The sequence below is a fragment of the Phyllobates terribilis genome, unplaced genomic scaffold (genome assembly GCF_046119375.1).
Source record: "Phyllobates terribilis strain yellow unplaced genomic scaffold, ASM4611937v1 Scaffold_157__1_contigs__length_4398786, whole genome shotgun sequence".
NCBI lineage: Eukaryota > Metazoa > Chordata > Amphibia > Anura > Dendrobatidae > Phyllobates > Phyllobates terribilis.
This window is the reverse complement of record NW_027362917.1, coordinates 2773534-2917712: the sequence shown is the minus strand read 5'-3', so window position 1 is coordinate 2917712 and position 144179 is coordinate 2773534.

Here is a 144179-nt window from a genome sequence, read left to right as displayed (position 1 = left end):
GCTATGTATCTAATCCTGTCCTGTGTGATACTGTCTGCTGAGCTGTATCTCTAATCCTACCCTGTGTGATACCGTCTGCTGAGCTGTGTATCTAATCCTCTCCTGTGTGATACTGTCTGCTGAGCTGTGTATCTAATCCTGTCCTGTGTGATACAGTCTGCTGAGCTGTGTATCTAATCCTCTCCTGTGTGATACCGTCTGCTGAGCTGTGTATTTAATCCTATCCTGTGTGATACTGTATGCTGAGCTGTGTATCTAATCCTATCCTGTGTGATACTGTCTGCTGAGCTATGTATCTAATCCTCTCCTGTTTGATACTGTCTTCTGAGCTGTGTATCTAAACCTATCCTGTGTGATACTGTCTGCTGAGCTGTGTATCTAATCCTGTCCTGTGTGATACTGTCTTCTGAGCTGTATCTCTAATCCTACCCTGTGTGATACTGTCTGCTGAGCTGTGTATCTAATCCACTCCTGTGTGATACTGTCAGCTGAGCTGTGTATCTAATCCTTTCCTGTGTGATACCATCTGCTGAGCTATGTATCTAATCCTGTCCTGTGTGATACTGTCTGCTGAGCTGTATCTCTAATCCTACCCTGTGTGATACCGTCTGCTGAGCTGTGTATCTAATCCTCTCCTGTGTGATACTGTCTGCTGAGCTGTGTATCTAATCCTCTCCTGTGTGATACTGTCTGCTGAGCTGTGTATCTAATCCTCTCCTGTGTGATACTGTCCGATGAGCTGTGTATCTAATCCTCTCCTGTGTGATACTGTCTGATGAGCTGTGTATCTAATCCTCTCGTGTGATACTGTCTGATGAACTGTGTATCTAATTTTATCCTGTGTGATACTGTCTTCTGAGCTGTGTATCTAATCCTATGCTGTGTGATACTGTCTGCTGAGCTGTGTATCTAATCCTATGCTGTGTGATACTGTCTGCTGAGCTGTGTATCTAATCCTTTCCTGTGTGATACTGTGTGCTGAGCTGTGTATCTAATTCTCTCCTGTGTGTTGCTGTCTGCTGAGCCGTGTATCTAATCCACTCCTGTGTGATACTGTCTGCTGAGCTGTGTATCTAATCCTATGCTGTGTGATACTGTCTGCTGAGCTGTGTATCTAATCCTTTCCTGTGTGATACTGTGTGCTGAGCTGTGTATCTAATTCTCTCCTGTGTGTTGCTGTCTGCTGAGCCGTGTATCTAATCCACTCCTGTGTGATACTGTCTGCTGAGCTGTGTATCTAATCCTACCCTGTGTGATACTGTCTGCTAAGCCGTGTATCTAATCCTTTCCTGTGTGATACTGTGTGCTGAGCTGTGTATCTAATTCTCTCCTGTGTGTTGCTGTCTGCTGAGCCGTGTATCTAATCCACTCCTGTGTGATACTGTCTGCTGAGCTGTGTATCTAATCCTATGCTGTGTGATACTGTCTGCTGAGCTGTGTATCTAATCCTCTCCTGTGTGATACTGTCTGATGAACTGTGTATCTAATCCTCTCCTGTGTGATACTGTCTGCTGAGCTGTGTATCTAATCCTCCCCTGTGTGATACTGTCTGCTGAGCTGTGTATCTAATCCTCTCCTGTGTGATACTGTCTGCTGAGCAGTGCATCTAATCCTATCCTGTGTGATACTGTCTGCTGAGCTGTGTATCTAATCCTCTCCTGTGTGATACTGTCTGCTGAGCCGTGTATCTAATCCACTCCTGTGTGATACTGTCTGCTGAGCCGTGTATCTAATCCAATGCTGTGTGATACTGTCTGCTGAGCTGTGTATCTAATCCTCTCCTGTGTGATACTGTCTGATGAACTGTGTATCTAATCCTCTCATGTGTGATACTGTCAGCTGAGCTGTGTATCTAATCTTCTCCTGTGTGATACTGTGTGATGAACTGTGTATCTAATCCTGTCCTGTGTGATACCGTCTGCTGAGCTACATATCTAATCCTGTCCTGTGTGATACTGTCTGCTGAGCTGTGCATCTAATCTTATCCTGTGTGATACTATCTGCAGAGCAGTGTATCTAATCCTCTCCTGTGTGATACTGTCTGCTGAGCTGTGTATCTAATCCTCTCCTGTGTGATACTGTCTGCTGAGCTGTGCATCTAATCCTATCCTATGTGATACTGTCTGTTGAGCTGTGTATCTAATCCTCTCCTGTGTGATACTGTCTGCTGAGCTGTGTTTCTAATCCCCTCCTGTGTGATACTGTCTGCTGAGCCGTGTATCTAATCCTATGCTGTGTGATACTGTCTGCTGAGCCATGTATCTAATCCTATCCTGTGTGATACTGTATGCTGAGCTGTGTATCTAATCCTATCCTGTGTGATACTGTCTGCTGAGCTATGTATCTAATCCTCTCCTGTTTGATACTGTCTTCTGAGCCGTGTATCTAAACCTATCCTGTGTGATACTGTCTGCTGAGCCGTGTATCTAATCCACTCCTATGTGATACTGTCAGCTGAGCTGTGTATCTAATCCTTTCCTGTGTGATACCGTCTGCTGAGCTATGTATCTAATCCTGTCCTGTGTGATACTGTCTGCTGAGCTGTATCTCTAATCCTACCCTGTGTGATACCGTCTGCTGAGCTGTGTATCTAATCCTCTCCTGTGTGATACTGTCTGCTGAGCTGTGTATCTAATCCTCTCCTGTGTGATACTGTCTGCTGAGCTGTGTATCTAATCCTCTCCTGTGTGATACTGTCCGATGAGCTGTGTATCTAATCCTCTCCTGTGTGATACTGTCTGATGAGCTGTGTATCTAATCCTCTCGTGTGATACTGTCTGATGAACTGTGTATCTAATTCTATCCTGTGTGATACTGTTTTCTGAGCTGTGTATCTAATCCTATGCTGTGTGATACTGTCTGCTGAGCTGTGTATCTAATCCTATGCTGTGTGATACTGTCTGCTGAGCTGTATCTCTAATCCTACCCTGTGTGATACTGTCTGCTAAGCCGTGTATCTAATCCTTTCCTGTGTGATACTGTGTGCTGAGCTGTGTATCTAATTCTCTCCTGTGTGTTGCTGTCTGCTGAGCCGTGTATCTAATCCACTCCTGTGTGATACTGTCTGCTGAGCTGTGTATCTAATCCTATGCTGTGTGATACTGTCTGCTGAGCTGTGTATCTAATCCTCCCCTGTGTGATACTGTCTGCTGAGCTGTGTATCTAATCCTCTCCTGTGTGATACTGTCTGCTGAGCAGTGCATCTAATCCTATCCTGTGTGATACTGTCTGCTGAGCTGTGTATCTAATCCTCTCCTGTGTGATACTGTCTGCTGAGCCGTGTATCTAATCCACTCCTGTGTGATACTGTCTGCTGAGCCGTGTATCTAATCCAATGCTGTGTGATACTGTCTGCTGAGCTGTGTATCTAATCCTCTCCTGTGTGATACTGTCTGATGAACTGTGTATCTAATCCTCTCATGTGTGATACTGTCAGCTGAGCTGTGTATCTAATCTTCTCCTGTGTGATACTGTGTGATGAACTGTGTATCTAATCCTGTCCTGTGTGATACCGTCTGCTGAGCTACATATCTAATCCTGTCCTGTGTGATACTGTCTGCTGAGCTGTGCATCTAATCTTATCCTGTGTGATACTATCTGCTGAGCAGTGTATCTAATCCTCTCCTGTGTGATACTGTCTGCTGAGCTGTGTATCTAATCCTCTCCTGTGTGATACTGTCTGCTGAGCTGTGCATCTAATCCTATCCTATGTGATACTGTCTGTTGAGCTGTGTATCTAATCCTCTCCTGTGTGATACTGTCTGCTGAGCTGTGTTTCTAATCCCCTCCTGTGTGATACTGTCTGCTGAGCTGTGCATCTAATCCTATCCTATGTGATACTGTCTGTTGAGCTGTGTATCTAATCCTCTCCTGTGTGATACTGTCTGCTGAGCTGTGTTTCTAATCCTCTCCTGTGTGATACTGTCTGCTGAGCTGTGTATCTACTCCTATGCTGTGTGATACTGTCTGCTGAGCCATGTATCTAATCCTATCCTGTGTGATACTGTCTGCTGGGCTGTGTATCTTATCCTATGCTGTGTGATACTGTCTGCTGAACCATGTATCTAATCCTCTCCTGTGTGATACTGTCTGCTGAGCCGTGTATCTAATCCTATCCTGTGTGATACTGTCTGCTGAGCTGTGTATCTAATCCTATCCTGTGTGATACCATCTGCTGAGCAGTGTATCTAATCCTATCCTGTGTGATACTGTCTGCTGAGCCGTGTATCTAATCCTCTCCTGTGTGATACTGTCTGCTGAGCCGTGTATCTAATCCTCTCCTGTGTGATACTGTCTGCTGAGCTGTGTATCTAATCCTATCCTGTGTGATACCATCTGCTGAGCCGTGTATCTAATCCTATGCTGTGTGATACTGTCTGCTGAGCTGTGTATTTAATCCTATGCTGTGTATCTAATCCTCTCCTGTGTGATAATGTCTGCTGAGCCATGTATCTAATCCTCTCCTGTGTGATACTGTCTGCTGAGCTGTGTATCTAATCCTCTCCTGTGTGATACTGTCTGCTGAGCCGTGTATCTAATCCTATCCTGTGTGATACTGTCTGCTGAGCCGTGTATCTAATTATATCCTGTGTGATACTGTCTGCTGAGCTGTATATCTAATCCACTCCTGTGTGATACTGTCAGCTGAGCTGTGTATCTAATCCTCTCCTGTGTGATACCGTCTGCTGAGCTATGTATCTAATCCTGTCCTGTGTGATACTGTCTGCTGAGCTGTATCTCTAATTCTACCCTGTGTGATACCGTCTGCTGAGCTGTGTATCTAATCCTCTCCTGTGTGATAATGTCTGCTGAGCTATGTATCTAATCCTACCTTGTGTGATACGGTCTGCTGAGCTGTGTATCTAATCCTCTCCTGTGTGATACTGTCTGCTGAGTCATGTATCTAATCCTATCCTGTGTGATACTGTCTGCTGAGCCGTGAATCTAATCCTATCCTGTGTGATACTGTCTGATGAGCCGTGTATCTAATCCTATCCTGTGTGATACTGTCTGCTGAGCTGTGTATCTATTCCACTCCTGTGTGATACTGTCTGCTGAGCTGTGTATCTAATCCTATGCTGTGTGATACTGTCTGCTGAGCTGCGTATCTAATCCTATGCTGTGTGATACTGTCTGCTGAGCTGTGTTTCTAATCCCCTCCTGTGTGATACTGTCTGCTGAGCTGTGTATCTAATCCTATGCTGTGTGATACTGTCTGCTGAGCTGCGTATCTAATCCTATGCTGTGTGATACTGTCTGCTGAGCTGTGTTTCTAATCCCCTCCTGTGTGATACTGTCTGCTGAGCTGTGTATCTAATCCTATGCTGTGTGATACTGTCTGCTGAGCTGTGTATCTAATCCTCTCCTGTGTGATACTGTCTGCTAAGCCGTGTATCTAATCCTTTCCTGTGTGATACTGTGTGCTGAGCTGTGTATCTAATCCTCTCCTGTGTGTTGCTGTCTGCTGAGCTGTGTATCTAATCCTCTCCTGTGTGATACTGTCTGCTGAGCTGTGTATCTAATCTTCTCCTGTGTGATACTGTCTGATGAGCTGTGTATCTATTCCTCTCCTGTGTAATACCGGCTGCTGAGCTGTGTATCTAATCCTATCCTGTGTGATACGGTCTGCTGAGCTGTGTATCTAATAATCTCCTGTGTGATACTGTCTGATGAACTGTGTATCTAATCCTATCCTGTGTGATACGGTCTGCTGAGCTGTGTATCTAATCCTGTCCTGTGTGATACTGTCTGCTGAGCTGTGTATCTAATCCTATGCTGTGTGATACTGTCTGCTGAGCTGTGTATCTACTCCTATGCTGTGTGATACTGTATGCTGAGCTGTGTATCAAATCGTATCCTGTGTGATACTCTCTGCTGAGCCGTGTATCTAATCCTCTCCTGTGTGATACTGTCAGCTGAGCTGTGTATCTAATCCTCTCCTGTGCATTCTTTCTGCTGAGCCGTGTATCTAATCCTCTCCTGTGTGATACTGTCTGCTGAGCCGTGTATTTAATCCTCTCCTGTGTGATACTGTCTGCTGAGCTGTGTATCTAATCCTATCCTGTGATATTGTCTGCTGAGCTGTGTATCTAATCCTGTCCTGTGTGATACTGTCTGCTGAGCTGTGTATCTAATCCTATCCTGTGATATTGTCTGCTGAGCTGTGTATCTAATCCTGTCCTGTGTGATACAGTCTGCTGAGCTGTGTATCTAATGCTGTCCTGTGTGATACTGTCTGCTGAGCTGTGTATCTAATCCTATCCTGTGTGATACTGTCTGCTGAGCTGTGTATCTAATCCTGTCCTGTGTGATACTGTCTGCTGAGCCGTGTATTTAATCCTATCCTGTGTGATACTGTCTGCTGAGCTGTGTATCTAATCCTATCCTGTGTGATACTGTCTGCTGAGCTGTGTATCTAATCCTATCCTGTGATATTGTCTGCTGAGCTGTGTATCTAATCCTGTCCTGTGTGATACTGTCTGCTGAGCTGTGCATCTTATCCTATCCTGTGTGATACTGTCTGCTGAGCTGTGTATCTAATCCTATCCTGTGATATTGTCTGCTGAGCTGTGTATCTAATCCTGTCCTGTGTGATACAGTCTGCTGAGCTGTGTATCTAATCCTATCCTGTGTGATACTGTCTGCTGAGCTGTGTATCTAATCCTGTCCTATGTGACACTGTCTGCTGAGCCGTGTATTTAATCCTATCCTGTGTGATACTGTCTGCTGAGCTGTGTATCTAATCCTATCCTGTGTGATACTGTCTGCTGAGCTGTGTATCTAATCCTATCCTGTGTGATACTGTCTGCTGAGCTGTGTATCTAATCCTATCCTGTGTGATATTGTCTGCTGAGCTGTGTATCTAATCCTGTCCTGTGTGATACAGTCTGCTGAGCTGTGTATCTAATGCTGTCCTGTGTGATACTGTCTGCTGAGCTGTGTATCTAATCCTCTCCTGTGTGATACTGTCTGCTGAGCTGTGTATCTAATCCTATCCTGTGTGATACTGTCCGCTTAGCTATGTATCTAATCCTCTCCTGTGTGATACTGTCTGCTGAGCCGTGTATTTAATCCTATCCTGTGTGATACTGTCTGCTGAGCTGTGTATCTAATCCTATCCTGTGTGATACTGTCTGCTGAGCTGTGTATTTAATCCTGTCCTGTGTGATACTGTCTGCTGAGCTGTGTATCTAATCCTATCCTGTGTGATACTGTCCGCTGAGCTATGTATCTAATCCTCTCCTGTGTGATACTGTCTGCTGAGCTGTGTATCTAATCCTATCCTGTGTGATACTGTCCGCTGAGCTATGTATCTAATCCTCTCCTGTGTGATACCGTCTGCTGAGCTGTGTATTTAATCCTACCCTGTGTGATACTGTCTGCTGAGCTGTATATCTAATCCACTCCTGTGTGATACTGTCAGCTGAGCTGTGTATCTAATCCTTTCCTGTGTGATACTGTCCGCTGAGCTATGTATCTAATCCTCTCCTGTGTGATACCATCTGCTGAGCTGTGTATTTAATCCTACCCTGTGTGATACTGTCTGCTGAGCTGTGTATCTAATCCTCTCCTGTGTGATACTGTCTGCTGATCTGTGCATCTAATCCTTTCCTGTGTGATACCGTCTGCTGAGCTATGTATCTAATCCTGTCCTGTGTGATACTGTCTGCTGAGCTGTATCTCTAATCCTACCCTGTGTGATACCGTCTGCTGAGCTGTGTATCTAATCCTCTCCTGTGTGATACCGTCTGCTGAGCTGTGTATCTAATCCTCTCGTGTGATACTGTCTGCTGAGCTGTGCATCTAATCCTATCCTGTGTGATACTGTCTGCTGAGCTGTGTATCTAATGCTCTCCTGTGTGATACTGTCTGATGAGCTGTGTATCTAATCCTCTCCTGTGTGATACTGTCTGCTGAGCTGTGTATCTAATCCCGCCCTGTGCGATACTGTCTGCTGAGCTGTGTATCTATTCCACTCCTGTGTGATGCTGTCTGCTGAGCCATGTATCTAATCCAATGCTGTGTGATACTGTCTGCTGAGCTGTGTATCTAATCCTCTCCTGTGTGATACTGTCTGCTGAGCTGTGTATCTAATCCTCTCCTGTATGATACTGTCTGATGAACTGTGTATCTAATCCTCTCCTGTGTGATACTGTCAGCTGAGCTGTGTATCTAATCCTCTCATGTGTGATATGTCTGCTGAGCTGTGTATCTAATCCTCTCCTGTGTGATACTGTCTGCTGAGCTGTGTATCTAATCCTCTCCTGTGTGATACTGTCTGCTGAGCTGTGCATCTAATCCTCTCCTGTGTGATACTGTCTGCTGAGCTGTGTATCTAATCCTCTCCTGTGTGATACTGTCTGAAGAGCTGTGTATCTAATCCTCTCCTGTGTGATACTGTCTGCTGAGCCGTGTATCTAATTCTTTCCAGTGTGATACTGTGTGCTGAGCTGTGGATCTAATCCTCTCCTGTGTGATACTGTCTGCTGTGCTGTGTATCTAATCTTCTTCTGTGTGATACTGTCTGATGAACTGTGTATCTAATCCTATCCTGTGCGATACTGTCTGCTGAGCCGTGTATCTAATCCACTCCTGTGTGATACTGTCTGCTGAGCTGTGTATCTAATCCTATGCTGTGTGATACTGTCTGATGAACTGTGTATCTAATCCTCTCATGTGTGATACTGTCAGCTGAGCTGTGTATCTAATCTTCTCCTGGCTGCTACTGTCTGCTGAGCTGTGTATCTAATCCTCTCCTGTGTGATACTGTCAGCTGAGCTGTGTATCTAATCCTCTCCTGTGTGATACCGTCTGCTGAGCTATGTATCTAATCCTGTCCTGTGTGATACTGTCTGCTGAGCTGTATCTCTAATCCTATGCTGTGTGATACTGTCTGCTGAGCTATGTATCTAATCCTCTCCTGTGTGATACTGTCTGCTGAGCCGTGTATCTAATCCTATCCTGTGTGATACTGTCTGCTGAGCTGTGTATCTAATCCTATCCTGTGTGATACCATCTGCTGAGCCGTGTATCTAATCCTCACCTGTGTGATCCTGTCTGCTGAGCCGTGTGTCTAATCCTATCATGTGTGATACCATCTGCTGAGCCATGTATCTAATCCTATGCTGTGTGATACTGTCTGCTGGGCTGTGTATTTAATCCTATGCTGTGTGATACTCTCTGCTGAGCTATGTATCTAATCCTCTCCTGTGTGATCCTGTCTGCTGAGCCGTGTGTCTAATCCTATCATGTGTGATACCATCTGCTGAGCCATGTATCTAATCCTATGCTGTGTGATACTGTCTGCTGGGCTGTGTATCTAATCCTATCCTGTGTGATACTCTCTGCTGAGCTATGTATCTAATCCTCTCCTGTGTGATAATGTCTGCTGAGCAATGTATCTAATCCTCTCCTGTGTGATACTGTCTGCTGAGCTGTGTATCTAATCCTATCCTGTGTGATACTGTCTGCTGAGCTGTGTATCTAATCATATCCTGTGTGATACTGTCTGCTGAGCTGTATATCTAATCCACTCCTGTGTGATACTGTCAGCTGAGCTGTGTATCTAATCCTCTCCTGTGTGATACTGTCAGCTGAGCTGTGTATCTAATCCTCTCCTGTGTGATACTGTCAGCTGAGCTGTGTATCTAATCCTCTCCTGTGTGATACTGTCTGCTGAGCTGTGTATCTAATCCTCTCCTGTGTGATACTGTCTGCTGAGCTGTGTATCTAATCCTCTCCTGTGTGATACTGTCTGCTGAGCTGTGTATCTAATCCTATCCTGTGTGATACTGTCTGCTGAGCTGTATCTCTAATCCTACCCTGTGTGATACTGGCTGCGGAGCCGTGTATCTAATCCTCTCCTGTGTGATAATGTATGCTGAGCTGTGTATCTAATCCTCTCCTGTGTGATACTGTCTGCTGATCTGTGCATCTAATCCTTTCCTGTGTGATACCGTCTGCTGAGCTATGTATCTAATCCTGTCCTGTGTGATACTGTCTGCTGAGCTGTATCTCTAATCCTACCCTGTGTGATACCGTCTGCTGAGCTGTGTATCTAATCCTCTCCTGTGTGATACCGTCTGCTGAGCTGTGTATCTAATCCTCTCGTGTGATACTGTCTGCTGAGCTGTGCATCTAATCCTATCCTGTGTGATACTGTCTGCTGAGCTGTGTATCTAATGCTCTCCTGTGTGATACTGTCTGATGAGCTGTGTATCTAATCCTCTCCTGTGTGATACTGTCTGCTGAGCTGTGTATCTAATCCCGCCCTGTGCGATACTGTCTGCTGAGCTGTGTATCTATTCCACTCCTGTGTGATGCTGTCTGCTGAGCCATGTATCTAATCCAATGCTGTGTGATACTGTCTGCTGAGCTGTGTATCTAATCCTCTCCTGTGTGATACTGTCTGCTGAGCTGTGTATCTAATCCTCTCCTGTATGATACTGTCTGATGAACTGTGTATCTAATCCTCTCCTGTGTGATACTGTCAGCTGAGCTGTGTATCTAATCCTCTCATGTGTGATATGTCTGCTGAGCTGTGTATCTAATCCTCTCCTGTGTGATACTGTCTGCTGAGCTGTGTATCTAATCCTCTCCTGTGTGATACTGTCTGCTGAGCTGTGCATCTAATCCTCTCCTGTGTGATACTGTCTGCTGAGCTGTGTATCTAATCCTCTCCTGTGTGATACTGTCTGAAGAGCTGTGTATCTAATCCTCTCCTGTGTGATACTGTCTGCTGAGCCGTGTATCTAATTCTTTCCAGTGTGATACTGTGTGCTGAGCTGTGGATCTAATCCTCTCCTGTGTGATACTGTCTGCTGTGCTGTGTATCTAATCTTCTTCTGTGTGATACTGTCTGATGAACTGTGTATCTAATCCTATCCTGTGCGATACTGTCTGCTGAGCCGTGTATCTAATCCACTCCTGTGTGATACTGTCTGCTGAGCTGTGTATCTAATCCTATGCTGTGTGATACTGTCTGATGAACTGTGTATCTAATCCTCTCATGTGTGATACTGTCAGCTGAGCTGTGTATCTAATCTTCTCCTGGCTGCTACTGTCTGCTGAGCTGTGTATCTAATCCTCTCCTGTGTGATACTGTCTGCTGAGCTATGTATCTAATCCTGTCCTGTGTGATACTGTCTGCTGAGCTGTATCTCTAATCCTATGCTGTGTGATACTGTCTGCTGAGCTATGTATCTAATCCTCTCCTGTGTGATACTGTCTGCTGAGCCGTGTATCTAATCCTATCCTGTGTGATACTGTCTGCTGAGCTGTGTATCTAATCCTATCCTGTGTGATACCATCTGCTGAGCCGTGTATCTAATCCTATCCTGTGTGATACTGTCTGCTGAGCCGTGTGTCTAATCCTATCATGTGTGATACCATCTGCTGAGCCATGTATCTAATCCTATGCTGTGTGATACTGTCTGCTGGGCTGTGTATCTAATCCTATCCTGTGTGATACTCTCTGCTGAGCTATGTATCTAATCCTCTCCTGTGTGATAATGTCTGCTGAGCAATGTATCTAATCCTCTCCTGTGTGATACTGTCTGCTGAGCTGTGTATCTAATCCTATCTTGTGTGATACTGTCTGCTGAGCTGTGTATCTAATCATATCCTGTGTGATACTGTCTGCTGAGCTGTATATCTAATCCACTCCTGTGTGATACTGTCAGCTGAGCTGTGTATCTAATCCTCTCCTGTGTGATACTGTCAGCTGAGCTGTGTATCTAATCCTCTCCTGTGTGATACTGTCAGCTGAGCTGTGTATCTAATCCTCTCCTGTGTGATACTGTCTGCTGAGCTGTGTATCTAATCCTCTCCTGTGTGATACTGTCTGCTGAGCTGTGTATCTAATCCTCTCCTGTGTGATACTGTCTGCTGAGCTGTGTATCTAATCCTATCCTGTGTGATACTGTCTGCTGAGCTGTATCTCTAATCCTACCCTGTGTGATACTGGCTGCGGAGCCGTGTATCTAATCCTCTCCTGTGTGATAATGTATGCTGAGCTATGTATCTAATCCTCACCTGTGTGATACTGTATGCTGAGCCATGTATCTAATCCTATCCTGTGTGACACTGTCTGCTGAGCTGTGTATCTAATCCTCTCCTGTGTGATAATGTCTGCTGAGCCGTGTATCTAATCCTCTGCTGTGTGATAATGTCTGCTGAGCCGTGTATCTAATCCTCTCCTGTGTGATAATGTCTGCTGAGCCGTGTATCTAATCCTATCCTGTGTGATACTGTCTGCTGGGCTGTGTATCTTATCCTCTCCTGTGCGATACTGTCTGCTGAACCATGTATCTAATCCTCTCCTGTGTGATACTGTCTGCTGAGCCGTGTATCTAATCCTCTCCTGTGTGATACTGTCTGCTGAGCTGTGTATCTAATCCTATCCTGTGTGATACTGTCTGCTGAGCTGTGTATCTAATCCTGTCCTGTGTGATACCATCTGCTGAGCAGTGTATCTAATCCTATCCTGTGTGATACTGTCTGCTGAGCTGTGTATCTAATCCTCTCCTGTGTGATACTGTCTGATGAACTGTGTATCTAATCCTATCCTGTGTGATACGGTCTGCTGAGCTGTGTATCTAATCCTCTCCTGTGTGATACTGTCTGATGAACTGTGTATCTAATCCTATCCTGTGTGATACGGTCTGCTGAGCTGTGTATCTAATCCTCTCCTGTGTGATACTGTCTGATGAGCTGTGTATCTAATCCTCTCCTGTGTGATACTGTCTGATGAGCTGTGTATCTAATCCTTTCCTGTGTGATAGTGTGCTGAGCTGTGTATCTAATCCTCTCCTGTGTCATACTGTCTGATGAACTGTGTATCTAATCCTATCCTGTGTGATACGGTCTGCTGAGCTGTGTATCTAATCCTGTCCTGTGTGACACTGTCTGCTGAGCTGTGTATCTAATCCTCTCCTGTGTGATACTGTCTGCTGAGCTGTGTATCTAATCCTCTCCTGTGTGATACTGTCTGATGAACTGTGTATCTAATCCTATCCTGTGTGATACGGTCTGCTGAGCTGTGTATCTAATCCTCTCCTGTGTGATACTGTCTGATGAACTGTGTATCTAATCCTATCCTGTGTGATACGGTCTGCTGAGCTGTGTATCTAATCCTGTCCTGTGTGATACTGTCTGCTGAGCTGTGTATCTAATCCTATGCTGTGTGATACTGTCTGCTGAGCTGTGTATCTACTCCTATGCTGTGTGATACTGTCTGCTGAGCTGTGTATCTAATCGTATCCTGTGTGATACTCTCTGCTGAGCCGTGTATCTAATCCTCTCCTGTGTGATACCGTGTGCTGAGCAGTGTATCTAATCCTCTCCTGTGTGATACTGTCAGCTGAGCTGTGTATCTAATCCTCTCCTGTGCGTTCTTTCTGCTGAGCTGTGTATCTAATCCTCTCCTGTGTGATACTGTCTACTGAGCTGTGTATCTAATCCTATGCTGTGTGATACTGTCTGCTGAGCTGTGTATCTAATCCTATCCTGTGTGATACTGTCTGCTGAGCTATGTATCTAATCCTATCCTGTGTGATATTGTCTGCTGAGCTGTGTATCTAATCCTGTCCTGTGTGATACAGTCTGCTGAGCTGTGTATCTAATGCTGTCCTGTGTGATACTGTCTGCTGAGCTGTGTATCTAATCCTATGCTGTGTGACACTGTGTGCTGAGCTGTGTATCTAATCCTCTCCTGTGTGATAATGTCTGCTGAGCCGTGTATCTAATCCTCTGCTGTGTGATACTGTCTGCTGAGCCATGTATCTAATCCTATCCTGTGTGATACTGTCTGCTGGGCTGTGTATCTTATCCTCTCCTGTGCGATACTGTCTGCTGAACCATGTATCTAATCCTCTCCTGTGTGATACTGTCTGCTGAGCCGTGTATCTAATCCTATCCTGTGTGATACTGTCTGCTGAGCTGTGTATCTAATCCTATCCTGTGTGATACCATCTGCTGAGCAGTGTATCTAATCCTATCCTGTGTGATACTGTCTGCTGAGCTGTGTATCTAATCCTCTCCTGTGTGATACTGTCTGATGAACTGTGTATCTAATCCTATCCTGTGTGATACGGTCTGCTGAGCTGTGTATCTAATCCTCTCCTGTGTGATACTGTCTGATGAGCTGTGTATCTAATCCTCTCCTGTGTGATACTGTCTGATGAGCTGTGTATCTAATCCTTTCCTGTGTGATAGTGTGCTGAGCTGTGTATCTAATCCTCTCCTGTGTGATACTGTCTGATGAACTGTGTATCTAATCCTATCCTGTGTGATACGGTCTGCTGAGCTGTGTATCTAATCCTGTCCTGTGTGACACTGTCTGCTGAGCTGTGTATCTAATCCTCTCCTGTGTGATACTGTCTGCTGAGCTGTGTATCTAATCCTCTCCTGTGTGATACTGTCTGATGAACTGTGTATCTAATCCTATCCTGTGTGATACGGTCTGCTGAGCTGTGTATCTAATCCTCTCCTGTGTGATACTGTCTGATGAACTGTGTATCTAATCCTATCCTGTGTGATACGGTCTGCTGAGCTGTGTACCTAATCCTGTCCTGTGTGATACTGTCTGCTGAGCTGTGTATCTAATCCTATGCTGTGTGATACTGTCTGCTGAGCTGTGTATCTACTCCTATGCTGTGTGATACTGTCTGCTGAGCTGTGTATCTAATCGTATCCTGTGTGATACTCTCTGCTGAGCCGTGTATCTAATCCTCTCCTGTGTGATACCGTGTGCTGAGCAGTGTATCTAATCCTCTCCTGTGTGATACTGTCTGCTGAGCTGTGTATCTAATCCTCTCCTGTGCGTTCTTTCTGCTGAGCTGTGTATCTAATCCTCTCCTGTGTGATACTGTCTGCTGAGCTGTGTATCTAATCCTATCCTGTGTGATATTGTCTGCTGAGCTGTGTATCTAATCCTGTCCTGTGTGATACAGTCTGCTGAGCTGTGTATCTATTCCACTCCTGTGTGATACTGTCTGCTGAGCTGTGTATCTAATCCTATGCTGTGTGATACTGTCTGCTGAGCTGTGTATCTAATCCTCTCCTGTGTGATACTGTCTGCTAAGCCGTGTATCTAATCCTTTCCTGTGTGATACTGTCTGCTGAGCTGTGTATCTAATCCTATGCTGTGTGATACTGTCTGCTGAGCTGTGTATCTAATCCTCTCCTGTGTGATAATGTCTGCTGAGCCGTGTATCTAATCCTCTGCTGTGTGATACTGTCTGCTGAGCCATGTATCTAATCCTATCCTGTGTGATACTGTCTGCTGGGCTGTGTATCTTATCCTCTCCTGTGCGATACTGTCTGCTGAACCATGTATCTAATCCTCTCCTGTGTGATACTGTCTGCTGAGCCGTGTATCTAATCCTATCCTGTGTGATACTGTCTGCTGAGCTGTGTATCTAATCCTATCCTGTGTGATACCATCTGCTGAGCAGTGTATCTAATCCTATCCTGTGTGATACTGTCTGCTGAGCTGTGTATCTAATCCTCTCCTGTGTGATACTGTCTGATGAACTGTGTATCTAATCCTATCCTGTGTGATACGGTCTGCTGAGCTGTGTATCTAATCCTCTCCTGTGTGATACTGTCTGATGAACTGTGTATCTAATCCTATCCTGTGTGATACGGTCTGCTGAGCTGTGTATCTAATCCTCTCCTGTGTGATACTGTCTGATGAGCTGTGTATCTAATCCTCTCCTGTGTGATACTGTCTGATGAGCTGTGTATCTAATCCTTTCCTGTGTGATAGTGTGCTGAGCTGTGTATCTAATCCTCTCCTGTGTGATACTGTCTGATGAACTGTGTATCTAATCCTATCCTGTGTGATACGGTCTGCTGAGCTGTGTATCTAATCCTGTCCTGTGTGACACTGTCTGCTGAGCTGTGTATCTAATCCTCTCCTGTGTGATACTGTCTGCTGAGCTGTGTATCTAATCCTCTCCTGTGTGATACTGTCTGATGAACTGTGTATCTAATCCTATCCTGTGTGATACGGTCTGCTGAGCTGTGTATCTAATCCTGTCCTGTGTGATACTGTCTGCTGAGCTGTGTATCTAATCCTATGCTGTGTGATACTGTCTGCTGAGCTGTGTATCTACTCCTATGCTGTGTGATACTGTCTGCTGAGCTGTGTATCTAATCGTATCCTGTGTGATACTCTCTGCTGAGCCGTGTATCTAATCCTCTCCTGTGTGATACTGTCAGCTGAGCTGTGTATCTAATCCTCTCCTGTGCGTTCTTTCTGCTGAGCTGTGAATCTAATCCTCTCCTGTGTGATACCGTCTGCTGAGCCGTGTATTTAATGCTATCCTGTGTGATACTGTCTGCTGAGCTGTGTATCTAATCCTATCCTGTGTGATACTGTCTGCTGAGCTGTGTATCTAATCCTATCCTGTGTGATATTGTCTGCTGAGCTGTGTATCTAATCCTGTCCTGTGTGATACACTCTGCTGAGCTGTGTATCTATTCCACTCCTGTGTGATACTGTCTGCTGAGCTGTGTATCTAATCCTATGCTGTGTGATACTGTCTGCTGAGCTGTGTATCTAATCCTCTCCTGTGTGATACTGTCTGCTAAGCCGTGTATCTAATCCTTTCCTGTGTGATACTGTGTGCTGAGCTGTGTATCTAATCCTCTCCTGTGTGTTGCTGTCTGCTGAGCTGTGTATCTAATCCTTTCCTGTGTGATACTGTCTGCTGAGCTGTGTATCTAATCTTCTCCTGTGTGATACTGTCTGCTGAGCTGTGTATCTAATCCTATCCTGTGTGATACGGTCTGCTGAGCTGTGTATCTAATCCTCTCCTGTGTGATACTGTCTGATGAACTGTGTATCTAATCCTATCCTGTGTGATACGGTCTGCTGAGCTGTGTATCTAATCCTGTCCTGTGTGATACTGTCTGCTGAGCTGTGTATCTAATCCTATGCTGTGTGATACTGTCTGCTGAGCTGTGTATCTACTCCTATGCTGTGTGATACTGTCTGCTGAGCTGTGTATCTAATCGTATCCTGTGTGATACTCTCTGCCGAGCCGTGTATCTAATCCTATCCTGTGTGATACTGTCAGCTGAGCTGTGTATCTAATCCTTTCCTGTGCGTTCTTTCTGCTGAGCCGTGTATCTAATCCCCTCCTGTGTGATACTGTCTGATGAGCTGTGTATCTAATCCTCTCCTGTGTGATACTGTCTTCTGAGCTGTGTATCTTATCCTATCCTGTGTGATACTGTCTGCTGAGCTGTGTATCTAATTCTCTCCTGTGTGATACTGTCTGCTGAGCTGTGTATCTAATCCTCTCCTGTGTGATACTGTCTGCTGAGCTGTGTATCTTATCCTATCCTGTGTGATACTGTCTGCTGAGCTGTGTATCTAATCCTCTCCTGTGTGATACTGACTGCTGAGCTGTGTATCTTATCCTATCCTGTGTGATACTGTCTGCTGAGCTGTGTATCTAATCCTATCCTGTGTGATACTGTCTGCTGAGCTGTGTATCTAATCCTCTCCTGTGTGATAATGTCAGCTGAGCTGTGTATCTTATCCTATCCTGTGTGATACTGTCTGCTGAGCTGTGTATCTAATCCTGTCCTGTGTGATACTGTCTGCTGAGCTGTGTATCTAATCCTATCCTGTGATATTGTCTGCTGAGCTGTGTATCTAATCCTGTCCTGTGTGATACAGTCTGCTGAGCTGTGTATCTAATCCTGTCCTGTGTGATACTGTCTGCTGAGCTGTGTATCTTATCCTATCCTGTGTGATACTGTCTGCTGAGCTGTGTATCTAATCCTATCCTGTGATATTGTCTGCTGAGCTGTGTATCTAATCCTGTCCTGTGTGATACAGTCTGCTGAGCTGTGTATCTAATCCTATCCTGTGTGATACGGTCTGCTGAGCTGTGTATCTAATGCTGTCCTGTGTGATACTGTCTGCTGAGCTGTGTATCTAATCCGATCCTGTGTGATACTGTCTGCTGAGCCGTGTATTTAATCCTATCCTGTGTGATACTGTCTGCTGAGCTGTGTATCTAATCCTATCCTGTGTGATACTGTCTGCTGAGCTGTGTATCTAATCCTATGCTGTGTGATACTGTCTGCTGAGCTGTGTATCTAATCCTGTCCTGTGTGATACAGTCTGCTGAGCTGTGTATCTAATGCTGTCCTGTGTGATACTGTCTGCTGAGCTGTGTATCTAATCCTCTCCTGTGTGATACTGTCTGCTGAGCTGTGTATCTAATCCTATCCTGTGTGATACTGTCCGCTGAGCTATGTATCTAATCCTCTCCTGTGTGATACTGTCTGCTGAGCCGTGTATCTAATCCTCTCCTGTGTGATACTGTCTGCTGAGCCGTGTATTTAATCCTATCCTGTGTGATACTGTCTGCTGAGCTGTGTATCTAATCCTATCCTGTGTGATATTGTCTGCTGAGCTGTGTATCTAATCCTATCCTGTGTGATATTGTCTGCTGAGCTGTGTATCTAATCCTGTCCTGTGTGATACAGTCTGCTGAGCTGTGTATCTAATGCTGTCCTGTGATACTGTCTGCTGAGCTGTGTATCTAATCCTATCCTGTGTGATACTGTCTGCTGAGCTGTGTATCTAATCCTGTCCTGTGTGATACCGTCTGCTGAGCTGTGTATTTAATCCTATCCTGTGTGATACTGTCTGCTGAGCTGTGTATCTAATCCTATCTTGTGTGATACTGTCCGCTGAGCTATGTATCTAATCCTCTCCTGTGTGATACTGTCTTCTGAGCTGTGTATCTAAACCTATCCTGTGTGATACTGTCTGCTGAGCTGTATATCTAATCCACTCCTGTGTGATACTGTCAGCTAAGCTGTGTATCTAATCCTCTCCTGTGTGATACTGTCTGCTGAGCTGTGCATCTAATCCTTTCCTGTGTGATACCGTCTGCTGAGCTATGTATCTAATCCTGTCCTGTGTGATACTGTCTGCTGAGCTGTATCTCTAATCCTACCCTGTGTGATACCGTCTGCTGAGCTGTGTATCTAATCCTCTCCTGTGTGATACCGTCTGCTGAGCTGTGTATCTAATCCTCTCGTGTGATACTGTCTGCTGAGCTGTGCATCTAATCCTATCCTGTGTGATACTGTCTGCTGAGCTGTGTATCTAATCCTCTCCTGTGTGATACTGTCTGATGAGCTGTGTATCTAATCCTCTCCTGTGTGATACTGTCTGAAGAGCTGTGTATCTAATTCTCTCGTGTGATACTGTCTGATGAACTGTGTATCTAATTCTATCCTGTGTGATACTGTCTGCTGAGCTGTGTATCTAATCCCGCCCTGTGCGATACTGTCTGCTGAGCTGTGTATCTAATCCACTCCTGTGTGATGCTGTCTGCTGAGCCATGTATCTAATCCAATGCTGTGTGATACTGTCTGCTGAGCTGTGTATCTAATCCTCTCCTGTGTGATACTGTCTGCTGAGCTGTGTATCTAATCCTCTCCTGTATGATACTGTCTGATGAACTGTGTATCTAATCCTCTCCTGTGTGATACTGTCAGCTGAGCTGTGTATCTAATCCTCTCATGTGTGATATGTCTGCTGAGCTGTGTATCTAATCCTCTCATGTGTGATATGTCTGCTGAGCTGTGTATCTAATCCTCTCCTGTGTGATACTGTCTGCTGAGCTGTGTATCTAATCCTCTCCTGTGTGATACTGTCTGCTGAGCTGTGCATCTAATCCTCTCCTGTGTGATACTGTCTGCTGAGCCGTGTATCTAATCCTCTCCTGTGTGATACTGTCTGATGAGCTGTGTATCTAATCCTCTCCTGTGTGATACTGTCTGAAGAGCTGTGTATCTAATCCTCTCCTGTGTGATACTGTCTGCTGAGCCGTGTATCTAATCCTATCCTGTGTGATACTGTCTGATGAACTGTGTATCTAATCCTATCCTGTGCGATACTGTCTGCTGAGCCGTGTATCTAATCCTATGCTGTGTATATAATCCTCTGTGTGATACTGACTGCTGAGCCATGTATCTAATCCTCTCCTGTGTGATACTGTCAGCTGAGCTGTGTATCTAATCCTCTCCTGTGTGATACCGTCTGCTGAGCTATGTATCTAATCCTGTCCTGTGTGATACTGTCTGCTGAGCTGTATCTCTAATCCTACCCTGTGTGATACGGTCTGCTGAGCTATGTATCTAATCCTCTCCTGTGTGATACTGTCTGCTGAGCCGTGTATCTATTCCTATGCTGTGTGATACTGTCTGCTGAGCTGTGTATCTAATCCTATTCTGTGTGATACCATCTGCTGAGCAGTGTATCTAATCCTATCCTGTGTGATACTGTCTGCTGAGCTGTGTATCTAATCCTATCCTGTGTGATACCATCTGCTGAGCCGTGTATCTAATCCTATGCTGTGTATATAATCCTCTGTGTGATACTGACTGCTGAGCCATGTATCTAATCCTCTCCTGTGTGATACTGTCTGCTGAGCCGTGTGTCTAATCCTATCATGTGTGATACCATCTGCTGAGCCATGTATCTAATCCTATGCTGTGTGATACTGTCTGCTGAGCTGTGTATTTAATCCTATGCTGTGTATCTAATCCTCTCCTGTGTGATAATGTCTGCTGAGCCATGTATCTAATCCTCTCCTGTGTGATACTGTCTGCTGAGCTGTGTATCTAATCCTATCCTGTGTGATACTGTCTGCTGAGCTGTATATCTAATCCACTCCTGTGTGATACTGTCAGCTGAGCTGTGTATCTAATCCTCTCCTGTGTGATACTGTCAGCTGAGCTGTGTATCTAATCCTCTCCTGTGTGATACTGTCAGCTGAGCTGTGTATCTAATCCTCTCCTGTGTGATACTGTCTGCTGAGCTGTGTATCTAATCCTCTCCTGTGTGATACTGTCTGCTGAGCTGTGTATCTAATCCTCTCCTGTGTGATACTGTCTGCTGAGCTGTATCTCTAATCCTACCCTGTGTGATACTGGCTGCGGAGAAGTGTATCTAATCCTCTCCTGTGTGATAATGTCTGCTGAGCTATGTATCTAATCCTCTCCTGTGTGATACTGTATGCTGAGCCATGTATCTAATCCTATCCTGTGTGACACTGTCTGCTGAGCTGTGTATCTAATCCTCCCCTGTGTGATAATGTCTGCTGAGCTATGTATCTAATCCTCTCCTGTGTGATACTGTATGCTGAGCCATGTATCTAATCCTATCCTGTGTGATACTGTCTGCTGAGCCGTGTATCTCTTCCACTCCTGTGTGATACTGTCTGCTGAGCTGTGTATCTAATCCTATGCTGTGTGATGCTGTCTGCTGAGCTGTGTATCTAATCCTATGCTGTGTGATACTGTCTGCTGAGCTGTATCTCTAATCCTACCCTGTGTGATACTGTCTGCTAAGCAGTGTATCTAATCCTTTCCTGTGTGATACTGTGTGCTGAGCTGTGTATCTAATTCTCTCCTGTGTGTTGCTGTCTGCTGAGCCGTGTATCTAATCCTTTCCTGTGTGATAGTGTGCTGAGCTGTGTATCTAATCCTCTCCTGTGTGATACTGTGTGCTGAGCTGTGTATCTAATCCTTTCCTTTGTGATAGTGTGCTGAGCTGTGTATCTAATCCTCTCCTGTGTGATACGGTCTGCTGTGCTGTGTATCTAATCCTCTCTTGTGTGATACTGTCTGATGAACTGTGTATCTAATCCTATCCTGTGCGATACTGTCTGCTGAGCCGTGTATCTAATCCACTCCTGTGTGATACTGTCTGCTGAGCTGTGTATCTAATCCTCTCCTGTGTGATACTGTCTGATGAACTGTGTATCTAATCCTCTCCTGTGTGATACTGTCAGCTGAGCCATGTATCTAATCCTCTCCTGTGTGATACTGTCTGCTGAGCTGTGTATCTAATCCTCTCCTGTGTGATACTGTCTGCTGAGCTGTGTATCTAATCCTCTCCTGTGTGATACTGTCTGATGAGCTGTGTATCTAATCCTCTCCTGTGTGATACTGTCTGATGAGCTGTGTATCTAATCCTCTCCTGTGTGATACTGTCTGATGAGCTGTGTATCTAATCCTCTCCTGTGTGATACTGTCTGATGAGCTGTGTATCTAATCCTCTCCTGTGTGATACCGTCTGCTGAGCTATGTATCTAATCCTGTCCTGTGTGATACTGTCTGCTGAGCTGTATCTCTAATCCTACCCTGTGTGATACCGTCTGCTGAGCTGTGTATCTAATCCTCTCCTGTGTGATAATGTCTGCTGAGCTATGTTTCTAATCCTACCCTGTGTGATACGGTCTGCTGAGCTGTGTATCTAATCCTCTCCTGTGTGATACTGTCTGCTGAGTCATGTATCTAATCCTATCCTGTGTGATACTGTCTGCTGAGCCGTGTATCTATTCCTATGCTGTGTGATACTGTCTGCTGAGCTATGTATCTAATCCTGTCCTGTGTGATAATGTCTGCTGAGCTGTGTATCTAATCTTATACTGAGTGATACTGTCTGCTGAGCCGTGTATCTATTCCACTCCTGTGTGATACTGTCTGCTGAGCTGTGTATCTAATCCTATGCTGTGTGATACTGTCTGCTGAGCAGTGTATCTAATCCTCTCCTGTGTGATACTGTCTGCTGAGCCGTGTATCTAATCCTATCCTGTGTGATACTGTCTGCTGAGCTGTGTATCTATTCCACTCCTGTGTGATACTGTCTGCTGAGCTGTGTATCTAATCCTATGCTGTGTGATACTGTCTGCTGAGCCGTGTATCTAATCCTATGCTGTGTGATACTGTCTGCTGAGCCATGTATCTAATCCTATCCTGTGTGATACCGTCTGCTGAGCTGTGTATCTTATCCTGTCCTGTGTGATACCATCTGCTGAGCAGTGTATCTAATCCTCTCCTGTGTGATACTGTCTGCTGAGCCATGTATCTAATCCTCTCCTGTGTGACACTGTCTGCTGACCTGTGTATCTAATCCTCTCCTGTGTGATACTGTCTGCTGAGCTGTGTATCTAATCCTCTCCTGTGTGATACTGTCTGATGAACTGTGTATCTAATCCACTCCTGTGTGATACTGTCTGCTGAGCTGTGTATCTAATCCTATCCTGTGTGATACCATCTGCTGAGCAGTGTATCTAATCCTCTCCTGTGTGATACTGTCTGCTGAGCCGTGTATCTAATCCTCTCCTGTGTGATACTGTCTGCTGAGCCGTGTATCTAATCCTCTCCTGTGTGATACTGTCTGATGAACTGTGTATCTAATCCTATCCTGTGTGATACGGTCTGCTGAGCTGTGTATCTAATCCTCTCCTGTGTGATACTGTCTGATGAACTGTGTATCTAATCCTATCCTGTGTGATACTGTCTGCTGAGCTGTGTATCTAATCCTGTCCTGTGTGATACTGTCTGCTGAGCTGTGTATCTAATCCTATGCTGTGTGATACTGTCTGCTGAGCTGTGTATCTACTCCTATGCTGTGTGATACTGTCTGCTGAGCTGTGTATCTAATCGTATCCTGTGTGATACTCTCTGCTGAGCCGTGTATCTAATCCTCTCCTGTGTGATACCGTGTGCTGAGCAGTGTATCTAATCCTATGCTGTGTGATACTGTCAGCTGTGCTGTGTATCTAATCCTCTCCTGTGTGATACTGTCAGCTGTGCTGTGTATCTAATACTCTCCTGTGCGTTCTTTCTGCTGAGCTGTGTATCTAATCCTCTCCTGTGTGATACCGTCTGCTGAGCAGTGTATTTAATCCTATCCTGTGTGATACTGTCTGCTGAGCTGTGTATCTAATCCTATCCTGTGTGATACTGTCTGCTGAGCTGTGTATCTAATCCTATCCTGTGTGATATTGTCTGCTGAGCTGTGTATCTAATCCTGTCCTGTGTGATACAGTCTGCTGAGCTGTGTATCTAATGCTGTCCTGTGTGATACTGTCTGCTGAGCTGTGTATCTAATCCTGTCCTGTGTGATACTGTCTGCTGAGCTGTGTATTTAATCCTCTCCTGTGCGATACTGTCTGCTGAGCTGTGTATCTAATCCTCTCCTGTGTGATACTGTCTGCTGAGCCGTGTATCTAATTCTTTCCTATGTGATACTGTGTGCTGAGCTGCGTATCTAATCCTCTCCTGTGTGATACTGTCTGATGAGCTGTGTATCTAATCCTCTCCTGTGTGTTACTGTCTGCTGAGCTGTGTATCTAATCCTATCCTGTGTGATACTGTCTGCCGAGCTGTATATCTAATCCACTCCTGTGTGATACTGTCAGCTGAGCTGTGTATCTAATCCTCTCCTGTGTGATACTGTCTGCTGAGCTGTGTATCTAATCCTCTCCTTTGTGATACTGTCTGCTGAGCTGTGTATCTAATCCTCTCCTGTGTGATACTGTCAGCTGAGCTGTGTATCTAATCCTCTCCTTTGTGATACTGTCTGCTGAGCTGTGTATCTAATCCTATCCTGTGTGATACTGTCTGCTGAGCTGTATCTCTAATCCTACCCTGTGTGATACTGGCTGCGGAGCCGTGTATCTAATCCTCTCCTGTGTGATAATGTCTGCTGAGCTATGTATCTAATCCTCTCCTGTGTGATACTGTATGCTGAGCCATGTATCTAATCCTATCCTGTGTGACACTGTCTGCTGAGCTGTGTATCTAATCCTATGCTGTGTGATACTGTCTGCTGAGCCGTGTATCTAATCCTATCCTGTGTGATACTGTCTGCTGAGCAGTGTATCTAATCCTATGCTGTGTGATGCTGTCTGCTGAGCTGTGTATCTAATCCTATGCTGTGTGATACTGTCTGCTAAGCCGTGTATCTAATCCTTTCCTGTGTGATACTGTCTGCTGAGCTGTGTATCTAATCCTTTCCTGTGTGATAGTGTCTGATGAGCCGTGTATCTAATCCTTTCCTGTGTGATAGTGTCTGATGAGCTGTGTATCTAATCCTTTCCTGTGTGATACTGTGTGCTGAGCTGTGTATCTAATCCTCTCCTGTGTGATACTGTCTAATGAGCTGTGTATCTAATCCTTTCCTGTGTGATAGTGTCTGATGAGCTGTGTATCTAATCCTTTCCTGTGTGATAGTGTCTGATGAGCTGTGTATCTAATCCTTTCCTGTGTGATACTGTGTGCTGAGCTGTGTATCTAATCCTCTCCTGTGTGATACTGTCTAATGAGCTGTGTATCTAAACCTTTCCTGTGTGATACTGTGTGCTGAGCTGTGTATCTAATCCTCTCCTGTGTGATACTGTCTCCTGAGCCGTGTATCTAATCCTTTCCTGTGTGATAGTGTGCTGAGCTGTGTATCTAATCCTCTCCTGTGTGATACGGTCTGCTGTGCTGTGTATCTAATCCTCTCTTGTGTGATACTGTCTGATGAACTGTGTATCTAATCCTATCCTGTGCGATACTGTCTGCTGAGCCGTGTATCTAATCCACTCCTGTGTGATACTGTCTGCTGAGCTGTGTATCTAATCCTCTCCTGTGTGATACTGTCTGATGAACTGTGTATCTAATCCTCTCCTGTGTGATACTGTCAGCTGAGCCGTGTATCTAATCCTCTCCTGTGTGATACTGTCTGCTGAGCTGTATATCTAATCCTCTCCTGTGTGATACCGTCTGCTGAGCTGTGTATCTAAAACTCTCCTGTGTGATACTGTCTGCTGAGCTGTGTATCTAATCCTCTCCTGTGTGATACTGTCTGATGAGCTGTGTATCTAATCCTCTCCTGTGTGATACTGTCTGATGAGCTGTGTATCTAATCCTCTCCTGTGTGATACTGTCTGATGAACTGTGTATCTAATTCTATCCTGTGTGATACTGTCTGCTGAGCTGTGTATCTAATCCCGCCCTGTGCGATACTGTCTGCTGAGCTGTGTATCTAATCCACTCCTGTGTGATACTGTCTGCTGAGCCGTGTATCTAATCCAATGTTGTGTGATACTGTCTGCTGAGCTGTGTATCTAATCCTCTCCTGTGTGATACTGTCTGATGAACTGTGTATCTAATCCTTTCATGTGTAATGCTGTCAGCTGAGCTGTGTATCTAATCTTCTCCTGTGTGATACTGTCTGATGAACTGTGCATCTAATCATGTCCTGTGTGATACTATCTGCTGAGCTGTGTATCTAATCTTATACTGTGTGATACTGTCTGCTGAGCCGTGTATCTATTCCACTCCTGTGTGATACTGTCTGCTGAGCTGTGTATCTAATCCTATGCTGTGTGATACTGTCTGCTGAGCAGTGTATCTAATCCTATGCTGTGTGAAACTGTCTGCTGAGCTGTATCTCTAATCCTACCCTGTGATACTGTCTGCTGAGCAGTGTATCTAAGCCTCTCCTGTGTGATACCGGCTGCTGAGCTGTGTATCTAATCCTCTCCTGTGCGATACTGTCTGCTGAGCTGTGTATCTAATCCTCTCCTGTGTGATACTGTCTGCTGAGCAGTGTATCTAATTCTTTCCTGTGTGATACTGTCTGCTGAGCTGTGTATCTAATCCTCTCCTGTGTGATACTGTCTGCTGAGCCGTGTATCTAATCCACTCCTGTGTGATACTGTCTGATGAACTGTGTATCTAATCCTCTCCTGTGTGATACTGTCTGCTGAGCCGTGTATCTAATCCACTCCTGTGTGATACTGTCTGATGAACTGTGTATCTAATCCTATCCTGTGCGATACTGTCTGCTGAGCCGTGTATCTAATCATTTCCTGTGTGATACTGTCTGCTGAGCTGTGTATCTAATCCTATGCTGTGTGATACTGTCTGATGAACTGTGTATCTAATCCTCTCAAGTGTGATACTGTCAGCTGAGCTGTGTATCTAATCTTCTCCTGTGTGATACTGTCAGCTGAGCTGTGTATCTAATCCTCTCCTGTGTGATACCGTCTGCTGAGCTATGTATCTAATCCTGTCCTGTGTGATACTGTCTGCTGAGCTGTATCTCTAAACCTACCCTGTGTGATACGGTCTGCGGAGCTATGTATCTAATCCTCTCCTGTGTGATACTGTCTGCTGAGCCGTGTATCTGTTCCTATGCTGTGTGATACTGTCTGCTGAGCAGTGTATCTAATCCTATGCTGTGTGATACTGTCTGCTGAGCTGTGTATCTAATCCTCTCCTGTGTGATACTGTCTGCTGAGCCGTGTATCTATTCCACTCCTGTGTGATACTGTCTGCTGAGCTGTGTATCTAATCCTATGCTGTGTGATAATATCTGCTGAGCCATGTATCTAATCCTATGCTGTGTGATACTGTCTGCTGAGCTGTGTATTTAATCCTATCCTGTATGATACCATCTGCTGAGCCATGTATCTAATCCTATGCTGTGTATATAATCCTCTGTGTGATACTGTCTGCTGAGCTGTGTATCTAATCCTCTCCTGTGTGATAATATCTGCTGAGCCATGTATCTAATCCTATGCTGTGTGATACTGTCTGCTGAGCTGTGTATTTAATCCTATGCTGTGTATCTAATCCTCTCCTGTGTGATAATGTTTGCTGAGCCATGTATCTAATCCTCTCCTGTGTGATACTGTCTGCTGAGCTGTGTATCTAATCCTATCCTGTGTGATACTGTCTGCTGAGCTGTATATCTAATCCACTCCTGTGTGATACTGTCAGCTGAGCTGTGTATCTAATCCTCTCCTGTGTGATACTGTCTGCTGAGCTGTATATCTAATCCACTCCTGTGTGATACTGTCAGCTGAGCTGTGTATCTAACCCTCTCCTGTGTGATACTGTCAGCTGAGCTGTGTATCTAATCCTCTCCTGTGTGATACTGTCAGCTGAGCTGTGTATCTAATCCTCTCCTGTGTGATACTGTCTGCTGAGCTGTGTATCTAATCCTATCCTGTGTGATACTGTCTGCTGAGCTGTATCTCTAATCCTACCCTGTGTGATACTGTCTGCTGAGCCGTGTATCTAATCCTATCCTGTGTGACACTGTCTGCTGAGCTGTGTATCTAATCCTATGCTGTGTGGTACTGTCTGCTGAGCCGTGTATCTATTCCACTCCTGTGTGATACTGTCTGCTGAGCCGTGTATCTAATCCTATGCTGTGTGATACTGTCTGCTGAGCTGTGTATCTAATCCTATGCTGTGTGATACTGTCTGCTGAGCCATGTATCTAATCCTCTCCTGTGTGATACTGTCTGCTAAGCCGTGTATCTAATCCTTTCCAGTGTGATACTGTCAGCTGAGCTGTGTATCTAATCCTCTCCTGTGTGATACTGTCTGCTGAGCTATGTATCTAATCCTCTCCTTTGTGATACTGTCTGCTGAGCTGTGTATCTAATCCTCTCCTGTGTGATACTGTCAGCTGAGCTGTGTATCTAATCCTCTCCTTTGTGATACTGTCTGCTGAGCTGTGTATCTAATCCTATCCTGTGTGATACTGTCTGCTGAGCTGTATCTCTAATCCTACCCTGTGTGATACTGTCTGCTAAGCCGTGTATCTAATCCTTTCCTGTGTGATACTGTGTGCTGAGCTGTGTATCTAATTCTCTCCTGTGTGTTGCTGTCTGCTGAGCCGTGTATCTAATCCTTTCCTGTGTGATAGTGTGCTGAGCTGTGTATCTAATCCTCTCCTGTGTGATACTGTCTGAGCTGTGTATCTAATCCTTTCCTGTGTGATACTGTGTGCTGAGCTGTGTATCTAATCCTCTCCTGTGTGATACTGTCTGCTGAGCCGTGTATCTAATCCTTTCCTGTGTGATAGTGTGCTGAGCTGTGTATCTAATCCTCTCCTGTGTGATACGGTCTGCTGTGCTGTGTATCTAATCCTCTCTTGTGTGATACTGTCTGCTGAGCTGTGTATCTAATCCTCTCCTGTGTGATACTGTCTGATGAACTGTGTATCTAATCCTATCCTGTGCGATACTGTCTGCTGAGCCGTGTATCTAATCCACTTCTGTGTGATACTGTCTGCTGAGCTGTGTATCTAATCCTCTCCTGTGTGATACTGTCTGCTGAGCTGTGTATCTAATCCTCTCCTGTGTGATACTGTCTGATGAACTGTGTATCTAATCCTATCCTGTGCGATACTGTCTGCTGAGCCGTGTATCTAATCCACTCCTGTGTGATACTGTCTGCTGAGCTGTGTATCTAATCCTCTCCTGTGTGATACTGTCTGATGAACTGTGTATCTAATCCTCTCCTGTGTGATTCTGTCAGCTGAGCCGTGTATCTAATCCTCTCCTGTGTGATACTGTCTGCTGAGCTGCGTATCTAATCCTCTCCTGTGTGATACTGTGTGCTGAGCTGTGTATCTAATCCACTCCTGTGATACTGTGTGCTGAGCTGTGTATCTAATCCTCTCCTGTGTGATACTGTCTGCTGAGCTGTGTATCTAATCCTCTCCTGTGTGATACTGTCTGATGAACTGTGTATCTAATCCTATCCTGTGCGATACTGTCTGCTGAGCCGTGTATCTAATCCACTCCTGTGTGATACTGTCTGCTGAGCTGTGTATCTAATCCTCTCCTGTGTGATACTGTCTGATGAACTGTGTATCTAATCCTCTCCTGTGTGATACTGTCAGCTGAGCCGTGTATCTAATCCTCTCCTGTGTGATACTGTCTGCTGAGCTGTGTATCTAACCCTCTCCTGTGTGATACTGTCTGCTGAGCTGTGTATCTAATCCTCTCCTGTGTGATACTGTCTGATGAGCTGTGTATCTAATCCTCTCCTGTGTGATACTGTCTGATGAGCTGTGTATCTAATCCTCTCCTGTGTGATACTGTCTGATGAACTGTGTATCTAATTCTATCCTGTGTGATACTGTCTGCTGAGCTGTGTATCTAATCCCGCCCTGTGAGATACTGTCTGCTGAGCCGTGTATCTAATCCACTCGTGTGTGATACTGTCTGCTGAGCCGTGTATCTAATCCAATGCTGTGTGATACTGTCTGCTGAGCTGTGTATCTAATCCTCTCCTGTGTGATACTGTCTGATGAACTGTGTATCTAATCCTCTCATGTGTGATACTGTCAGCTGAGCTGTGTATCTAATCTTCTCCTGTGTGATACTGTCTGATGAACTGTGTATCTAATCCTCTCCTGTGTGATACTGTCTGCTGAGCTGTGTATCTAATCCTCTCCTGTGTGATACTGTCTGATGAACTGTGTATCTAATCCTCTCCTGTGTGATACTGTCTGCTGAGCCGTGTATCTATTCCACTCCTGTGTGATACTGTCTGCTGAGCTGTGTATCTATTCCACTCCTGTGTGATACTGTCTGCTGAGCTGTGTATCTAATCCTATGCTGTGTGATACTGTCTGCTGAGCAGTGTATCTAATCCTCTCCTGTGTGATACTGTCTGCTGAGCCGTGTATCTAATCCACTCCTGTGTGATACTGTCTGCTGAGCTGTGTATCTAATCCTATGCTGTGTGATACTGTCTGCTGAGCTGCGTATCTAATCCTATGCTGTGTGATACTGTCTGCTGAGCTGTGTTTCTAATCCCCTCCTGTGTGATACTGTCTGCTGAGCTGTGTATCTAATCCTATGCTGTGTGATACTGTCTGCTGAGCTGTGTATCTATTCCTCTCCTGTGTGATACTGTCTGCTAAGCCGTGTATCTAATCCTTTCCTGTGTGATACTGTGTGCTGAGCTGTGTATCTAATCCTCTCCTGTGTGTTGCTGTCTGCTGAGCTGTGTATCTAATCCCCTCCTGTGTGATACTGTCTGCTGAGCTATGTATCTAATCCTATCCTGTGTGATACTGTCTGCGGAGCCGTGTATCTAATCCTGTCCTGTGTGATACTGTCTGCTGAGCTGTATCTCTAATCCTACCCTGTGTGATACCGTCTGCTGAGCTGTGTATCTAATCCTCTCCTGTGTGATACTGTCTGCTGAGCTGTGTATCTAATCCTCTCCTGTGTGATACTGTCCGATGAGCTGTGTATCTAATCCTCTCCTGTGTGATACTGTCTGATGAGCTGTGTATCTAATTCTATCCTGTGTGATACTGTCTTCTGAGCTGTGTATCTAATCCTATGCTGTGTGATACTGTCTGCTGAGCTGTGTATCTAATCCTATGCTGTGTGATACTGTCTGCTGAGCTGTATCTCTAATCCTACCCTGTGTGATACTGTCTGCTAAACCGTGTATCTAATCCTTTCCTGTGTGATACAGTCTTCTGAGCTATGTATCTAATCCTGTCCTGTGTGATACTGTCTGCTGAGCTGTATCTCTAATCCTACCCTGTGTGATACCGTCTGCTGAGCTGTGTATCTAATCCTCTCCTGTGTGATACTGTCTGCTGAGCTGTGTATCTAATCCTCTCCTGTGTGATACTGTTTGCTGAGCTGTGTATCTAATCCTATCCTGTGTGATACTGTCCGATGAGCTGTGTATCTAATCCTCTCCTGTGTGATACTGTCTGATGAGCTGTGTATCTAATTCTATCCTGTGTGATACTGTCTTCTGAGCTGTGTATCTAATCCTATGCTGTGTGATACTGTCCGATGAGCTGTGTATCTAATCCTCTCCTGTGTGATACTGTCCGATGAGCTGTGTATCTAATCCTCTCCTGTGTGATACTGTCTGATGAGCTGTGTATCTAATTCTATCCTGTGTGATACTGTCTTCTGAGCTGTGTATCTAATCCTATGCTGTGTGATACTGTCTGCTGAGCTGTGTATCTAATCCTATGCTGTGTGATACTGTCTGCTGAGCTGTATCTCTAATCCTACCCTGTGTGATACTGTCTGCTAAGCCGTGTATCTAATCCTTTCCTGTGTGATACTGTGTGCTGAGCTGTGTATCTAATTCTCTCCTGTGTGTTGCTGTCTGCTGAGCCGTGTATCTAATCCACTCCTGTGTGATACTGTCTGCTGAGCTGTGTATCTAATCCTATGCTGTGTGATACTGTCTGATGAACTGTGTATCTAATCCACTCCTGTGTGATACTGTCTGCTCAGCTGTGTATCTAATCCTATGCTGTGTGATACCGTCTGTTGAGCTGTGTATCTAATCCTCTCCTGTGTGATACTGTCTGATGAACTGTGTATCTAATCCTCTCCTGTGTGATACTGTCTGCTGAGCTGTGTATCTAATCCTCCCCTGTGTGATACTGTCTGCTGAGCTGTGTATCTAATCCTCTCCTGTGTGATACTGTTTGCTGAGCTGTGTATCTAATCCTCTCCTGTGTGATACTGTCAGCTGAGCTGTGTATCTAATCCTCTCCTGTGTGATACTGTCTGCTGAGCCGTGTATCTAATCCACTCCTGTGTGATACTGTCTGCTGAGCCGTGTATCTAATCCAATGCTGTGTGATACTGTCTGCTGAGCTGTGTATCTAATCCTCACCTGTGTGATACTGTCTGATGAACTGTGTATCTAATCCTCTCATGTGTGATACTGTCAGCTGAGCTGTGTATCTAATCTTCTCCTGTGTGATACTGTGTGATGAACTGTGTATCTAATCCTGTCCTGTGTGATACCGTCTGCTGAGCTACATATCTAATCCTCTCCTGTGTGATACTGTCTGCTGAGCTGTGTTTCTAGTCCCCTCCTGTGTGATACTGTCTGCTGAGCCGTGTATCTAATCCTCTCCTGTGTGATACTGTCTGCTGAGCCATGTATCTAATCCTATCCTGTGTGATACTGTCTGCTGGGCTGTGTATCTTATCCTCTCCTGTGTGATGCTGTCTGCTGAACCATGTATCTAATCCTCTCCTGTGTGATACTGTCTGCTGAGCCGTGTATCTAATCCTATCCTGTGTGATACTGTCTGCTGAGCTGTGTATCTAATCCTATCCTGTGTGATACCATCTGCTGAGCCGTGTATCTAATCCTCTCCTGTGTGATACTGTCTGCTGAGCCGTGTATCTAATCCTCTCCTGTGTGATACTGTCTGCTGAGCTGTGTATCTAATCCTATCCTGTGTGATACCATCTGCTGAGCCGTGTATCTAATCCTATGCTGTGTGATACTGTCTGCTGAGCTGTGTATTTAATCCTATGCTGTGTATCTAATCCTCTCCTGTGTGATAATGTCTGCTGAGCCATGTATCTAATCCTCTCCTGTGTGATACTGTCTGCTGAGCTGTGTATCTAATCCTCTCCTGTGTGATACTGTCTTCTGAGCCGTGTATCTAATCCTATCCTGTGTGATACTGTCTGCTGAGCAGTGTATCTAATCCTCTCCTGTGTGATACTGTCTGCTGAGCCGTGTATCTAATCCTATCCTGTGTGATACTGTCTGCTGAGCCGTGTATCTAATCCTATCCTGTGTGATACTGTCTGCTGAGCTGTGTATCTATTCCACTCCTGTGTGATACTGTCTGCTGAGCTGTGTATCTAATCCTATGCTGTGTGATACTGTCTGCTGAGCTGCGTATCTAATCCTATGCTGTGTGATACTGTCTGCTGAGCTGTGTTTCTAATCCCCTCCTGTGTGATACTGTCTGCTGAGCTGTGTATCTAATCCTCTCCTGTGTGATACTGTCTGCTAAGCCGTGTATCTAATCCTTTCCTGTGTGATACTGTGTGCTGAGTTGTGTATCTAATCCTCTCCTGTGTGTTGCTGTCTGCTGAGCTGTGTATCTAATCCTCTCCTGTGTGATACTGTCTGCTGAGCTGTGTATCTAATCCTCTCCTGTGTGATACTGTCTGATGAGCTGTGTATCTATTCCTCTCCTGTGTAATACCGGCTGCTGAGCTGTGTATCTAATCCTATCCTGTGTGATACGGTCTGCTGAGCTGTGTATCTAATCCTGTCCTGTGTGATACCGTCTGCTGAGCTGTGTATCTAATCCTATACTGTGTGATACCATCTGCTGAGCAGTGTATCTAATCCTATCCTGTGTGATACTGTCTGCTGAGCTGTGTATCTAATCCTCTCCTGTGTGATACTGTCTGATGAACTGTGTATCTAATCCTCTCCTGTGTGATACTGTCTGCTGAGCCGTGTATCTAATCCTCTCCTGTGTGATACTGTCTGATGAACTGTGTATCTAATCCTATCCTGTGTGATACGGTCTGCTGAGCTTTGTATCTAATCCTGTCCTGTGTGATACTGTCTGCTGAGCTGTGTATCTAATCCTATGCTGTGTGATACTGTCTGCTGAGCTGTGTATCTACTCCTATGCTGTGTGATACTGTCTGCTGAGCTGTGTATCTAATCGTATCCTGTGTGATACTCTCTGCTGAGCCGTGTATCTAATCCTCTCCTGTGTGATACCGTGTGCTGAGCAGTGTATCTAATCCTCTCCTGTGTGATACTGTCTGCTGAGCCGTGTATCTAATCCTCTCCTGTGTGATACCGTCTGCTGAGCCGTGTATTTAATCCTATCCTGTGTGATACTGTCTGCTGAGCTGTGTATCTAATCCTATCCTGTGTGATACTGTCTGCTGAGCTGTGTATCTAATCCTGTCCTGTGTGATACTGTCTGCTGAGCTGTGTATCTAATCCTATCTTGTGTGATATTGTCTGCTGAGCTGTGTATCTAATCCTGTCCTGTGTGATACAGTCTGCTGAGCTGTGTATCTAATCCTATCCGGTGTGATACTGTCAGCTGAGCTGTGTATCTAATCCTATCCTGTGTGATACTGTCTGCTGAGCTGTGTATTTAATCCTATCCTGTGTGATACTGTCTGCTGAGCTGTGTATCTAATCCTCTCCTGTTTGATACTGTCTTCTGAGCTGTGTATCTAAACCTATCCTGTGTGATACTGTCTGCTGAGCTATGTATCTAATCCTCTCCTGTTTGATACTGTCTTCTGAGCTGTGTATCTAAGCCTCTCCTGTGTGATACTGTCTGCTGAGCTATGTATCTAATCCTCTCCTGTTTGATACTGTCTTCTGAGCTGTGTATCTAAACCTATCCTGTGTGATACTGTCTGCTGAGCTGTGTATCTAATCCTGTTCTGTGTGATACTGTCTTCTGAGCTGTATCTCTAATCCTCTCCTGTGTGATACTGTCAGCTGAGCTGTGTATATAATCCATTCCTGTGTGATACCGTCTGCTGAGCTATGTATCTAATCCTGTCCTGTGTGATACTATCTGCTGAGCTGTATCTCTAATCCTACCCTGTGTGATACCGTCTGCTTAGCTGTGTATCTAATCCTCTCCTGTGTGATACTGTCTGCTGAGCTGTGTATCTAATCCTCTCCTGTGTGATACTGTCTGCTGAGCTGTGTATCTAATCCTCTCCTGTGTGATACTGTCCGATGAGCTGTGTATCTAATCCTCTCCTGTGTGATACTGTCTTCTGAGCTGTGTATCTAATCCTATGCTGTGTGATACTGTCTGCTGAGCTGTGTATCTAATCCTATGCTGTGTGATACTGTCTGCTGAGCTGTGTATCTAATCCTACCCTGTGTGATACTGTCTGCTAAGCCGTGTATCTAATACTTTCCTGTGCGATACTGTCTGCTGAGCTGTAGATCTAATCCACTCCTGTGTGATACTGTCAGCTGAGCTGTGTATATAATCCATTCCTGTGTGATACCGTCTGCTGAGCTATGTATCTTATCCTGTCCTGTGTGATACTGTCTGCTGAGCTGTATCTCTAATCCTACCCTGTGTGATACCGTCTGCTTAGCTGTGTATCTAATCCTCTCCTGTGTGATACTGTCTGCTGAGCTGTGTATCTAATCCTCTCCTGTGTGATACTGTCTGCTGAGCTGTGTATCTAATCCTCTCCTGTGTGATACTGTCCGATGAGCTGTGTATCTAATCCTCTCCTGTGTGATACTGTCTTCTGAGCTGTGTATCTAATCCTATGCTGTGTGATACTGTCTGCTGAGCTGTGTATCTAATCCTATGCTGTGTGATACTGTCTGCTGAGCTGTATCTCTAATCCTACCCTGTGTGATACTGTCTGCTAAGCCGTGTATCTAATACTTTCCTGTGTGATACTGTGTGCTGAGCTGTGTATCTAATTCTCTCCTGTGTGTTGCTGTCTGCTGAGCCGTGTATCTAATCCACTCCTGTGTGATACTGTCTGCTGAGCTGTGTATCTAATCCTATGCTGTGTGATACTGTCTGCTGAGCTGTGTATCTAATCCTCTCCTGTGTGATACTGTCTGATGAACTGTGTATCTAATCCTCTCCTGTGTGATACTGTCTGCTGAGCTGTGTATCTAATCCTCCCCTGTGTGATACTGTCTGCTGAGCTGTGTATCTAATCCTCTCCTGTGTGATACTGTCTGCTGAGCAGTGCATCTAATCCTATCCTGTGTGATACTGTCTGCTGAGCTGTGTTTCTAATCCTCTCCTGTGTGATACTGTCAGCTGAGCTGTGTATCTAATCCTCTCCTGCGAGATACTGTCTGCTGAGCCGTGTATCTAATCCACTCCTGTGTGATACTGTCTGCTGAGCCATGTATCTAATCCAATGCTGTGTGATACTGTCTGCTGAGCTGTGTATCTAATCCTCTCCTGTGTGATACTGTCTGATGAACTGTGTATCTAATCCTCTCATGTGTGATACTGTCAGCTGAGCTGTGTATCTAATCTTCTCCTGTGTGATACTGTGTGATGAACTGTGTATCTAATCCTGTCCTGTGTGATACCGTCTGCTGAGCTACATATCTAATCCTGTCCTGTGTGATACTGTCTGCTGAGCTGTGCATCTAATCTTATCCTGTGTGATACTGTCTGCTGAGCTGTGTATCTAATCCTCTCCTGTGTGATACTGTCTGCTGAGCTGTGTATCTAATCCTCTCCTGTGTGATACTGTCTGCTGAGCTGTGCATCTAATCCTATCCTATGTGATACTGTCTGTTGAAGTGTGTATATAATCCTCTCCTGTGTGATACTGTCTGCTGAGCCATGTATCTAATCCTATCCTGTGTGATACTGTCTGCTGGGCTGTGTATCTTATCCTCTCCTGTGTGATACTGTCTGCTGAACCATGTATCTAATCCCCTCCTGTGTGATACTGTCTGCTGAGCCGTGTATCTAATCCTATCCTGTGTGATACTGTCTGCTGAGCTGTGTATCTAATCCTATCCTGTGTGATACCATCTGCTGAGCAGTGTATCTAATCCTATCCTGTGTGATACTGTCTGCTGAGCCGTGTATCTAATCCTCTCCTGTGTGATACTGTCTGCTGAGCCGTGTATCTAATCCTCTCCTGTGTGATACTGTCTGCTGAGCTGTGTATCTAATCCTATCCTGTGTGATACCATCTGCTGAGCCGTGTATCTAATCCTATGCTGTGATATACTGTCTGCTGAGCTGTGTATTTAATCCTATGCTGTGTATCTAATCCTCTCCTGTGTGATAATGTCTGCTGAGCCATGTATCTAATCCTCTCCTGTGTGATTCTGTCTGCTGAGCTGTGTATCTAATCCTCTCCTGTGTGATACTGTCTGCTGAGCCGTGTATCTAATCCTATCCTGTGTGATACTGTCTGCTGAGCCGTGTATCTAATCCTATCCTGTGTGATACTGTCTGCTGAGCCGTGTATCTAATCCACTCCTGTGTGATACTGTCAGCTGAGCTGTGTATCTAATCCTCTCCTGTGTGATACCGTCTGCTGAGCTATGTATCTAATCCTCTCCTGTGTGATAATGTCTGCTGAGCTATGTATCTAATCCTACCCTGTGTGATTCGGTCTGCTGAGCTGTGTATCTAATCCTCTCCTGTGTGATACTGTCTGCTGAGTCATGTATCTAATCCTATCCTGTGTGATACTGTCTGCTGAGCCGTGTATCTATTCCTATGCTGTGTGATACTGTCTGCTGAGCCGTGTATCTAATCTTATACTGTGTGATACTGTCTGCTGAGCCGTGTATCTATTCCACTCCTGTGTGATACTGTCTGCTGAGCTGTGTATCTAATCCTATGCTGTGTGATACTGTCTGCTGAGCAGTGTATATAATCCTCTCCTGTGTGATACTGTCTGCTGAGCCGTGTATCTAATCCTCTCCTGTGTGATACTGTCTGCTGAGCTGTGTATCTAATCCTCTCCTGTGTGATACTGTCTGCTGAGCTGTGTATCTAATCCTATGCTGTGTGATACTGTCTGCTGACTGCGTATCTAATCCTATGCTGTGTGATACTGTCTGCTGAGCTGCGTATCTAATCCTATGCTGTGTGATACTGTCTGCTGAGCTGTGTTTCTAATCCCCTCCTGTTTGATACTGTCTGCTGAGCTGTGTATCTAATCCTATGCTGTGTGATACTGTCTGCTGAGCTGTGTATCTAATCCTCTCCTGTGTGATACTGTCTGCTAAGCCGTGTATCTAATCCATTCCTGTGTGATACTGTGTGCTGAGCTGTATATCTAATCCTCTCCTGTGTGTTGCTGTCTGCTGAGCTGTGTATCTAATCCTTTCCTGTGTGATACTGTCTGCTGAGCTGTGTATCTAATCTTCTCCTGTGTGATACTGTCTGATGAGCTGTGTATCTAATCCTCTCCTGTGTGTTGCTGTCTGCTGAGCTGTGTATCTAATCCTCTCCTGTGTGATACTGTCTGCTGAGCTGTGTATCTAATCTTCTCCTGTGTGATACTGTCTGATGAGCCGTGTATCTATTCCTCTCCTGTGTAATACCGGCTTCTGAGCTGTGTATCTAATCCTATCCTGTGTGATACGGTCTGCTGAGCTATGTATCTAATCCTCTCCTGTGTGATACTGTCTGATGAACTGTGCATCTAATCCTATCCTGTGTGATACGGTCTGCTGAGCTGTGTATCTAATCCTGTCCTGTGTGATACTGTCTGCTGAGCTGTGTATCTAATCCTATGCTGTGTGATACTGTCTGCTGAGCTGTGTATCTACTCCTATGCTGTGTGATACTGTCTGCTGAGCTGTGTATCTAATCGTATCCTGTGTGATACTCTCTGCTGAGCTGTGTATCTAATCCTCTCCTGTGCGTTCTTTCTGCTGAGCCGTGTATCTAATCCTCTCCTGTGTGATACTGTCTGCTGAGCCGTGTATTTAATCCTATCCTGTGTGATACTGTCTGCTGAGCTGTGTATCTAATCCTATGCTGTGTGATACTGTCTGCTGAGCTGTGTATCTAATCCTCTCCTGTGTGATACTGTCTGCTGAGCTGTGTATCTAATCCACTCCTGTGCGATACTGTCTGCTGAGCTGTGTATCTAATCCTATCCTGTGATATTGTCTGCTGAGCTGTGTATCTAATCCTGTCCTGTGTGATACAGTCTGCTGAGCTGTGTATCTAATCCTGTCCTGTGTGATACAGTCCGCTGAGCTGTGTATCTAATCCTATCCTGTGATATTGTCTGCTGAGCTGTGTATCTAATCCTGTCCTGTGTGATACAGTCTGCTGAGCTGTGTATCTAATCCTATCCTGTGTGATACTGTCTGCTGAGCTGTGTATCTAATCCTATCCTGTGTGATATTGTCTGCTGAGCTGTGTATCTAATCCTGTCCTGTGTGATACAGTCTGCTGAGCTGTGTATCTAATGCTGTCCTGTGTGATACTGTCTGCTGAGCTGTGTATCTAATCCTCTCCTGTGTGATACTGTCTGCTGAGCTGTGTATCTAATCCTATCCTGTGTGATACTGTCCGCTGAGCTATGTATCTAATCCTCTCCTGTGTGATACTGTCTGCTGAGCTGTGTATCTAATCCTCTCCTGTGTGATACTGTCTGCTGAGCTGTGTATCTAATCCTCCCCTGTGTGATACTGTCTGCTGAGTTGTGTATCTAATCCTCTCCTGTGTGATACTGTCTGCTGAGCAGTGCATCTAATCCTATCCTGTGTGATACTGTCTGCTGAGCTGTGTATCTAATCCTCTCCTGTGTGATACTGTCAGCTGAGCTGTGTATCTAATCCTCTCCTGTGAGATACTGTCTGCTGAGCCGTGTATCTAATCCACTCCTGTGTGATACTGTCTGCTGAGCCGTGTATCTAATCCAATGCTGTGTGATACTGTCTGCTGAGCTGTGTATCTAATCCTCTCTTGTGTGATACTGTCTGATTAACTGTGTATCTAATCCTCTCATGTGTGATACTGTCAGCTGAGCTGTGTATCTAATCTTCTCCTGTGTGATACTGTGTGATGAACTGTGTATCTAATCCTGTCCTGTGTGATACCGTCTGCTGAGCTACATATCTAATCCTCTCCTGTGTGATACCGTCTGCTGAGCTACATATCTAATCCTCTCCTGTGTGATACTGTCTGCTGAGCTGTGCATCTAATCTTATCCTGTGTGATACTATCTGCTGAGCAGTGTATCTAATCCTCTCCTGTGTGATACTGTCTGCTGAGCTGTGTATCTAATCCTCTCCTGTGTGATACTGTCTGCTGAGCTGTGCATCTAATCCTATCCTATGTGATACTGTCTGTTTAGCTGTGTATCTAATCCTCTCCTGTGTGATACTGTCTGCTGAGCTGTGTTTCTAATCCCCTCCTGTGTGATACTGTCTGCTGAGCCGTGTATCTAATCCTATGCTGTGTGATACTGTCTGCTGAGCCATGTATCTAATCCTATCCTGTGTGATACTGTCTGCTGGGCTGTGTATCTTATCCTCTCCTGTGTGATACTGTCTGCTGAACCATGTATCTAATCCTCTCCTGTGTGATACTGTCTGCTGAGCCGTGTATCTAATCCTATCCTGTGTGATACTGTCTGCTGAGCCGTGTATCTAATCCTCTCCTGTGTGATACTGTCTGCTGAGCCGTGTATCTAATCCTCTCCTGTGTGATACTGTCTGCTGAGCTGTGTATCTAATCCTATCCTGTGTGATACCATCTGCTGAGCCGTGTATCTAATCCTATGCTGTGTGATACTGTCTGCTGAGCTGTGTATTTAATCCTGTCCTGTGTGATACTGTCTGCTGAGCCATGTATCTAATCCTCTCCTGTGTGATACTGTCTGCTGAGCTGTGTATCTAATCCTCTACTGTGTGATACTGTCTGCTGAGCCGTGTATCTAATCCTATCCTGTGTGATACTTTCTGCTGAGCCGTGTATCTAATCCTATCCTGTGTGATACTGTCTGCTGAGCTGTGTATCTAATCCTCTCCTGTGTGATACCATCTGCTGAGCTATGTATCTAATCCTCTCCTGTGTGATAATGTCTGCTGAGCTATGTATCTAATCCTACCCTGTGTGATACGGTCTGCTGAGCTGTGTATCTAATCCTATCCTGTGTGATACTGTCTGCTGAGCCGTGTATCTATTCCTATGCTGTGTGATACTGTCTGCTGAGCCGTGTATCTAATCTTATACTGTGTGATACTGTCTGCTGAGCCGTGTATCTATTCCACTCCTGTGTGATACTGTCTGCTGAGCTGTGTATCTAATCCTATGCTGTGTGATACTGTCAGCTGAGCTGTGTATCTAATCCTCTCCTGTGTGATACCATCTGCTGAGCTATGTATCTAATCCTCTCCTGTGTGATAATGTCTGCTGAGCTATGTATCTAATCCTACCCTGTGTGATACGGTCTGCTGAGCTGTGTATCTAATCCTATCCTGTGTGATACTGTCTGCTGAGCCGTGTATCTAATCCTCTCCTGTGTGATACTGTCTGCTGAGCTGTGTATCTAATCCTATGCTGTGTGATACTGTCTGCTGAGCAGTGTATCTAATCTTATACTGTGTGATACTGTCTGCTGAGCCGTGTATCTATTCCACTCCTGTGTGATACTGTCTGCTGAGCTGTGTATCTAATCCTATGCTGTGTGATACTGTCTGCTGACTGCGTATCTAATCCTATGCTGTGTGATACTGTCTGCTGAGCTGTGTATCTAATCCTCTCCTGTGTGATACTGTCTGCTAAGCCGTGTATCTAATCCTTTCCTGTGTGATACTGTGTGCTGAGCTGTGTATCTAATCCTCTCCTGTGTGTTGCTGTCTGCTGAGCTGTGTATCTAATCCTCTCCTGTGTGATACTGTCTGCTGAGCTGTGTATCTAATCTTCTCCTGTGTGATACTGTCTGATGAGCTGTGTATCTATTCCTTTCCTGTGTGATACTGTGTGCTGAGCTGTGTATCTAATCCTCTCCTGTGTGTTGCTGTCTGCTGAGCTGTGTATCTAATCCTCTCCTGTGTGATACTGTCTGCTGAGCTGTGTATCTAATCTTCTCCTGTGTGATACTGTCTGATGAGCCGTGTATCTATTCCTCTCCTGTGTAATACCGGCTTCTGAGCTGTGTATCTAATCCTATCCTGTGTGATACGGTCTGCTGAGCCGTGTATCTAATCCTATCCTGTGTGATACGGTCTGCTGAGCTGTGTATCTAATCCTCTCCTGTGTGATACTCTCTGATGAACTGTGTATCTAATCCTATCCTGTGTGATACGGTCTGCTGAGCTGTGTATCTAATCCTGTCCTGTGTGATACTGTCTGCTGAGCTGTGTATCTAATCCTATGCTGTGTGATACTGTCTGCTGAGCTGTGTATCTACTCCTATGCTGTGTGATACTGTCTGCTGAGCTGTGTATCTAATGCTGTCCTGTGTGATACTGTCAGCTGAGCTGTGTATCTAATCCTCTCCTGTGCGTTCTTTCTGCTGAGCCGTGTATCTAATCCTCTCCTGTGTGATACTGTCTGCTGAGCTGTGTATTTAATCCTATCCTGTGTGATACTGTCTGCTGAGCTGTGTATCTTATCCTATCCTGTGTGATACTGTCTGCTGAGCCGTGTATCTAATCCACTCCTGTGCGATACTGTCTGCTGAGCTGTGTATCTAATCCTATCCTGTGATATTGTCTGCTGAGCTGTGTATCTAATCCTGTCCTGTGTGATACAGTCTGCTCAGCTGTGTATCTAATCCTGTCCTGTGTGATACAGTCTGCTGAGCTGTGTATCTTATCCTATCCTGTGATATTGTCTGCTGAGCTGTGTATCTAATCCTGTCCTGTGTGATACAGTCTGCTGGGCTGTGTATCTAATGCTGTCCTGTGTGATACTGTCTGCTGAGCTGTGTATCTAATCCTATCCTGTGTGATACTGTCTGCTGAGCTGTGTATCTAATCCTCTCCTGTGTGATACTGTCTGCTGAGCTGTGTATCTAATCCTATCCTGTGTGATACTGTCCGCTGAGCTATGTATCTAATCCTCTCCTGTGTGATACTGTCTGCTGAGCCGTGTATCTAATCCTCTCCTGTGTGATACTGTCTGCTGAGCCGTGTATTTAATCCTATCCTGTGTGATACTGTCTGCTGAGCTGTGTATCTAATCCTGTCCTGTGTGATACTGTCTGCTGAGCTGTGTATCTAATCCTCTCCTGTGTGATACTGTCTGCTGAGCTGTGCATCTAATCCTCTCCTGTGTGATACTGTCTGCTGAGCTGTGTATCTAATCCTCTCCTGTGTGATACTGTCTGATGAGCTGTGTATCTAATCCTCTCCTGTGTGATACTGTCTGAAGAGCTGTGTATCTAATCCTCTCCTGTGTGATACTGTCTGCTGAGCCGTGTATCTAATTCTTTCCAGTGTGATACTGTCTGCTGTGCTGTGTATCTAATCCTCTTCTGTGTGATACTGTCTGATGAACTGTGTATCTAATCCTATCCTGTGCGATACTGTCTGCTGAGCCGTGTATCTAATCCTCTCATGTGTGATACTGTCAGCTGAGCTGTGTATCTAATCTTCTCCTGGCTGCTACTGTCTGCTGAGCTGTGTATCTATTCCTCTCCTGTGTGATACTGTCAGCTGAGCTGTGTATCTAATCCTCTCCTGTGTGATACCGTCTGCTGAGCTATGTATCTAATCCTGTCCTGTGTGATACTGTCTGCTGAGCTGTATCTCTAATCCTCTCCTGTGTGATACTGTCTGCTGAGCCGTGTATCTATTCCTATGCTGTGTGATACTGTCTGCTGAGCTGTGTATCTATTCTTATGCTGTGTGATACTGTCTGCTGAGCTATGTATCTAATCCTCTCCTGTGTGATACTGTCTGCTGAGCCGTGTATCTATTCCTATGCTGTGTGATACTGTCTGCTGAGCCGTGTATCTATTCCTATGCTGTGTGATACTGTCTGCTGAGCTGTGTATCTATTCCTATGCTGTGTGATACTGTCTGCTGAGCTATGTATCTAATCCTATCCTGTGTGATACCATCTGCTGAGCAGTGTATCTAATCCTATCCTGTGTGATACTGTCTGCTGAGCTGTGTATCTAATCCTATCCTGTGTGATACCATCTGCTGAGCCGTGTATCTAATCCTATGCTGTGTATATAATCCTCTGTGTGATACTGTCTGCTGAGCCATGTATCTAATCCTCTCCTGTGTGATACTGTCTGCTGAGCTGTGTATCTAATCCTCTCCTGTGTGATACTGTCTGCTGAGCTGTATATCTAATCCACTCCTGTGTGATACTGTCAGCTGAGCTGTGTATCTAATCCTCTCCTGTGTGATACTGTCAGCTGAGCTGTGTATCTAATCCTCTCCTGTGTGATACTGTCAGCTGAGCTGTGTATCTAATCCTCTCCTGTGTGATACTGTCTGCTGAGCTGTGTATCTAATCCTCTCCTGTGTGATACTGTCTGATGAGCTGTGTATCTAATCCTCTCCTGTGTGATACCGTCTGCTGAGCTATGTATCTAATCCTGTCCTGTGTGATACTGTCTGCTGAGCTGTATCTCTAATCCTACCCTGTGTGATACTGGCTGCGGAGCCGTGTATCTAATCCCCTCCTGTGTGATACTGTATGCTGAGCCATGTATCTAATCCTATCCTGTGTGACACTGTCTGCTGAGCTGTGTATCTAATCCTCTCCTGTGTGATACTGTCTGCTGAGCTGTGTATCTAATCCTCTCCTGTGTGATACTGTCTGCTGAGCTGTGTATCTAATCCTCTCCTGTGTGATACTGTCTGCTAAGCAGTGTATCTAATCCTTTCCTGTGTGATACTGTGTGCTGAGCTGTGTATCTAATTCTCTCCTGTGTTTTGCTGTCTGCTGAGCCGTGTATCTAATCCTTTCCTGTGTGATAGTGTGCTGAGCTGTGTATCTAATCCTCTCCTGTGTGATACTGTCTGCTGAGACGTATATCTAATCCTTTCCTGTGTGATAGTGTGCTGAGCTGTGTATCTAATCCTCTCCTGTGTGATACTGTGTGCTGAGCTGTGTATCTAATCCTCTCCTGTGTGATACTGTCTGCTGAGCCGTGTATCTAATCCTTTCCTGTGTGATAGTGTGCTGAGCTGTGTATCTAATCCTCTCCTGTGTGATACTGTCTGCTGAGCCGTGTATATAATCCTCTCCTGTGTGATACGGTCTGCTGTGCTGTGTATCTAATCCTCTCTTGTGTGATACTGTCTGATGAACTGTGTATCTAATCCTATCCTGTGCGATACTGTCTGCTGAGCCGTGTATCTAATCCACTCCTGTGTGATACTGTCTGCTGAGCTGTGTATCTAATCCTCTCCTGTGTGATACTGTCTGATGAACTGTGTATATAATCCTCTCCTGTGTGATACTGTCAGCTGAGCCATGTATCTAATCCTCTCCTGTGTGATACTGTCTGCTGAGCTGTGTATCTAATCCTCTCCTGTGTGATACTGTCTGCTGAGCTGTGTATCTAATCCTCTCCTGTGTGATACTGTCTGATGAGCTGTGTATCTAATCCTCTCCTGTGTGATACTGTCTGATGAGCTGTGTATCTAATCCTCTCCTGTGTGATACTGTCTGATGAGCTGTGTATCTAATCCTCTCCTGTGTGATACCGTCTGCTGAGCTATGTATCTAATCCTGTCCTGTGTGATACTGTCTGCTGAGCTGTATCTCTAATCCTACCCTGTGTGATACCGTCTGCTGAGCTGTGTATCTAATCCTCTCGTGTGTGATACTGTCTGCTGAGCCGTGTATCTAATCCTATCCTGTGTGATACTGTCTGCTGAGTCATGTATCTAATCCTATCCTGTGTGATACTGTCTGCTGAGCCGTGTATCTATTCCTATGCTGTGTGATACTGTCTGCTGAGCAGTGTATCTAATCTTATACTGAGTGATACTGTCTGCTGAGCCGTGTATCTAATCTTATACTGAGTGATACTGTCTGCTGAGCCGTGTATCTATTCCACTCCTGTGTGATACTGTCTGCTGAGCTGTGTATCTAATCCTATGCTGTGTGATACTGTCTGCTGAGCAGTGTATCTAATCCTCTCCTGTGTGATACTGTAAGCTGAGCCATGTATCTAATCCTCTCCTGTGTGATACTGTCTGCTGAGTCATGTATCTAATCCTATCCTGTGTGATACTGTCTGCTGAGCCGTGTATCTAATCCTATCCTGTGTGATACTGTCTGCTGAGCTGTGTATCTATTCCACTCCTGTGTGATACTGTCTGCTGAGCTGTGTATCTAATCCCCTCCTGTGTGATACTGTCTGCTGAGCTGTGTATCTAATCCTATGCTGTGTGATACTGTCTGCTGAGCTGTGTATCTAATCCTCTCCTGTGTGATACTGTCTGATGAGCTGTGTATCTAATCCTCTCCTGTGTGATACCGTCTGCTGAGCTGTGTATCTAATCCTATCCTGTGTGATACGGTCTGCTGAGCTGTGTATCTAATCCTCTCCTGTGTGATACTGTCTGATGAACTGTGTATCTAATCCTATCCTGTGTGATACGGTCTGCTGAGCTGTGTATCTAATCCTCTCCTGTGTGATACTGTCTGATGAACTGTGTATCTAATCCTATCCTGTGTGATACGGTCTGCTGAGCTGTGTATCTAATCCTGTCCTGTGTGATACTGTCTGCTGAGCTGTGTATCTAATCATATGCTGTGTGATACTGTCTGCTGAGCTGTGTATCTAATCGTATCCTGTGTGATACTCTCTGATGAGCCGTGTATCTAATCCTCTCCTGTGTGATACTGTCAGCTGAGCTGTGTATCTAATCCTCTCCTGTGCGTTCTTTCTGCTGAGCCGTGTATCTAATCCTCTCCTGTGTGATACTGTCTGCTGAGCAGTGTATCTAATCCTCTCCTGTGTGATACTGTCTGCTGAGCTGTGTATTTAATCCTATCCTGTGTGATACTGTCTGCTGAGCTGTGTATCTAATCCTATCCTGTGTGATACTGTCTGCTGAGCTGTGTATCTAATCCTATCCTGTGTGATATTGTCTGCTGAGCTGTGTATCTAATCCTGTCCTGTGTGATACAGTCTGCTGAGCTGTGTATCTAATGCTGTCTTGTGTGATACTGTCTGCTGAGCTGTGTATCTAATCCTATCCTGTGTGATACTGTCTGCTGAGCTGTGTATCTAATCCTGTCCTGTGTGATACTGTCTGCTGAGCCGTGTATTTAATCCTATCCTGTGTGATACTGTCTGCTGAGCTGTGTATCTAATCCTATCCTGTGTGATACTGTCTGCTGAGCTGTGTATCTAATCCTATCCTGTGTGATACTGTCTGCTGAGCTGTGTATCTAATCCTATCCTGTGTGATATTGTCTGCTGAGCCGTGTATCTAATCCTGTCCTGTGTGATACTGTCTGCTGAGCTGTGTATCTAATCCTCTCCTGTGTGATACTGTCTGCTGAGCTGTGTATCTAATCCTATCCTGTGTGATACTGTCCGCTGAGCTATGTATCTAATCCTCTCCTGTGTGATACTGTCTGCTGAGCCGTGTATCTAATCCTCTCCTGTGTGATACTGTCTGCTGAGCTGTGTATCTAATCCTATCCTGTGTGATACTGTCTGCTGAGCTGTGTATCTAATCCTATCCTGTGTGATATTGTCTGCTGAGCTGTGTATCTAATCCTGTCCTGTGTGATATTGTCAGCTGAGCTGTGTATCTAATCCTATCCTGTGTGATATTGTCTGCTGAGCTGTGTATCTAATCCTGTCCTGTGTGATATTGTCTGCTGAGCTGTGTATCTAATCTTCTCCTGTGATACTGTCTGCTGAGCTGTGTATCTAATCCTATCCTGTGTGATACTGTCTGCTGAGCTGTGTATCTAATCCTGTCCTGTGTGATACCGTCTGCTGAGCTGTGTATTTAATCCTATCCTGTGTGATACTGTCTGCTGAGCTGTGTATCTAATCCTATCCTGTGTGATACCGTCTGCTGAGCTATGTATCTAATCCTGTCCTGTGTGATACTGTCTGCTGAGCTGTATCTCTAATCCTACCCTGTGTGATACTGGCTGCGGAGCCGAGTATCTAATCCTCTCCTGTGTGATACTGTATGCTGAGCCATGTATCTAATCCTATCCTGTGTGACACTGTCTGCTGAGCTGTGTATCTAATCCTCTCCTGTGTGATAATGTCTGCTGAGCTATGTATCTAATCCTCTCCTGTGTGATACTGTATGCTGAGCCATGTATCTAATCCTATCCTGTGTGATACTGTCTGCTGAGCCGTGTATCTATTCCACTCCTGTGTGATACTGTCTGCTGAGCTGTGTATCTAATCCTATGCTGTGTGATGCTGTCTGCTGAGCTGTGTATCTAATCCTATGCTGTGTGATACTGTCTGCTGAGCTGTATCTCTAATCCTACCCTGTGTGATACTGTCTGCTAAGCAGTGTATCTAATCCTTTCCTGTGTGATACTGTGTGCTGAGCTGTGTATCTAATTCTCTCCTGTGTTTTGCTGTCTGCTGAGCCGTGTATCTAATCCTTTCCTGTGTGATAGTGTGCTGAGCTGTGTATCTAATCCTCTCCTGTGCGATACTGTCTGCTGAGGCGTGTATCTAATCCTTTCCTGTGTGATAGTGTGCTGAGCTGTGTATCTAATCCTCTCCTGTGTGATACTGTCTGCTGAGCCGTGTATCTAATCCTTTCCTGTGTGATAGTGTGCTGAGCTGTGTATCTAATCCTCTCCTGTGTGATACGGTCTGCTGAGCCGTGTATCTAATCCTATCCTGTGCGATACTGTCTGCTGAGCCGTGTATCTAATCCACTCCTGTGTGATACTGTCTGCTGAGCTGTGTATCTAATCCTCTCCTGTGTGATACTGTCTGCTGAGCTGTGTATCTAATCCTATCCTGTGCGATACTGTCTGCTGAGCCGTGTATCTAATCCACTCCTGTGTGATACTGTCTGCTGAGCTGTGTATCTAATCCTCTCTTGTGTGATACTGTCTGATGAACTGTGTATCTAATCCTATCCTGTGCGATACTGTCTGCTGAGCCGTGTATCTAATCCACTCCTGTGTGATACTGTCTGCTGAGCTGTGTATCTAATTCTCTCCTGTGTTTTGCTGTCTGCTGAGCCGTGTATCTAATCCTTTCCTGTGTGATAGTGTGCTGAGCTGTGTATCTAATCCTCTCCTGTGCGATACTGTCTGCTGAGCCGTGTATCTAATCCTTTCCTGTGTGATAGTGTGCTGAGCTGTGTATCTAATCCTCTCCTGTGTGATACTGTCTGCTGAGCCGTGTATCTAATCCTTTCCTGTGTGATAGTGTGCTGAGCTGTGTATCTAATCCTCTCCTGTGTGATACGGTCTGCTGTGCTGTGTATCTAATCCTCTCTTGTGTGATACTGTCTGATGAACTGTGTATCTAATCCTATCCTGTGCGATACTGTCTGCTGAGCCGTGTATCTAATCCACTCCTGTGTGATACTGTCTGCTGAGCTGTGTATCTAATCCTCTCCTGTGTGATACTGTCTGATGAACTGTGTATCTAATCCTCTCCTGTGTGATACTGTCAGCTGAGCCATGTATCTAATCCTCTCCTGTGTGATACTGTCTGCTGAGCTGTGTATCTAATCCTCTCCTGTGTGATACTGTCTGCTGAGCTGTGTATCTAATCCTCTCCTGTGTGATACTGTCTGATGAGCTGTGTATCTAATCCTCTCCTGTGTGATACTGTCTGATGAGCTGTGTATCTAATCCTCTCCTGTGTGATACTGTCTGATGAGCTGTGTATCTAATCCTCTCCTGTGTGATACCGTCTGCTGAGCTATGTATCTAATCCTGTCCTGTGTGATACTGTCTGCTGAGCCATGTATCTAATCCTACCCTGTGTGATACTGTCTGCTGAGCTGTATCTCTAATCCTACCCTGTGTGATACCGTCTGCTGAGCTGTGTATCTAATCCTCTCCTGTGTGATAATGTCTGCTGAGCTATGTATCTAATCCTACCCTGTGTGATACGGTCTGCTGAGCTGTGTATCTAATCCTCTCCTGTGCGATACTGTCTGATGAGCTGTGTATCTAATCCTCTCCTGTGTGATACTGTCTGATGAGCTGTGTATCTAATCCTCTCCTGTGTGATACTGTCTGCTGAGCTGTGTATCTAATCCTCTCCTGTGTGATACTGTCTGATGAGCTGTGTATCTAATCCTCTCCTGTGTGATACTGTCTGATGAGCTGTGTATCTAATCCTCTCCTGTGTGATACTGTCTGCTGAGCTGTGTATCTAATCCTCTCCTGTGCGATACTGTCTGCTGAGCCGTGTATCTAATCCTCTCCTGTGTGATACTGTCTGCTGAGCTGTGTATCTAATCCTCTCCTGTGCGATACTGTCTGCTGAGCTGTGTATCTAATCCTCTCCTGTGTGATACTGTCTGCTGAGCCGTGTATCTAATTCTTTCCTGTGTGATACTGTGTGCTGAGCTGTGTATCTAATCCTCTCCTGTGTGATACTGTCTGATGAGCTGTGTATCTAATCCTCTCCTGTGTGATACTGTCTGCTGAGCCGTGTATCTAATCCACTCCTGTGTGATACTGTCTGATGAACTGTGTATTTAATCCTATCCTGTGCGATACTGTCTGCTGAGCCGTGTATCTAATCCTATCCTGTGTGATACTGTCTGCTGAGCTGTGTATCTAATCCACTCCTGTGTGATACTGTCTGCTGTGCTGTGTATCTAATCCTATGCTGTGTGATACTGTCTGATGAACTGTGTATCTAATCCTCTCATGTGTGATACTGTCAGCTGAGCTGTGTATCTAATCTTCTCCTGGCTGATACTGTCAGCTGAGCTGTGTATCTAATCCTCTCCTGTGTGATACCATCTGCTGAGCTATGTATCTAATCCTGTCCTGTGTGATACTGTCAGCTGAGCTGTATCTCTAATCCTACCCTGTGTGATACGGTCTGCAGAGCCGTGTATCTATTCCTATGCTGTGTGATACTGTCAGCTGAGCTGTGTATCTAATCCTCTCCTGTGTGATACTGTCTGCTGAGCAGTGTATCTATTCCACTCCTGTGTGATACTGTCTGCTGAGCTGTGTATCTAATCCTATCCTGTGTGATACCATCTGCTGAGCAGTGTATCTAATCCTATCCTGTGTGATACTGTCTGCTGAGCTGTGTATCTAATCCTATCCTGTGTGATACCATCTGCTGAGCCGTGTATCTAATCCTATGCTGTGTATATAATCCTCTGTGTGATACTGTCTGCTCAGCCATGTATCTAATCCTATGCTGTGTGATACTGTCTGCTGAGCTGTGTATTTAATCCTATGCTGTGTATCTAATCCTCTCCTGTGTGATAATGTCTGCTGAGCCATGTATGTAATCCTCTCCTGTGTGATACTGTCTGCTGAGCTGTGTATCTAATCCTATCCTGTGTGATACTGTCTGCTGAGCTGTGTATCTAATCCTATCCTGTGTGATACTGTCTGCTGAGCTGTGTATCTAATCCTCTCCTGTGTGATACTGTCAGCTGAGCTGTGTATCTAATCCTCTCCTGTGTGATACTGTCTGCTGAGCTGTGTATCTAATCCTATCCTGTGTGATACTGTCTGCTGAGCTGTATATCTAATCCACTCCTGTGTGATACTGTCAGCTGAGCTGTGTATCTAATCCTCTCCTGTGTGATACTGTCAGCTGAGCTGTGTATCTAATCCTCTCCTGTGTGATACTGTCTGCTGAGCTGTGTATCTAATCATATCCTGTGTGATACTGTCAGCTGAGCTGTGTATCTAATCCTCTCCTGTGTGATACTGTCTGCGGAGCCGTGTATCTAATCCTCTCCTGTGTGATAATGTCTGCTGAGCTGTGTATCTAATCCTCTCCTGTGTGATACTGTATGCTGAGCCATGTATCTAATCCTATCCTGTGTGACACTGTCTGATGAACTGTGTATCTAATCCTCTCATGTGTGATACTGTCAGCTGAGCTGTGTATCTAATCCTCTCCTGTGTGATACTGTCTGATGAGCTGTGTATCTAATCCTATGCTGTGTGATACTGTCTGCTGAGCTGTGTATCTAATCCTATCCTGTGTGATATTGTCTGCTGAGCTGTGTATCTAATCCTGTCCTGTGTGATACAGTCTGCTGAGCTGTGTATCTAATGCTGTCCTGTGATACTGTCTGCTGAGCTGTGTATCTAATCCTATCCTGTGTGATACTGTCTGCTGAGCTGTGTATCTAATCCTATCCTGTGTGATACTGTCCGCTGAGCTATGTATCTAATCCTCTCCTGTGTGATACTGTCTTCTGAGCTGTGTATCTAAACCTATCCTGTGTGATACTGTCTGCTGAGCTGTGTATCTAATCCTACCGTGTGTGATACTGTCTGCTGAGCTGTGTATCTAATCCACTCCTGTGTGATACTGTCAGCTGAGCTGTGTATCTAATCCTCTCCTGTGTGATACTGTCTGCTGAGCTGTGCATCTAATCCTTTCCTGTGTGATACCGTCTGCTGAGCTATGTATCTAATCCTGTCCTGTGTGATACTGTCTGATGAGCTGTATCTCTAATCCTACCCTGTGTGATACCGTCTGCTGAGCTGTGTATCTAATCCTCTCCTGTGTGATACTGTCTGCTGAGCTGTGTATCTAATCCTCTCCTGTGTGATACTGTCTGCTGAGCTGTGTATCTAATCCTCTCCTGTGTGATACTGTCTGCTGAGCTGTGCATCTAATCCTATCCTGTGTGATACTGTCTGCTGAGCTGTGTATCTAATCCTCTCCTGTGTGATACTGTCTGATGAGCTGTGTATCTAATCCTCTCCTGTGTGATACTGTCTGATGAGCTGTGTATCTAATCCTCTCGTGTGATACTGTCTGATGAACTGTGTATCTAATTCTATCCTGTGTGATACTGTCTGCTGAGCCGTGTATCTAATCCCGCCCTGTGCGATACTGTCTGCTGAGCTGTGTATCTAATCCACTCCTGTGTGATGCTGTCTGCTGAGCCGTGTATCTAATCCAATGCTGTGTGATACTGTCTGCTGAGCTGTGTATCTAATCCTCTCCTGTGTGATACTGTCTGCTGAGCTGTGTATCTAATCCTCTCCTGTGTGATACTGTCTGCTGAGCTGTGTATCTAATCCTCTCCTGTGTGATACTGTCAGCTGAGCTGTGTATCTAATCCTCTCATGTGTGATACTGTCTGCTGAGCTGTGTATCTAATCCTCTCCTGTGTGATACTGTCTGCTGAGCTGTGTATCTAATCCTCTCCTGTGTGATACTGTCTGCTGAGCTGTGCATCTAATCCTATCCTGTGTGATACTGTCTGCTGAGCTGTGTATCTAATCCTCTCCTGTGTGATACTGTCTGATGAGCTGTGTATCTAATCCTCTCCTGTGTGATACTGTCTGAAGAGCTGTGTATCTAATCCTCTCCTGTGTGATACTGTCTGCTGAGCCGTGTATCTAATTCTTTCCAGTGTGATACTGTCTGCTGAGCTGTGTATCTAATCCTGTCCTGTGTGATACTGTGTGCTGAGCTGTGTATCTAATCCTCTCCTGTGTGATACTGTCTGCTGTGCTGTGTATCTAATCCTCTTCTGTGTGATACTGTCTAATGGACTGTGTATCTAATCCTATCCTGTGCGATACTGTCTGCTGAGCCGTGTATCTAATCCTATCCTGTGTGATACTGTCTGCTGAGCTGTGTATCTAATACACTCCTGTGTGATACTGTCTGCTGAGCTGTGTATCTAATCCTCTCCTGTGTGATACTGTCTGCTGAGCTGTGTATCTAATCCTGTCCTGTGTGATACTGTCTGCTGAGCTGTGCATCTAATCCTATCCTGTGTGATACTGTCTGCTGAGCTGTGTATCTAATCCTCTCCTGTGTGATACTGTCTGATGAGCTGTGTATCTAATCCTCTCATGTGTGATACTGTCTGATGAACTGTGTATCTAATCCTATCCTGTGTGATACTGTCTGCTGAGCTGTGTATCTAATCCCGCCCTGTGCGAAACTGTCTGCTGAGCCGTGTATCTAATCCACTCCTGTGTGATACTGTCAGCTGAGCTGTGTATCTAATCCTCTCCTGTGTGATACTGTCTGCTGAGCAGTGTATCTAATCCTATGCTGTGTGATACTGTCTGCTGAGCTGTGTAAGATTAGATACACTGCTCAGCAGACAGTATCACACAGCATAGGATTAGATACACGGCTCAGCCGACAGTATCACACAGGAGAGGATTAGATACACAGCTCAGCAGACAGTATCACACAGGTGGGGATTAGATACACAGCTCAGGAGACAGTATCACACAGGAGAGGATTAGATACACAGCTCAGCAGACAGTATCACACAGGATAGGATTAGATGCACAGCTCAGCAGACAGTATCACACAGGAGAGGATTAGATACACAGCTCAGCAGACAGTATTACACAGGAGTGGATTAGATACACAGCTCAGCAGACAGTATCACACAGGAGTGGATTAGATACACGGCGCAGCAGACAGTATCGCACAGGATAGGATTAGATACACAGTTCATCAGACAGTATCACACAGAAGAGGATTAGATACACAGCACAGCAGACAGTATCACACAGGAGAGGATTAGATACACCTCAGCACACAGTATCACACAGCATAGGATAAGATACACGGCTCAGCAGACAGTATCACACAGGAGAGGATTAGATACAGAGCTCAGCAGACAGTATCGCACAGGAGAGGATTAGATACACAGCTCAGCAGCCGGTATCACACAGGAGAGGCTTAGATACACTGCTCAGCAGACGGTATCACACAGGAGAGGCTTAGATACACTGCTCAGCAGACAGTATCAAAGGGTAGGATTAGAGATACAGCTCAGCAGACAGTATCACACAGGAGAGGATTAGATACACAGCTCAGCACACAGTATCACACAGGAGTGGATTAGATACACAGTTCATCAGACAGTATCACACAGGAGAGGATTAAATACACAGCTAAGCAGACATTATCACACAGGAGGGGATTAGATACACAGCTCAGCAGACAGTATCACACAGCATAGGATTAGATACACAGCTCAGCAGACAGTATCACACAGCATAGGATTAGATACACAGCTCAGCAGACAGTATCACACGGGATAGGATTAGATACACAGCTCAGCTGACAGTATCACACGGGATAGGATTAGATACACAGCTCAGCTGACAGTATCACACAGGATGGGATTAGATACACGGCTCAGCAGACAGTACCACACAGGAGAGGATTAGATACACAGCTCAGCAGACAGTATCACACAGGAGGGGATTAGATACACAGCTCAGCAGACAGTATCACACAGTATATCTAATCCCCTCCTGTGTGGTACTGTCTGCTGAGCCGTGTATCTAATCCTGTGCTGTGTGGTACTGTCTGCTGAGCCGTGTATCTACTCCTATGCTGTGTGATACTGTCTGCTGAGCTGTGTATCTACTCCTATGCTGTGTGATACTGTCTGCTGAGCTGTGTATCTACTCCTATGCTGTGTGATACTGTCTGCTGAGCTGTGTATCTAATCCTATGCTGTGTGATACTGTCTGCTGAGCTGTATCTCTAATCCTACCCTGTGATACTGTCTGCTGAGCAGTGTATCTAAGCCTCTCCTGTGTGATACCGTCTGCTGAGCAGTGTATCTAAGCCTCTCCTGTGTGATACCGGCTGCTGAGCCGTGTATCTAATCCTCTCCTGTGCGATACTGTCTGCTGAGCTGTGTATCTAATCCTCTCCTGTGCGATACTGTCTGCTGAGCTGTGCATCTACTCCTATGCTGTGTGATACTGTCTGCTGAGCTGTGTATCTAATCCTATGCTGTGTGATACTGTCTGCTGAGCTGTATCTCTAATCCTACCCTGTGATACTGTCTGCTGAGCAGTGTATCTAAGCCTCTCCTGTGTGATACCGTCTGCTGAGCAGTGTATCTAAGCCTCTCCTGTGTGATACCGGCTGCTGAGCCGTGTATCTAATCCTCTCCTGTGTGATACTGTCTGCTGAGCTGTGTATCTAATCCTCTCCTGTGTGATACTGTCTGCTGAGCTGTGTATCTAATCCTCTCCTGTGCGATACTGTCTGCTGAGCCGTGTATCTAATCCTCTCCTGTGTGATACTGTCTGCTGAGCTGTGTATCTAATCCTCTCCTGTGCGATACTGTCTGCTGAGCTGTGTATCTAATCCTCTCCTGTGTGATACTGTCTGCTGAGCCGTGTATCTAATTCTTTCCTGTGTGATACTGTGTGCTGAGCTGTGTATCTAATCCTCTCCTGTGTGATACTGTCTGATGAGCTGTGTATCTAATCCTCTCCTGTGTGATACTGTCTGCTGAGCCGTGTATCTAATCCACTCCTGTGTGATACTGTCTGATGAACTGTGTATTTAATCCTATCCTGTGCGATACTGTCTGCTGAGCCGTGTATCTAATCCTATCCTGTGTGATACTGTCTGCTGAGCTGTGTATCTAATCCACTCCTGTGTGATACTGTCTGCTGTGCTGTGTATCTAATCCTATGCTGTGTGATACTGTCTGATGAACTGTGTATCTAATCCTCTCATGTGTGATACTGTCAGCTGAGCTGTGTATCTAATCTTCTCCTGGCTGATACTGTCAGCTGAGCTGTGTATCTAATCCTCTCCTGTGTGATACCATCTGCTGAGCTATGTATCTAATCCTGTCCTGTGTGATACTGTCAGCTGAGCTGTATCTCTAATCCTACCCTGTGTGATACGGTCTGCAGAGCCGTGTATCTATTCCTATGCTGTGTGATACTGTCAGCTGAGCTGTGTATCTAATCTTCTCCTGGCTGATACTGTCAGCTGAGCTGTGTATCTAATCCTCTCCTGTGTGATACCATCTGCTGAGCTATGTATCTAATCCTGTCCTGTGTGATACTGTCAGCTGAGCTGTATCTCTAATCCTACCCTGTGTGATACGGTCTGCAGAGCCGTGTATCTATTCCTATGCTGTGTGATACTGTCAGCTGAGCTGTGTATCTAATCCTCTCCTGTGTGATACTGTCTGCTGAGCAGTGTATCTATTCCACTCCTGTGTGATACTGTCTGCTGAGCTGTGTATCTAATCCTATCCTGTGTGATACCATCTGCTGAGCAGTGTATCTAATCCTATCCTGTGTGATACTGTCTGCTGAGCCGTGTATCTAATCCTCTCCTGTGTGATAATGTCTGCTGAGCTGTGTATCTAATCCTCTCCTGTGTGATACTGTATGCTGAGCCATGTATCTAATCCTATCCTGTGTGACACTGTCTGATGAACTGTGTATCTAATCCTCTCATGTGTGATACTGTCAGCTGAGCTGTGTATCTAATCCACTCCTGTGTGATACTGTCTGCTGAGCTGTATATCTAATCCACTCCTGTGTGATACTGTCAGCTGAGCTGTGTATCTGATCCTCTCCTGTGTGATACTGTCAGCTGAGCTGTGTATCTAATCCTCTCCTGTGTGATACTGTCTGCTGAGCTGTGTATCTAATCATATCCTGTGTGATACTGTCAGCTGAGCTGTGTATCTAATCCTCTCCTGTGTGATACTGTCTGCGGAGCCGTGTATCTAATCCTCTCCTGTGTGATAATGTCTGCTGAGCTGTGTATCTAATCCTCTCCTGTGTGATACTGTATGCTGAGCCATGTATCTAATCCTATCCTGTGTGACACTGTCTGATGAACTGTGTATCTAATCCTCTCATGTGTGATACTGTCAGCTGAGCTGTGTATCTAATCCTCTCCTGTGTGATACTGTCTGATGAGCTGTGTATCTAATCCTATGCTGTGTGATTCTGTCTGCTGAGCTGTGTATCTAATACTATGCTGTGTGATACTGTCTGCTGAGCTGTATCTCTAATCCTACCCTGTGTGATACTGTCTGATGAGCTGTGTATCTAATCCTTTCCTGTGTGATACTGTGTGCTGAGCTGTGTATCTAATTCTCTCCTGTGTGTTGCTGTCTGCTCAGCCGTGTATCCAATCCTTTCCTGTGTGATAGTGTGCTGAGCTGTGTATCTAATCCTCTCCTGTGTGATACTGTCTGATGAGCTGTGTATCTAATCCTTTCCTGTGTGATACTGTGTGCTGAGCTGTGTATCTAATCCTCTCCTGTGTGATACTGTCTGCTGAGCCGTGTATCTAATCCTTTCCTGTGTGATACGGTCTGCTGTGCTGTGTATCTAATCCTCTCTTGTGTGATACTGTCTGATGAACTGTGTATCTAATCCTATCTTGTTTGATACTGTCTGCTGAGCCGTGTATCTAATCCACTCCTGTGTGATACTGTCTGCTGAGCTGTGTATCTAATCCTCTCCTGTGTGATACTGTCTGATGAACTGTGTATCTAATCCTCTCCTGTGTGATACTGTCAGCTGAGCCGTGTATCTAATCCTCTCCTGTGTGATACTGTCAGCTGAGCCGTGTATCTAATCCTCTCCTGTGTGATACTGTCTGCTGAGCTGTGTATCTAATCCTCTCCTGTGTGATACTGTCTGCTGAGCTGTGTATCTAATCCTCTCCTGTGTGATACTGTCTGATGAGCTGTGTATCTAATCCTCTCCTGTGTGATACTGTCTGATGAGCTGTGTATCTAATCCTCTCCTGTGTGATACTGTCTGATGAGCTGTGTATCTAATCCTCTCCTGTGTGATACTGTCTGATGAACTGTGTATCTAATTCTATCCTGTGTGATACTGTCTGCTGAGCCGTGTATCTAATCCAATGCTGTGTGATACTGTCTGCTGAGCTGTGTATCTAATCCAATGCTGTGTGATACTGTCTGCTGAGCTGTGTATCTAATCCTCTCCTGTGTGATACTGTCTGATGAACTGTGTATCTAATCCTCTCATGTGTGATACTGTCAGCTGAGCTGTGTATCTAATCTTCTCCTGTGTGATACTTTCTGATGAACTGTGTATCTAATCCTCTCATGTGTGATACTGTCAGCTGAGCTGTGTATCTAATCCTCTCCTGTGTGATACTGTCTGCTGAGCTGTCTATCTAATCCTCTCCTGTGTGATACTGTCTGATGAGCTGTGTATCTAATCCTCTCCTGTGTGATACTGTCTGATGAGCTGTGTATCTAATCCTATCCTGTGTGATACTGTCTGCTGAGCTGTGTACCTAATCCTGTCCTGTGTGATACAGTCTGCTGAGCTGTGTATCTAATGCTGTCCTGTGTGATACTGTCTGCTGAGCCGTGTATCTAATCCTCTCCTGTGTGATACTGTCTGCTGAGCCGTGTATTTAATCCTCTCCTGGTGTGATACGGTCTGCTGAGCTGTGTATCTAATCCTATCCTGTGTGATACTGTCCGCTGAGCTATGTATCTAATCCTCTCCTGTGTGATACTGTCTGCTGAGCCGTGTATCTAATCCTCTCCTGTGTGATACTGTCTGCTGAGCCGTGTATTTAATCCTATCCTGTGTGATACAGTCTGCTGATCTGTGTATCTAATCCTATCCTGTGTGATACTGTCTGCTGAGCTGTGTATCTAATCCTATCCTGTGTGATATTGTCTGCTGAGCTGTGTATCTAATCCTGTCCTGTGTGATACAGTCTGCTGAGCTGTGTATCTAATGCTGTCCTGTGTGATAATGTCTGCTGAGCCGTGTATCTAATCCTATCCTGTGTGATACTGTCTGCTGAGCTGTGTATCTAATCCTATCCTGTGTGATACTGTCCGCTGAGCTATGTATCTAATCCTCTCCTGTGTGATACTGTCTGCTGAGCCGTGTATCTAATCCTCTCCTGTGTGATACTGTCTGCTGAGCCGTGTATTTAATCCTATCCTGTGTGATACAGTCTGCTGAGCTGTGTATCTAATCCTATCCTGTGTGATACTGTCTGCTGAGCTGTGTATCTAATCCTATCCTGTGTGATATTGTCTGCTGAGCTGTGTATCTAATCCTTTCCTGTGTGATACAGTCTGCTGAGCTGTGTATCTAATGCTGTCCTGTGATACTGTCTGCTGAGCTGTGTATCTAATCATATCCTGTGTGATACTGTCTGCTGAGCTGTGTATCTAATCCTGTCCTGTGTGATACCGTCTGCTGAGCTGTGTATCTAATCCTATCCTGTGTGATACTGTCCGCTGAGCTATGTATCTAATCCTCTCCTGTGTGATACTGTCTTCTGAGCTGTGTATCTAAACCTATCCTGTGTGATACTGTCTGCTGAGCTGTGTATTTAATCCTATCCTGTGTGATACTGTCTGCTGAGCTGTGTATCTAATCCTATCCTGTGTGATACTGTCTGCTGAGCTGTGTATCTAATCCTCTCCTGTGTGATACTGTCTTCTGAGCTGTGTATCTAAACCTATCCTGTGTGATACTGTCTGCTGAGCTGTGTATTTAATCCTATCCTGTGTGATACTGTCTGCTGAGCTGTGTATCTAATCCTATCCTGTGTGATACTGTCCGCTGAGCTATGTATCTAATCCTCTCCTGTGTGATACTGTCTTCTGAGCTGTGTATCTAAACCTATCCTGTGTGATACTGTCTGCTGAGCTGTGTATCTAATCCTACCCTGTGTGATACTGTCTGCTGAGCTGTATATCTAATCCACTCCTGTGTGATACTGTCAGCTGAGCTGTGTATCTAATCCTCTCCTGTGTGATACTGTCTGCTGAGCTGTGTATCTAATCCTCTCCTGTGTGATACCGTCTGCTGAGCTATGTATCTAATCCTGTCCTGTGTGATACTGTCTGCTGAGCTGTATCTCTAATCCTACCCTGTGTGATACTGTCTGCTGAGCTGTGTATCTAATCCTATCCTGTGTGATACTGTCTGCTGAGCTGTGTATCTAATCCTCTCCTGTGTGATACTGTCTGCTGAGCTGTGTATCTAATCCTCTCCTGTGTTATACTGTCTGCTGAGCTGTGCATCTAATCCTATCCTGTGTGATACTGTCTGCTGAGCTGTGTATCTAATCCTCTCCTGTGTGATACTGTCTGATGAGCTGTGTATCTAATCCTCTCCTGTGTGATACTGTCTGATGAGCTGTGTATCTAATCCTCTCGTGTGATACTGTCTGATGAACTGTGTATCCAATTCTATCCTGTGTGATACTGTCTGCTGAGCCATGTATCTAATCCCGCCCTGTGCGATACTGTCTGCTGAGCTGTGTATCTAATCCAATGCTGTGTGATACTGTCTGCTGAGCTGTGTATCTAATCCTCTCCTGTGTGATACTGTCTGCTGAGCTGTGTATCTAATCCTCTCCTGTGTGATACTGTCTGATGAACTGTGTATCTAATCCTCTCCTGTGTGATACTGTCAGCTGAGCTGTGTATCTAATCCTCTCATGTGTGATACTGTCTGCTGAGCTGTGTATCTAATCCTCTCCTGTGTGATACTGTCTGCTGAGCTGTGCATCTACTCCTCTCCTGTGTGATACTGTCTGCTGAGCTGTGTATCTAATCCTCTCCTGTGTGATACTGTCTGCTGAGCTGTGCATCTACTCCTCTCCTGTGTGATACGGTCTGCTGAGCTGTGTATCTAATCCTCTCCTGTGTGATACTGTCTGCTGAGCTGTGCATCTACTCCTCTCCTGTGTGATACTGTCTGCTGAGCTGTGCATCTAATCCTATCCTGTGTGATACTGTCTGCTGAGCTGTGCATCTACTCCTCTCCTGTGTGATACGGTCTGCTGAGCTGTGTATCTAATCCTCTCCTGTGTGATACTGTCTGCTGAGCTGTGTATCTAATCCTCTCCTGTGTGATACTGTCTGATGAGCTGTGTATCTAATCCTATCCTGTGTGATACTGTCTGCTGAGCTGTGTATCTAATCCTCTCCTGTGTGATACTGTCTGATGAGCTGTGTATCTAATCCTATCCTGTGTGATACTGTCTGCTGAGCTGTGTATCTAATCCTCTCCTGTGTGATACTGTCTGATGAGCTGTGTATCTAATCCTATCCTGTGTGATACTGTCTGCTGAGCCGTGTATCTATTCCACTCCTGTGTGATACTGTCTGCTGAGCTGTGTATCTAATCCTATGCTGTGTGATGCTGTCTGCTGAGCTGTGTATCTAATCCTATGCTGTGTGATACTGTCTGCTGAGCTGTATCTCTAATCCTACCCTGTGTGATACTGTCTGCTAAGCAGTGTATCTAATCCTTTCCTGTGTGATACTGTGTGCTGAGCTGTGTATCTAATTCTCTCCTGTGTTTTGCTGTCTGCTGAGCCGTGTATCTAATCCTTTCCTGTGTGATAGTGTGCTGAGCTGTGTATCTAATCCTCTCCTGTGCGATACTGTCTGCTGAGCCGTGTATCTAATCCTTTCCTGTGTGATACTGTCTGCTGAGCTGTGTATCTAATCCTCTCCTGTGTGATACTGTCTGCTGAGCCGTGTATCTAATCCTTTCCTGTGTGATAGTGTGCTGAGCTGTGTATCTAATCCTCTCCTGTGTGATACGGTCTGCTGTGCTGTGTATCTAATCCTCTCTTGTGTGATACTGTCTGATGAACTGTGTATCTAATCCTATCCTGTGCGATACTGTCTGCTGAGCCGTGTATCTAATCCACTCCTGTGTGATACTGTCTGCTGAGCTGTGTATCTAATCCTCTCCTGTGTGATACTGTCTGATGAACTGTGTATCTAATCCTCTCCTGTGTGATACTGTCAGCTGAGCCATGTATCTAATCCTCTCCTGTGTGATACTGTCTGCTGAGCCATGTATCTAATCCTCTCCTGTGTGATACTGTCTGCTGAGCTGTGTATCTAATGCTGTCCTGTGTGATACTGTCTGCTGAGCTGTGTATCTAATCCTCTCCTGTGTGATACTGTCTGATGAGCTGTGTATCTAATCCTCTCCTGTGTGATACTGTCTGATGAGCTGTGTATCTAATCCTCTCCTGTGTGATACTGTCTGATGAGCTGTGTATCTAATCCTCTCCTGTGTGATACCGTCTGCTGAGCTATGTATCTAATCCTGTCCTGTGTGATACTGTCTGCTGAGCCATGTATCTAATCCTACCCTGTGTGATACTGTCTGCTGAGCTGTGTATCTAATCCTATGTTGTGTGATACTGTCTGCTGAGCTGTGTATCTAATCCTCTCCTGTGTGATAATATCTGCTGAGCCGTGTATCTAATCCTATCCTGTGTGATACTGTCTGCTGAGTCATGTATCTAATCCTATCCTGTGTGATACTGTCTGCTGAGCCGTGTATCTAATCTTATACTGAGTGATACTGTCTGCTGAGCCGTGTATCTATTCCACTCCTGTGTGATACTGTCTGCTGAGCTGTGTATCTAATCCTCTCCTGTGTGATAATATCTGCTGAGCTGTGTATCTAATCCTATCCTGTGTGATACTGTCTGCTGAGCTGTGTATTTAATCCTATGCTGTGTGATACTGTCTGCTGAGCAGTGTATCTAATCCTCTCCTGTGTGATACTGTCAGCTGAGCTGTGTATCTAATCCTCTCCTGTGTGATACTGTCTGCTGAGTCATGTATCTAATCCTATCCTGTGTGATACTGTCTGCTGAGCCGTGTATCTAATCCTATGCTGTGTGATACTGTCTGCTGAGCTGTGTATCTAATCCTCTCCTGTGTGATACTGTCTGCTGAGCTGTGTGTCTAATCCTATCCTGTGTGATACTGTCTGCTGAGCTGTGTATCTAATCCTATGCTGTGTGATACTGTCTGCTGAGCTGTGTATCTAATCCTCTCCTGTGTGATACTGTCTGCTAAGCCGTGTATCTAATCCTTTCCTGTGTGATACTGTGTGCTGAGCTGTGTATCTAATCCTCTCCTGTGTGTTGCTGTCTGCTGAGCTGTGTATCTAATCCTATCCTGTGTGATACTGTCTGCTGAGCTGTGTATCTAATCCTATCCTGTGTGATACTGTCTGCTGAGCTGTGTATCTAATCCTCTCCTGTGTGATACTGTCTGCTGAGCTGTGTATCTAATCCTCTCCTGTGTGATACTGTCTGATGAGCTGTGTATCTAATCCTCTGTGTGATACCGTCTGCTGAGCTGTGTATCTAATCCTATCCTGTGTGATACGGTCTGCTGAGCTGTGTATCTAATCCTCTCCTGTGTGATACTGTCTGATGAACTGTGTATCTAATCCTATCCTGTGTGATACGGTCTGCTGAGCTGTGTATCTAATCCTGTCCTGTGTGATACTGTCTGCTGAGCTGTGTATCTAATCCTATGCTGTGTGATACTGTCTGCTAAGCCGTGTATCTAATCCTTTCCTGTGTGATACTGTGTGCTGAGCTGTGTATCTAATCCTCTCCTGTGTGTTGCTGTCTGCTGAGCTGTGTATCTAATCCTATCCTGTGTGATACTGTCTGCTGAGCTGTGTATCTAATCCTATCCTGTGTGATACTGTCTGCTGAGCTGTGTATCTAATCCTCTCCTGTGTGATACTGTCTGATGAGCTGTGTATCTAATCCTCTCCTGTGTGATACTGTCTGATGAGCTGTGTATCTAATCCTCTCCTGTGTGATACTGTCTGATGAGCTGTGTATCTAATCCTCTCCTGTGTGATACCGTCTGCTGAGCTATGTATCTAATCCTGTCCTGTGTGATACTGTCTGCTGAGCCATGTATCTAATCCTACCCTGTGTGATACTGTCTGCTGAGCTGTGTATCTAATCCTATGTTGTGTGATACTGTCTGCTGAGCTGTGTATCTAATCCTCTCCTGTGTGATAATGTCTGCTGAGCCGTGTATCTAATCCTATCCTGTGTGATACTGTCTGCTGAGTCATGTATCTAATCCTATCCTGTGTGATACTGTCTGCTGAGCCGTGTATCTAATCTTATACTGAGTGATACTGTCTGCTGAGCCGTGTATCTATTCCACTCCTGTGTGATACTGTCTGCTGAGCTGTGTATTTAATCCTATGCTGTGTGATACTGTCTGCTGAGCAGTGTATCTAATCCTCTCCTGTGTGATACTGTCAGCTGAGCTGTGTATCTAATCCTCTCCTGTGTGATACTGTCTGCTGAGTCATGTATCTAATCCTATCCTGTGTGATACTGTCTGCTGAGCCGTGTATCTAATCCTATGCTGTGTGATACTGTCTGCTGAGCTGTGTATCTAATCCTCTCCTGTGTGATACTGTCTGCTGAGCTGTGTGTCTAATCCTATCCTGTGTGATACTGTCTGCTGAGCTGTGTATCTAATCCTATGCTGTGTGATACTGTCTGCTGAGCTGTGTATCTAATCCTCTCCTGTGTGATACTGTCTGCTAAGCCGTGTATCTAATCCTTTCCTGTGTGATACTGTGTGCTGAGCTGTGTATCTAATCCTCTCCTGTGTGTTGCTGTCTGCTGAGCTGTGTATCTAATCCTATCCTGTGTGATACTGTCTGCTGAGCTGTGTATCTAATCCTCTCCTGTGTGATACTGTCTGCTGAGCTGTGTATCTAATCCTCTCCTGTGTGATACTGTCTGCTGAGCTGTGTATCTAATCCTATCCTGTGTGATACGGTCTGCTGAGCTGTGTATCTAATCCTCTCCTGTGTGATACTGTCTGATGAACTGTGTATCTAATCCTATCCTGTGTGATACGGTCTGCTGAGCTGTGTATCTAATCCTGTCCTGTGTGATACTGTCTGCTGAGCTGTGTATCTAATCATATGCTGTGTGATACTGTCTGCTAAGCCGTGTATCTAATCCTTTCCTGTGTGATACTGTGTGCTGAGCTGTGTATCTAATCCTCTCCTGTGTGTTGCTGTCTGCTGAGCTGTGTATCTAATCCTATCCTGTGTGATACTGTCTGCTGAGCTGTGTATCTAATCCTATCCTGTGTGATACTCTCTGCTGAGCTGTGTATCTAATCCTCTCCTGTGTGATACTGTCTGCTGAGCTGTGTATCTAATCCTATCCTGTGTGATACGGTCTGCTGAGCTGTGTATCTAATCCTCTCCTGTGTGATACTGTCTGATGAACTGTGTATCTAATCCTATCCTGTGTGATACGGTCTGCTGAGCTGTGTATCTAATCCTGTCCTGTGTGATACTGTCTGCTGAGCTGTGTATCTAATCCTATGCTGTGTGATACTGTCTGCTGAGCTGTGTATCTACTCCTATGCTGTGTGATACTGTCTGCTGAGCTGTGTATCTAATCGTATCCTGTGTGATACTCTCTGCTGAGCCGTGTATCTAATCCTCTCCTGTGTGATACTGTCAGCTGAGCTGTGTATCTAATCCTCTCCTGTGCGTTCTTTCTGCTGAGCCGTGTATCTAATCCTCTCCTGTGTGATACTGTCTGCTGAGCAGTGTATCTAATCCTCTCCTGTGTGATACTGTCTGCTGAGCTGTGTATCTAATCCTATCCTGTGTGATGCTGTCTGCTGAGCTGTGTATCTAATCCTATCCTGTGTGATATTGTCTGCTGAGCTGTGTATCTAATCCTGTCCTGTGTGATACAGTCTGCTGAGCTGTGTATCTAATGCTGTCCTGTGTGATACTGTCTGCTGAGCTGTGTATCTAATCCTCTCCTGTGTGATACTGTCTGCTGAGCTGTGTATCTAATCCTATCCTGTGTGATACTGTCCGCTGAGCTATGTATCTAATCCTCTCCTGTGTGATACTGTCTGCTGAGCCGTGTATCTAATCCTCTCCTGTGTGATACTGTCTGCTGAGCTGTGCATCTAATCCTCTCCTGTGTGATACTGTCTGCTGACCTGTGTATCTAATCCTCTCCTGTGTGATACTGTCTGCTGAGCCGTGTATTTAATCCTATCCTGTGTGATACTGTCTGCTGAGCTGTGTATCTAATCCTATCCTGTGTGATACTGTCTGCTGAGCTGTGTATCTAATCCTATCCTGTGTGATATTGTCTGCTGAGCTGTGTATCTAATCCTGTCCTGTGTGATACAGTCTGCTGAGCTGTGTATCTAATGCTGTCCTGTGATACTGTCTGCTGAGCTGTGTATCTAATCCTATCCTGTGTGATACTGTCTGCTGAGCTGTGTATCTAATCCTTTCCTGTGTGATACCGTCTGCTGAGCTGTGTATTTAATCCTATCCTGTGTGATACTGTCTGCTGAGCTGTGTATCTAATCCTATCCTGTGTGATACTGTCCGCTGAGCTATGTATCTAATCCTCTCCTGTGTGATACTGTCTTCTGAGCTGTGTATCTAAACCTATCCTGTGTGATACTGTCTGCTGAGCTGTGTATCTAATCCTACCCTGTGTGATACTGTCTGCTGAGCTGTATATCTAATCCACTCCTGTGTGATACTGTCAGCTGAGCTGTGTATCTAATCCTCTCCTGTGTGATACTGTCTGCTGAGCTGTGCATCTAATCCTTTCCTGTGTGATACCGTCTGCTGAGCTATGTATCTAATCCTGTCCTGTGTGATACTGTCTGATGAGCTGTATCTCTAATCCTACCCTGTGTGATACCGTCTGCTGAGCTGTGTATCTAATCCTCTCCTGTGTGATACTGTCTGCTGAGCTGTGTATCTAATCCTCTCCTGTGTGATACTGTCTGCTGAGCTGTGCATCTAATCCTATCCTGTGTGATACTGTCTGATGAGCTGTGTATCTAATCCTCTCCTGTGTGATACTGTCTGATGAGCTGTGTATCTAATCCTCTCCTGTGTGATACTGTCTGATGAGCTGTGTATCTAATCCTCTCGTGTGATACTGTCTGATGAACTGTGTATCTAATTCTATCCTGTGTGATACTGTCTGCTGAGCCGTGTATCTAATCCCGCCCTGTGCGATACTGTCTGCTGAGCTGTGTATCTAATCCACTCCTGTGTGATGCTGTCTGCTGAGCCGTGTATCTAATCCAATGCTGTGTGATACTGTCTGCTGAGCTGTGTATCTAATCCTCTCCTGTGTGATACTGTCTGCTGAGCTGTGTATCTAATCCTCTCCTGTGTGATACTGTCTGCTGAGCTGTGTATCTAATCCTCTCCTGTGTGATACTGTCAGCTGAGCTGTGTATCTAATCCTCTCATGTGTGATACTGTCTGCTGAGCTGTGTATCTAATCCTCTCCTGTGTGATACTGTCTGCTGAGCTGTGTATCTAATCCTCTCCTGTGTGATACTGTCTGCTGAGCTGTGCATCTAATCCTATCCTGTGTGATACTGTCTGCTGAGCTGTGTATCTAATCCTCTCCTGTGTGATACTGTCTGATGAGCTGTGTATCTAATCCTCTCCTGTGTGATACTGTCTGAAGAGCTCTGTATCTAATCCTCTCCTGTGTGATACTGTCTGCTGAGCCGTGTATCTAATTCTTTCCAGTGTGATACTGTCTGCTGAGCTGTGTATCTAATCCTGTCCTGTGTGATACTGTGTGCTGAGCTGTGTATCTAATCCTCTCCTGTGTGATACTGTCTGCTGTGCTGTGTATCTAATCCTCTTCTGTGTGATACTGTCTGATGGACTGTGTATCTAATCCTATCCTGTGCGATACTGTCTGCTGAGCCGTGTATCTAATCCTATCCTGTGTGATACTGTCTGCTGAGCTGTGTATCTAATACACTCCTGTGTGATACTGTCTGCTGAGCTGTGTATCTAATCCTCTCCTGTGTGATACTGTCTGCTGAGCTGTGTATCTAATCCTGTCCTGTGTGATACTGTCTGCTGAGCTGTGCATCTAATCCTATCCTGTGTGATACTGTCTGCTGAGCTGTGTATCTAATCCTCTCCTGTGTGATACTGTCTGATGAGCTGTGTATCTAATCCTCTCATGTGTGATACTGTCTGATGAACTGTGTATCTAATCCTATCCTGTGTGATACTGTCTGCTGAGCTGTGTATCTAATCCCGCCCTGTGCGAAACTGTCTGCTGAGCCGTGTATCTAATCCACTCCTGTGTGATACTGTCAGCTGAGCTGTGTATCTAATCCTCTCCTGTGTGATACTGTCTGCTGAGCAGTGTATCTAATCCTATGCTGTGTGATACTGTCTGCTGAGCTGTGTAAGATTAGATACACTGCTCAGCAGACAGTATCACACAGCATAGGATTAGATACACGGCTCAGCCGACAGTATCACACAGGACAGGATTAGATACACAGCTCAGCAGACAGTATCACACAGGATAGGATTAGATACACAGCTCAGCAGACTATCACACAGGACAGCATTAGATACACAGCTCAGCAGACTGTATCACACAGGACAGGATTAGATACACAGCTCAGCAGACAATATCACACAGGATAGGATTAGATACACAGCTCAGCAGACAGTATCACACAGGATAGGATTAGATACACAGCTCAGCAGACAGTATCACACAGGATAGGATTAAATACACAGCTCAGCAGACAGTATCACACAGGAGAGGATTAGATACACTGCTCAGCAGACAGTATCACACAGGAGAGGATTAGATACACGGCTCAGCAGAAAGAACGCACAGGAGAGGATTAGATACACAGCTCAGCTGACAGTATCACACAGGAGAGGATTAGATACACGGCTCAGCAGAGAGTATCACACAGGATACGATTAGATACACAGCTCAGCAGACAGTATCACACAGCATAGGAGTAGATACACAGCTCAGCAGACAGTATCACACAGCATAGGATTAGATACACAGCTCAGCAGACAGTATCACACAGGACAGGATTAGATACACAGCTCAGCAGACCGTATCACACAGGATAGGATTAGATACACAGTTCATCAGACAGTATCACACAGGAGAGGATTAGATACACAGCTCAGCAGACCGTATCACACAGGATAGGATTAGATACACAGCTCAGCAGACAGTATCACACAGGAGAGGATTAGATACACAGCTCAGCAGACAGTATCACACAGGAGAGGATTAGATACACAGCTCAGCAGACAGTATCACACAGGATAGGATTAGATACACAGCTCAGCAGACAGTATCACACAGGATAGGATTAGATACACAGCTCAGCAGACAGCAACACACAGGAGAGGATTAGATACACAGCTCAGCACACAGTATCACACAGGAAAGGATTAGATACACGGCTTAGCAGACAGTATCACACAGGAGAGGATTAGATACACAGCTCAGCAGACAGTATCACACAGCATAGGATTAGATACACGGCTCAGCAGACAGTATCACACAGGATAGGATTAGATACATGACTCAGCAGACAGTATCACACAGGAGAGGATTAGATACACAGCTCAGCTGACAGTATCACACAGGAGAGGATTAGATACACTGCTCAGCAGACAGTATCACACAGCATAGGATTAGATACACAGCTCAGCAGACAGTATCACACAGGAGTGGAATAGATACACGGCTCAGCAGACAGTATCACTCAGTATAAGATTAGATACACGGCTCAGCAGACAGTATCACACAGGATAGGATTAGATACATGACTCAGCAGACAGTATCACACAGGATAGGATTAGATACACGGCTCAGCAGACAGTATCACACAGGAGAGGATTAGATACACAGCTCAGCAGACCGTATCACACAGGGTAGGATTAGATACATAGCTCAGCAGACATTATCACACAGGAGAGGATTAGATACACAGCTCAGCAGACAGTATCACACAGGGTAGGATTAGATACATGGCTCAGCAGACAGTATCACACAGGACAGGATTAGATACATAGCTCAGCAGACGGTATCACACAGGAGAGGATTAGATACACAGCTCATCAGACAGTATCACACAGGAGAGGATTAGATACACAGCTCATCAGACAGTATCACACAGGAGAGGATTAGATACACAGCTCATCAGACAGTATCACACAGGAGAGGATTAGATACACAGCTCAGCAGACAGTATCACACAGGAGAGGATTAGATACACAGCTCAGCAGACAGTATCACACAGGAGAGGATTAGATACATGGCTCAGCTGACAGTATCACACAGGAGAGGATTAGATACACAGTTCATCAGACAGTATCACACAGGAGAGGATTAGATACACAGCTCAGCAGACAGTATCACACAGGAGTGGATTAGATACACGGCTCAGCAGACAGTATCGCACAGGATAGGATTAGATACACAGTTCATCAGACAGTATCACACAAGAGAGGATTAGATACACAGCACAGCAGACCGTATCACACAGGAGAGGATTAGATACACAGCTCAGCACACTATCACACAGGAAAGGATTAGATACACGGCTCAGCAGACAGTATCACACAGGAGAGGATTAGATACACAGCTCAGCACACAGTATCACACAGGAGAGGATTAGATACACAGCTCAGCACACTATCACACAGGAAAGGATTAGATACACGGCTCAGCAGACAGTATCGCACAGGAGAGGATTAGATACACAGCTCAGCACACTGTGTATCTAATCCCGCCCTGTGCGAAACTGTCTGCTGAGCCGTGTATCTAATCCACTCCTGTGTGATACTGTCAGCTGAGCTGTGTATCTAATCCTCTCCTGTGTGATACTGTCTGCTGAGCAGTGTATCTAATCCTATGCTGTGTGATACTGTCTGCTGAGCTGTGTAAGATTAGATACACTGCTCAGCAGACAGTATCACACAGCATAGGATTAGATACACGGCTCAGCCGACAGTATCACACAGGAGAGGATTAGATACACAGCTCAGCAGACAGTATCACACAGGTGGGGATTAGATACACAGCTCAGGAGACAGTATCACACAGGAGAGGATTAGATACACAGCTCAGCAGACAGTATCACACAGGATAGGATTAGATGCACAGCTCAGCAGACAGTATCACACAGGAGAGGATTAGATACACAGCTCAGCAGACAGTATTACACAGGAGTGGATTAGATACACAGCTCAGCAGACAGTATCACACAGGAGTGGTTTAGATACACGGCTCAGCAGACAGTATCGCACAGGATAGGATTAGATACACAGTTCATCAGACAGTATCACACAGAAGAGGATTAGATACACAGCACAGCAGACAGTATCACACAGGAGAGGATTAGATACACCTCAGCACACAGTATCACACAGGAGAGGATTAGATACACAGCTCAGCAGACAGTATCGCACAGGAGAGGATTAGATACACAGCTCAGCAGCCGGTATCACACAGGAGAGGCTTAGATACACTGCTCAGCAGACGGTATCACACAGGAGAGGCTTAGATACACTGCTCAGCAGACAGTATCAAAGGGTAGGATTAGAGATACAGCTCAGCAGACAGTATCACACAGGAGAGGATTAGATACACAGCTCAGCACACAGTATCACACAGGAGTGGATTAGATACACAGTTCATCAGACAGTATCACACAGGAGAGGATTAAATACACAGCTAAGCAGACATTATCACACAGGAGGGGATTAGATACACAGCTCAGCAGACAGTATCACACAGCATAGGATTAGATACACAGCTCAGCAGACAGTATCACACAGCATAGGATTAGATACACAGCTCAGCAGACAGTATCACACGGGATAGGATTAGATACACAGCTCAGCTGACAGTATCACACGGGATAGGATTAGATACACAGCTCAGCTGACAGTATCACACAGGATGGGATTAGATACACGGCTCAGCAGACAGTACCACACAGGAGAGGATTAGATACACAGCTCAGCAGACAGTATCACACAGGAGGGGATTAGATACACAGCTCAGCAGACAGTATCACACAGTATATCTAATCCCCTCCTGTGTGGTACTGTCTGCTGAGCCGTGTATCTAATCCTATGCTGTGTGGTACTGTCTGCTGAGCCGTGTATCTACTCCTATGCTGTGTGATACTGTCTGCTGAGCTGTGTATCTACTCCTATGCTGTGTGATACTGTCTGCTGAGCTGTGTATCTAATCCTATCCTGTGTGATACTGTCTGCTGAGCAGTGTATCTAAGCCTCTCCTGTGTGATACCGTCTGCTGAGCAGTGTATCTAAGCCTCTCCTGTGTGATAACGGCTGCTGAGCCGTGTATCTAATCCTCTCCTGTGCGATACTGTCTGCTGAGCTGTGTATCTAATCCTCTCCTGTGCGATACTGTCTGCTGAGCTGTGTATCTACTCCTATGCTGTGTGATACTGTCTGCTGAGCTGTGTATCTAATCCTATGCTGTGTGATACTGTCTGCTGAGCTGTATCTCTAATCCTACCCTGTGATACTGTCTGCTGAGCAGTGTATCTAAGCCTCTCCTGTGTGATACCGTCTGCTGAGCAGTGTATCTAAGCCTCTCCTGTGTGATACCGGCTGCTGATCCGTGTATCTAATCCTCTCCTGTGCGATACTGTCTGCTGAGCCGTGTATCTAATCCTCTCCTGTGTGATACTGTCTGCTGAGCTGTGTATCTAATCCTCTCCTGTGCGATACTGTCTGCTGAGCTGTGTATCTAATCCTCTCCTGTGTGATACTGTCTGCTGAGCTGTGTATCTAATCCTCTCCTGTGTGATACTGTCTGCTGAGCCGTGTATCTAATTCTTTCCTGTGTGATACTGTGTGCTGAGCTGTGTATCTAATCCTCTCCTGTGTGATACTGTCTGATGAGCTGTGTATCTAATCCTCTCCTGTGTGATACTGTCTGCTGAGCCGTGTATCTAATCCACTCCTGTGTGATACTGTCTGATGAACTGTGTATTTAATCCTATCCTGTGCGATACTGTCTGCTGAGCCGTGTATCTAATCCTATCCTGTGTGATACTGTCTGCTGAGCTGTGTATCTAATCCACTCCTGTGTGATACTGTCTGCTGTGCTGTGTATCTAATCCTATGATGTGTGATACTGTCTGATGAACTGTGTATCTAATCCTCTCATGTGTGATACTGTCAGCTGAGCTGTGTATCTAATCTTCTCCTGGCTGATACTGTCAGCTGAGCTGTGTATCTAATCCTCTCCTGTGTGATACCATCTGCTGAGCTATGTATCTAATCCTGTCCTGTGTGATACTGTCAGCTGAGCTGTATCTCTAGTCCTACCCTGTGTGATACGGTCTGCAGAGCCGTGTATCTATTCCTATGCTGTGTGATACTGTCTGCTGAGCTATGTATCTAATCCTCTCCTGTGTGATACTGTCTGCTGAGCCGTGTATCTATTCCTATGCTGTGTGATACTGTCTGCTGAGCAGTGTATCTAATCTTATACTGTGTGATACTGTCTGCTGAGCCATGTATCTAATCCTCTCCTGTGTGATACCATCTGCTCAGCCATGTATCTAATCCTATGCTGTGTGATACTGTCTGCTGAGCTGTGTATTTAATCCTCTCCTGTGTGATAATGTCTGCTGAGCCATGTATGTAATCCTCTCCTGTGTGATACTGTCTGCTGAGCCGTGTATCTAATCCTCTCCTGTGTGATAATGTCTGCTGAGCCATGTATGTAATCCTCTCCTGTGTGATACTGTCTGCTGAGCTGTGTATCTAATCCTATCCTGTGTGATACTGTCTGCTGAGCTGTGTATCTAATCCTATCCTGTGTGATACTGTCTGCTGAGCTGTGTATCTAATCCTCTCCTGTGTGATACTGTCTGCTGAGCTGTATATCTAATCCACTCCTGTGTGATACTGTCAGCTGAGCTGTGTATCTAATCCTCTCCTGTGTGATACTGTCAGCTGAGCTGTGTATCTAATCCTCTCCTGTGTGATACTGTCTGCTGAGCTGTGTATCTAATCATATCCTGTGTGATACTGTCAGCTGAGCTGTGTATCTAATCCTCTCCTGTGTGATACTGTCTGCCGAGCCGTGTATCTAATCCTCTCCTGTGTGATACTGTCAGCTGAGCCGTGTATCTAATCCTCTCCTGTGTGATACTGTCAGCTGAGCCGTGTATCTAATCCTATGCTGTGTGATACTGTCTGCTGAGCCGTGTATCTATTCCACTCCTGTGTGATACTGTCTGCTGAGCTGTGTATCTAATCCTATGCTGTGTGATGCTGTCTGCTGAGCTGTATCTCTAATCCTACCCTGTGTGATACTGTCTGATGAGCTGTGTATCTAATCCTTTCCTGTGTGATACTGTGTGCTGAGCTGTGTATCTAATTCTCTCCTGTGTGTTGCTGTCTGCTGAGCTGTGTATCTAATACTATGCTGTGTGATACTGTCTGCTGAGCTGTATCTCTAATCCTACCCTGTGTGATACTGTCTGATGAGCTGTGTATCTAATCCTTTCCTGTGTGATACTGTGTGCTGAGCTGTGTATCTAATTCTCTCCTGTGTGTTGCTGTCTGCTGAGCCGTGTATCCAATCCTTTCCTGTGTGATACTGTCTGCTGAGCTGTGTATCTAATCCTCTCCTGTGTGATACTGTCTGATGAGCTGTGTATCTAATCCTCTCCTGTGTGATACGGTCTGCTGTGCTGTGTATCTAATCCTCTCTTGTGTGATACTGTCTGCTGAACTGTGTATCTAATCCTCTCATGTGTGATACTGTCTGCTGAACTGTGTATCTAATCCTATCTTGTTTGATACTGTCTGCTGAGCCGTGTATCTAATCCACTCCTGTGTGATACTGTCTGCTGAGCTGTGTATCTAATCCTATCTTGTTTGATACTGTCTGCTGAGCCGTGTATCTAATCCACTCCTGTGTGATACTGTCTGCTGAGCTGTGTATCTAATCCTCTCCTGTGTGATACTGTCTGATGAACTGTGTATCTAATCCTCTCCTGTGTGATACTGTCAGCTGAGCCGTGTATCTAATCCTCTCCTGTGTGATACTGTCAGCTGAGCCGTGTATCTAATCCTCTCCTGTGTGATACTGTCTGCTGAGCTGTGTATCTAATCCTCTCCTGTGTGATACTGTCTGCTGAGCTGTGTATCTAATCCTCTCCTGTGTGATACTGTCTGATGAGCTGTGTATCTAATCCTCTCCTGTGTGATACTGTCTGATGAGCTGTGTATCTAATCCTCTCCTGTGTGATACTGTCTGATGAGCTGTGTATCTAATCCTCTCCTGTGTGATACTGTCTGATGAACTGTGTATCTAATCCTCTCCTGTGTGATACTGTCTGATGAACTGTGTATCTAATTCTATCCTGTGTGATACTGTCTGCTGAGCTGTGTATCTAATCCCGCCCTGCGCGATACTGTCTGCTGAGCTGTGTATCTAATCCTATGCTGTGTGATACTGTCTGCTGAGCTGTGTATCTAATCCTCTCCTGTGTGATACTGTCTGCTAAGCCGTGTATCTAATCCTTTCCTGTGTGATACTGTGTGCTGAGCTGTGTATCTAATCCTCTCCTGTGTGTTGCTGTCTGCTGAGCTGTGTATCTAATCCTATCCTGTGTGATACTGTCTGCTGAGCTGTGTATCTAATCCTATCCTGTGTGATACTGTCTGCTGAGCTGTGTATCTAATCCTCTCCTGTGTGATACTGTCTGCTGAGCTGTGTATCTAATCCTCTCCTGTGTGATACTGTCTGATGAGCTGTGTATCTAATCCTCTGTGTGATACCGTCTGCTGAGCTGTGTATCTAATCCTATCCTGTGTGATACGGTCTGCTGAGCTGTGTATCTAATCCTCTCCTGTGTGATACTGTCTGATGAACTGTGTATCTAATCCTATCCTGTGTGATACGGTCTGCTGAGCTGTGTATCTAATCCTGTCCTGTGTGATACTGTCTGCTGAGCTGTGTATCTAATCCTATGCTGTGTGATACTGTCTGCTAAGCCGTGTATCTAATCCTTTCCTGTGTGATACTGTGTGCTGAGCTGTGTATCTAATCCTCTCCTGTGTGTTGCTGTCTGCTGAGCTGTGTATCTAATCCTATCCTGTGTGATACTGTCTGCTGAGCTGTGTATCTAATCCTATCCTGTGTGATACTGTCTGCTGAGCTGTGTATCTAATCCTCTCCTGTGTGATACTGTCTGATGAGCTGTGTATCTAATCCTCTCCTGTGTGATACTGTCTGATGAGCTGTGTATCTAATCCTCTCCTGTGTGATACTGTCTGATGAGCTGTGTATCTAATCCTCTCCTGTGTGATACCGTCTGCTGAGCTATGTATCTAATCCTGTCCTGTGTGATACTGTCTGCTGAGCCATGTATCTAATCCTACCCTGTGTGATACTGTCTGCTGAGCTGTGTATCTAATCCTATGTTGTGTGATACTGTCTGCTGAGCTGTGTATCTAATCCTCTCCTGTGTGATAATGTCTGCTGAGCCGTGTATCTAATCCTATCCTGTGTGATACTGTCTGCTGAGTCATGTATCTAATCCTATCCTGTGTGATACTGTCTGCTGAGCTGTGTATTTAATCCTATGCTGTGTGATACTGTCTGCTGAGCAGTGTATCTAATCCTCTCCTGTGTGATACTGTCAGCTGAGCTGTGTATCTAATTCTCTCCTGTGTGATACTGTCTGCTGAGTCATGTATCTAATCCTATCCTGTGTGATACTGTCTGCTGAGCCGTGTATCTAATCCTATGCTGTGTGATACTGTCTGCTGAGCTGTGTATCTAATCCTCTCCTGTGTGATACTGTCTGCTGAGCTGTGTGTCTAATCCTATCCTGTGTGATACTGTCTGCTGAGCTGTGTATCTAATCCTATGCTGTGTGATACTGTCTGCTGAGCTGTGTATCTAATCCTCTCCTGTGTGATACTGTCTGCTAAGCCGTGTATCTAATCCTTTCCTGTGTGATACTGTGTGCTGAGCTGTGTATCTAATCCTCTCCTGTGTGTTGCTGTCTGCTGAGCTGTGTATCTAATCCTATCCTGTGTGATACTGTCTGCTGAGCTGTGTATCTAATCCTATCCTGTGTGATACTGTCTGCTGAGCTGTGTATCTAATCCTCTCCTGTGTGATACTGTCTGCTGAGCTGTGTATCTAATCCTCTCCTGTGTGATACTGTCTGCTGAGCTGTGTATCTAATCCTATCCTGTGTGATACGGTCTGCTGAGCTGTGTATCTAATCCTCTCCTGTGTGATACTGTCTGATGAACTGTGTATCTAATCCTATCCTGTGTGATACGGTCTGCTGAGCTGTGTATCTAATCCTGTCCTGTGTGATACTGTCTGCTGAGCTGTGTATCTAATCCTATGCTGTGTGATACTGTCTGCTAAGCCGTGTATCTAATCCTTTCCTGTGTGATACTGTGTGCTGAGCTGTGTATCTAATCCTCTCCTGTGTGTTGCTGTCTGCTGAGCTGTGTATCTAATCCTATCCTGTGTGATACTGTCTGCTGAGCTGTGTATCTAATCCTATCCTGTGTGATACTCTCTGCTGAGCTGTGTATCTAATCCTATCCTGTGTGATACTGTCTGATGAGCTGTGTATCTAATCCTCTCCTGTGTGATACTGTCTGATGAGCTGTGTATCTAATCCTCTCCTGTGTGATACTGTCTGATGAGCTGTGTATCTAATCCTCTCGTGTGATACTGTCTGATGAACTGTGTATCTAATTCTATCCTGTGTGATACTGTCTGCTGAGCCGTGTATCTAATCCCGCCCTGTGCGATACTGTCTGCTGAGCTGTGTATCTAATCCACTCCTGTGTGATGCTGTCTGCTGAGCCGTGTATCTAATCCAATGCTGTGTGATACTGTCTGCTGAGCTGTGTATCTAATCCTCTCCTGTGTGATACTGTCTGCTGAGCTGTGTATCTAATCCTCTCCTGTGTGATACTGTCTGCTGAGCTGTGTATCTAATCCTCTCCTGTGTGATACTGTCAGCTGAGCTGTGTATCTAATCCTCTCATGTGTGATACTGTCTGCTGAGCTGTGTATCTAATCCTCTCCTGTGTGATACTGTCTGCTGAGCTGTGTATCTAATCCTCTCCTGTGTGATACTGTCTGCTGAGCTGTGCATCTAATCCTATCCTGTGTGATACTGTCTGCTGAGCTGTGTATCTAATCCTCTCCTGTGTGATACTGTCTGATGAGCTGTGTATCTAATCCTCTCCTGTGTGATACTGTCTGAAGAGCTCTGTATCTAATCCTCTCCTGTGTGATACTGTCTGCTGAGCCGTGTATCTAATTCTTTCCAGTGTGATACTGTCTGCTGAGCTGTGTATCTAATCCTGTCCTGTGTGATACTGTGTGCTGAGCTGTGTATCTAATCCTCTCCTGTGTGATACTGTCTGCTGTGCTGTGTATCTAATCCTCTTCTGTGTGATACTGTCTGATGGACTGTGTATCTAATCCTATCCTGTGCGATACTGTCTGCTGAGCCGTGTATCTAATCCTATCCTGTGTGATACTGTCTGCTGAGCTGTGTATCTAATACACTCCTGTGTGATACTGTCTGCTGAGCTGTGTATCTAATCCTCTCCTGTGTGATACTGTCTGCTGAGCTGTGTATCTAATCCTGTCCTGTGTGATACTGTCTGCTGAGCTGTGCATCTAATCCTATCCTGTGTGATACTGTCTGCTGAGCTGTGTATCTAATCCTCTCCTGTGTGATACTGTCTGATGAGCTGTGTATCTAATCCTCTCATGTGTGATACTGTCTGATGAACTGTGTATCTAATCCTATCCTGTGTGATACTGTCTGCTGAGCTGTGTATCTAATCCCGCCCTGTGCGAAACTGTCTGCTGAGCCGTGTATCTAATCCACTCCTGTGTGATACTGTCAGCTGAGCTGTGTATCTAATCCTCTCCTGTGTGATACTGTCTGCTGAGCAGTGTATCTAATCCTATGCTGTGTGATACTGTCTGCTGAGCTGTGTAAGATTAGATACACTGCTCAGCAGACAGTATCACACAGCATAGGATTAGATACACGGCTCAGCCGACAGTATCACACAGGACAGGATTAGATACACAGCTCAGCAGACAGTATCACACAGGATAGGATTAGATACACAGCTCAGCAGACTATCACACAGGACAGCATTAGATACACAGCTCAGCAGACTGTATCACACAGGACAGGATTAGATACACAGCTCAGCAGACAATATCACACAGGATAGGATTAGATACACAGCTCAGCAGACAGTATCACACAGGATAGGATTAGATACACAGCTCAGCAGACAGTATCACACAGGATAGGATTAAATACACAGCTCAGCAGACAGTATCACACAGGAGAGGATTAGATACACTGCTCAGCAGACAGTATCACACAGGAGAGGATTAGATACACGGCTCAGCAGAAAGAACGCACAGGAGAGGATTAGATACACAGCTCAGCTGACAGTATCACACAGGAGAGGATTAGATACACGGCTCAGCAGAGAGTATCACACAGGATACGATTAGATACACAGCTCAGCAGACAGTATCACACAGCATAGGAGTAGATACACAGCTCAGCAGACAGTATCACACAGCATAGGATTAGATACACAGCTCAGCAGACAGTATCACACAGGACAGGATTAGATACACAGCTCAGCAGACCGTATCACACAGGATAGGATTAGATAAACAGTTCATCAGACAGTATCACACAGGAGAGGATTAGATACACAGCTCAGCAGACCGTATCACACAGGATAGGATTAGATACACAGCTCAGCAGACAGTATCACACAGGAGAGGATTAGATACACAGCTCAGCAGACAGTATCACACAGGAGAGGATTAGATACACAGCTCAGCAGACAGTATCACACAGGATAGGATTAGATACACAGCTCAGCAGACAGTATCACACAGGATAGGATTAGATACACAGCTCAGCAGACAGCAACACACAGGAGAGGATTAGATACACAGCTCAGCACACAGTATCACACAGGAAAGGATTAGATACACGGCTTAGCAGACAGTATCACACAGGAGAGGATTAGATACACAGCTCAGCAGACAGTATCACACAGCATAGGATTAGATACACAGCTCAGCAGACAGTATCACACAGGATAGGATTAGACACACAGCTCAGCAGACAGTATCACACAGGAGAGGATTAGATACACAGCTCAGCAGACTATCACACAGCATAGGATTAGATACACGGCTCAGCAGACAGTATCACACAGGATAGGATTAGATACATGACTCAGCAGACAGTATCACACAGGAGAGGATTAGATACACAGCTCAGCTGACAGTATCACACAGGAGAGGATTAGATACACTGCTCAGCAGACAGTATCACACAGCATAGGATTAGATACACAGCTCAGCAGACAGTATCACACAGGAGTGGAATAGATACACGGCTCAGCAGACAGTATCACACAGCATAGGATTAGATACACAGCTCAGCAGACAGTATCACACAGGAGAGGATTCGATACACAGCTCAGCAGACGCTATCACACAGGGTAGGATTAGAGATACAGCTCAGCAGACAGTATCACACAGGGTAGGATTAGATACATGGCTCAGCAGACAGTATCACACAGGACAGGATTAGATACATAGCTCAGCAGACGGTATCACACAGGAGAGGATTAGATACACAGCTCATCAGACAGTATCACACAGGAGAGGATTAGATACACAGCTCATCAGACAGTATCACACAGGAGAGGATTAGATACACAGCTCATCAGACAGTATCACACAGGAGAGGATTAGATACACAGCTCAGCAGACAGTATCACACAGGAGAGGATTAGATACACAGCTCAGCAGACAGTATCACACAGGAGAGGATTAGATACATGGCTCAGCTGACAGTATCACACAGGAGAGGATTAGATACACAGTTCATCAGACAGTATCACACAGGAGAGGATTAGATACACAGCTCAGCAGACAGTATCACACAGGAGTGGATTAGATACACGGCTCAGCAGACAGTATCGCACAGGATAGGATTAGATACACTGTTCATCAGACAGTATCACACAAGAGAGGATTAGATACACAGCACAGCAGACCGTATCACACAGGAGAGGATTAGATACACAGCTCAGCACACTATCACACAGGAAAGGATTAGATACACGGCTCAGCAGACAGTATCACACAGGAGAGGATTAGATACACAGCTCAGCACACAGTATCACACAGGAGAGGATTAGATACACAGCTCAGCACACTATCACACAGGAAAGGATTAGATACACGGCTCAGCAGACAGTATCGCACAGGAGAGGATTAGATACACAGCTCAGCACACTGTGTATCTAATCCCGCCCTGTGCGAAACTGTCTGCTGAGCCGTGTATCTAATCCACTCCTGTGTGATACTGTCAGCTGAGCTGTGTATCTAATCCTCTCCTGTGTGATACTGTCTGCTGAGCAGTGTATCTAATCCTATGCTGTGTGATACTGTCTGCTGAGCTGTGTAAGATTAGATACACTGCTCAGCAGACAGTATCACACAGCATAGGATTAGATACACGGCTCAGCCGACAGTATCACACAGGAGAGGATTAGATACACAGCTCAGCAGACAGTATCACACAGGTGGGGATTAGATACACAGCTCAGGAGACAGTATCACACAGGAGAGGATTAGATACACAGCTCAGCAGACAGTATCACACAGGATAGGATTAGATGCACAGCTCAGCAGACAGTATCACACAGGAGAGGATTAGATACACAGCTCAGCAGACAGTATTACACAGGAGTGGATTAGATACACAGCTCAGCAGACAGTATCACACAGGAGTGGTTTAGATACACGGCTCAGCAGACAGTATCGCACAGGATAGGATTAGATACACAGTTCATCAGACAGTATCACACAGAAGAGGATTAGATACACAGCTCAGCAGACAGTATCGCACAGGAGAGGATTAGATACACAGCTCAGCAGCCGGTATCACACAGGAGAGGCTTAGATACACTGCTCAGCAGACGGTATCACACAGGAGAGGCTTAGATACACTGCTCAGCAGACAGTATCAAAGGGTAGGATTAGAGATACAGCTCAGCAGACAGTATCACACAGGAGAGGATTAGATACACAGCTCAGCACACAGTATCACACAGGAGTGGATTAGATACACAGTTCATCAGACAGTATCACACAGGAGAGGATTAAATACACAGCTAAGCAGACATTATCACACAGGAGGGGATTAGATACACAGCTCAGCAGACAGTATCACACAGCATAGGATTAGATACACAGCTCAGCAGACAGTATCACACAGCATAGGATTAGATACACAGCTCAGCAGACAGTATCACACGGGATAGGATTAGATACACAGCTCAGCTGACAGTATCACACGGGATAGGATTAGATACACAGCTCAGCTGACAGTATCACACAGGATGGGATTAGATACACGGCTCAGCAGACAGTACCACACAGGAGAGGATTAGATACACAGCTCAGCAGACAGTATCACACAGGAGGGGATTAGATACACAGCTCAGCAGACAGTATCACACAGTATATCTAATCCCCTCCTGTGTGGTACTGTCTGCTGAGCCGTGTATCTAATCCTATGCTGTGTGGTACTGTCTGCTGAGCCGTGTATCTACTCCTATGCTGTGTGATACTGTCTGCTGAGCTGTGTATCTACTCCTATGCTGTGTGATACTGTCTGCTGAGCTGTGTATCTAATCCTATCCTGTGTGATACTGTCTGCTGAGCAGTGTATCTAAGCCTCTCCTGTGTGATACCATCTGCTGAGCAGTGTATCTAAGCCTCTCCTGTGTGATAACGGCTGCTGAGCCGTGTATCTAATCCTCTCCTGTGCGATGCTGTCTGCTGAGCTGTGTATCTAATCCTCTCCTGTGCGATACTGTCTGCTGAGCTGTGTATCTACTCCTATGCTGTGTGATACTGTCTGCTGAGCTGTGTATCTAATCCTATGCTGTGTGATACTGTCTGCTGAGCTGTATCTCTAATCCTACCCTGTGATACTGTCTGCTGAGCAGTGTATCTAAGCCTCTCCTGTGTGATACCGTCTGCTGAGCAGTGTATCTAAGCCTCTCCTGTGTGATACCGGCTGCTGATCCGTGTATCTAATCCTCTCCTGTGCGATACTGTCTGCTGAGCCGTGTATCTAATCCTCTCCTGTGTGATACTGTCTGCTGAGCTGTGTATCTAATCCTCTCCTGTGCGATACTGTCTGCTGAGCTGTGTATCTAATCCTCTCCTGTGTGATACTGTCTGCTGAGCCGTGTATCTAATTCTTTCCTGTGTGATACTGTGTGCTGAGCTGTGTATCTAATCCTCTCCTGTGTGATACTGTCTGATGAGCTGTGTATCTAATCCTCTCCTGTGTGATACTGTCTGCTGAGCCGTGTATCTAATCCACTCCTGTGTGATACTGTCTGATGAACTGTGTATTTAATCCTATCCTGTGCGATACTGTCTGCTGAGCCGTGTATCTAATCCTATCCTGTGTGATACTGTCTGCTGAGCTGTGTATCTAATCCACTCCTGTGTGATACTGTCTGCTGTGCTGTGTATCTAATCCTATGATGTGTGATACTGTCTGATGAACTGTGTATCTAATCCTCTCATGTGTGATACTGTCAGCTGAGCTGTGTATCTAATCTTCTCCTGGCTGATACTGTCAGCTGAGCTGTGTATCTAATCCTCTCCTGTGTGATACCATCTGCTGAGCTATGTATCTAATCCTGTCCTGTGTGATACGGTCTGCAGAGCCGTGTATCTATTCCTATGCTGTGTGATACTGTCTGCTGAGCTATGTATCTAATCCTCTCCTGTGTGATACTGTCTGCTGAGCCGTGTATCTATTCCTATGCTGTGTGATACTGTCTGCTGAGCAGTGTATCTAATCTTATACTGTGTGATACTGTCTGCTGAGCCATGTATCTAATCCTCTCCTGTGTGATACCATCTGCTCAGCCATGTATCTAATCCTATGCTGTGTGATACTGTCTGCTGAGCTGTGTATTTAATCCTATGCTGTGTATCTAATCCTCTCCTGTGTGATAATGTCTGCTGAGCCATGTATGTAATCCTCTCCTGTGTGATACTGTCTGCTGAGCTGTGTATCTAATCCTATCCTGTGTGATACTGTCTGCTGAGCTGTGTATCTAATCCTATCCTGTGTGATACTGTCTGCTGAGCTGTGTATCTAATCCTCTCCTGTGTGATACTGTCTGCTGAGCTGTATATCTAATCCACTCCTGTGTGATACTGTCAGCTGAGCTGTGTATCTAATCCTCTCCTGTGTGATACTGTCAGCTGAGCTGTGTATCTAATCCTCTCCTGTGTGATACTGTCTGCTGAGCTGTGTATCTAATCATATCCTGTGTGATACTGTCAGCTGAGCTGTGTATCTAATCCTCTCCTGTGTGATACTGTCTGCCGAGCCGTGTATCTAATCCTCTCCTGTGTGATACTGTCAGCTGAGCCGTGTATCTAATCCTCTCCTGTGTGATACTGTCAGCTGAGCCGTGTATCTAATCCTATGCTGTGTGATACTGTCTGCTGAGCCGTGTATCTATTCCACTCCTGTGTGATACTGTCTGCTGAGCTGTGTATCTAATCCTATGCTGTGTGATGCTGTCTGCTGAGCTGTGTATCTAATACTATGCTGTGTGATACTGTCTGCTGAGCTGTATCTCTAATCCTACCCTGTGTGATACTGTCTGATGAGCTGTGTATCTAATCCTTTCCTGTGTGATACTGTGTGCTGAGCTGTGTATCTAATTCTCTCCTGTGTGTTGCTGTCTGCTGAGCCGTGTATCCAATCCTTTCCTGTGTGATAGTGTGCTGAGCTGTGTATCTAATCCTCTCCTGTGTGATACTGTCTGATGAGCTGTGTATCTAATCCTCTCCTGTGTGATACGGTCTGCTGTGCTGTGTATCTAATCCTCTCTTGTGTGATACTGTCTGCTGAACTGTGTATCTAATCCTCTCATGTGTGATACTGTCTGCTGAACTGTGTATCTAATCCTATCTTGTTTGATACTGTCTGCTGAGCCGTGTATCTAATCCACTCCTGTGTGATACTGTCTGCTGAGCTGTGTATCTAATCCTATCTTGTTTGATACTGTCTGCTGAGCCGTGTATCTAATCCACTCCTGTGTGATACTGTCTGCTGAGCTGTGTATCTAATCCTCTCCTGTGTGATACTGTCTGATGAACTGTGTATCTAATCCTCTCCTGTGTGATACTGTCAGCTGAGCCGTGTATCTAATCCTCTCCTGTGTGATACTGTCAGCTGAGCCGTGTATCTAATCCTCTCCTGTGTGATACTGTCTGCTGAGCCGTGTATCTAATCCAATGCTGTGTGATACTGTCTGCTGAGCTGTGTATCTAATCCTCTCCTGTGTGATACTGTCTGATGAACTGTGTATCTAATCCTCTCATGTGTGATACTGTCAGCTGAGCTGTGTATCTAATCTTCTCCTGTGTGATACTTTCTGATGAACTGTATATCTAATCCTCTCATGTGTGATACTGTCAGCTGAGCTGTGTATCTAATCCTCTCCTGTGTGATACTGTCTGATGAGCTGTGTATCTAATCCTCTCCTGTGTGATACTGTCTGATGAGCTGTGTATCTAATCCTATCCTGTGTGATACTGTCTGCTGAGCTGTGTATCTAATCCTGTCCTGTGTGATACAGTCTGCTGAGCTGTGTATCTAATGCTGTCCTGTGTGATACTGTCTGCTGAGCCGTGTATTTAATCCTCTCCTGTGTGATACGGTCTGCTGAGCTGTGTATCTAATCCTATCCTGTGTGATACAGTCTGCTGATCTGTGTATCTAATCCTCTCCTGTGTGATACTGTCCGCTGAGCTATGTATCTAATCCTCTCCTGTGTGATACTGTCTGATGAGCTGTGTATCTAATCCTCTCCTGTGTGATACTGTCTGATGAGCTGTGTATCTAATCCTATCCTGTGTGATACTGTCTGCTGAGCTGTGTATCTAATCCTGTCCTGTGTGATACAGTCTGCTGAGCTGTGTATCTAATGCTGTCCTGTGTGATACTGTCTGCTGAGCCGTGTATTTAATCCTCTCCTGTGTGATACGGTCTGCTGAGCTGTGTATCTAATCCTATCCTGTGTGATACAGTCTGCTGATCTGTGTATCTAATCCTCTCCTGTGTGATACTGTCCGCTGAGCTATGTATCTAATCCCCTCCTGTGTGATACGGTCTGATGAGCTATGTATCTAATCCTCTCCTGTGTGATACGGTCTGCTGAGCTGTGTATCTAATCCTCTCCTGTGTGATACTGTCCGCTGAGCTATGTATCTAATCCTCTCCTGTGTGATACTGTCTGCTGAGCCGTGTATCTAATCCTCTCCTGTGTGATACTGTCTGCTGAGCCGTGTATTTAATCCTATCCTGTGTGATACAGTCTGCTGAGCTGTGTATCTAATCCTATCCTGTGTGATACTGTCTGCTGAGCTGTGTATCTAATCCTATCCTGTGTGATATTGTCTGCTGAGCTGTGTATCTAATCCTGTCCTGTGTGATACAGTCTGCTGAGCTGTGCATCTAATCCTATCCTGTGTGATACTGTCTGCTGAGCTGTGTATCTAATCCTATCCTGTGTGATACTGTCCGCTGAGCTATGTATCTAATCCTCTCCTGTGTGATACTGTCTGCTGAGCCGTGTATCTAATCCTCTCCTGTGTGATACTGTCTGCTGAGCCGTGTATTTAATCCTCTCCTGTGTGATACGGTCTGCTGAGCTGTGTATCTAATCCTATCCTGTGTGATACTGTCCGCTGAGCTATGTATCTAATCCTCTCCTGTGTGATACTGTCTGCTGAGCCGTGTATCTAATCCTCTCCTGTGTGATACTGTCTGCTGAGCCGTGTATTTAATCCTATCCTGTGTGATACAGTCTGCTGAGCTGTGTATCTAATCCTATCCTGTGTGATACTGTCTGCTGAGCTGTGTATCTAATCCTGTCCTGTGTGATACAGTCTGCTGAGCTGTGTATCTAATCCTATCCTGTGTGATACTGTCTGCTGAGCTGTGTATCTAATCCTGTCCTGTGTGATACCGTCTGCTGAGCTGTGTATTTAATCCTATCCTGTGTGATACTGTCTGCTGAGCTGTGTATCTAATCCTATCCTGTGTGATACTGTCTGCTGAGCTGTGTATCTAATCCTATCCTGTGTGATACTGTCCGCTGAGCTATGTATCTAATCCTCTCCTGTGTGATACTGTCTTCTGAGCTGTGTATCTAAACCTATCCTGTGTGATACTGTCTGCTGAGCTGTGTATCTAATCCTACCCTGTGTGATACTGTCTGCTGAGCTGTATATCTAATCCACTCCTGTGTGATACTGTCAGCTGAGCTGTGTATCTAATCCTCTCCTGTGTGATACTGTCTGCTGAGCTGTGTATCTAATCCTCTCCTGTGTGATACCGTCTGCTGAGCTATGTATCTAATCCTGTCCTGTGTGATACTGTCTGCTGAGCTGTATCTCTAATCCTACCCTGTGTGATACCGTCTGCTGAGCTGTGTATCTAATCCTAACCTGTGTGATACTGTCTGCTGAGCTGTGTATCTAATCCTCTCCTGTGTGATACTGTCTGCTGAGCTGTGTATCTAATCCTCTCCTGTGTTATACTGTCTGCTGAGCTGTGCATCTAATCCTATCCTGTGTGATACTGTCTGCTGAGCTGTGTATCTAATCCTCTCCTGTGTGATACTGTCTGATGAGCTGTGTATCTAATCCTCTCCTGTGTGATACTGTCTGATGAGCTGTGTATCTAATCCTCTCGTGTGATACTGTCTGATGAACTGTGTATCCAATTCTATCCTGTGTGATACTGTCTGCTGAGCCATGTATCTAATCCCGCCCTGTGCGATACTGTCTGCTGAGCTGTGTATCTAATCCAATGCTGTGTGATACTGTCTGCTGAGCTGTGTATCTAATCCTCTCCTGTGTGATACTGTCTGCTGAGCTGTGTATCTAATCCTCTCCTGTGTGATACTGTCTGATGAACTGTGTATCTAATCCTCTCCTGTGTGATACTGTCAGCTGAGCTGTGTATCTAATCCTCTCATGTGTGATACTGTCTGCTGAGCTGTGTATCTAATCCTCTCCTGTGTGATACTGTCTGCTGAGCTGTGCATCTACTCCTCTCCTGTGTGATACTGTCTGCTGAGCTGTGTATCTAATCCTCTCCTGTGTGATACTGTCTGCTGAGCTGTGCATCTACTCCTCTCCTGTGTGATACGGTCTGCTGAGCTGTGTATCTAATCCTCTCCTGTGTGATACTGTCTGCTGAGCTGTGCATCTACTCCTCTCCTGTGTGATACTGTCTGCTGAGCTGTGTATCTAATCCTCTCCTGTGTGATACTGTCTGCTGAGCTGTGCATCTACTCCTCTCCTGTGTGATACGGTCTGCTGAGCTGTGTATCTAATCCTCTCCTGTGTGATACTGTCTGCTGAGCTGTGTATCTAATCCTCTCCTGTGTGATACGGTCTGCTGAGCTGTGTATCTAATCCTATCCTGTGTGATACTGTCTGCTGAGCTGTGTATCTAATCCTCTCCTGTGTGATACTGTCTGATGAGCTGTGTATCTAATCCTCTCCTGTGTGATACTGTCTGAAGAGCTGTGTATCTAATCCTCTCCTGTGTGATACTGTCTGCTGAGCCGTGTATCTAATTCTTTCCAGTGTGATACTGTGTGCTGAGCTGTGTATCTAATCCTCTCCTGAGTGATACTGTCTACTGTGCTGTGTATCTAATCCTCTTCTGTGTGATACTGTCTGATGGACTGTGTATCTAATCCTATCCTGTGCGATACTGTCTGCTGAGCCGTGTATCTAATCCACTCCTGTGTGATACTGTCTGCTGAGCTGTGTATCTAATACACTCCTGTGTGATACCGGCTGCTGAGCCGTGTATCTAATCCTCTCCTGTGCGATACTGTCTGCTGAGCCGTGTATCTAATCCTCTCCTGTGTGATACTGTCTGCTGAGCTGTATATCTAATCCTCTCCTGTGCGATACTGTCTGCTGAGCTGTGTATCTAATCCTCTCCTGTGTGATACTGTCTGCTGAGCCGTGTATCTAATTCTTTCCTGTGTGATACTGTGTGCTGAGCTGTGTATCTAATCCTCTCCTGTGTGATACTGTCTGATGAGCTGTGTATCTAATCCTCTCCTGTGTGATACTGTCTGCTGAGCCGTGTATCTAATCCACTCCTGTGTGATACTGTCTGATGAACTGTGTATTTAATCCTATCCTGTGCGATACTGTCTGCTGAGCCGTGTATCTAATCCACTCCTGTGTGATACTGTCTGCTGTGCTGTGTATCTAATCCTCTCATGTGTGATACTGTCAGCTGAGCTGTGTATCTAATCTTCTCCTGGCTGATACTGTCAGCTGAGCTGTGTATCTAATCCTCTCCTGTGTGATACCATCTGCTGAGCTATGTATCTAATCCTGTCCTGTGTGATACTGTCAGCTGAGCTGTATCTCTAGTCCTACCCTGTGTGATACGGTCTGCAGAGCCGTGTATCTATTCCTATGCTGTGTGATACTGTCTGCTGAGCTATGTATCTAATCCTCTCCTGTGTGATACTCTCTGCTGAGCCGTGTATCTATTCCTATGCTGTGTGATACTGTCTGCTAAGCAGTGTATCTAATCTTATACTGTGTGATACTGTCTGCTGAGCCGTGTATCTATTCCACTCCTGTGTGATACTGTCTGCTGAGCTGTGTATCTAATCCTATCCTGTGTGATACCATCTGCTGAGCAGTGTATCTAATCCTATCCTGTGTGATACTGTCTGCTGAGCTGTGTATCTAATCCTATCCTGTGTGATACCATCTGCTGAGCCGTGTATCTAATCCTATGCTGTGTATATAATCCTCTGTGTGATACTGTCTGCTCAGCCATGTATCTAATCCTATGCTGTGTGATACTGTCTGATGAACTGTGTATCTAATCCTATCTTGTTTGATACTGTCTGCTGAGCCGTGTATCTAATCCACTCCTGTGTGATACTGTCTGCTGAGCTGTGTATCTAATCCTCTCCTGTGTGATACTGTCTGATGAACTGTGTATCTAATCCTCTCCTGTGTGATACTGTCAGCTGAGCCGTGTATCTAATCCTCTCCTGTGTGATACTGTCAGCTGAGCCGTGTATCTAATCCTCTCCTGTGTGATACTGTCTGCTGAGCTGTGTATCTAATCCTCTCCTGTGTGATACTGTCTGCTGAGCTGTGTATCTAATCCTCTCCTGTGTGATACTGTCTGATGAGCTGTGTATCTAATCCTTTCCTGTGTGATACTGTCTGATGAACTGTGTATCTAATTCTATCCTGTGTGATACTGTCTGCTGAGCTGTGTATCTAATCCCGCCCTGCGCGATACTGTCTGCTGAGCCGTGTATCTAATCCACTCCTGTGTGATACTGTCTGCTGAGCCGTGTATCTAATCCAATGCTGTGTGATACTGTCTGCTGAGCTGTGTATCTAATCCTCTCCTGTGTGATACTGTCTGATGAACTGTGTATCTAATCCTCTCATGTGTGATACTGTCAGCTGAGCTGTGTATCTAATCTTCTCCTGTGTGATACTTTCTGATGAACTGTGTATCTAATCCTCTCATGTGTGATACTGTCAGCTGAGCTGTGTATCTAATCCTCTCCTGTGTGATACTGTCTGCTGAGCTGTCTATCTAATCCTTTCCTGTGTGATACTGTCTGATGAGCTGTGTATCTAATCCTCTCCTGTGTGATACTGTCTGATGAGCTGTGTATCTAATCCTATCCTGTGTGATACTGTCTGCTGAGCTGTGTATCTAATCCTGTCCTGTGTGATACAGTCTGCTGAGCTGTGTATCTAATGCTGTCCTGTGTGATACTGTCTGCTGAGCCGTGTATCTAATCCTCTCCTGTGTGATACTGTCTGCTGAGCCGTGTATTTAATCCTCTCCTGTGTGATACGGTCTGCTGAGCTGTGTATCTAATCCTATCCTGTGTGATACTGTCCGCTGAGCTATGTATCTAATCCTCTCCTGTGTGATACTGTCTGCTGAGCCGTGTATCTAATCCTCTCCTGTGTGATACTGTCTGCTGAGCCGTGTATCTAATCCTCTCCTGTGTGATACTGTCTGCTGAGCTGTGTATCTAATCCTATCCTGTGTGATATTGTCTGCTGAGCTGTGTATCTAATCCTGTCCTGTGTGATACAGTCTGCTGAGCTGTGTATCTAATCCTGTCCTGTGTGATACTGTCTGCTGAGCTGTGTATCTAATCCTCTCCTGTGTGATACTGTCTGCTGAGCTGTGTATCTAATCCTATCCTGTGTGATACTGTCTGCTGAGCTATGTATCTAATCCTGTCCTGTGTGATACAGTCTGCTGAGCTGTGTATCTAATGCTGTCCTGTGATACTGTCTGCTGAGCTGTGTATCTAATCCTATCCTGTGTGATATTGTCTGCTGAGCTGTGTATCTAATCCTGTCCTGTGTGATACAGTCTGCTGAGCTGTGTATCTAATGCTGTCCTGTGTGATACTGTCTGCTGAGCTGTGTATCTAATCCTATCCTGTGTGATACTGTCCGCTGAGCTATGTATCTAATCCTCTCCTGTGTGATACTGTCTGCTGAGCCGTGTATCTAATCCTCTCCTGTGTGATACTGTCTGCTGAGCCGTGTATTTAATCCTCTCCTGTGTGATACGGTCTGCTGAGCTGTGTATCTAATCCTATCCTGTGTGATATTGTCCGCTGAGCTATGTATCTAATCCTATCCTGTGTGATACTGTCTGCTGAGCTGTGTATCTAATCCCCTCCTGTGTGATATTGTCTGCTGAGCAGTGTATCTAATCCTGTCCTGTGTGATACAGTCTGCTGATCTGTGTATCTAATGCTGTCCTGTGATACTGTCTGCTGAGCTGTGTATCTAATCCTATCCTGTGTGATACTGTCTGCTGAGCTGTGTATCTAATCCTCTCCTGTGTGATATTGTCTGCTGAGCAGTGTATCTAATCCTGTCCTGTGTGATACAGTCTGCTGAGCTGTGTATCTAATGCTGTCCTGTGATACTGTCTGCTGAGCTGTGTATCTAATCCTATCCTGTGTGATACTGTCTGCTGAGCTGTGTATCTAATCCTGTCCTGTGTGATACCGTCTGCTGAGCTGTGTATTTAATCCTATCCTGTGTGATACTGTCTGCTGAGCTGTGTATCTAATCCTATCCTGTGTGATACTGTCCGCTGAGCTATGTATCTAATCCTCTCCTGTGTGATACTGTCTTCTGAGCTGTGTATCTAAACCTATCCTGTGTGATACTGTCTGCTGAGCTGTGTATCTAATCCTACCCTGTGTGATACTGTCTGCTGAGCTGTATATCTAATCCACTCCTGTGTGATACTGTCAGCTGAGCTGTGTATCTAATCCTCTCCTGTGTGATACTGTCTGCTGAGCTGTGTATCTAATCCTCTCCTGTGTGATACCGTCTGCTGAGCTATGTATCTAATCCTGTCCTGTGTGATACTGTCTGCTGAGCTGTATCTCTAATCCTACCCTGTGTGATACCGTCTGCTGAGCTGTGTATCTAATCCTATCCTGTGTGATACTGTCTGCTGAGCTGTGTATCTAATCCTCTCCTGTGTGATACTGTCTGCTGAGCTGTGTATCTAATCCTCTCCTGTGTTATACTGTCTGCTGAGCTGTGCATCTAATCCTATCCTGTGTGATACTGTCTGCTGAGCTGTGTATCTAATCCTCTCCTGTGTGATACTGTCTGATGAGCTGTGTATCTAATCCTCTCCTGTGTGATACTGTCTGATGAGCTGTGTATCTAATCCTCTCGTGTGATACTGTCTGATGAACTGTGTATCCAATTCTATCCTGTGTGATACTGTCTGCTGAGCCATGTATCTAATCCCGCCCTGTGCGATACTGTCTGCTGAGCTGTGTATCTAATCCAATGCTGTGTGATACTGTCTGCTGAGCTGTGTATCTAATCCTCTCCTGTGTGATACTGTCTGCTGAGCTGTGTATCTAATCCTCTCCTGTGTGATACTGTCTGATGAACTGTGTATCTAATCCTCTTCTGTGTGATACTGTCAGCTGAGCTGTGTATCTAATCCTCTCATGTGTGATACTGTCTGCTGAGCTGTGTATCTAATCCTCTCCTGTGTGATACTGTCTGCTGAGCTGTGCATCTACTCCTCTCCTGTGTGATACTGTCTGCTGAGCTGTGTATCTAATCCTCTCCTGTGTGATACTGTCTGATGAGCTGTGTATCTAATCCTCTCCTGTGTGATACTGTCTGAAGAGCTGTGTATCTAATCCTCTCCTGTGTGATACTGTCTGCTGAGCCGTGTATCTAATTCTTTCCAGTGTGATACTGTCTACTGTGCTGTGTATCTAATCCTCTTCTGTGTGACACTGTCTGCTGAGCTGTGTATCTAATCCTATCCTGTGCGATACTGTCTGCTGAGCCGTGTATCTAATCCACTCCTGTGTGATACTGTCTGCTGAGCTGTGTATCTAATACACTCCTGTGTGATACTGTCTGCTGAGCTGTGTATCTAATCCTCTCCTGTGTGATACTGTCTGATGAACTGTGTATCTAATCCTCTCCTGTGTGATACTGTTTGATGAACTGTGTATCTAATCCTCTCCTGTGTGATACTGTCTGCTGAACTGTGTATCTAATCCTCTCCTGTGTGATACTGTCTGCTGAGCTGTGTATCTAATCCTCTCCTGTGTGATACTGTCTGCTGAGCTGTGTATCTAATCCTCTCCTGTGTTATACTGTCTGCTGAGCTGTGTATCTAAACCTCTCCTGTTTGATACTGTCTGATGAGCTGTGTATCTAATCCTCTCATGTGTGATACTGTCTGATGAACTGTTTATCTAATCCTATCCTGTGTGGTACTGTCTGCTGAGCTGTGTATCTAATCCCGCCCTGTGCGAAACTGTCTGCTGAGCCGTGTATCTAAGCCACTCCTGTGTGATACTGTCTGCTGAGCAGTGTATCTAATCCTATGCTGTGTGATACTGTCTGCTGAGCTGTGTAAGATTAGATACACCGCTCAGCACACAGTATCACACAGCATAGGATTAGATACACGGCTCAGCAGACAGTATCACACAGGAAAGGATTAGATACACAACTCAGCAGACAGTATCACACAGGTGGGGATTAGATACACAGTTCATCAGACAGTATCACAGGAGAGGATTAGATACACAGTTCATCAGACAGTATCACACAGGAGAGGATTAGATACACAGCGCAGCAGACAGTATCACACAGGATAGGATTAGATACACGGCTCAGCAGACAGTATCACGCAGGAGAGGATTAGATACACAGTTCATCAGACAGTATCACAGGAGAGGATTAGATACACAGTTCATCAGACAGTATCACACAGGAGAGGATTAGATACACAGCGCAGCAGACAGTATCACACAGAAGAGGATTAGATACACAGCGCAGCAGACAGTATCACACAGAAGAGGATTAGATACACAGCACAGCAGACAGTATCACACAGGAGAGGATTAGATACACAGCTCAGCACACAGTATCACACAGCATAGGATAAGATACACGGCTCAGCAGACAGTATCACACGGGAGAGGATTAGATACACAGCTCAGCAGACAGTATCGCACAGGAGAGGATTAGATACACAGCTCAGCAGCCGGTATCACACAGGAGAGGCTTAGATACACTGCTCAGCAGACGGTATCACACAGGAGAGGATTAGATACACAGCTCAGCACACAGTATCACACAGGAGTGGATTAGATACACAGTTCATCAGACAGTATCACACAGCATAGGATTAGATACACAGTTCATCAGACAGTATCACACAGCATAGGATTAGATACACGGCTCAGCAGACATTATCACACAGGAGGGGATTAGATACACAGCTCAGCAGACAGTATCACACAGCATAGGATTAGATACACAGCTCAGCAGACAGTATCACACAGCATAGGATTAGATACACCGCTCAGAAGACAGTATCACACGGGATAGGATTAGATACACAGCTCAGCTGACAGTATCACACGGGATAGGATTAGATACACAGCTCAGCTGACAGTATCACACAGGATGGGATTAGATACACGGCTCAGCAGACAGTACCACACAGGAGAGGATTAGATACACAGCTCAGCAGACAATATCACACAGGAGAGGATTAGATACACGGCTCAGCAGACAGTATCACACAGGAGAGGATTAGATACACAGCTCAGCAGACAATATCACACGGGATAGGATTAGATACACAGCTCAGCTGACAGTATCACACGGGATGGGATTAGATACACGGCTCAGCAGACAGTACCACACAGGAGAGGATTAGATACACAGCTCAGCAGACAATATCACACAGGAGGGGAGTAGATACACAGCTCAGCAGCCGGTATCACACAGGAGAGGCTTAGATACACTGCTCAGCAGACGGTATCACACAGGAGAGGCTTAGATACACTGCTCAGCAGACAGTATCAAAGGGTAGGATTAGAGATACAGCTCAGCAGACAGTATCACACAGGAGAGGATTAGATACACAGCTCAGCACACAGTATCACACAGGAGTGGATTAGATACACAGTTCATCAGACAGTATCACACAGCATAGGATTAGATACACAGTTCATCAGACAGTATCACACAGCATACGATTAGATACACGGCTCAGCAGACATTATCACACAGGAGGGGATTAGATACACAGCTCAGCAGACAGTATCACACAGCATAGGATTAGATACACAGCTCAGCAGACAGTATCACACAGCATAGGATTAGATACACCGCTCAGAAGACAGTATCACACGGGATAGGATTAGATACACAGCTCAGCTGACAGTATCACACGGGATAGGATTAGATACACAGCTCAGCTGACAGTATCACACAGGATGGGATTAGATACACGGCTCAGCAGACAGTACCACACAGGAGAGGATTAGATACACAGCTCAGCAGACAATATCACACAGGAGAGGATTAGATACACGGCTCAGCAGACAGTATCACACAGGAGAGGATTAGATACACAGCTCAGCAGACAATATCACACGGGATAGGATTAGATACACAGCTCAGCTGACAGTACCACACAGGAGAGGATTAGATACACAGCTCAGCAGACAATATCACACAGGAGGGGAGTAGATACACAGCTCAGCAGACAGTATCACACAGTATATCTAATCCCCTCCTGTGTGGTACTGTCTGCTGAGCCGTGTATCTAATCCTATGCTGTGTGGTACTGTCTGCTGAGCCGTGTATCTACTCCTATGCTGTGTGATACTGTCTGCTGAGCTGTGTATCTACTCCTATGCTGTGTGATACTGTCTGCTGAGCTGTGTATCTAATCCTATGCTGTGATACTGTCTGCTGAGCTGTGTATCTAATCCTATGCTGTGTGATACTGTTTGCTGAGCTGTATCTCTAATCCTACCCTGTGATACTGTCTGCTGAGCAGTGTATCTAAGCCTCTCCTGTGTGATACCGTCTGCTGAGCAGTGTATCTAAGCCTCTCCTGTGTGATACCGACTGCTGAGCTGTGTATCTAATCCTCTCCTGTGCGATACTGTCTGCTGAGCTGTGTATCTAATCCTCTCCTGTGTGATACTGTCTGCTGAGCCGTGTATCTAATTCTTTCCTGTGTGATACTGTCTGCTGAGCTGTGTATCTAATCCTCTCCTGTGTGATACTGTCTGCTGAGCTGTGTATCTAATCCTCTCCTGTGTGATACTGTCTGATGAGCTGTGTATCTAATCCTCTCCTGTGTGATACTGTCTGCTGAGCCGTGTATCTAATCCACTCCTGTGTGATACTGTTTGATGAACTGTGTATTTAATCCTATCCTGTGCGATACTGTCTGCTGAGCCATGTATCTAATCCACTCCTGTGTGATACTGTCTGCTGAGCTGTGTATCTAATCCTATGCTGTGTGATACTGTCTGATGAACTGTGTATCTAATCCTCTCCTGTGTGATACTGTCTGCTGAGCTGTGTATCTAATCCACTCCTGTGTGATAGTGTCTGCTGAGCTGTGTATCTAATCCTCTCCTGTGTGATACTGTCAGCTGAGCTGTGTATCTAATCCTCTCCTGTGTGATACCGTCTGCTGAGCTGTGTATCTAATCCACTCCTGTGTGATACTGTCTGCTGAGCTGTGTATCTATTCCTATGCTGTGTTATACTGTCTGCTGAGCTATGTATCTAATCCTCTCCTGTGTGATACTGTCTGCTGAGCCGTGTATCTATTCCTATGCTGTGTGATACTGTCTGCTGAACAGTGTATCTAATCTTATACTGTGTGATACTGTCTGCTGAGCTGTGTATCTATTCCACTCCTGTGTGATACTGTCTGCTGAGCTGTGTATCTAATCCTATGCTGTGTGATACTGTCTGCTGAGCTGTGTATCTAATCCTATCCTGTGTGATACCATCTGCCGAGCAGTGTATCTAATCCTATCCTGTGTGATACTGTCTGCTGAGCTGTGTATCTAATCCTAACCTGTGTGATACCATCTGCTGAGCCGTGTATCTAATCCTATGCTGTGTATATAATCCTCTGTGTGATACTGTCTGCTGAGCCATGTATCTAATCCTCTCCTGTGTGATACCATCTGCTGAGCCATGTATCTAATCCTATGCTGTGTGATACTGTCTGCTGAGCTGTGTATTTAATCCTATGCTGTGTATCTAATCCTCTCCTGTGTGATAATGTCTGCTGAGCCATGTATCTAATCCTCTCCTGTGTGATACTGTCTGCTGAGCTGTGTATCTAATCCTATCCTGTGTGATACTGTCTGCTGAGCTGTGTATCTAATCCTATCCTGTGTGATACTGTCTGCTGAGCTGTGTATCTAATCCTCTCCTGTGTGATACTGTGTGCTAAGCTGTGTATCTAATCCTCTCCTGTGTGATACTGTCTGATGAGCTGTGTATCTAATCCTCTCCTGTGTGATACTGTCTGATGAGCTGTGTATCTAATCCTCTCCTGTGTGATACTGTGTGCTAAGCTGTGTATCTAATCCTCTCCTGTGTGATACTGTCTGATGAGCTGTGTATCTAATCCTCTCCTGTGTGATACTGTCTGATGAGCTGTGTATGTAATCCTTTCCTGTGTGATACTGTCTGATGAACTGTGTATCTAATCCTATCCTGTGCGATACTGTCTGCTGAGCCGTGTATCTAATCCACTCCTGTGTGATACTGTCTGCTGAGCTGTGTATCTAATCCTCTCCGGTGTGATACTGTCTGATGAACTGTGTATCTAATCCTCTCCTGTGTGATACTGTCAGCTGAGCCGTGTATCTAATCCTCTCCTGTGTGATACTGTCTGTTGAGCTGTGTATCTAATCCTCTCCTGTGTGATACTGTCTGCTGAGCTGTGTATCTAATCCTCTCCTGTGTGATACTGTCTGCTGAGCTGTGTATCTAATCCTCTCCTGTGTGATACTGTCTGATGAGCTGTGTATCTAATCCTCTCCTGTGTGATACTGTCTGCTGAGCTGTGTATCTAATCCTCTCCTGTGTGATACTGTCTGCTGAGCCATGTATCTAATCCTCTCCTGTGTGATACCATCTGCTGAGCCATGTATCTAATCCTCTCCTGTGTGATACTGTCTGCTGAGCTGTGTATCTAATCCTATCCTGTGTGATACTGTCAGCTGAGCTGTGTATCTAATCCTCTCCTGTGTGATACTGTCTGCTGAGCTGTATATCTAATCCACTCCTGTGTGATACTGTCAGCTGAGCTGTGTATCTAATCCTCTCCTGTGTGATACTGTCAGCTGAGCTGTGTATCTAATCCTCTCCTGTGTGATACTGTCTGCTGAGCTGTGTATCTAATCATATCATGTGTGATACTGTCAGCTGAGCTGTGTATCTAATCCTCTCCTGTGTGATACTGTCTGCTGAGCTGTGTATCTAATCCTATCCTGTGTGATACTGTCTGCTGAGCTGTATCTCTAATCCTACCCTGTGTGATACTGGCTGCGGAGCCGTGTATCTAATCCTCTCCTGTGTGATACTGTATGCTGAGCCATGTATCTAATCCTATCCTGTGTGACACTGTCTGCTGAGCTGTGTATCTAATCCACTCCTGTGTGATACTGTCTGCTGAGCTGTGTATCTAATCCTATGCTGTGTGATGCTGTCTGCTGAGCTGTGTATCTAATCCTATGCTGTGTGATACTGTCTGCTGAGCTGTATCTCTAATCCTCTCCTGTGTGATACTGTCTGCTAAGCCGTGTATCTAATCCTTTCCTGTGTGATACTGTGTGCTGAGCTGTGTATCTAATCCTCTCCTGTGTGATACTGTCTGATGAGCTGTGTATCTAATCCTCTCCTGTGTGATACTGTGTGCTGAGCTGTGTATCTAATCCTCTCCTGTGTGATACTGTCTGATGAGCTGTGTATGTAATCCTTTCCTGTGTGATACTGTGTGCTGAGCTGTGTATCTAATCCTCTCCTGTGTGATACTGTCTGCTGAGCCGTGTATCTAATCCTTTCCTGTGTGATAGTGTGCTGAGCTGTGTATCTAATCCTCTCCTGTGTGATACGGTCTGCTGTGCTGTGTATCTAATCCTCTCTTGTGTGATACTGTCTGATGAACTGTGTATCTAATCCTATCCTGTGCGATACTGTCTGCTGAGCCGTGTATCTAATCCACTCCTGTGTGATACTGTCTGCTGAGCTGTGTATCTAATCCTCTCCTGTGTGATACTGTCTGATGAACTGTGTATCTAATCCTCTCCTGTGTGATACTGTCAGCTGAGCCGTGTATCTAATCCTCTCCTGTGTGATACTGTCTGCTGAGCTGTGTATCTAATCCTCTCCTGTGTGATACTGTCTGCTGAGCTGTGTATCTAATCCTCTCCTGTGTGATACTGTCTGATGAGCTGTGTATCTAATCCTCTCCTGTGTGATACTGTCTGCTGAGCTGTGTATCTACTCCTCTCCTGTGTGATACTGTCTGCTGAGCCATGTATCTAATCCTCTCCTGTGTGATACTGTCTGCTGAGCTGTGTATCTAATCCCGCCCTGTGCGATACTGTCTGCTGAGCCGTGTATCTAATCCACTCCTGTGTGATACTGTCTGCTGAGCCGTGTATCTAATCCAATGCTGTGTGATACTGTCTGCTGAGCTGTGTATCTAATCCTCTCCTGTGTGATACTGTCTGATGAACTGTGTATCTAATCCTGTCCTGTGTGATACTATCTGCTGAGCTGTGTATCTAATCCTCTCCTGTGTGATACGGTCAGCTGAGCTGTGTATCTAATCTTCTCCCGTGTGATACTGTCTGATGAACTGTGTATCTAATCCTCTCATGTGTGATACTGTCAGCTGAGCTGTGTATCTAATCCTCTCCTGTGTGATACTGTCTGCTAAGCCGTGTATCTAATCCTTTCCTGTGTGATACTGTGTGCTGAGCGGTGTATCTAATTCTCTCCTGTGTGTTGCTGTCTGCTGAGCCGTGTATCTAATCCTATGCTGTGTGATACTGTCTGCTGAGCTGTGTATCTAATCCTCTCCTGTGTGATACTGTCTGATGAGCTGTGTATCTAATCCTTTCCTGTGTGATACTGTGTGCTGAGCTGTGTATCTAATCCTCTCCTGTGTGATAGTGTGCTGAGCTGTGTATCTAATCCTCTCCTGTGTGATAGTGTGCTGAGCTGTGTATCTAATCCTCTCCTGTGTGATACGGTCTGCTGTGCTGTGTATCTAATCCTCTCTTGTGTGATACTGTCTGATGAACTGTGTATCTAATCCTATCCTGTGCGATACTGTCTGCTGAGCCGTGTATCTAATCCACTCCTGTGTGATACTGTCTGCTGAGCTGTGTATCTAATCCTCTCCTGTGTGATACTGTCTGATGAACTGTGTATCTAATCCTCTCCTGTGTGATACTGTCAGCTGAGCCGTGTATCTAATCCTCTCCTGTGTGATACTGTCTGCTGAGCTGTGTATCTAATCCTCTCCTGTGTGATACTGTCTGCTGAGCTGTGTATCTAATCCTCTCCTGTGTGATACTGTCTGCTGAGCTGTGTATCTAATACTCTCCTGTGTGATACGGTCTGCTGAGCCATGTATCTAATCCTCTCCTGTGTGATACTGTCAGCTGAGCTGTGTATCTAATCCCGCCCTGTGCGATACTGTCTGCTGAGCCGTGTATCTAATCCTCTCCTGTGTGATACTGTCTGCTGAGCTGTGTATCTAATCCTCTCCTGTGTGATACTGTCTGCTGAGCTGTGTATCTAATACTCTCCTGTGTGATACGGTCTGCTGAGCCATGTATCTAATCCTCTCCTGTGTGATACTGTCAGCTGAGCTGTGTATCTAATCCCGCCCTGTGCGATACTGTCTGCTGAGCCGTGTATCTAATCCAATGCTGTGTGATACTGTCTGCTGAGCTGTGTATCGAATCCACTCCTGTGTGATACTGTCTGCTGAGCCGTGTATCTAATCCAATGCTGTGTGATACTGTCTGCTGAGCTGTGTATCTAATCCTCTCCTGTGTGATACTGTCTGATGAACTGTGTATCTAATCCTGTCCTGTGTGATACTGTCTGCTGAGCCGTGTATCTAATCTTCTCCCGTGTGATACTGTCTGATGAACTGTGTATCTAATCCTCTCATGTGTGATACTGTCAGCAGAGCTGTGTATCTAATCCTCTCCTGTGTGACACTGTCTGCTGAGCTGTGTATCTAATCCTATCCTGTGTGATACTGTCTGCTGAGCTGTGTATCTAATCCTATCCTGTGTGATACTGTCTGATGAGCTGTGTATCTAACCCTCTCCTGTGTGATACTGTCTGATGAACTGTGTATCTAATTCTATCCTGTGTGATACTGTCTGTTGAGCTGTGTATCTAATCCCGCCCTGTGCGATACTGTCTGCTGAGCCGTGTATCTAATCCACTCCTGTGTGATGCTGTCTGCTGAGCCGTGTATCTAATCCAATGCTGTGTGATACTGTCTGCTGAGCTGTGTATCTAATCCTCTCCTGTGTGATACTGTCTGATGAACTGTGTATCTAATCCTCTCCTGTGTGATACTGTCTGCTGAGCTGTGTATCTAATCCTCTCGTGTGATACTGTCTGCTGAGCTGTGTATCTAATCCTCTCCTGTGTGATACTGTCTGCTGAGCTGTGTATCTAATCCACTCCTGTGTGATACTGTCTGCTGAGCTGTGCATCTAATCCTATCCTGTGTGATGCTGTCTGCTGAGCTGTGTATCTAATCCTCTCCTGTGTGATACTGTCTGCTGAGCTGTGTATCTAATCCTCTCCTGTGTGATACTGTCTGATGAGCTGTGTATCTAATCCTCTCCTGTGTGATACTGTCTGATGAACTGTGTATCTAATTCTATCCTGTGTGATACTGTCTGCTGAGCTGTGTATCTAATCCCGCCCTGTGCGATACTGTCTGCTGAGCCGTGTATCTAATCCACTCCTGTGTGATACTGTCTGCTGAGCCGTGTATCTAATCCAATGCTGTGTGATACTGTCTGCTGAGCTGTGTATCTAATCCTCTCCTGTGTGATACTGTCTGATGAACTGTGTATCTAATCCTCTCATGTGTGATATTGTTAGCTGAGCTGTGTATCTAATCCTCTCCTGTGTGATACCATCTGCTGAGCCATGTATCTAATCCTTTCCTGTGTGATACGGTCTGCTGAGCCGTGTATCTAACCCTATCCTGTGTGATACCATCTGCTGAGCTGTGTATCTAATCCTCTCCTGTGTGATACTGTCTGCTGAGCCGTGTATCTAATCCTATGCTGTGTGATACTGTCTGCTGAGCTGTGTATTTAATCCTATGCTGTGTATCTAATCCTCTCCTGTGTGATAATGTCTGCTGAGCCATGTATCTAATCATCTCCTGTGTGATAGTGTCTGCTAAGCTGTGTATCTAATCCTATCCTGTGTGATACTGTCTGCTGAGCTGTATATCTAATCCTATGCTGTGTGATACTGTCTGCTGAGCTGTGTATCTAATCCTCTCCTGTGTGATACTGTCAGCTGAGCTGTGTATCTAATCCTATCCTGTGTGATACTGTCAGCTGAGCTGTGTATCTAATCCTCTCCTGTGTGATACTGTCTGCTGAGCTGTGTATCTAATCCTCTCATGTGTGATAATGTCTGCTGAGCTATGTATCTAATCCTCTCATGTGTGATACTGTCTGCTGAGCTGTGTATCTAATCCTATCCTGTGTGATACTGTCTCCTGAGCCGTGTATCTATTCCTATGCTGTGTGATACTGTCTGCTGAGCTGTGTATCTAATATTATACTGTGTGATACTGTCTGCTGAGCCGTGTATCTAATCCTATGCTGTGTGATACTGTCTGCTGAGCTGTGTATCTAATCCTATGCTGTGTGATACTGTCTGCTGAGCTGTGTATCTAATCCTATGCTGTGTGATACTGTCTGCTGAGCTGTATCTCTAATCCTACCCTGTGTGATACTGTCTGCTAAGCCGTGTATCTAATACTTTCGTGTGTGATACTGTGTGCTGAGCTGTGTATCTAATCCTCTCCTGTGTGATACTGTCTGCTGTGCTGTGTATCTAATCCTCTCCTGTGTGATACTGTCTGATGAACTGTGTATCTAATCCTATCCTGTGCGATACTGTCTGCTGAGCCGTGTATCTAATCCAATCCTGTGCGATACTGTCTGCTGAGCTGTGTATCTAATCCTATGCTGTGTGATACTGTCTGCTGAGCTGTGTATCTAATCCTCTCCTGTGTGATACTGTCTGATGAACTGTGTATCTAATCCTCTCCTGTGTGATACTGTCTGCTGAGCTGTGCATCTAATCCTCTCCTGTGTGATACTGTCTGCTGAGCTGTGTATCTAATCCTCTCCTCTGTGATACTGTCTGATGAACTGTGTATCTAATCCTCTCCTGTGTGATACTGTCTGCTGAGCTGTGCATCTAATCCTCTCCTGTGTGATACTGTCTGATGAGCTGTGTAGCTGTGTATCTAATCCTCTCCTGTGTGATACTGTCTGATGAACTGTGTATCTAATTCTATCCTGTGTGATACTGTCTGCTGAGCTGTGTATCTAATCCCGCCCTGTGCGATACTGTCTGCTGAGCCGTGTATCTAATCCACTCCTGTGTGATACTGTCTGCTGAGCCGTGTATCTAATCCTCTCCTGTGTGATACTGTCTGATGAGCTGTGTATCTAATCCTCTCCTCTGTGATACTGTCTGCTGAGCTGTGTATCTAATCCTCTCCTGTGTGATACTGTCTGCTGAGCCGTGTATCTAATCCTCTCCTGTGTGATACTGTCTGATGAGCTGTGTATCTAATCCTCTACTCTGTGATACTGTCTGCTGAGCTGTGCATCTAATCCTCTCCTGTGTGATACTGTCTGATGAGCTGTGTATCTAATCCTCTCCTGTGTGATACTGTCTGATGAACTGTGTATCTAATTCTATCCTGTGTGATACTGTCTGCTGAGCTGTGTATCTAATCCCGCCCTGTGCGATACTGTCTGCTGAGCCGTGTATCTAATCCACTCCTGTGTGATACTGTCTGCTGAGCCGTGTATCTAATCCAATGCTGTGTGATACTGTCTGCTGAGCTGTGTATCTAATCATGTCCTGTGTGATACTGTCTGCTGAGCTGTGTATCTAATCCTGCCCTGTGTGATACCGTCTGCTGAGCTACATATCTAATCCTGTCCTGTGTGATACTGTCTGCTGAGCAGTGTATCTAATCCTATGCTGTGTGATACTGTCTGCTGAACCATGTATCTAATCCTATCCTGTGTGATACTGTCTGCTGGGCTGTGTATCTAATCCTCTCCTGTGTGATACTGTCTGCTGAACCATGTATCTAATCCTCTCCTGTGTGATACTGTCTGCTGAGCCGTGTATCTAATCCTATCCTGTGTGATACTGTCTGCTGAGCTGTGTATCTAATCCTATCCTGTGTGATACCATCTGCTGAGCAGTGTATCTAATCCTCTCCTGTGTGATACTGTCTGATGAACTGTGTATCTAATCCTATCCTGTGTGATACGGTCTGCTGAGCTGTGTATCTAATCCTGTCCTGTGTGATACTGTCTGCTGAGCTGTGTATCTAATCCTCTCCTGTGTGATACTGTCTGCTGAGCTGTGTATCTAATCCTATCCTGTGTGATACTGTCTGCTGAGCTGTGTATCTAATCATATCCTGTGTGATATTGTCTGCTGAGCTGTGTATCTAATCCTGTCCTGTGTGATACAGTCTGCTGAGCCGTGTATCTAATCCTCTCCTGTGTGATACTGTCTGCTGAGCTGTGTATCTAATCCTGTCCTGTGTGATACAGTCTGCTGAGCCGTGTATCTAATCCTCTCCTGTGTGATACTGTCTGCTGAGCCGTGTATCTAATCCTCTCCTGTGTGATACTGTCTGCTGAGCTGTGTATCTAATCCTCTCCTGTGTGATAGTGTCTGCTGAGCTGTGTATCTAATCCTCTCTTGTGTGATACTGTCTGATGAACTGTGTATCTAATCCTATCCTGTGCGATACTGTCTGCTGAGCCGTGTATCTAATCCACTCCTGTGTGATACTGTCTGCTGAGCTGTGTATCTAATCCTCTCTTGTGTGATACTGTCTGATGAACTGTGTATCTAATCCTATCCTGTGCGATACTGTCTGCTGAGCTGTGTATCTAATCCTCTCCTGTGTGATACTGTCAGCTGAGCCATGTATCTAATCCTCTCCTGTGTGATACTGTCTGCTGAGCTGTGTATCTAATCCTCTCCTGTGTGATACTGTCTGCTGAGCTGTGTATCTAATCCTCTCCTGTGTGATACTGTCTGATGAGCTGTGTATCTAATCCTCTCCTGTGTGATACTGTCTGATGAGCTGTGTATCTAATCCTCTCCTGTGTGATACTGTCTGATGAGCTGTGTATCTAATCCTCTCCTGTGTGATACCGTCTGCTGAGCTATGTATCTAATCCTGTCCTGTGTGATACTGTCTGCTGAGCTGTATCTCTAATCCTACCCTGTGTGATACCGTCTGCTGAGCTGTGTATCTAATCCTCTCCTGTGTGATAATGTCTGCTGAGCTATGTATCTAATCCTACCCTGTGTGATACGGTCTGCTGAGTCATGTATCTAATCATATCCTGTGTGATACTGTCTGCTGAGCCGTGTATCTATTCCTATGCTGTGTGATACTGTCTGCTGAGCCGTGTATCTAATCCTATGCTGTGTGATACTGTCTGCTGAGCAGTGTATCTAATCCTCTCCTGTGTGATACTGTCTGCTGAGCCGTGTATCTAATCCTATCCTGTGTGATACTGTCTGCTGAGCTGTGTATCTATTCCACTCCTGTGTGATACTGTCTGCTGAGCCGTGTATCTAATCCTATCCTGTGTGATACTGTCTGCTGAGCTGTGTCTCTAATCCTATGCTGTGTGATACTGTCTGCTGAGCCGTGTATCTAATCCTATGCTGTGTGATACTGTCTGCTGAGCCATGTATCTAATCCTATCCTGTGTGATACTGTCTGCTGGGCTGTGTATCTTATCCTCTCCTGTGTGATACTGTCTGCTGAACCATGTATCTAATCCTCTCCTGTGTGATACTGTCTGCTGAGCCGTGTATCTAATCCTATCCTGTGTGATACTGTCTGCTGAGCTGTGTATCTAATCCTATCCTGTGTGATACCATCTGCTGAGCAGTGTATCTAATCCTATCCTGTGTGATACTGTCTGCTGAGCTGTGTATCTAATCCTCTCCTGTGTGATACTGTCTGATGAACTGTGTATCTAATCCTATCCTGTGTGATACGGTCTGCTGAGCTGTGTATCTAATCCTCTCCTGTGTGATACTGTCTGATGAACTGTGTATCTAATCCTATCCTGTGTGATACGGTCTGCTGAGCTGTGTATCTAATCCTCTCCTGTGTGATACTGTCTGATGAGCTGTGTATCTATTCCTCTCCTGTGTAATACCGGCTGCTGAGCTGTGTATCTAATCCTCTCCTGTGTGACACTGTCTGCTGAGCTGTGTATCTAATCCTTTCCTGTGTGATACTGTCTGCTGAGCTGTGTATCTAATCCTCTCCTGTGTGATACTGTCTGATGAACTGTGTATCTAATCCTATCCTGTGTGATACGGTCTGCTGAGCTGTGTATCTAATCCTGTCCTGTGTGATACTGTCTGCTGAGCTGTCTATCTAATCCTATGCTGTGTGATACTGTCTGCTGAGCTGTGTATCTACTCCTATGCTGTGTGATACTGTCTGCTGAGCTGTGTATCTAATCGTATCATGTGTGATACTCTCTGCTGAGCCGTGTATCTAATCCTCTCCTGTGTGATACTGTCTGCTGAGCTGTGTATCTAATCCTCTCCTGTGTGATACTGTCAGCTGAGCTGTGTATCTAATCCTCTCCTGTGCGTTCTTTCTGCTTACCTGTGTATCTAATCCTCTCCTGTGTGATACCGTCTGCTGAGCCGTGTATTTAATCCTATTCTGTGTTTTACTGTCTACTGAGATGTGTATCTAATCCTATCCTGTGTGATATTGTCTGCTGAGCCGTGTATCTAATCCTGTCCTGTGTGATACAGTCCGCTGAGCTGTGTATCTAATGCTGTCCTGTGTGATACTGTCTGCTGAGCTGTGTATCTAATCCTATGCTGTGTGATACTGTCTGCTGAGCTGTGTATCTAATCTTCTCCTGTGTGATACTGTCTGATGAGCTGTGTATCTAATCCTATCCTGTGTGATACGGTCTGCTGAGCTGTGTATCTAATTCTCTCCTGTGTGATACTGTCTGATGAACTGTGTATCTAATCCTATCCTGTGTGATACTGTCTGCTGAGCCGTGTATCTAATCCTCTCCTGTGTGATACTGTCTGCTGAGCTGTGTATCTAATCCTATGCTGTGTGATACTGTCTGATGAACTGTGTATCTAATCCTCTCATGTGTGATACTGTCAGCTGAGCTGTGTATCTAATCTTCTCCTGGCTGATACTGTCTGCTGAGCTGTGTATCTAATCCTCTCCTGTGTGATACTGTCAGCTGAGCTGTGTATCTAATCCTCTCCTGTGTGATACCGTCTGCTGAGCTATGTATCTAATCCTGTCCTGTGTGATACTGTCTGCTGAGCTGTATCTCTAGTCCTACCCTGTGTGATACGGTCTGGGGAGCCGTGTATCTATTCCTATGCTGTGTGATACTGTCTGCTGAGCTATGTATCTAATCCTCTCCTGTGTGATACTGTCTGCTGAGCCGTGTATCTATTCCTATGCTGTGTGATACTGTCTGCTGAGCTATGTATCTAATCCTATCCTGTGTGATACTGTCTGCTGAGCTGTGTATCTAATCCTATGCTGTGTGATACTGTCTGCTGAGCTGTGTATCTAATCCTATCCTGTGTGATACTGTCTGCTGAGCTGTGTATCTAATCCTATGCTGTGTGATACTGTCTGCTGAGCTATGTATCTAATCCTATCCTGTGTGATACTGTCTGCTGAGCTGTGTATCTAATCCTATGCTGTGTGATACTGTCTGCTGAGCCATGTATCTAATCCTCTCCTGTGTGATACCATCTGCTGAGCCATGTATCTCATCCTCTCATGTGTGATACTGTCTGCTGAGCCATGTATCTAATCCTCTCCTGTGTGATACTTTCTGCTGAGCTGTGTATCTAATCCTATCCTGTGTGATACTGTCTGCTGAGCTGTGTATATAATCCTCTCCTGTGCGTTCTTTCTGCTGAGCTGTGTATCTAATCCACTCCTGTGTGATACTGTCAGCTGAGCTGTGTATCTGATCCTCTCCTGTGTGATACTGTCAGCTGAGCTGTGTATCTAATCCTCTCCTGTGTGATACTGTCTGCTGAGCTGTGTATCTAATCATATCCTGTGTGATACTGTCAGCTGAGCTGTGTATCTAATCCTCTCCTGTGTGATACTGTCTGCTGAGCTGTGTATCTAATCCTATCCTGTGTGATACTGTCTGCTGAGCTGTATCTCTAATCCTACCCTGTGTGATACTGGCTGCGGAGCCGTGTATCTAATCCTCTCCTGTGTGATAATGTCTGCTGAGCTATGTATCTAATCCTCTCCTGTGTGATACTGTATGCTGAGCCATGTATCTAATCCTATCCTGTGTGACACTGTCTGCTGAGCTGTGTATCTAATCCTATGCTGTGTGATACTGTCTGCTGAGCTGTGTATCTAATCCTACCCTGTGTGATACCGTCTGCTGAGCAGTGTATCTAATCCTCTCCTGTGTGATACTGTCTGCTGAGCTGTGTATCTAATCCACTCCTGTGTGATACTGTCTGCTGAGCTGTGTATCTAATCCTCTCCTGTGTGATACTGTCTGCTGAGCTGTATCTCTAATCCTACCCTGTGTGATACTGTCTGCTAAGCCGTGTATCTAATCCTTTCCTGTGTGATACTGTGTGCTGAGCTGTGTATCTAATTCTCTCCTGTGTGTTGCTGTCTGCTGAGCCGTGTATCTAATCCTTTCCTGTGTGATAGTGTGCTGAGCTGTGTATCTAATCCTCTCCTGTGTGATACTGTCTGATGAGCTGTGTATCTAATCCTTTCCTGTGTGATACTGTGTGCTGAGCTGTGTATCTAATCCTCTCCTGTGTGATACTGTCTGCTGAGCTGTGTATCTAATCCTCTCCTGTGTGATACTGTCTGATGAACTGTGTATCTAATCCTCTCCTGTGTGATACTGTCTGCTGAGCTGTGTATCTAATCCTCTCGTGTGATACTGTCTGCTGAGCTGTGTATCTAATCCTCTCCTGTGTGATACTGTCTGCTGAGCTGTGCATCTAATCCTATCCTGTGTGATACTGTCTGCTGAGCTGTGTATCTAATCCTCTCCTGTGTGATACTGTCTGCTGAGCTGTGTATCTAATTCTCTCCTGTGTGATACTGTCTGATGAGCTGTGTATCTAATCCTCTCCTGTGTGATACTGTCTGATGAACTGTGTATCTAATTCTATCCTGTGTGATACTGTCTGCTGAGCTGTGTATCTAATCCCGCCCTGTGCGATACTGTCTGCTGAGCCGTGTATCTAATCCACTCCTGTGTGATACTGTCTGCTGAGCCGTGTATCTAATCCAATGCTGTGTGATACTGTCTGCTGAGCAGTGTATCTAATCCTCTCCTGTGTGATACTGTCTGATGAACTGTGTATCTAATCCTCTCATGTGTGATACTGTCAGCTGAGCTGTGTATCTAATCCTCTCCTGTGTGATACCATCTGCTGAGCCATGTATCTAATCCTTTCCTGTGTGATACGGTCTGCTGAGCCGTGTATCTAATCCTATCCTGTGTGATACTGTCAGCTGAGCTGTGTATCTAATCCTCTCCTGTGTGATACCATCTGCTGAGCCATGTATCTAATCCTTTCCTGTGTGATACGGTCTGCTGAGCTGTGTATCTTATCCTATGCTGTGTGATACTGTCTGCTGAGCTGTGTATTTAATCCTATGCTGTGTATCTAATCCTCTCCTGTGTGATAATGTCTGCTGAGCCATGTATCTAATCATCTCCTGTGTGATAGTGTCTGCTGAGCTGTGTATCTAATCCTATCCTGTGTGATACTGTCAGCTGAGCTGTGTATCTAATCCTCTCCTGTGTGATACTGTCTGCTGAGCTGTATCTCTAATCCTGTCCTGTGTGATACTGTCTGCTGAGCTGTGTATCTAATCCTATGCTGTGTGATACTGTCTGCTGAGCTGTGTATATAATATTATACTGTGTGATACTGTCTGCTGAGCCGTGTATCTAATCCTATGCTGTGTGATACTGTCTGCTGAGCTGTGTATCTAATCCTATGCTGTGTGATACTGTCTGCTGAGCTGTGTATCTAATCCTATGCTGTGTGATACTGTCTGCTGAGCTGTATCTCTAATCCTACCCTGTGTGATACTGTCTGCTAAGCCGTGTATCTAATACTTTCGTGTGTGATACTGTGTGCTGAGCTGTGTATCTAATCCTCTCCTGTGTGATACTGTCTGCTGTGCTGTGTATCTAATCCTCTCCTGTGTGATACTGTCTGATGAACTGTGTATCTAATCCTATCCTGTGCGATACTGTCTGCTGAGCCGTGTATCTAATCCAATCCTGTGCGATACTGTCTGCTGAGCTGTGTATCTAATCCTATGCTGTGTGATACTGTCTGCTGAGCTGTGTATCTAATCCTCTCCTGTGTGATACTGTCTGATGAACTGTGTATCTAATCCTCTCCTGTGTGATACTGTCTGCTGAGCTGTGCATCTAATCCTCTCCTGTGTGATACTGTCTGATGAGCTGTGTAGCTGTGTATCTAATCCTCTCCTGTGTGATACTGTCTGATGAACTGTGTATCTAATTCTATCCTGTGTGATACTGTCTGCTGAGCTGTGTATCTAATCCCGCCCTGTGCGATACTGTCTGCTGAGCCGTGTATCTAATCCACTCCTGTGTGATACTGTCTGCTGAGCCGTGTATCTAATCCTCTCCTGTGTGATACTGTCTGATGAGCTGTGTATCTAATCCTCTCCTCTGTGATACTGTCTGCTGAGCTGTGTATCTAATCCTCTCCTGTGTGATACTGTCTGCTGAGCCGTGTATCTAATCCTCTCCTGTGTGATACTGTCTGATGAGCTGTGTATCTAATCCTCTCCTCTGTGATACTGTCTGCTGAGCTGTGCATCTAATCCTCTCCTGTGTGATACTGTCTGATGAGCTGTGTATCTAATCCTCTCCTGTGTGATACTGTCTGATGAACTGTGTATCTAATTCTATCCTGTGTGATACTGTCTGCTGAGCTGTGTATCTAATCCCGCCCTGTGCGATACTGTCTGCTGAGTCGTGTATCTAATCCACTCCTGTGTGATACTGTCTGCTGAGCCGTGTATCTAATCCAATGCTGTGTGATACTGTCTGCTGAGCTGTGTATCTAATCATGTCCTGTGTGATACTGTCTGCTGAGCTGTGTATCTAATCCTGCCCTGTGTGATACCGTCTGCTGAGCTACATATCTAATCCTGTCCTGTGTGATACTGTCTGCTGAGCAGTGTATCTAATCCTATGCTGTGTGATACTGTCTGCTGAACCATGTATCTAATCCTATCCTGTGTGATACTGTCTGCTGGGCTGTGTATCTAATCCTCTCCTGTGTGATACTGTCTGCTGAACCATGTATCTAATCCTCTCCTGTGTGATACTGTCTGCTGAGCCGTGTATCTAATCCTATCCTGTGTGATACTGTCTGCTGAGCTGTGTATCTAATCCTATCCTGTGTGATACCATCTGCTGAGCAGTGTATCTAATCCTCTCCTGTGTGATACTGTCTGATGAACTGTGTATCTAATCCTATCCTGTGTGATACGGTCTGCTGAGCTGTGTATCTAATCCTGTCCTGTGTGATACTGTCTGCTGAGCTGTGTATCTAATCCTCTCCTGTGTGATACTGTCTGCTGAGCCGTGTATCTAATCCTCTCCTGTGTGATACCGTCTGCTGAGCTGTGTATCTAATCCTGTCCTGTGTGATACTGTCTGCTGAGCTGTGTATCTAATCCTCTCCTGTGTGATACTGTCTGCTGAGCCGTGTATCTAATCCTATCCTGTGTGATACTGTCTGCTGAGCCGTGTATTTAATCCTATCCTGTGTGATACTGTCTGCTGAGCTGTGTATCTAATCATATCCTGTGTGATATTGTCTGCTGAGCTGTGTATCTAATCCTGTCCTGTGTGATACAGTCTGCTGAGCCGTGTATCTAATCCTCTCCTGTGTGATACTGTCTGCTGAGCTGTGTATCTAATCCTGTCCTGTGTGATACAGTCTGCTGAGCCGTGTATCTAATCCTCTCCTGTGTGATACTGTCTGCTGAGCCGTGTATCTAATCCTCTCCTTTGTGATACTGTCTGCTGAGCTGTGTATCTAATCCTCTCCTGTGTGATACTGTCTGCTGAGCTGTGTATCTAATCCTATCTTGTGTGATACTGTCTGATGAACTGTGTATCTAATCCTATCCTGTGCGATACTGTCTGCTGAGCCGTGTATCTAATCCACTCCTGTGTGATACTGTCTGCTGAGCTGTGTATCTAATCCTCTCCTGTGTGATACTGTCTGATGAACTGTGTATCTAATCCTCTCCTGTGTGATACTGTCAGCTGAGCCATGTATCTAATCCTCTCCTGTGTGATACTGTCTGCTGAGCTGTGTATCTAATCCTCTCCTGTGTGATACTGTCTGCTGAGCTGTGTATCTAATCCTCTCCTGTGTGATACTGTCTGATGAGCTGTGTATCTAATCCTCTCCTGTGTGATACTGTCTGATGAGCTGTGTATCTAATCCTCTCCTGTGTGATACTGTCTGATGAGCTGTGTATCTAATCCTCTCCTGTGTGATACCGTCTGCTGAGCTATGTATCTAATCCTGTCCTGTGTGATACTGTCTGCTGAGCTGTATCTCTAATCCTACCCTGTGTGATACTGTCTGCTGAGCTGTGTATCTAATCCTCTCCTGTGTGATAATGTCTGCTGAGCTATGTATCTAATCCTACCCTGTGTGATACGGTCTGCTGAGTCATGTATCTAATCATATCCTGTGTGATACTGTCTGCTGAGCCGTGTATCTATTCCTATGCTGTGTGATACTGTCTGCTGAGCCGTGTATCTAATCCTATGCTGTGTGATACTGTCTGCTGAGCAGTGTATCTAATCCTCTCCTGTGTGATACTGTCTGCTGAGCCGTGTATCTAATCCTATCCTGTGTGATACTGTCTGCTGAGCTGTGTATCTATTCCACTCCTGTGTGATACTGTCTGCTGAGCCGTGTATCTAATCCTATCCTGTGTGATACTGTCTGCTGAGCTGTGTCTCTAATCCTATGCTGTGTGATACTGTCTGCTGAGCCGTGTATCTAATCCTATGCTGTGTGATACTGTCTGCTGAGCCATGTATCTAATCCTATCCTGTGTGATACTGTCTGCTGAACCATGTATCTAATCCTCTCCTGTGTGATACTGTCTGCTGAGCCGTGTATCTAATCCTATCCTGTGTGATACTGTCTGCTGAGCTGTGTATCTAATCCTATCCTGTGTCATACCATCTGCTGAGCAGTGTATCTAATCCTATCCTGTGTGATACTGTCTGCTGAGCTGTGTATCTAATCCTCTCCTGTGTGATACTGTCTGATGAACTGTGTATCTAATCCTATCCTGTGTGATACGGTCTACTGAGCTGTGTATCTAATCCTCTCCTGTGTGATACTGTCTGATGAACTGTGTATCTAATCCTATCCTGTGTGATACGGTCTGCTGAGCTGTGTATCTAATCCTCTCCTGTGTGATACTGTCTGATGAGCTGTGTATCTAATCCTCTCCTGTGTAATACCGGCTGCTGAGCTGTGTATCTAATCCTCTCCTGTGTGACACTGTCTGCTGAGCTGTGTATCTAATCCTTTCCTGTGTGATACTGTCTGCTGAGCTGTGTATCTAATCCTCTCCTGTGTGATACTGTCTGATGAACTGTGTATCTAATCCTATCCTGTGTGATACGGTCTGCTGAGCTGTGTATCTAATCCTCTCCTGTGTGATACTGTCTGATGAACTGTGTATCTAATCCTATCCTGTGTGATACGGTCTGCTGAGCTGTGTATCTAATCCTGTCCTGTGTGATACTGTCTGCTGAGCTGTCTATCTAATCCTATGCTGTGTGATACTGTCTGCTGAGCTGTGTATCTACTCCTATGCTGTGTGATACTGTCTGCTGAGCTGTGTATCTAATCGTATCCTGTGTGATACTCTCTGCTGAGCCGTGTATCTAATCCTCTCCTGTGTGATACTGTCTGCTGAGCTGTGTATCTAATCCTCTCCTGTGTGATACTGTCAGCTGAGCTGTGTATCTAATCCTCTCCTGTGCGTTCTTTCTGCTTACCTGTGTATCTAATCCTATTCTGTGTGATATTGTCTGCTGAGCCGTGTATCTAATCCTGTCCTGTGTGATACAGTCCGCTGAGCTGTGTATCTAATGCTGTCCTGTGTGATACTGTCTGCTGAGCTGTGTATCTAATCCTATGCTGTGTGATACTGTCTGCTGAGCTGTGTATCTAATCTTCTCCTGTGTGATACTGTCTGATGAGCTGTGTATCTAATCCTATCCTGTGTGATACGGTCTGCTGAGCTGTGTATCTAATTCTCTCCTGTGTGATACTGTCTGATGAACTGTGTATCTAATCCTATCCTGTGTGATACTGTCTGCTGAGCCGTGTATCTAATCCTCTCCTGTGTGATACTGTCTGCTGAGCTGTGTATCTAATCCTATGCTGTGTGATACTGTCTGATGAACTGTGTATCTAATCCTCTCATGTGTGATACTGTCAGCTGAGCTGTGTATCTAATCTTCTCCTGGCTGATACTGTCTGCTGAGCTGTGTATCTAATCCTCTCCTGTGTGATACTGTCAGCTGAGCTGTGTATCTAATCCTCTCCTGTGTGATACCGTCTGCTGAGCTATGTATCTAATCCTGTCCTGTGTGATACTGTCTGCTGAGCTGTATCTCTAGTCCTACCCTGTGTGATACGGTCTGGGGAGCCGTGTATCTATTCCTATGCTGTGTGATACTGTCTGCTGAGCTATGTATCTAATCCTCTCCTGTGTGATACTGTCTGCTGAGCCGTGTATCTATTCCTATGCTGTGTGATACTGTCTGCTGAACAGTGTATCTAATCTTATACTGTGTGATACTGTCTGCTGAGCTATGTATCTAATCCTATCCTGTGTGATACTGTCTGCTGAGCTGTGTATCTAATCCTATGCTGTGTGATACTGTCTGCTGAGCTGTGTATCTAATCCTATCCTGTGTGATACTGTCTGCTGAGCTGTGTATCTAATCCTATGCTGTGTGATACTGTCTGCTGAGCTATGTATCTAATCCTATCCTGTGTGATACTGTCTGCTGAGCTGTGTATCTAATCCTATGCTGTGTGATACTGTCTGCTGAGCCGTGTATCTAATCCTATGCTGTGTATATAATCCTCTGTGTGATACTGTCTGCTGAGCCATGTATCTAATCCTCTCCTGTGTGATACCATCTGCTGAGCCATGTATCTCATCCTCTCATGTGTGATACTGTCTGCTGAGCCATGTATCTAATCCTCTCCTGTGTGATACTTTCTGCTGAGCTGTGTATCTAATCCTATCCTGTGTGATACTGTCTGCTGAGCTGTGTATCTAATCCTCTCCTGTGCGTTCTTTCTGCTGAGCTGTGTATCTAATCCACTCCTGTGTGATACTGTCAGCTGAGCTGTGTATCTGATCCTCTCCTGTGTGATACTGTCAGCTGAGCTGTGTATCTAATCCTCTCCTGTGTGATACTGTCTGCTGAGCTGTGTATCTAATCATATCCTGTGTGATACTGTCAGCTGAGCTGTGTATCTAATCCTCTCCTGTGTGATACTGTCTGCTGAGCTGTGTATCTAATCCTATCCTGTGTGATACTGTCTGCTGAGCTGTATCTCTAATCCTACCCTGTGTGATACTGGCTGCGGAGCCGTGTATCTAATCCTCTCCTGTGTGATAATGTCTGCTGAGCTATGTATCTAATCCTCTCCTGTGTGATACTGTATGCTGAGCCATGTATCTAATCCTATCCTGTGTGACACTGTCTGCTGAGCTGTGTATCTAATCCTATGCTGTGTGATACTGTCTGCTGAGCAGTGTATCTATTCCACTCCTGTGTGATACTGTCTGCTGAGCTGTGTATCTAATCCTATGCTGTGTGATGCTGTATGCTGAGCTGTGTATCTAATCCTCTCCTGTGTGATACTGTCTGCTGAGCTGTATCTCTAATCCTACCCTGTGTGATACTGTCTGCTAAGCCGTGTATCTAATCCTTTCCTGTGTGATACTGTGTGCTGAGCTGTGTATCTAATTCTCTCCTGTGTGTTGCTGTCTGCTGAGCCGTGTATCTAATCCTTTCCTGTGTGATAGTGTGCTGAGCTGTGTATCTAATCCTCTCCTGTGTGATACTGTCTGATGAGCTGTGTATCTAATCCTTTCCTGTGTGATACTGTGTGCTGAGCTGTGTATCTAATCCTCTCCTGTGTGATACTGTCTGCTGAGCTGTGTATCTAATCCTCTCCTGTGTGATACTGTCTGATGAACTGTGTATCTAATCCTCTCCTGTGTGATACTGTCTGCTGAGCTGTGTATCTAATCCTCTCGTGTGATACTGTCTGCTGAGCTGTGTATCTAATCCTCTCCTGTGTGATACTGTCTGCTGAGCTGTGCATCTAATCCTCTCCTGTGTGATACTGTCTGCTGAGCTGTGTATCTAATTCTCTCCTGTGTGATACTGTCTGATGAGCTGTGTATCTAATCCTCTCCTGTGTGATACTGTCTGATGAACTGTGTATCTAATTCTATCCTGTGTGATACTGTCTGCTGAGCTGTGTATCTAATCCCGCCCTGTGCGATACTGTCTGCTGAGCCGTGTATCTAATCCACTCCTGTGTGATACTGTCTGCTGAGCCGTGTATCTAATCCAATGCTGTGTGATACTGTCTGCTGAGCAGTGTATCTAATCCTCTCCTGTGTGATACTGTCTGATGAACTGTGTATCTAATCCTCTCATGTGTGATACTGTCAGCTGAGCTGTGTATCTAATCCTCTCCTGTGTGATACCATCTGCTGAGCCATGTATCTAATCCTTTCCTGTGTGATACGGTCTGCTGAGCCGTGTATCTAATCCTATCCTGTGTGATACTGTCAGCTGAGCTGTGTATCTAATCCTCTCCTGTGTGATACCATCTGCTGAGCCATGTATCTAATCCTTTCCTGTGTGATACGGTCTGCTGAGCTGTGTTTCTAATCCCCTCCTGTGTGATACTGTCTGCTGAGCCGTGTATCTAATCCTATGCTGTGTGATACTGTCTGCTGAGCTGTGTATTTAATCCTATGCTGTGTATCTAATCCTCTCCTGTGTGATAATGTCTGCTGAGCCATGTATCTAATCATCTCCTGTGTGATAGTGTCTGCTGAGCTGTGTATCTAATCCTATCCTGTGTGATACTGTCAGCTGAGCTGTGTATCTAATCCTCTCCTGTGTGATACTGTCTGCTGAGCTGTATCTCTAATCCTACCCTGTGTGATACTGGCTGCGGAGCCGTGTATCTAATCCTCTCCTGTGTGATAATGTCTGCTGAGCTATGTATCTAATCCTCTCCTGTGTGATACTGTCTGCTGAGCCATGTATCTAATCCTATCCTGTGTGATACTGTCTGCTGAGCCGTGTATCTATTCCTATGCTGTGTGATACTGTCTGCTGAGCTATGTATCTAATCCTATCCTGTGTGATACTGTCTGCTGAGCTGTGTATCTAATCCTATGCTGTGTGATACTGTCTGCTGAGCTGTGTATCTAATCCTCTCCTGTGTGATACCATCTGCTGAGCCGTGTATCTAATCCTATGCTGTGTATATAATCCTCTGTGTGATACTGTCTGCTGAGCCATGTATCTAATCCTCTCCTGTGTGATACCATCTGCTGAGCCATGTATCTCATCTTCTCATGTGTGATACTGTCTGCTGAGCCATGTATCTAATCCTCTCCTGTGTGATACTTTCTGCTGAGCTGTGTATCTAATCCTATCCTGTGTGATACTGTCTGCTGAGCTCTGTATCTAATCCTCTCCTGTGCGTTCTTTCTGCTGAGCTGTGTATCTAATCCACTCCTGTGTGATACTGTCAGCTGAGCTGTGTATCTGATCCTCTCCTGTGTGATACTGTCAGCTGAGCTGTGTATCTAATCCTCTCCTGTGTGATACTGTCTGCTGAGCTGTGTATCTAATCATATCCTGTGTGATACTGTCAGCTGAGCTGTGTATCTAATCCTCTCCTGTGTGATACTGTCTGCTGAGCTGTGTATCTAATCCTATCCTGTGTGATACTGTCTGCTGAGCTGTATCTCTAATCCTACCCTGTGTGATACTGGCTGCGGAGCCGTGTATCTAATCCTCTCCTGTGTGATAATGTCTGCTGAGCTATGTATCTAATCCTCTCCTGTGTGATACTGTCTGCTGAGCTGTGTATCTAATCCTATCCTGTGTGACACTGTCTGCTGAGCTGTGTATCTAATCCTATGCTGTGTGATACTGTCTGCTGAGCCGTGTATCTATTCCACTCCTGTGTGATACTGTCTGCTGAGCTGTGTATCTAATCCTATGCTGTGTGATGCTGTATGCTGAGCTGTGTATCTAATCCTATGCTGTGTGATACTGTCTGCTGAGCTGTATCTCTAATCCTACCCTGTGTGATACTGTCTGCTAAGCCGTGTATCTAATCCTTACCTGTGTGATACTGTGTGCTGAGCTGTGTATCTAATTCTCTCCTGTGTGTTGCTGTCTGCTGAGCTGTGTATCTAATCCTCTCCTGTGTGATACTGTCTGATGAGCTGTGTATCTAATCCTCTCCTGTGTGATACTGTCTGATGAACTGTGTATCTAATTCTATCCTGTGTGATAGTCTGCTGAGCTGTGTATCTAATCCCGCCCTGTGCGATACTGTCTGCTGAGCCGTGTATCTAATCCACTCCTGTGTGATACTGTCTGCTGAGCCGTGTATCTAATCCAATGCTGTGTGATACTGTCTGCTGAGCTGTGTATCTAATCCTCTCCTGTGTGATACTGTCTGATGAACTGTGTATCTAATCCTCTCATGTGTGATACTGTCAGCTGAGCCGTGTATCTAATCCTCTCCTGTGTGATACCATCTGCTGAGCCATGTATCTAATCCCCTCCTGTGTGATACTGTCTGCTGAGCCGTGTATCTAATCCTATGCTGTGTGATACTGTCTGCTGAGCCATGTATCTAATCCTCTCCTGTGTGATACTGTCTGCTGAGCTGTGTATCTAATCCTCTCCTGTGTGATAATGTCTGCTGAGCCATGTACCTAATCATCTCCTGTGTGATAGTGTCTGCTGAGCTGTGTATCTAATCCTATCCTGTGTGATACTGTCAGCTGAGCTGTGTATCTAATCCTCTCCTGTGTGATACTGTCTGCTGAGCTGTATCTCTAATCCTACCCTGTGTGATACTGGCTGCGGAGCCGTGTATCTAATCCTCTCCTGTCTGATAATGTCTGCTGAGCTATGTATCTAATCCTCTCCTGTGTGATACTGTCTGCTGAGCCATGTATCTAATCCTATGCTGTGTGATACTGTCTGCTGAGCCGTGTATCTAATCCTATGCTGTGTGATACTGTCTGCTGAGCTGTGTATCTAATCCTATGCTGTGTGATACTGTCTGCTGAGCTGTGTATCTAATCCTATGCTGTGTGATACTGTCTGCTGAGCCGTGTATCTAATCCTTTCCTGTGTGATACTGTGTGCTGAGCTGTGTATCTAATCCTCTCCTGTGTGATACTGTCTGCTGTGCTGTGTATCTAATCCTCTCCTGTGTGATACTGTCTGCTGAGCTGTGTATCTAATCCTCTCCTGTGTGATACTGTCTGATGAACTGTGTATCTAATCCTCTCCTGTGTGATACTGTCTGCTGAGCTGTGCATCTAATCCTCTCCTGTGTGATACTGTCTGATGAGCTGTGTATCTAATCCTCTCCTCTGTGATACTGTCTGATGAACTGTGTATCTAATCCTCTCCTGTGTGATACTGTCTGCTGAGCTGTGTATCTAATCCTCTCCTGTGTGATACTGTCTGCTGAGCTGTGCATCTAATCCTCTCCTGTGTGATACTGTCTGATGAGCTGTGTATCTAATCCTCTCCTGTGTGATACTGTCTGATGAACTGTGTATCTAATTCTATCCTGTGTGATGCTGTCTGCTGAGCTGTGTATCTAATCCCGCCCTGTGCGATACTGTCTGCTGAGCCGTGTATCTAATCCACTCCTGTGTGATACTGTCTGCTGAGCCGTGTATCTAATCCAATGCTGTGTGATACTGTCTGCTGAGCTGTGTATCTAATCCTCTCCTGTGTGATACTGTCTGATGAACTGTGTATCTAATCCTCTCATGTGTGATACTGTCAGCTGAGCTGTGTATCTAATCTTCTCCTGTGTGATACTGTGTGATGAACTGTGTATCTAATCCTCTCATGTGTGATACTGTCTGCTGAGCCATGTATCTAATCCTCTCCTGTGTGATACTGTCTACTGAGCTGTGCATCTAATCATGTCCTGTGTGATACTGTCTGCTGAGCTGTGTATCTAATCCTCTCCTGTGTGATACTGTCTGCTGAGCCGTGTATCTAATCCTCTCCTGTGTGATACTGTCTACTGAGCTGTGCATCTAATCATGTCCTGTGTGATACTGTCTGCTGAGCTGTGTATCTAATCCTCTCATGTGTGATACTGTCAGCTGAGCTGTGTATCTAATCTTCTCCTGTGTGATACTGTGTGATGAACTGTGTATCTAATCCTCTCATGTGTGATACTGTCTGCTGAGCCGTGTATCTAATCCTCTCCTGTGTGATACTGTCTACTGAGCTGTGCATCTAATCATGTCCTGTGTGATACTGTCTGCTGAGCTGTGTATCTAATCCTCTCCTGTGTGATACCGTCTGCTGAGCTACATATCTAATCCTGTCCTGTGTGATACTGTCTGCTGAGCTATGTATCTAATCCTGTCCTGTGTGATACTGTCTGCTGAGCAGTGTATCTAATCCTCTCCTGTGTGATACTGTCTGCTGAGCTGTGTATCTAATCCTCTCCTGTGTGATACTGTCTGCTGAGCTGTGTTTCTAATCCCCTCCTGTGTGATACTGTCTGCTGAGCCGTGTATCTAATCCTATGCTGTGTGATACTGTCTGCTGAGCTGTGTATCTAATCCTATCCTGTGTGATACTGTCTGCTGAACCATGTATCTAATCCTCTCCTGTGTGATACTGTCTGCTGAGCCGTGTATCTAATCCTATCCTGTGTGATACTGTCTGCTGAGCTGTGTATCTAATCCTATCCTGTGTGATACCATCTGCTGAGCAGTGTATCTAATCCTCTCCTGTGTGATACTGTCTGATGAACTGTGTATCTAATCCTATCCTGTGTGATACGGTCTGCTGAGCTGTGTATCTAATCCTCTCCTGTGTGATACTGTCTGATGAACTGTGTATCTAATCCTATCCTGTGTGATACGGTCTGCTGAGCTATGTATCTAATCCTATCCTGTGTGATACTGTCTGCTGAACCATGTATCTAATCCTCTCCTGTGTGATACTGTCTGCTGAGCCGTGTATCTAATCCTATCCTGTGTGATACTGTCTGCTGAGCTGTGTATCTAATCCTATCCTGTGTGATACCATCTGCTGAGCAGTGTATCTAATCCTCTCCTGTGTGATACTGTCTGATGAACTGTGTATCTAATCCTATCCTGTGTGATACGGTCTGCTGAGCTGTGTATCTAATCCTCTCCTGTGTGATACTGTCTGATGAACTGTGTATCTAATCCTATCCTGTGTGATACGGTCTGCTGAGCTGTGTATCTAATCCTCTCCTGTGTGATACTGTCTGATGAGCTGTGTATCTATTCCTTTCCTGTGTAATACCAGCTGCTGAGCTGTGTATCTAATCCTATCCTGTGTGATACGGTCTGCTGAGCTGTGTATCTAATCCTCTCCTGTGTGATACTGTCTGATGAACTGTGTATCTAATCCTATCCTGTGTGATACGGTCTGCTGAGCTGTGTATCTAATCCTGTCCTGTGTGATACTGTCTGCTGAGCTGTGTATCTAATCCTGTCCTGTGTGATACTGTCTGATGAACTGTGTATCTAATCCTATCCTGTGTGATACGGTCTGCTGAGCTGTGTATCTAATCCTGTCCTGTGTGATACTGTCTGCTGAGCTGTGTATCTAATCCTCTCCTGTGTGATACTGTCTGCTGAGCCGTGTATCTAATCCTCTCCTGTGTGATACTGTCTGCTGAGCCGTGTATTTAATCCTATCCTGTGTGATACTGTCTGCTGAGCTGTGTATCTAATCCTATCCTGTGTGATACTGTCTGCTGAGCTGTGTATCTAATCCTCTCCTGTGTGATACTGTCTGCTGAGCTGTGTATCTAATCATATCCTGTGTGATATTGTCTGCTGAGCTGTGTATCTAATCCTGTCCTGTGTGATACCATCTGCTGAGCTGTGTATCTAATCCTCTCTTGTGTGATACTGTCTGATGAACTGTGTATCTAATCCTCTCCTGTGTGATACTGTCAGCTGAGCCATGTATCTAATCCTCTCCTGTGTGATACTGTCTGCTGAGCTGTGTATCTAATCCTCTCCTGTGTGATACTGTCTGCTGAGCTGTGTATCTAATCCTATCCTGTGTGATACTGTCTGCTGAGCTGTGTATCTAATCCTCTCATGTGTGATACTGTCTGCTGAGCTGTGTATCTAATCCTCTCCTGTGTGATACTGTCTGATGAGCTGTGTATCTAATCCTCTCCTGTGTGATACTGTCTGATGAGCTGTGTATCTAATCCTCCCCTGTGTGATACTGTCTGATGAGCTGTGTATCTAATCCTCTCCTGTGTGATACCGTCTGCTGAGCTATGTATCTAATCCTGTCCTGTGTGATACTGTCTGCTGAGCTGTATCTCTAATCCTACCCTGTGTGATACCGTCTGCTGAGCTGTGTATCTAATCCTCTCCTGTGTGATAATGTCTGCTGAGCTATGTATCTAATCCTACCCTGTGTGATATGGTCTGCTGAGCTGTGTATCTAATCCTATCCTGTGTGATACCATCTGCTGAGCAGAGTATCTAATCCTATCCTGTGTGATACTGTCTGCTGAGCTGTGTATCTAATCCTCTCCTGTGTGATACTGTCTGATGAACTGTGTATCTAATCCTATCCTGTGTGATACGGTCTGCTGAGCTGTGTATCTAATCCTCTCCTGTGTGATACTGTCTGATGAACTGTGTATCTAATCCTATCCTGTGTGATACGGTCTGCTGAGCTGTGTATCTAATCCTCTCCTGTGTGATACTGTCTGATGAACTGTGTATCTAATCCTATCCTGTGTGATACGGTCTGCTGAGCTGTGTATCTAATCCTGTCCTGTGTGATACTGTCTGCTGAGCTGTGTAAATAATCCTATGCTGTGTGATACTGTCTGCTGAGCTGTGTATCTAATCGTATCCTGTGTGATACTCTCTGCTGAGCCGTGTATCTAATCCTCTCCTGTGTGATACCGTGTGCTGAGCAGTGTATCTAATCCTCTCCTGTGTGATACTGTCAGCTGAGCTGTGTATCTAATCCTCTCCTGTGCGTTCTTTCTGCTGAGCTGTGTATCTAATCCTCTCCTGTGTGATACCGTCTGCTGAGCCGTGTATTTAATCCTATCCTGTGTGATACTGTCTGCTGAGCTGTGTATCTAATCCTATCCTGTGTGATACTGTCTGCTGAGCTGTGTATCTAATCCTATCCTGTGTGATATTGTCTGCTGAGCTGTGTATCTAATCCTGTCCTGTGTGATACAGTCTGCTGAGCCGTGTATCTAATGCTGTTCTGTGTGATACTGTCTGCTGAGCTGTGTATCTAATCCTATGCTGTGTGATACTGTCTGCTGAGCTGTGTATCTAATCCTCTCCTGTGTGATACTGTCTGCTAAGCCGTGTATCTAATCCTATGCTGTGTGATACTGTCTGCTGAGCTGTGTATCTAATCCTACCCTGTGTGATACTGTCTGCTGAGCTGTGTATCTAATCCACTCCTGTGTGATACTGTCAGCTGAGCTGTGTATCTAATCCTCTCCTGTGTGATACTGTCTGCTGAGCTGTGTATCTAATCCACTCCTGTGTGATACTGTCAGCTGAGCTGTGCATCTAATCCTTTCCTGTGTGATACCGTCTGCTGAGCTATGTATCTAATCCTGTCCTGTGTGATACTGTCTGCTGAGCTGTATCTCTAATCCTACCCTGTGTGATACCGTCTGCTGAGCTGTGTATCTAATCCTCTCCTGTGTGATACCGTCTGCTGAGCTGTGTATCTAATCCTCTCGTGTGATACTGTCTGCTGAGCTGTGCATCTAATCCTATCCTGTGTGATACTGTCTGCTGAGCTGTGTATCTAATCCTCTCCTGTGTGATACTGTCTGAAGAGCTGTGTATCTAATCCTCTCCTGTGTGATACTGTCTGAAGAGCTGTGTATCTAATCCTCTCGTGTGATACTGTCTGATGAACTGTGTATCTAATTCTATCCTGTGTGATACTGTCTGCTGAGCTGTGTATCTAATCCCGCCCTGTGCGATACTGTCTGCTGAGCTGTGTATCTAATCCTCTCCTGTGTGATACTGTCTGATGAGCTGTGTATCTAATCCTCTCCTGTGTGATACTGTCTGAAGAGCTGTGTATCTAATCCTCTCGTGTGATACTGTCTGATGAACTGTGTATCTAATTCTATCCTGTGTGATACTGTCTGCTGAGCTGTGTATCTAATCCCGCCCTGTGCGATACTGTCTGCTGAGCTGTGTATCTAATCCACTCCTGTGTGATGCTGTCTGCTGAGCCATGTATCTAATCCAATGCTGTGTGATACTGTCTGCTGAGCTGTGTATCTAATCCTCTCCTGTGTGATACTGTCTGCTGAGCTGTGTATCTAATCCACTCCTGTATGATACTGTCTGATGAACTGTGTATCTAATCCTCTCCTGTGTGATACTGTCAGCTGAGCTGTGTATCTAATCCTCTCATGTGTGATATGTCTGCTGAGCTGTGTATCTAATCCTCTCCTGTGTGATACTGTCTGCTGAGCTGTGTATCTAATCCTCTCCTGTGTGATACTGTCTGCTGAGCTGTGCATCTAATCCTCTCCTGTGTGATACTGTCTGCTGAGCTGTGTATCTAATCCTCTCCTGTGTGATACTGTCTGATGAGCTGTGTATCTAATCCTCTCCTGTGTGATACTGTCTGAAGAGCTGTGTATCTAATCCTCTCCTGTGTGATACTGTCTGCTGTGCTGTGTATCTAATCCTCTTCTGTGTGATACTGTCTGATGAACTGTGTATGTAATCCTATCCTGTGCGATACTGTCTGCTGAGCCGTGTATCTAATCCACTCCTGTGTGATACTGTCTGCTGAGCTGTGTATCTAATCCTATGCTGTGTGATACTGTCTGGTGAACTGTGTATCTAATCCTCTCATGTGTGATACTGTCTGCTGAGCTGTGTATCTAATCCTCTCCTGTGTGATACTGTCAGCTGAGCTGTGTATCTAATCCTCTCCTGTGTGATACCGTCTGCTGAGCTATGTATCTAATCATGTCCTGTGTGATACTGTCTGCTGAGCCGTGTATCTATTCCTATGCTGTGTGATACTGTCTGCTGAGCAGTGTATATAATCCTATCCTGTGTGATACCATCTACTGAGCTGTGTATCTAATCCTCTCCTGTGTGATACTGTCTGCTGAGCTGTGTATCTAATCCTCTCCTGTGTGATACCATCTGCTGAGCCGTGTATCTAATCCTATGCTGTGTATATAATCCTCTGTGTGATACTGTCTGCTGAGCCATGTATCTAATCCTCTCCTGTGTGATACTGTCTGCTGAGCCATGTATCTAATCCTCTCCTGTGTGATACTGTCTGCTGAGCCGTATGTCTAATCCTATCATGTGTGATACCATCTGCTGAGCCATGTATCTAATCCTATGCTGTGTGATACTGTCTGCTGAGCTGTGTATCTAATCCTCTCCTGTGTGATACTGTCTGCTGAGCCGTGTATCTAATCCACTCCTGTGTGATACTGTCAGCTGAGCTGTGTATCTAATCCTCTCCTGTGTGATACTGTCAGCTGAGCTGTGTATCTAATCCTCTCCTCTGTGATACTGTCTGCTGAGCCGTGTATCTAATCCTCTCCTGTGTGATACTGTCTGCTGAGCTGTGTATCTAATCCTCTCCTGTGTGATACTGTCTGCTGAGCTGTGTATCTAATCCTATCCTGTGTGATACTGTCTGCTGAGCTGTATCTCTAATCCTATCCTGTGTGATACTGTCTGCGGAGCTGTGTATCTAACTCTATGCTGTGTGATTCTGTCTGCTGAGCTGTGTATCTAATCCTATCCTGTGATATTGTCTGCTGAGCCGTGTATCTAATCCTGTCCTGTGTGATACTGTCTGCTGAGCCGTGTATCTAATCCTATCCTGTGTGATACTGTCTGCTGAGCCGTGTATCTAATCCTATCCTGTGTGATACTGTCTGCTGAGCTGTGTATCTAATCCTGTCCTGTGTGATACTGTCTGCTGAGCCGTGTATTTAATCCTATCCTGTGTTATACTGTCTGCTGAGCTGTGTATCTAATCCTATCCTGTGTGATACTGTCTGCTGAGCTGTGTATCTAATCCTGTCCTGTGTGATACTGTCTGCTGAGCTGTGTATCTAATCCTATCCTGTGTGATACTGTCTGCTGAGCTGTGTATCTAATCCTATCCTGTGTGATATTGTCTGCTGAGCTGTGTATCTAATGCTGTCCTGTGTGATACTGTCTGCTGAGCTGTGTATCTAATCCTCTCTTGTGTGATACTGTCTGCTGAGCTGTGTATCTAATCCACTCCTGTGTGATACTGTCTGCTGAGCTGTGTATCTAATCCTCTCCTGTGTGATACTGTGTGCTGAGCTGTGTATCTAATCCTCTCCTGTGTGATACTGTCTGCTGAGCCGTGTATCTAATCATTTCCTGTGTGATAGTGTGCTGAGCTGTGTATCTAATCCTCTCCTGTGTGATACGGTCTGCTGTGCTGTGTATCTAATCCTCTCTTGTGTGATACTGTCTGATGAACTGTGTATCTAATCCTATCCTGTGCGATACTGTCTGCTGAGCCGTGTATCTAATCCACTCCTGTGTGATACTGTCTGCTGAGCTGTGTATCTAATCCTCTCCTGTGTGATACTGTCTGATGAACTGTGTATCTAATCCTCTCCTGTGTGATACTGTCAGCTGAGCCATGTATCTAATCCTCTCCTGTGTGATACTGTCTGCTGAGCTGTGTATCTAATCCTCTCCTGTGTGATACTGTCTGCTGAGCTGTGTATCTAATCCTCTCCTGTGTGATACTGTCTGATGAGCTGTGTATCTAATCCTCTCCTGTGTGATACTGTCTGATGAGCTGTGTATCTAATCCTCTCCTGTGTGATACTGTCTGATGAGCTGTGTATCTAATCCTCTCCTGTGTGATACTGTCTGCTGAGCTGTGTATCTAATCCTCTCCTGTGTGATACTGTCTGATGAGCTATGTATCTAATCCTCTCCTGTGTGATACTGTCTGCTGAGCCATGTATCTAATCCTCTCCTGTGTGATACTGTCTGCTGAGCTGTGTATCTAATCCTCTCCTGTGTGATACCGTCTGCTGAGCTGTGTATCTAATCCTCTCCTGTGTGATACTGTCTGCTGAGCTGTGTATCTAATCCTCTCCTGTGTGATACTGTCTGCTGAGCAGTATCTCTAATCCTACCCTGTGTGATACCGTCTGCTGAGCTGTGTATCTAATCCTCTCCTGTGTGATAATGTCTGCTGAGCTTTGTATCTAATCCTACCCTGTGTGATACGGTCTGCTGAGCTGTGTATCTAATCCTCTCCTGTGTGATACTGTCTGCTGAGTCATGTATCTAATCCTATCCTGTGTGATACTGTCTGCTGAGCCGTGTATCTATTCCTATGCTGTGTGATACTGTCTGCTGAGCAGTGTATCTAATCCTATGCTGTGTGATACTGTCTGCTGAGCAGTGTATCTAATCCTCTCCTGTGTGATACTGTCTGCTGAGCCGTGTATCTAATCCTATCCTGTGTGATACTGTCTGCTGAGCTGTGTATCTATTCCACTCCTGTGTGATACTGTCTGCTGAGCTGTGTATCTAATCCTATGCTGTGTGATACTGTCTGCTGAGCCGTGTATCTAATCCTATGCTGTGTGATACTGTCTGCTGAGCCATGTATCTAATCCTATCCTGTGTGATACTGTCAGCTGAGCTGTGTATCTTATCCTCTCCTGTGTGATACTGTCTGCTGAACCATGTATCTAATCCTCTCCTGTGTGATACTGTCTGCTGAGCCGTGTATCTAATCCTATCCTGTGTGATACTGTCTGCTGAGCTGTGTATCTAATCCTATCCTGTGTGATACCATCTGCTGAGCAGTGTATCTAATCCTATCCTGTGTGATACTGTCTGCTGAGCTGTGTATCTAATCCTATCCTGTGTGATACCATCTGCTGAGCAGTGTATCTAATCCTATCCTGTGTGATATGGTCTGCTGAGCTGTGTATCTAATCCTTTCCTGTGTGATACTGTCTGATGAGCTGTGTATCTATTCCTCTCCTGTGTAATACCGGCTGCTGAGCTGTGTATCTAATCCTCTCCTGTGTGACACTGTCTGCTGAGCTGTGTATCTAATCCTCTCCTGTGTGATACTGTCTGCTGAGCTGTGTATCTAATCCTCTCCTGTGTGATACTGTCTGATGAACTGTGTATCTAATCCTATCCTGTGTGATACGGTCTGCTGAGCTGTGTATCTAATCCTCTCCTGTGTGATACTGTCTTATGAACTGTGTATCTAATCCTATCCTGTGTGATACGGTCTGCTGAGCTGTGTATCTAATCCTGTCCTGTGTGATACTGTCTGCTGAGCTGTGTATCTAATCCTATGCTGTGTGATACTGTCTGCTGAGCTGTGTATCTAATCGTATCCTGTGTGATACTCTCTGCTGAGCCGTGTATCTAATCCTCTCCTGTGTGATACTGTGTGCTGAGCTGTGTATCTAATCCTATCCTGTGTGATACTGTCTGCTGAGCTGTGTATCTAATCCTCTCCTGTGCGTTCTTTCTGCTGAGCTGTGTATCTAATCCTCTCCTGTGTGATACCGTCTGCTGAGCCGTGTATTTAATCCTATCCTGTGTGATACTGTCTGCTGAGCTGTGTATCTAATCCTCTCCTGTGTGATACTGTCTGCTGAGCTGTGTATCTAATGCTGTCCTGTGTGATACTGTCTGCTGAGCTGTTTATCTAATCCTGTCCTGTGTGATACTGTCTGATGAGCCGTGTATCTAATTCTTTCCTGTGTGATACTGTCTGATGAGCTGTGTATCTAATCCTCTACTGTGTGATACTGTCAGCTGAGCTGTGTATTTAATCCTCTCCTGTGTGATACTGTCTGATGAGCTGTGTATCTAATCCTCTCCTGTGTGATACTGTCTGATGAGCTGTGTATCTAATCCTCTCCTGTGTGATACTGTCTGCTGAGCTGTATATCTAATCCACTCCTGTGTGATACTGTCAGCTGAGCTGTGTATCTAATCCTCTCATGTGTGATACTGTCTGCTGAGCTGTATATCTAATCCACTCCTGTGTGATACTGTCAGCTGAGCTATGTATCTAATCCTCTCCTGTGTGATACTGTCAGCTGAGCTGTGTATCTAATCCTCTCCTGTGTGATACTGTCAGCTGAGCTGTGTATCTAATCCTCTCCTGTGTGATACTGTCTGCTGAGCTGTGTATCTAATCCTATCCTGTGTGATACTGTCTGCTGAGCTGTATCTCTAATCCTACCCTGTGTGATACTGGCTTCGGAGCCGTGTATCTAATCCTCTCCTGTGTGATAATGTCTGCTGAGCTATGTATCTAATCCTCTCCTGTGTGATACTGTATGCTGAGCCATGTATCTAATCCTATCCTGTGTGACACTGTCTGCTGAGCTGTGTATCTAATCCTATACTGTGTGATACTGTCTGCTGAGCCGTGTATCTAATCCTATCCTGTGTGATACTGTCTGCTGAGCTGTGTATCTATTCCACTCCTGTGTGATACTGTCTGCTGAGCAGTGTATCTAATCCTATGCTGTGTGATACTGTCTGCTGAGCTGTGTATCTATTCCACTCCTGTGTGATACTGTCTGCTGAGCAGTGTATCTAATCCTATGCTGTGTGATGCTGTCTGCTGAGCTGTGTATCTAATCCTATGCTGTGTGATACTGTCTGCTAAGCCGTGTATCTAATCCTTTCCTGTGTGTTGCTGTCTGCTGAGTTGTGTATCTAATCCTTTCCTGTGTGATAGTGTGCTGAGCTGTGTATCTAATCCTCTCCTGTGTGATACTGTCTGATGAGCCGTGTATCTAATCCTCTCCTGTGTGATACTGTCTGATGAGCTGTGTATCTAATCCTCTCCTGTGTGATACTGTCTGCTGAGCTGTGTATCTAATCCTTTCCCCTGTGATACTGTGTGCTGAGCTGTGTATCTAATCCTCTCCTGTGTGATACTGTCTGCTGAGCCATGTATCTAATCCTTTCCTGTGTGATAGTGTGCTGAGCTGTGTATCTAATCCTCTCCTGTGTGATACGGTAGGCTGTGCTGTGTATCTAATCCTATCCTGTGCGTTACTGTCTGCTGAGCCGTGTATCTAATCCACTCCTGTGTGATACTGTCTGCTGAGCTGTGTAACTAATCCTCTCCTGTGTGATACTGTCTGATGAACTGTGTATCTAATCCTCTCCTGTGTGATACTGTCAGCTGAGCCGTGTATCTAATCCTCTCCTGTGTGATACTGTCTGCTGAGCTGTGTATCTAAAACTCTCCTGTGTGATACTGTCTGCTGAGCTGTGTATCTAATCCTCTCCTGTGTGATACTGTCTGATGAGCTGTGTATCTAATCCTCTCCTGTGTGATACTGTCTGATGAGCTGTGTATCTAATCCTCTCCTGTGTGATACTGTCTGATGAACTGTGTATCTAATTCTATCCTGTGTGATACTGTCTGCTGACCTGTGTATCTAATCCCGCCCTGTGCGATACTGTCTGCTGAGCCGTGTATCTAATCCACTCCTGTGTGATACTGTCTGCTGAGCCGTGTATCTAATCCAATGCTGTGTGATACTGTCTGCTGAGCTGTGTATCTAATCCTCTCCTGTGTGATACTGTCTGATGAACTGTGTATCTAATCCTCTCCTGTGTGATACTGTCTGCTGAGCAGTGCATCTAATCATGTCCTGTGTGATACTGTCTGCTGAGCTGTGTATCTAATCTTATACTGTGTGATACTGTCTGCTGAGCCGTGTATCTATTCCACTCCTGTGTGATACTGTCTGCTGAGCTGTGTATCTAATCCTATGCTGTGTGATACTGTCTGCTGAGCAGTGTATCTAATCCTATGCTGTGTGATACTGTCTGCTGAGCTGTATCTCTAATCCTACCCTGTGATACTGTCTGCTGAGCAGTGTATCTAAGCCTCTCCTGTGTGATACCGTCTGCTGAGCAGTGTATCTAAGCCTCTCCTGTGTGATACCGGCTGCTGAGCTGTGTATCTAATCCTCTCCTGTGTGATACTGTCTGCTGAGCCGTGTATCTAATTCTTTCCTGTGTGATACTGTGTGCTGAGCTGTGTATCTAATCCTCTCCTGTGCGATACTGTCTGCTGAGCTGTGTATCTAATCCTCTCCTGTGTGATACTGTCTGCTGAGCCGTGTATCTAATTCTTTCCTGTGTGATACTGTGTGCTGAGCTGTGTATCTAATCCTCTCCTGTGTGATACTGTCTGATGAGCTGTGTATCTAATCCTCTCCTGTGTGATACTGTCTGCTGAGCCGTGTATCTAATCCACTCCTGTGTGATACTGTCTGATGAACTGTGTATTTAATCCTATCCTGTGCGATACTGTCTGCTGAGCCGTGTATCTAATCCACTCCTGTGTGATACTGTCTGCTGAGCTGTGTATCTAATCCTATGCTGTGTGATACTGTCTGATGAACTGTGTATCTAATCCTCTCATGTGTGATACTGTCAGCTGAGCTGTGTATCTAATCTTCTCCTGGCTGATACTGTCTGCTGAGCTGTGTATCTAATCCTCTCCTGTGTGATACTGTCAGCTGAGCTGTGTATCTAATCCTCTCCTGTGTGATACCGTCTGCTGAGCTATGTATCTAATCCTGTCCTGTGTGATACTGTCTGCTGAGCTGTATCTCTAATCCTGTCCTGTGTGATACGGTCTGCGGAGCTATGTATCTAATCCTCTCCTGTGTGATACTGTCTGCTGAGCCGTGTATCTATTCCTATACTGTGTGATACTGTCTGCTGAGCAGTGTATCTAATCTTATACTGTGTGATACTGTCTGCTGAGCCGTGTATCTATTCCACTCCTGTGTGATACTGTCTGCTGAGCTGTGTATCTAATCCTATGCTGTGTGATACTGTCTGCTGAGCTGTGTATCTAATCCTATCCTGTGTGATACCATCTGCTGAGCCATGTATCTAATCCTATGCTGTGTATATAATCCTATGCTGTGTGATACTGTCTGCTGAGCTGTGTATCTAATCCTATCCTGTGTGATACCATCTGCTGAGCCATGTATCTAATCCTATGCTGTGTGATACTGTCTGCTGAGCTGTGTATTTAATCCTATGCTGTGTATCTAATCCTCTCCTGTGTGATAATGTCTGCTGAGCCATGTATCTAATCATCTCCTGTGTGATACTGTCTGCTGAGCTGTGTATCTAATCCTCTCCTGTGTGATACTGTCTGCTGAGCTGTGTATCTAATCCTCTCCTGTGTGATACTGTCTGCTGAGCTGTGTATCTAATCCTATCCTGTGTGATACTGTCTGCTGAGCTGTGTATCTAATCCTATCCTGTGTGATACTATCTGCTGAGCTGTATATCTAATCCTCTCCTGTGTGATACTGTCTGCTGAGCTGTATATCTAATCCTCTCCTGTGTGATACTGTCAGCTGAGCTGTGTATCTAATCCTCTCCTGTGTGATACTGTCAGCTGAGCTGTGTATCTAATCCTCTCCTGTGTGATACTGTCTGCTGAGCTGTATCTCTAATCCTACCCTGTGTGATACTGGCTGCGGAGCCGTGTATCTAATCCTCTCCTGTGTGATACTGTATGCTGAGCCATGTATCTAATCCTATCCTGTGTGACACTGTCTGCTGAGCTGTGTATCTAATCCTATGCTGTGTGATACTGTCTGCTGAGCTGTGTATCTAATCCTATGCTGTGTGATACTGTCTGCTGAGCTGTGTATCTAATCCTCTCCTGTGTGATACTGTCTGATGAGCTGTGTATCTATTCCTCTCCTGTGTAATACCGGCTGCTGATCTGTGTATCTAATCCTATCCTGTGTGATACGGTCTGCTGAGCTGTGTATCTAATCCTATCCTGTGTGATACTGTCTGCTGAGCTGTGTATCTAATCCTATCCTGTGTGATATTTTCTGCTGAGCTGTGTATCTAATCCTGTCCTGTGTGATACAGTCTGCTGAGCCGTGTATCTAATCCTCTCCTGTGTGATACCGTCTGCTGAGCCGTGTATTTGATCCTATCCTGTGTGATACTGTCTGCTGAGCTGTGTATCTAATCCTATCCTGTGTGATACTGTCTGCTGAGCTGTGTATCTAATCCTATCCTGTGTGATATTTTCTGCTGAGCTGTGTATCTAATCCTGTCCTGTGTGATACAGTCTGCTGAGCCGTGTATCTAATCCTCTCCTGTGTGATACTGTCTGCTGAGCTGTGTATTTGATCCTATCCTGTGTGATACTGTCTGCTGAGCTGTGTATCTAATCCTATCCTGTGTGATATTTTCTGCTGAGCTGTGTATCTAATCCTGTCCTGTGTGATACAGTCTGCTGAGCCGTGTATCTAATCCTCTCCTGTGTGATACTGTCTGCTGAGCCGTGTATTTGATCCTATCCTGTGTGATACTGTCTGCTGAGCTGTGTATCTAATCCTATCCTGTGTGATACTGTCTGCTGAGCTGTGTATCTAATCCTATCCTGTGTGATACAGTCTGCTGAGCCGTGTATCTAATCCTCTCCTGTGTGATACCATCTGCTGAGCCGTGTATTTGATCCTATCCTGTGTGATACTGTCTGCTGAGCTGTGTATCTAATGCTGTCCTGTGTGATACTGTCTTCTGAGCTGTATCTCTAATCCTATGCTGTGTGATAATGTCAGCTGAGCTGTGTATATAATCCTTTCCTGTGTGATACCGTCTGCTGAGCTATGTATCTAATCCTATCCTGTGTGATACTGTCTGCTGAGCTGTATCTCTAATCCTACCCTGTGTGATACCGTCTGCTGAGCTGTGTATCTAATCCTCTCCTGTGTGATACTGTCTGCTGAGCTGTGTATCTAATCCTCTCCTGTGTGATACTGTCTGCTGAGCTGTGTATCTAATCCTCTCCTGTGTGATACTGTCTGCTGAGCAGTGTATCTAATCCTCTCCTGTGTGATACTGTCTGCTGAGCCGTGTATCTAATCCACTCCTGTGTGATACTGTCTGCTGAGCCATGTATCTAATCCAATGCTGTGTGATACTGTCTGCTGAGCTGTGTATCTAATCCTCTCCTGTGTGATACTGTCTGATGAACTGTGTATCTAATCCTCTCATGTGTGATACTGTCTGCTGAGCTGTGTATCTAATCTTCTCCTGTGTGATACTGTCTGATGAACTGTGTATCTAATCCTCTCATGTGTGATACTGTCTGCTGACCTGTGTATCTAATCTTATACTGTGTGATACTGTCTGCTGAGCTGTGTATCTATTCCACTCCTGCGTGATACTGTCTGCTGAGCTGTGTATCTAATCCTATGCTGTGTGATACTGTCTGCTGAGCAGTGTATCTTGTCCTCTCCTGTGTGATACTGTCTGCTGAGCCGTGTATCTAATCCTATCCTGTGTGATACTGTCTGCTGAGCTGTGTATCTATTCCACTCCTGTGTGATACTGTCTGCTGAGCTGTGTATCTAATCCTATGCTGTGTGATACTGTCTGCTGAGCTGCGTATCTAATCCTATGCTGTGTGATACTGTCTGCTGAGCTGTGTTTCTAATCCCCTCCTGTGTGATACTGTCTGCTGAGCTGTGTATCTAATCCTATGCTGTGTGATACTGTCTGCTGAGCTGTGTATCTACTCCTCTCCTGTGTGATACTGTCTGCTAAGCCGTGTATCTAATCCTTTCCTGTGTGATACTGTGTGCTGAGCTGTGTATCTAATCCTATCCTGTGTGATACTGTCTGCTGAGCTGTGTATCTAATCCTCTCCTGTGTGATACTGTCTGCTGAGCTGTGTATCTAATCCTCTCCTGTGTGATACTGTCTGATGAGCTGTGTATCTAATCCTATGCTGTGTGATACTGTCTGCTGAGCTGTGTATCTAATCCTATCCTGTGTGATACTGTCTGCTGAGCTGTGTATCTAATCCTCTCCTGTGTGATACTGTCTGCTGAGCTGTGTATCTAATCCTCTCCTGTGTGTTGCTGTCTGCTGAGCTGTGTATCTAATCCTCTCCTGTGTGATACTGTCTGCTGAGCTGTGTATCTAATCCTCTCCTGTGTGATACTGTCTGATGAGCTGTGTATCTAATCCTATGCTGTGTGATACTGTCTGCTGAGCTGTGTATTTAATCCTATGCTGTGTATCTAATCCTCTCCTGTGTGATAATGTCTGCTGAGCCATGTATCTAATCCTCTCCTGTGTGATACTGTCTGCTGAGCTGTGTATCTAATCCTCTCCTGTGTGATACTGTCTGATGAGCTGTGTATCTAATCCTCTCCTGTGTGATACTGTCTGATGAGCTGTGTATCTAATCCTCTCCTGTGTGATACTGTCTGCTGAGCTGTATATCTAATCCACTCCTGTGTGATACTGTCAGCTGAGCTGTGTATCTAATCCTCTCCTGTGTGATACTGTCTGCTGAGCTGTATATCTAATCCACTCCTGTGTGATACTGTCAGCTGAGCTATGTATCTAATCCTCTCCTGTGTGATACTGTCAGCTGAGCTGTGTATCTAATCCTCTCCTGTGTGATACTGTCAGCTGAGCTGTGTATCTAATCCTCTCCTGTGTGATTTTGTCTGCTGAGCTGTGTATCTAATCCTATCCTGTGTGATACTGTCTGCTGAGCTGTATCTCTAATCCTACCCTGTGTGATACTGGCTTCGGAGCCGTGTATCTAATCCTCTCCTGTGTGATAATGTCTGCTGAGCTATGTATCTAATCCTCTCCTGTGTGACACTGTCTGCTGAGCTGTGTATCTAATCCTATACTGTGTGATACTGTCTGCTGAGCCGTGTATCTAATCCTATCCTGTGTGATACTGTCTGCTGAGCTGTGTATCTATTCCACTCCTGTGTGATACTGTCTGCTGAGCTGTGTATCTAATCCTATGCTGTGTGATGCTGTCTGCTGAGCTGTGTATCTAATCCTATGCTGTGTGATACTGTCTGCTAAGCCGTGTATCTAATCCTTTCCTGTGTGTTGCTGTCTGCTGAGTTGTGTATCTAATCCTTTCCTGTGTGATACCGTCTGCTGAGCTGTGTATCTAATCCTCTCCTGTGTGATACTGTCTGCTGAGCTGTGTATCTAATCCTCTCCTGTGTGATACTGTCTGATGAGCTGTGTATCTAATCCTTTCCCCTGTGATACTGTGTGCTGTGCTGTGTATCTAATCCTCTCCTGTGTGATACTGTCTGCTGAGCCATGTATCTAATCCTTTCCTGTGTGATAGTGTGCTGAGCTGTGTATCTAATCCTCTCCTGTGTGATACGTTCTGCTGTGCTGTGTATCTAATCCTCTCTTGTGTGATACTGTCTGATGAACTGTGTATCTAATCCTATCCTGTGCGATACTGTCTGCTGAGCCGTGTATCTAATCCACTCCTGTGTGATACTGTCTGCTGAGCTGTGTATCTAATCCTCTCCTGTGTGATACTGTCTGATGAACTGTGTATCTAATCCTCTCCTGTGTGATACTGTCAGCTGAGCCGTGTATCTAATCCTCTCCTGTGTGATACTGTCTGCTGAGCTGTGTATCTAAAACTCTCCTGTGTGATACTGTCTGCTGAGCTGTGTATCTAATCCTCTCCTGTGTGATACTGTCTGATGAGCTGTGTATCTAATCCTCTCCTGTGTGATACTGTCTGATGAGCTGTGTATCTAATCCTCTCCTGTGTGATACTGTCTGATGAACTGTGTATCTAATTCTATCCTGTGTGATACTGTCTGCTGACCTGTGTATCTAATCCCGCCCTGTGCGATACTGTCTGCTGAGCCGTGTATCTAATCCACTCCTGTGTGATACTGTCTGCTGAGCCGTGTATCTAATCCAATGCTGTGTGATACTGTCTGCTGAGCTGTGTATCTAATCCTCTCCTGTGTGATACTGTCTGATGAACTGTGTATCTAATCCTCTCATGTGTGATACTGTCAGCTGAGCTGTGTATCTAATCTTCTCCTGTGTGATACTGTCTGCTGAGCCGTGTATCTAATCCTCTCCTGTGTGATACTGTCTGCTGAGCTGTGTATCTAATCCTATGCTGTGTGATACTGTCTGCTGAGCAGTGTATCTAATCCTATGCTGTGTGATACTGTCTGCTGAGCTGTATCTCTAATCCTACCCTGTGATACTGTCTGCTGAGCAGTGTATCTAAGCCTCTCCTGTGTGATACCGTCTGCTGAGCAGTGTATCTAAGCCTCTCCTGTGTGATACCGGCTGCTGAGCTGTGTATCTAATCCTCTCCTGTGCGATACTGTCTGCTGAGCTGTGTATCTAATCCTCTCCTGTGTGATACTGTCTGCTGAGCCGTGTATCTAATTCTTTCCTGTGTGATACTGTGTGCTGAGCTGTGTATCTAATCCTCTCCTGTGTGATACTGTCTGATGAGCTGTGTATCTAATCCTCTCCTGTGTGATACTGTCTGCTGAGCCGTGTATCTAATCCACTCCTGTGTGATACTGTCTGATGAACTGTGTATTTAATCCTATCCTGTGCGATACTGTCTGCTGAGCCGTGTATCTAATCCACTCCTGTGTGATACTGTCTGCTGAGCTGTGTATCTAATCCTATGCTGTGTGATACTGTCTGATGAACTGTGTATCTAATCCTCTCATGTGTGATACTGTCAGCTGAGCTGTGTATCTAATCTTCTCCTGGCTGATACTGTCTGCTGAGCTGTGTATCTAATCCTCTCCTGTGTGATACCGTCTGCTGAGCTATGTATCTAATCCTGTCCTGTGTGATACTGTCTGCTGAGCTGTATCTCTAATCCTACCCTGTGTGATACGGTCTGCGGAGCTATGTATCTAATCCTCTCCTGTGTGATACTGTCTGCTGAGCCGTGTATCTATTCCTATACTGTGTGATACTGTCTGCTGAGCAGTGTATCTAATCTTATACTGTGTGATACTGTCTGCTGAGCTGTGTATCTATTCCACTCCTGTGTGATACTGTCTGCTGAGCTGTGTATCTAATCCTATGCTGTGTGATACCATCTGCTGAGCCATGTATCTAATCCTATGCTGTGTGATACTGTCTGCTGAGCTGTGTATTTAATCCTATGCTGTGTATCTAATCCTCTCCTGTGTGATAATGTCTGCTGAGCCATGTATCTAATCCTCTCCTGTGTGATACTGTCTGCTGAGCTGTGTATCTAATCCTATCCTGTGTGATACTGTCTGCTGAGCTGTGTATCTAATCCTATCCTGTGTGATACTGTCTGCTGAGCTGTGTATCTAATCCTATCCTGTGTGATACTGTCTGCTGAGCTGTATATCTAATCCACGCCTGTGTGATACTGTCAGCTGAGCTGTGTATCTAATCCTCTCCTGTGTGATACTGTCAGCTGAGCTGTGTATCTAATCCTCTCCTGTGTGATACTGTCAGCTGAGCTGTGTATCTAATCCTCTCCTGTGTGATACTGTCTGCTGAGCCGTGTATCTAATCCTATCCTGTGTGATACTGTCTGCTGAGCTGTATCTCTAATCCTACCCTGTGTGATACTGGCTGCGGAGCCGTGTATCTAATCCTCTCCTGTGTGATAATGTCTGCTGAGCTATGTATCTAATCCTCTCCTGTGTGATACTGTAGGCTGAGCTGTGTATCTAATCCTCTCCTGTGTGATACTGTCTGCTGAGCTGTGTATCTAATCCTATGCTGTGTGATACTGTCTGCTGAGCTGTGTATCTAATCCTCTCCTGTGTGATACTGTCTGATGAGCTGTGTATCTATTCCTCTCCTGTGTAATACCGGCTGCTGATCTGTGTATCTAATCCTATCCTGTGTGATACGGTCTGCTGAGCTGTGTATCTAATCCTATCCTGTGTGATACTGTCTGCTGAGCTGTGTATCTAATCCTATCCTGTGTGATATTTTCTGCTGAGCTGTGTATCTAATCCTGTCCTGTGTGATACAGTCTGCTGAGCCGTGTATCTAATCCTCTCCTGTGTGATACCGTCTGCTGAGCCGTGTATTTGATCCTATCCTGTGTGATACTGTCTGCTGAGCTGTGTATCTAATCCTATCCTGTGTGATACTGTCTGCTGAGCTGTGTATCTAATCCTATCCTGTGTGATATTTTCTGCTGAGCTGTGTATCTAATCCTGTCCTGTGTGATACAGTCTGCTGAGCCGTGTATCTAATCCTCTCCTGTGTGATACCGTCTGCTGAGCCGTGTATTTGATCCTATCCTGTGTGATACTGTCTGCTGAGCTGTGTATCTAATCCTATCCTGTGTGATACTGTCTGCTGAGCTGTGTATCTAATCCTATCCTGTGTGATACAGTCTGCTGAGCTGTGTATCTAATGCTGTCCTGTGTGATACTGTCTGCTGAGCTGTGTATCTAATCCTGTCCTGTGTGATACAGTCTGCTGAGCTGTATATCTAAACATATCCTGTGTGATACTGTCTGCTGAGCCGTGTATCTAATAATGTCCTGTGTGATACTGTCTTCTGAGCTGTATCTCTAATCCTATCCTGTGTGATACAGTCTGCTGAGCTGTGTATCTAATGCTGTCCTGTGTGATACTGTCAGCTGAGCTATGTATCTAATCCTATCCTGTGTGATACTGTCTGCTGAGCTATGTATCTAATCCTATCCTGTGTGATACTGTCTGCTGAGCTGTATCTCTAATCCTACCATGTGTGATACCGTCTGCTGAGCTGTGTATCTAATCCTCTCCTGTGTGATACTGTCTGCTGAGCTGTGTATCTAATCCTCTCCTGTGTGATACTGTCTGCTGAGCTGTGTATCTAATCCTCTCCTGTGTGATACTGTCTGCTGAGCAGTGTATCTAATCCTCTCCTGTGTGATACTGTCAGCTGAGCTGTGTATCTAATCCTCTCCTGTGTGATATTGTCTGCTGAGCCGTGTATCTAATCCACTCCTGTGTGATACTGTCTGCTGAGCCATGTATCTAATCCAATGCTGTGTGATACTGTCTGCTGAGCTGTGTATCTAATCCTCTCCTGTGTGATACTGTCTGATGAACTGTGTATCTAATCCTCTCATGTGTGATACTGTCAGCTGAGCTGTGTATCTAATCTTCTCCTGTGTGATACTGTCTGATGAACTGTGTATCTAATCCTCTCATGTGTGATACTGTCTGCTGACCTGTGTATCTAATCTTATACTGTGTGATACTGTCTGCTGAGCAGTGTATCTAATCCTATGCTGTGTGATACTGTCTGCTGAGCAGTGTATCTAATCCTCTCCTGTGTGATACTGTCTGCTGAGCCGTGTATCTAATCCTATCCTGTGTGATACTGTCTGCTGAGCTGTGTATCTATTCCACTCCTGTGTGATACTGTCTGCTGAGCTGTGTATCTAATCCTATGCTGTGTGATACTGTCTGCTGAGCTGCGTATCTAATCCTATGCTGTGTGATACTGTCTGCTGAGCTGTGTATCTAATCCTCTCCTGTGTGATACTGTCTGCTGAGCTGTGTATCTAATCCTATGCTGTGTGATACTGTCTGCTGAGCTGCGTATCTAATCCTATGCTGTGTGATACTGTCTGCTGAGCTGTGTTTCTAATCCCCTCCTGTGTGATACTGTCTGCTGAGCTGTGTATCTAATCCTATGCTGTGTGATACTGTCTGCTGAGCCGTGTATCTAATCCCATCCTGTGTGATACTGTCTGCTGAGCTGTGTATCTAATCATGTAATGTGTGATACTGTCTGCTGAGCTGTATATCTAATCCACTCCTGTGTGATACTGTCAGCTGAGCTGTGTATCTAATCCTCTCCTGTGTGTTGCTGTCTGCTGAGCTGTGTATTTAATCCTCTCCTGTGTGATACTGTCTGCTGAGCTATGTATCTAATCTTCTCCTGTGTGATACTGTCTGATGAGCTGTGTATCTATTCCTCTCCTGTGTAATACCGGCTGCTGAGCTGTGTATCTAATCCTATCCTGTTTGATACGGTCTGCTGAGCTGTGTATCTAATCCTGTCCTGTGTGATACTGTCTGCTGAGCTGTGTATCTAATCCTATGCTGTGTGATACTGTCTGCTAAGCCGTGTATCTAATCCTTTCCTGTGTGATACTGTGTGCTGAGCTGTGTATCTAATCCTCTCCTGTGTGTTGCTGTCTGCTGAGCTGTGTATCTAATCCTCTCCTGTGTGATACTGTCTGCTGAGCTGTGTATCTAATCCTCTCCTGTGTGATACTGTCTGATGAGCTGTGTATCTAATCCTATGCTGTGTGATACTGTCTGCTGAGCTGTGTATTTAATCCTATGCCGTGTATCTAATCCTCTCCTGTGTGATACTGTCTGCTGAGCTGTGTATCTAATCCTCTCCTGTGTGATACTGTCTGCTGAGCCGTGTATCTAATCCTATCCTGTGTGATACTGTCTGCTGAGCCGTGTATCTAATCCTCTCCTGTGTGATACTGTCTGCTGAGCTGTATATCTAATCCACTCCTGTGTGATACTGTCAGCTGAGCTGTGTATCTAATCCTCTCCTTTGTGATACCGTCTGCTGAGCTATGTATCTAATCCTCTCCTGTGTGATACTGTCCGCTGAGCTATGTATCTAATCCTCTCCTGTGTGATACTGTCTGCTGAGCCGTGTATCTAATCCTATCCTGTGTGATACTGTCTGCTGAGCCGTGTATCTAATCCTCTCCTGTGTGATACTGTCTGCTGAGCTGTATATCTAATCCACTCCTGTGTGATACTGTCTGCTGAGCTGTATATCTAATCCACTCCTGTGTGATACTGTCTGCTGAGCTGTGTATCTAATGCTGTCCTGTGTGATACTGTCTGCTGAGCTGTGAATCTAATCCTCTCCTGTGTGATACTGTCCGCTGAGCTATGTATCTAATCCTCTCCTGTGTGATACTGTCTGCTGAGCTGTGTATCTAATCCTGTCCTGTGTGATACTGTCCGCTGAGCTATGTATCTAATCCTCTCCTGTGTGATACTGTCTGCTGAGCCGTGTATCTAATCCTCTCCTGTGTGATACTGTCTGCTGAGCCGTGTATCTAATCCTATCCTGTGTGATACTGTCTGCTGAGCTGTGTATCTAATCCTATCCTGTGTGATACTGTCTGCTGAGCTGTGTATCTAATCCTATACTGTGTGATACTGTCTGCTGAGCTGTGTATCTAATCCTATCCTGTGTGATACTGTCTGCTGAGCTGTGTATCTAATCCTGTCCTGTGTGATACTGTCTGCTGAGCTGTGTATCTAATGCTGTCCTGTGATACTGTCTGCTGAGCTGTGTATCTAATCCTATCCTGTGTGATACTGTCTGCTGAGCTGTGTATCTAATCCTGTCCTGTGTGATACCGTCTGCTGAGCTGTGTATTTAATCCTATCCTGTGTGATAC